Source organism: Pinus tabuliformis, chromosome 2_1 (assembly GCF_031772625.1).
Source record: "Pinus tabuliformis cultivar Carrire ecotype Pingquan chromosome 2_1, CPIR1, whole genome shotgun sequence".
Taxonomy (NCBI): domain Eukaryota; kingdom Viridiplantae; phylum Streptophyta; class Pinopsida; order Pinales; family Pinaceae; genus Pinus; species Pinus tabuliformis.
This window is the reverse complement of record NC_142299.1, coordinates 319,820,476-319,964,654: the sequence shown is the minus strand read 5'-3', so window position 1 is coordinate 319,964,654 and position 144,179 is coordinate 319,820,476. Positions and strand designations below refer to the sequence as shown.

Sequence of the window (144,179 nt, the reverse complement as noted above, 5' to 3'; positions counted from 1 at the left end):
TCCTGAATCACAAGGTCTCTAACTTCTGATGATTGAAATTTAACTATAAAAAACCCTTTGGAATAGAGATGGATCTCACAGTCCAGAGACCATTTTGTGAGTATCCAATGGAATAGATCCAAGGGTTTGGGCCAGAATCCGTTGAAACGACAGATTATGGCTATCTTTTCATAGCTGTTACATACCTTCTCAGCTTCTGTTGTATCGATTGTTAGTTTTGGTGTATGCTGCATTTGCTCCACTATATATGGACTTGGTTCTGTTCCGACCTGCTTTGGAGCTGTTGGAGGAGCTTTCCCCCCTTGTAAAATATTCTTGTAAGATGTTCCTTCACTTCTGTGCTGTTGGTGTGGATCTGGGATGTGATTTGATTTAGATCCGCTTCCTCCTTCTGTTGATTTGTTGGTTGCTGCACCTCCTCGTAGTCTCATATTGAGAATAATTGTAGATACTGGTTTGATGTTGTGATCCTTTATGGATCTGAAATCTTGTAGCAATCTGCCCCCTGCTAATAAGTGTTGATTGCCAACCGGGTAGCTGATCTGATTGGCAATGTTGTTTTTCAGATCTATTACACTGTTTGTAGCATAAACCCAGATCAATGTTTTATTCCTCGTGGGCATTCTAACAAAAAATTGAAAGCAATTGGGGATTATCTCATCAAAGCTGGCGATCTGCGACTGGGAGCCAGTTTCGTGATCTTCCCTTTCCACTAAAGTGGCTTCGGTATTTACCAGATCCGGTCTAAACAAATCTGCATTAGATCTATGTGGAAGGACCTGGCCTCAGCGCCAGACTTCCTTTCGCCAAGGTGCAGGTATTAAAGAATTAACATGTTTTGCCACCACCCCCTTGAATTTTACTGGGCACTTGCTCCTAGTCGTCAAAGGCCTGCTACAGTCTGTCTCTGCCTTGATCACATGAGCAAAGCTGTGGAGCAGCCATGCCTTGAGGAACCCATCCGTGTCTGATTTGTGGAAAGAAGGATCTGCAGCAAAAAAGATAGATCTCATTCCTGATCCAGGCCATAGCATTGCCCATGGCCCGAGATCTATTCGTCCAACTGCTTGAAGGCTTTGATCTAGCCTTGGGAAGCTCCCCTCCTATGTTTTTAGAATGTCAGCAACAGTGATCGCTTGGAAGCGATCACAAGTCTCGGCCTCTTTGCGGACGTCATCAAGAACGGAATCGATTAGTTTGGCCCCCTCGGTGTGATGCCCCTTGGCCCAATTGTTCCCGACGCCATTCTAACCGAAACCGAGGTTATCGAGCCTGAAGATCTGGACATAAGGCCCCATCCTGAGTGTCACACGGAATGAGTCAATCTTGTGGACAAGATAGACCTTCCTAGAATCTAACGATATCTAGTGACAAGCAAGCCAATCAAAAACTATCTTTCTCTAAATATGCATTTATAAACAAAGGCAATCAAGTGTTTAGGCCTACCTTGGGTCCAATGCAAGTTTGGGGAAGCCTCGCTCCTTTGATCCAAATGAGCTCCCTCGTTGCGAATCTGCAAACATAAACAAGCAAACAAATTAAATAGCACCTGAAAAGCCAATATCATAAAACATACTTAACATGATGATCAAGGAATTCATGAAACAAATGACATAAGACAATTTGTTGAGAAAAATGAATCTGATTGTATTAATTCAAATCAAAGAAGAACTTTACAACCTGTGCCTTGATGTTGTACAAGCTCCTCCCAAGGTCAAACAAGAAGTCTCCTCTACTTTGACAAGTTTCACTCTCTTCCCAATGAAGCCAAAAAGGTATGTGATCTCTCCTCTCAAGCTTAACTAGGAAGTCTCAATTCCACCAGCATTTACCCTAAAAAATGTTCAGCTTCTAACCTCCCTAGCAACCAGCCCAATGCCTTAATTTATAGTGCAATGGAGGGAAGTTACTAGGTCCTCCTTCAAAGGGATAAAGCCCTCCTTCAAAGGGATAGCTCCTTTCATCAAGGGATTAGCTCCTTCTCTTTTGGGATGCATGAACCACCTAAGAGCGACCAATCCACGTCAAAATTCCTTCTAGAATCATCTAGAATTAACCCAAAGTGATTTTTTTAGAATAAACTTATGCCTTTTTTACTTTCACAGGGGTCCGCACCCACTCCTTTAGGGACAGAGCGGGCAGGTCCGCAGTTTTTGTGAACAGGGGGTGCGGGACCGCAGGCAACAGTGAGAGAAAGTGCAGAACCAGAGCTTTGTTGATTTTCAATGTCTTTCTCTCATTTTCAAAGCTTGACTTGAAGAGCTGAGGTCTGAGACTTGCTTAGGAGGACAGTACAAGTGATGATAGACCCATACTGACTGCAAATAATCATGGTGACGATATTTTTGTGTAACAAATTGCCCCCTAAAGTGCGAAGTCTGTAGTAGATGAGGATTTCATTTATCATTTAGGAAGAGTGAAGTACTTTATCATTTCGAGGATCATCTTGTGGAGAGCCCGGTCGGAACCTGTAAAAACATTCAATGCAAGATATATATATGAGATCATATCATCGCTGAGGTAGGCATTCCCATACTCAGATCAAAACTGACTTAGAAAACTAACTACTACTCTGATATAGGAATGATCTTGTAATACATCACAAGTATAGACTCATGTGGACACAGTATGGACGCAGCCATCTGTTTATGAATAGTCCACCATATAATGAATACAAAATTCCTCGCAGCCTGGATTGTGGAAACTAGATCCAGGGTCTTCATTTCTACTTCCCGAAACAGTACGATTCTATCCATGCGAATGAATGTGTTGAAGTCGAACATGGTAGAAACCACTTGATTACTAGTCAATGATGTAAACTGTTAACAAGTCTGAGAGAAACCACCAGTGATGTCAATGGCTCTCAAAGTACCCAGTACAATCCATGAGATGTGAATAGATGTGTTGATGTCAAACATGTCACGAAATCCTTTGATCGAAGGTCAATGATGCAACCTGTCGTCAAAGGCGAGAAACCTGCCATTGAGGCATGCAGATCCCAAGGTACTGACGATTTCTAGATCATCTTTCTAGATAATGAGCTGAAGTCGATAGAAAGCGATCCGTCGTAGGCAAGCCCACAACACGAAATCATAGATCAAGTTGAAGAAATTTAGTTGCAAGGACTGACTCAGGGATGGTCAAGATGGATGACAGATATTTTGTAGATGAATGGCTTATTGGCAGTGACCTCTTGAACACATAACGACACAACAGATGGTTTGGTGACAATTGTCCCAAAGTTAATACCCAGAAACCGGCTGAAGACTTTCAATGTGGTTTGATCAACTGTTAGGTAAAGGATTTCCCAACCCAGGTGAATAAAAGTGTCATGTTCAAGAGCTACAAAGTATGACAAACAGGCTCATTTTTCTCTCTTTTCCCCCACCATTTCTGGCAAGTACCTCTTTATTTTTGACAAGCTTGAGGAGGATAACATTTGCTTGATTATAAGCTCATCCTTTGGATGAGTCCAACTTAGTTTAAATTTGAACCCTAAGAAGGAGTGGTTCATTCCTGTTTGTAATTGAACAGGTCCTTTACTGTGGAATTTTAATGAGTCCAGTATAGGAGAAACTCGGCGTTTTTCAATTTTAGAGAGTCTGAAAAAACTTAAGAAGACTCCAGGGTTGACATTTTTCGTAAATTTGTGTCTCCCAAGCCCGAAAAAGTATAAAATAATACTTGAGAGAACCGCTTGATCTTTACGACCAAGGAGTACTTTTCGTAATTAGTGCCCCTGATCCGAAAAAGTAAAAAAGCGATCAATGACACGTCGTTTTATAACCAATATCGAATTTGAAACGACAAAAATCTGGCAATCTTTTCATGTTTTTACGGTCAGAAAAGAGCTATAAGTGGACTGTCTTTTTAGTTCCGTTTTAAAGAGTTTAAAAAGAAAAACTCGGCGATCTTTTCATGTTTTAGGAGTCAGAAAAGAGCTTAAAGGTGACTCTAAATGTTTTTTGTCGAAAATGTTCGATTTCGCCTGAACAATCCGTTATCCTGAACAAAAAATTGCAAACATTACTCATACCTGTTTGAGATGGATAAAAATGCTGCAAAAATTACCTTTCTAAAGTGAAACATAAACAAATTTACAATTCATTTATTCAAAAAACTTATAAAAAGGGCTTTCGTCAATTCATTTTTACCGTTTAAGATTTGGGTGAGAAAATAGTGCTTTTGTTCAAAAACTTCCCGTGAAGATTGCGGAAAATCCATCTGTCGGAATCGAACGCCGTCTCCTCCAGGTAATCCACATCATCCTACTCTTCAATTTCAACCATTTCAATTTGTGTTTTAGGGTTTTATTTGATTTTTTAGAGGGTTTTTGCGCTAGAAACCCGCGCGCGGGGGCCCGCAAGCATAACACTAGCAGCCCGCGGACCCTGACTTTTTCTCAATGGGGAAAAAGTCAAGGGTCCGCACCTTCCATGAAGGCAAGGTGCGGACCCACGCACTCTCTCTAATAGAGAGGGTGCGGACCCACGCACTGTCTCTAATAGAGAGGGTGCGGACCCCGCAGCAAGGGTTTTTAACCCAAAAATTCTCAAAATTGACCCAAACAACTTAATTTCTTGCATTCTAATTTGCCTTTTTGTTGGATGTAGAGTGTACATCATGCTTGATTGGCGAGAACGGGAGCATGAGGATGTGGATCTTTCCGCATTGAATCACCAACCTTCGATCGATGCATTGAAGGCATGCAGCTTGTACAAATTCTGGGCCATACCTGGCATGAGGGCCCAGGTGGATTTCTTACAGTGGCTAGTAGACAGGTGGAGCATACAGGACTAGTGCTTCTTCATTGGTGGCCACCAGCTCGAGATTGAGCCGGTAGATATATACTTTTTGACTGGTTTGCCTAAGAGAGGGGAAGACTTGGCTCTATTCGGGACTAGGCCAGGTGGCCAGTCTGTCGATAGCCTCCGGCTAGAGTTCTACAGCAGCCATGCTAGAGACAAAGGGATAGACATTAAAACCATATCCCGTCTTAAACTCATGGTGATTGCATTTACTGTTACCAGAATTTGCGGGAGTGCCGCACTACATATTGCCACCGGATCCCAGATGCGGATGGCAGTTGACTGCTTTCGAGGCACCATCTTCAACTGGTGCGATGCTGTGTTGGCTAATGTAAAAGGCCAACTAACCAGAGCCAATAATGGAAAACTGAAGACCTTTGGTTATGGGGCTTGGGTTGTGAGCTTTGGTCTGGAGAGGATCCCAATGTTGGTCCTGCAGCACCTTACTGTTGGAGCTGGGCTTCCTCGAGAGCCCAAACTGATGCAATGGGTTGCAGTTATGGCCCGTCATCCGGACGAGGCGACAGAGGTCGTTCGATTCAAACTTGAGTATTTCCATTGGTTGGAAAACCAAGTTTTTGCTATTCAAGACTTCCCTTATGCTGGGGTAGATTTTCGCGGTGACCCAAACATGGCTCTTCCACCAGGAGAGCAATGGGATGATTCAGGTAAAATCGTTTTCAACATTTTCCTATTTTAATTTTTTTTTTGTTTTTATGTCGTCCCAAAACTGATAGTAAAAGTTTCAATGCATATGTGGGTCCACAGCAACCAGACACTTTCCGGCCTTATGAGAGGAAACAACCGGCTGCAGCAGCGCCAACCCCACAGGACGAATCAGCAGAGACCTTGGCCGAGTTGGAGAGTCATTTAGAGCGCTTGACAAGAGACATTCCGGAGACCAGCATAGATGACATTCCTCGTCAACTTCAGCGCTATGTGATTGGGGTCCCAGGACCTTTTAGAAGGTTCCTTTGTAAAGTGGCCCGTGCAGTGGTTTCTTATCGAGATCATCATCAGTGATAGGATGATCGCCTATTGTAGACACATATGACATTTCTGTTTTTTGTACTTATCATTTTTGCCAATCATAAGGTGTTTTTCAACCTATGATCGAGGACGATGTATATTTTGACACACTCCTATATATATATCACTATTACCGGCTTATCTTGTAAATCATGTTATGGAATGATTTTAAATTTACATGTATGATTATTGCAAATGTCTACTTAACATTTGAGAAGCAATTGCATCTGCTAATGTATTTAAAGATCTTGGAATATGTTGATATTCAATATAATCAAATTCACGTTCCAAGAGATGCACTCTCAAAAATAATCTTAATAACACTGGATTTCTAATGGCATACACTCTATTAAGCTGTAATACAACGAGTTCAGAATCTAACCTCACTATCAAACTCCGAATCCCAAATGAAATAGATTCAGATAATAACTCAATCACTGCACTATACTCAGCAATGTTGTTCGTTGTTTGACCGAGGCTTACCCCATGCATAGATACCAACTCGTCAGAGGGCGAATAGATAACCCAAGCTGCGGAAGAAATGTTTCGTGTATTACGACAAGCACCATCAGTGAAACCAATGTATGTTTGGAGAGGCATCGACTTCTGCAATATCAAGAGTAAAACCAAGATAAGCAGGAATAATGACAAAAAACACTCTCTAAGCTAAGCACACTTTTTAAACTAAAACACACCAGCTAGAAAGAAAACTATCCTAACTAAAAATCTCCATACCCATTCTTTAAGCATAATACCTCTTCAGGTAAAGACCATTTCTAGGTTTACCTAAAGAGTCCTCGTCAAAATCTACCAATTCATAGGCCCCTTTTGCTAGCTTTCGCTTGACAACATAGGGACCATGCCACATAGGAACGAATTTTCCAGCGCCTAATTTATCATTAGCTTGATCGTACAATAAGACTAGATCTCCTTCCGAAAAATTTTGAGGGGTCATATTTCGATCATACTGAGCTTTCATATGTTTTGTGTGAGTTTCGATTGCCAATGCAGCATCACGTCGATTCTCATCTAATTGAGCCAAGTATAACAAACGTTTTTCCTCTTCAGAAGTGGCTGGAAGTAACTCGATGGCCATTTGCAATGACGGGATTTCGCATTCAATGGGTAACACAACTTCCAGACCATAAACTAGTTGGAAAGGAGTGAACCCTGTTGACGTTTTTACTGAGGTTCGATACGCCCAAAGCGTTGAAAATAGCATGTTATGCCAATTTGACCGATGAATCCCAATGATTCGTCGGATCATGATGACTAAAACTTTGTTGATGGATTCAACCTGACCATTAGCTTGTGGATAATAAGGAGTTGAACTATCGTGATGCAAGCCAAGCTGGCCTGTAAGTTCGGTCATCATAATGTTTCGAAAATGACGCCCATGATCAGTGATAATCGCTTGTGGAACACCAAGCCTAGCAATTATATGATTGAACACGAAAATTGAAGCTGTTTTGCCGTCTGCCTCAAATGTAGGCATCGCCTCGGGCCACTTGGTAAAATAATCTACTGCAAGGATGATATATGCATGCCCCCCGGCCGAGTGAGGGTTACATGTAATAAAATCGATACCCCATTTGGCAGAAGGACCAACGGAAATTATAGGGTGGAGAGGAGCAGGTGGAGCGCGCATCTTACGATCAAAAATTTGGCAGTTGTGGCATTTTCGGACCGCGTTAATACAATCTTTAAACAAAGACGGCCAAAAGTAGCCAGCGCACAATATCTTTTGGGCTATGGCATACCCAGACATATGAACGCCACACGCTTCAGAGTGACAGTCATTTAGAACCCTTTCAGCTTCCTCGTGAGTTAAACAATGTCGAAAAACAGAGTCCGCCCCACGGCGATAAAGAGTATCTCCAATAATCTTGAATTGTTGGGACTGGAATCGTATTTTCCGACGTTCTGACCCTGAAATTTCTGGCCGAAAGGATTGGGTCTGGAGATAAACGATGATATCCCCATACCACAGATCTAAAGTGCTGATTAGAAACAAGGATTCGTCCCAATGGGCTCCTCCGCCACAGTTTCTGTGTCAGCACGCGGGAAGTCACACATTTACTCCGCAAAAACTAAAGATTTCTTAGACTTAGATTTTTCAAATTCCAAGTCGAACTCCTACAGGATGACAATCCATTTAGAGTACTTGCCCCCTAGCAATTGCTTGGTTAAAATGTAGATCATAGGGTTGCAATCAGAAATTACTGTAGTTTTACGTAGTAAAATGTAGTGACGAAAACGTTGGACAGCTTGAACAGCTGCCAATGCCAATTTCTCCACATGTGAGTATTTTAGCTCAGTTGGATTTAAAGTTCGACTAAGGTAATATATCACATGTTCAGTACCGAATTCATCTTCCTGAACTAAGACCATTCCAATGGTGGAATGAGAGGCAGCGAGATACAAGAAGTAGTCCTGGTTGTAGTTGGGAGGATGCAATAACGGTGCATGGGTCAACGCGTGTTTTAGTGCATCAAAAGATTTCTGAGCTATCTCATCCCAATAGAATGGAGTATTCTGTTTCAACAACCGGGTGTAACCTCGGCGTTGTTAGGAATGAATCGTCGTAAAAAGTTTGCTTTCCCTTGCAAACTTTGGAGTTGGCGAAGACTCGAAGGAGGAGGCAATTTGACAATAGCTTCAACCTTTGAGGGATCGACGCGAATGTTGGATTTCGAAACAACAAACCCCAGCAGTCGACCTGTTTCTATACAGAAAACACACTTGTGTGGATTCAACCTAATCCGATAATGCCTACACCTCATAAAGATTGCTCGTAAATGGATGAGATGATCAGCTCGATGTAATGAATGAGCAGGAAAATCATCGAGATAGGGCTGCACAATGTGCTTGATGTCATGAAACGCATAAGACATGGCCCTTTGAAAAGTTTCCCCGGCATTCTTGAGCCCAAAGGGTAATTTTCAATAAGAAAATGTCCCCCATGGAAAAATGAAAACCGTTTTTGGTTGATCGGCAGGTAGAATATTGATTTGATTGTATCCGGAAAAACCATCCATGAAAGAGAATATTTCGCTGCCGGCACAATCATCAATGATTTGATCGATATAGGGAGTTGGGTAATTGTCCTTTCAACAGGCTCGATTAATGTCCCTATAATCGATACATATTCTTATTGTCCCTTGCTTTTTGTTAATCAGAACAATATTCGATACCCAATCCGTTAACGGAATCGGATAAATGAAACCTACTTTGATTAATTTTTCAACTTCTGCCTTAATAGCAGCAGCTTTTCTTGGGTGAATCTGACGCAAACGTTGCCGGACGGGTTTAGCGTCCGGGTAAGTCTTGATTTCATGAACAACAATTGCGGGGTCAATTCCTGGCATTTCCTCATATGACCAGGCAAACACGTCACATAATTCTTGAAATAGGGCCTCATATATTTGAATTTCATCTTCTGTACACAAGGCACCTATATGAATGTTTTCAACAATTCCAGGCTTAACCGAAATGTCAATAGGAATAGTTCGAGAGATGTTTCCCAAATTTAACTCTGAATCAGGATTTTTCATTGGATTCTGAGTTTCCTTGACATATTCAGTCGTAAAAATTGATGAAAAATCATTTTCAAAACGATCATTCTCGGGTAAGAATGAAGATCTGTGATGGAGATCTTCCCATGGTAAATCATCTACACATAGGATCTCACGAATTTGCTCGTCATAGTGAACAAGTTTGGAAAATGTTGTTGAATCCGAGTTTGATGTGAAAAGTGATTCCTCATGGACCACATTCATTAAGTCAAGTTTGGTTGATGATGGGTCAGTAAGCGATTGCACGGCCTCATACACAATTTCATATGGACTCAAAGGCATAACATCACCAAATGAGTCTATCTCAGATTCAGAAGGTACGATCCAAAGATCATCATAAACAATGGTTTCTGACGAAATCATATGAATGGTTGCAAAGAAGATGATGCGTTGATCAGAGGAAAAGGAAAAGTTCCCAGTAAACCGGCATCTTTAACTAGTCCTACTCCAACATCCTTATACGGGATAGTCGTTTTACCAACATGCTAAATGCTTTCAGAAGAGGCTGGGTCGGATGAGAAGTAAGCCAGCTGGTCTATTGTTACGATCTTTCCATTATGAGGAAACTTTATAACCCGAAAGACCGATGAAACGACAGCTGTCATAGCGTAAGACCAACTACGACCCAAGAGAAGTTTGTAATCTAGAGGGGCATCAACCACCTCCACATCTAGATTAACAGTTTTTCCTTCAACCCCTATAGGTAAATCCTATAGAATGCCAAAAGGATGAAACCCACGGCCATCAAAGGCCTTTAGAATCGTCGGGGATTGATTTAGTGAAGGAGAACCAAGCGATCTCCAACACTGTATCGACATAATACACGTTGAGGCTCCCTCATCAATCACAGTCCTATGGATAGGCCTGTTTTTTACTATCACTGGGATCTGGAAAGCCATTTGATGAGGTAAATGCGGTGTACTATTTTCTAGATCGAAAATTATTAGGTTCGAGTCTTGAACGTCAACAGCTCCTATAGCCTAAAAAAGTAATTTACGTTGTGCTGAACATGATTGCAGCACTTCCAAAGCCGACATTGCTGAAGGTGAAACAACTAAATCCTCAACAATGTTATAGTTCTGAGCCGTTCTCACATGTGGATTGAAAGCAGACTTTCGAAGTATACCCTTGGCGGGCGGTTTGATTCTAAGTCTGGATTAGGTTTCTCGATCTGTAGTGGATCGGAACCGAGAGCTGAGGTTGATGGGTTAGAATGAGAAGATCCTGCTTCTTTACCATCAACATGACTTTTACTACCATAATCATGCGATCGAGTCGCAATCCTAACATGGGACATCATCAGTATGGGTTCTTCATTGGCACTCGAGGAAGAACCTATCATCTTACTGTCTTGACTTGGAAAAGGATCCTTCAAAACAGCAGGCGTTTGGGAACCTTTGACAATCTTCGCAACCTCTGCACGATGAGGGCAGTCTCTTGTAAAATGTTCTTCGTCACAAATGAGACAAGAATAACGAGGTTTGCGTTTCTCATCATTTGATTCCGCTTTTTCAGGTTTCTCTTTTGAATTTTTGTCTGTTTTATTTTTCTTCTTCCCTTTCTTCTTACCACCGGATTTTGATTTGGCTGTAGATGACTCTACAACATGAATATCGACGGAAATCTCCGCGGAAGAATCTCCTGTCGGGGAATTTGGAAAGGTTATAATAGGAGAAGAATTCTTGGAAGACTTCTTCTTACTTTTGGTGTTAACCGTACCAATCATACCGTCAGCGGCATGAGACCCTGAAGGAGCTGCAGCGATTTGATTTTGCTTAGGAAGATCGGGGATTTTCTCATGTAACGTACCCGACTGAGTATAAACCAAGTCAAGGTACTATGCTTGAGCAATGACTTGCTCCTCAATAACGAATCTGGCCTTAGCTACATCCTCAGTGATCTTTGGCAATAAAGATTTTACAAACCATTTAGCTAAGATTTGATCCGGAATAAAAACCTTCACTAAACGTCGTCGACGTCTCCATTCATGAATGTGATCTGAAAATGTAAGTGGACGTCGACTGCTTTAATGAAGTTAGTAATTCCATGCCATTGTCATATCTGACTGGCAACTGAAAATGAGTTAAAAACGAGGTATCCAACTGACTAAAGTTATAAAAAGTTCCTCACGGTAACTCAATATACCACTTGGCCGCAAGACCAATTAGAGTGCGCTGGAAAAGCCTTAGACAAATTGAATCATCTGAAATGGAGTTAAACGCACACCAGAGGTGATAAGTCATCACATGGTTCGACGGATCCTCTCCTAATTTGCCTTCAAACTTAGGAATATCACTAGGCAACTTATTCGGCATTGGCGGCCAAAACGGAAGATATTTAATGGGATCGTTCGTTAGGCACGACAAATCAGTCAAGTCCAAAGTTGCGATAAACGGTAACTGACGATTAGGGTCCCTAAAACTCCGGGTCATGAGACCAGCCCCAGGAGGAGGATATCCAGGATAACTAGGAATAGGAATTGCATTTGGGATATTGTATCCTCCCGAAAAACCAGGATTAACCGGACTGTACTGGGGTTGTTGAGGTTGTTGATATGTATACCCAGGGTACGGTTGATACTAATAGATTGGCTGCTGCACAGCAAGACCGAATTGGTACTGTTCCTGGTACAGTTGATAAGTGAATTGTGGTTGACTTGTGACAACTGTACTTGAACGAGGTTGTCCTACAGGCATCTGAAACGAAGTTTGAATTGTGGATCCAGGCTGATGTAAAGATGTCTGAGGAGTAGATACAGGAACAGTAGAAACTAGAGTTGTCAATACTCCAGAAGTAGGTGGGATAGATTGAACAGATGTTGCAGCAGTTGCAGCAGTCGTTTGAGGCGGAGTACGAGGCGTACTAGGCCCAGGCTGAGAAAATACCGAAGGTACAGAAGTTTGAATAATAGACTGGACAGGTTGTTGGGGTGAACCAGAAACTAAGGGTTGTCCAGTTTGAGATGACAACTGTACATTCGGTTGCAAGACCTGTTTAGTTTGCGATGGATCCCACACTAAATTCATTCCGAGGTACAGACCCATAACAGGTTGAGAATATTGAGGACCATAACTGGGTTGAGGGTAGGGTTTATAATTCAAAGGTACATTTCCCATTCCTAGAACATATGGTTGACCAGAGGGTGGTTGGAAACCTTGGTTCGAGTACTGACCTTGGGGTTGATACCCTTGAGGCACGTACTGATACTGGGGTTGACCTTGAGGTAGATATTGATACTGGGGTTGACCTTGAGGTACATATTGAGTCTGGGGTTGGCCTTGAGGAACGTATTGTCCCGTAGGTATGTACTGTCCTTGAGGTTACCCCCCAGGCGCAAATTGGGTACCTTGAGGTTGCCCCCCAGGCGATAACTGAGGATTTTGAGGCTGCCCCCCAGGCAGTAACTGACCACCTTGAGGTTGAGGATTAGGAATAATACCTGACATCATGAGAATATCTTCTACACTCAACGACTTAGTACCATTGTTTCCAGTTAATAACCCTTGTTCAATGGGTTGAGGAGATGCTCCCGCAAAAGTACCAGAAAGTGACTGATACCCAGAGGGAACAGAAGGACCGCCGTACAAAAAGGATTTTGGCGATTGAGTAAACATGGACGACTGTCTTGACATATTTAACGGAGGATAGTAACCTCTAGGTGTTGGGTGATAAGGAACACGAGGTGGTGAAAAACCTAGCCCTGGGTTTTCCAAAAAATTAGTCAATGAAAGATACCAAGCATTGCTCCTAGGTGGACTGTAAAAAATTGATTCACGCTCCCTTAGTTCAATAGCAGGTTGATTTTTAGGGATAGGGATGCCTACTTCTTCTTCCGGAGTAGCAAGTTCTTCGATAGCTATAAGTCCAGAAGGAAGATTTTGGGTAATTATTCTTTCTACCCTGGGTGAACCATGACCACTAGAAGTTGGAGAGGTAAACCCCAATGTTGGAGTAGCAGCAAATTCACTTTCAAGTTCGGATATTTCAGGTTCCTCACCTATATCACTAGTAGATGAAAAGCTACCAGTAACTTCGAAAACAGACACTGATTGTGGATTATAATCTGCTACTAAAGCTTGAAAATCAGGATGTACCACCAAAGAAGACTCTCCTTCTTCAGGTGACCCAACTCTACTGTCTCTAGGAGTTACGAGGGCTCTTAACCCTTCAGGCTGGCTCGGTGAAAACTCAGGAGGTTGGCCCCGAAGTCTATGGGACTTCCTCGGTAATTCAGCCACAATTAAAAGATTTTAACTACTTCACACGCAAACAAAGTAAAATCTCAATGAAAACCACCTAAAGCCTCTAAAGAACCAAACAAATTTGAATCACACGCCTAAAGAATCAAGGAGATCAAACACACACAAACAATAACTTTCCATACTGAAAACACTAGTTGGTGATGAAGCCCAACGTCGCAGAGTTCAATACAGAAATGGCGGTTGGAACAATTACCCCGACAACCTGCTTAATGAATAGACTGGCACAAGTTCCTCCACTAAACCGTCTCGAGTGAAGAGAACCCCCCAAAAAATCCAAGTGAGTCTAGCCGACGTCTACTCCAGGTACAGTGGGATCTTCCCACCACTATCACCTTAGGAAGAATCCTATAGAATATGGTCACTAAGGTTACCAACGGAAACAAATATACCTGGGGGAACAGTCTACGATCTGATACGCATGCAAGGACAAGAGTAACAAGCTCAATCCCCTTGAAGGCTCCTTGACATAATCCAAGGTTTACCAACAAGTGACCCCAGGTTCCTCGACAATGGTTAATCCGAGGTTTACCGTTTTTAATACGTGAATATCTGGCGCCATTCCCAATGAGGAAGGATTGATTCCCACACTGGTTCGGACACGATCTCGTGCTTCTCCTTTAAGAGGATCTTTCCTAGAGCATAAATGCAACAATTGGATTTCTCTCCTACCGCAAGATACAACTACTTGTTTGTTTTATTGTCTTGGAGAGTTAATTACTCCCTACTCCAAGACACTAGCCTAAGTTATGTTGGTGTATCAGAGCCCTAGAAACAAAAATATTACTAGATAGATTTTACTTTAAGCGTTATTTTTATTGGTTTTTGTTTAATTCAAGAGGTGCAGAGATGAAACTTGTGGTGTGAAGACTCGACTGGAAATCACTAAAAAAATACACTTAAGATGATTAAGCAATCTTTTCCCTTCAATGAACTTCTAGCTAGGAAAGAGTTTGAGAATGCAAATACTTGTAAACACAAATCTTTCTTAACAAACAAATTAAAAGAAGAGCTTTTTGTCTTTTCCAATGCACTCAAAACGAGACAACTAGTTATTTCCACAAAAATTTCCCTTTCTCTTCAAAACACTCAACCACTACAAAACAAACTTTTTCCAAAAGAGATTTTTATTTTTATTTTTTATAAAACACTCAAAACTATGGAAATGACTAATCCTGAGATCTATAAACTATAAAAACCTATTTGAAGTCAAAGCTTACAAGATGTCTTTTTCAAGGATGTTTTACTTAACTACAAGCAAACTAAGGACTAATTTGTCTAGAATCACAAATCAGTCAAAAAACAACCAATTTTTGTTTTCTTTTCTAAAAATGAAATCCAAACTTTTAACACAAGCCTTTTCGAAGTTTCGTAAAGAGAAAACACAAGGTGGATTCCTCAACAAAGGTAGATTTTGCAAATGGTCAGACTCATAAGAAGGCTAGTAAAAACCAGGGGGATCTGAGGTTTCTATAGCTTCTAAGCTCAGAGCTACTACAAGACCAAAATGAAAACCAAACCCAACAATCAAAACTTCTAAGAATTTCACCTAAAACCCTAACACCAATGGAATTAACCTAAGGAAATCTTCTGACAGGTTATATGCAGGTCTGGGCAGGGGATAATAACATCTAAACAAAAACTAAGTTGACTAATAGAGAAAATCTTAGGTTTTCCAAAATTTTGACAGGGTCCGTAGGCCCAAAGTTAACACAGGTGCGGTACCGCTCTGTGCTAAAAGCAAAAGTGCGGATAGGTCCGCACTCTGTCCCAAGCCGAGGGTGCGGTCCTCTCCCAAAGTTATGAAAAACAAAAAATAATCCTAGATCTACTAAATCTACCCAATTCCACACACAACAAGCCAAAAACAGAAACAAAAACACAGCTTCTCAAGTCAAAGTAAAAACAAGGAAAAAATCAAGTCCCCAGTGGAGTCGCCATTTTGTCACACGGAATGAGTCGATCTTGCGGACAAGATAGACCTTCCTAGAATCTAACGATATCTAGTGACAAGCAAGCCAATCAAAAACTATCTTTCTCTAAATATGCATTTATAAACAAAGGCAATCAAGTGTTTAGGCCTACCTTGGGTCCAATGCAAGTTTGTGGAAGCCTCGCTCCTTTGATCCAAATGAGCTCCCTCGTTGCGAATCTGCAAACACAAACAAGCAAACAAATTAAATAGCACCTGAAAAGCCAATATCATAAAACATACTTAACATGATGATCAAGGAATTCATGAAACAAATGACATAAGACAATTTGTTGAGAAAAATGAATCTGATTGTATTAATTCAAATCAAAGAAGAACTTTACAACCTGTGCCTTGATGCTGTACAAGCTCCTCCCAAGGTCAACCAAGAAGTCTCCTCTACTTTGACAAGTTTCACTCTCTTCCCAATGAAGCCAAAAAGGTATGTGATCTCTTCTCTCAAGCTTAACTAGGAAGTCTCAATTCCACCAGCATTTACCCTAAAAAATGTTCAGCTTCTAACCTCCCTAGCAACCAGCCCAATGCCTTAATTTATAGTGCAATGGAGGGAAGTTACTAGGTCCTCCTTCAAAGGGATAAATCCCTCCTTCAAAGGGATAGCTCCTCTCATCAAGGGATTATCTCCTTCTCTTTTGGGATGCATGAACCACCTAAGAGCGACCAATCCACGTCAAAATTCCTTCTAGAATCATCTAGAATTAACCCAAAGTGAGTTTTTTAGAATAAACTTGCGCCTTTTTGACTTTCACAGGGGTCCGCACCCACTCCTTTAGGGACAGAGCGGGCAGGTCCGCAGTTTTTGTGAACAGGGGGTGCGGGACTGCAGGCAACAGTGAGAGAAAGTGCGGAACCAGAGCTTTGTTGATTTTCAATGTCTTTCTCTCATTTTCAAAGCTTGACTTGAAGAGCTGAGGTCTAAGACTTGCTTAGGAGGACAATACAAGTGATGATAGACCCATATTGACTGCAAATAATCATGGTGACGATATTTTTGTGTAACACTGAGGCTGTCCCTAGTTCCCGGCTCTAGATCCATTAAGACTGCTCGAGCTCGATCAGTCCCTCCCTTTCCCTCGGACCTGAACCTTTGTTTGAACGCAGATGCGAAAGCCATGGGCGATCTGCAGCAGGGAAATCACGTCTTTCTCTTCGACCTCCCGTAGATCCTTAGACTTACCTTCAAATCCTTATGGAAAAAAATATTAATATAACTAATATATATAACATTAAAGTTTTTGTTTGTTTTGTATTTTTTTTGTATCTAGAGGAATCGACAATTGGACCGGGCTTGTACTTGAGTAACACGGGGCCAATTTTACTACCATTATACCTCTAGATGAACCCATTCATGCCCAAATAAGTGATTCACATGACTAGTAGGGGGATTTGAATGTTGACCCACATATTTCACAAAGACTTCATATCATGATAGTCGCCAATCACACTACCCCAATAGAAATTAAATATAAGCTAACATTAATATTAGTAAATATAGACAATTATCATCATTATTATTATATATCCATAATATGTATATCAACACTCGAAATGTTGGACACAATCCTCGTACCAAGCACACAATGACAATCTCTAGAAACAACACTATTATGACTAGTAATTGCCCCAAAAAGTGCAAAGGTACACCGAAGGAATAGAAGATTTGGGAAGATCATCTTGAAAAACTAAATCACTAAATATAGAATCTCTTATTTCTATGAGAATAAATGTTATATAAAGATCAATATCAATCTCTGTCAATGTCCTAGATCCCAGTGACTTGTTCCCTAAGCCACACAATGGGTCCTCCTATGAGATTCCACTAGTCTAGTTGACACTACTTCATGAATGAGGCTAATGTTCTTAGTACAAGAAGAGCACAAAAATTGTTGGATTATGAAGAGCAACCTTCTACTTCAGTGGTTGCTTACTTGCTGATGGAAATTTGTCGTTGCAACATTTGGTTATGCCTAGAGTAAGATGATTGATGCTAAAGTATGCAGGTAAATAACTAAATAGAAAACCAACAAGACACTTGAATCATCTAATGTAAATTCTAGCATAATTACAAAAAATCCCACAATCATATAAATGAATACATCTAGAAAATATTACCCTAAAGCATTCATTAAGATTCTCTTGATTTTAACTTTGTGTACTTTAAAAAGTGTCATTGGGCCATAATTCATCTATGAAGTTTTCCCTCAATGGCATTATAATTTAACATTAAGTTGATAAAATGAACATAAGCAAGGAAATATCACGACTTCACCATTGCAACTAAGTCTGGCTTATTTCTAAATCTAAATAGGCAATCGATAAAAAATAAATAAAAATCAATCACAAAATGTAAATTACCATAAACTTTGAACCGTATAACAATGTAATTGAATCCACAACCCAAGCCATCCCAATACATCTTTCTTAAAATCAATAAAAGAAATTCATTAACATTAAAATATGCACAAGAAAACTATGTAACTTTAGAAGCTATTTCCTATAGTCTAGAACCTTTTGTTTGGTATATGGAAAATTTCCAAATATAACCTGCACCCATCGATCACAACTGACCACAACCTACTTTGGCTGATCAGGCCAACATCAACAAGATTCCTCAAGTCTTCAGTCAACATAGACACCCTCTCATGAACACTGACAAAGCTTCTAGTAGACTTCTACCTATTCGTCCCTAAATCTAGGCAGTTGTAGGTCACAAGTGAACAAATGTGGAGGATGATATGACTAGTTTGCTAAGATAGCAAGTCTACTTTGTAGTTCTCTTGGAAGGATACAACAATTGCACTACAAAAGAGACCACAATTCATTTACTGCATCATAAACAATCCAATAGATGAAATCAAGGGTTTCCAAATAGTTTGTCAGTTTCCAACTTCCACTCCTATCCCAACATTACAAATTCTCAATATTACAAATGACACATTAGTATTTTGATGGATATCTACATTTATCAACCATTTAATTTATATGATTGTATTGTCATTGTGGGAGGTTTATGCCAACAACTTTATTGGCTTCAAATTACCAATAATCATGAAAACAACTTTATTGACTTCAAATTACCAATAATCACCAATAAGCTTTGTCCTGCTCGTGAATTTCACTTCTACTGGCACAGAGGAGGTGGGACTAATTGTCGAGCTGAGATCGTGGCTCTGTGGGGGGTACTTCAGTGTGTTGTTAGTCTTGCAATTGATTCGATCAAGATAGTCAAGGACTCAAAGTCTGTCATCGATTGGGTTCAAGGGAGAAACTCCCTGGAGGTCCCCCTTCTTCACCATTGGATGGCCAATATTTCAAGTCTCCTTTATTCTTTCCATGAGATCTCCTGTCTCCATGTGTATTGCAAGAAAAACATGGAGGTATATGCCTTGTCCAAGCATGGGATCCCTCTTCGTCTTGGGTTGACGTTTTTTGAATTCCTGATAGAGGGCTCTATTAACAATTTTGGCTCCTTTGAAATCTAGAGTAGAATTATTTTGATCTAGTCTCTTTTTGCATTGTTTTTTAGATGCGCCTGAGATGCAAAATGATTTTGATATGGTCTCTTTTTGTATTATTTCTGAGTTGTTTTTGTATTGGCCCCTCGCCTTCTCGCTCTTCCCCTGGATGGGCTCAGATTCGCTCTCTCTCTCTCATCGATATATGTTGATGTTTTCTCTATTTCTCTTCATTTTGTTTGCACTTTGCATGACATACTTTTGTTTTCCCTAAATTGCATGCGGGCGATTACCGATCTTCCTCTCCGATGTATGTAAACTCCTCGTTAATTATTAATGAAGGATGTTGTATTTTTTTCTATTGAAAAAAAGGAGCATTGTCCATCCTTGAAATGATGGTAACAATTGATATCCTTTACAATAATCTCTCGTGCAACAATATTATAGATGAACTTAATGGTAGAGTGGCAATCAACACAAACATGAGGATTCTTGATATAACGTGAATAATTGTTCTAGATAGTGTGTTAATAAGTGAAAATGCAATTTCCATCTTCTCAATGTGGTGAAAAATAACTTGTTCCTTTAATATGTGCAAATGCAATTGCTAGCTTCTCATCGTGCTACAAAAAAAAAACTTGTTCCTTTAATAAGTGCAAATGCAATTGCTAGTTTGTCACTATGAAAAAGAACTTGTTCTTTTTTATTATCCTCCATGTCAATTAGGGTGAATCTTGTGTCAAGAACATACCCTGCAGCCTTCATACCCTATAAGATGTCTCCTGCAAGAAAAGTATGCACATGTTTGTTAACCTCAACCCAACTATATCCAGGTGGATTTTTCACCCTCCGATCTTTCATCATTTTCCTTACCTTTCCAACATCATCCCACCTATCAACAGCAACATAGATGTTTGACAACAACACATAATGTGCAACATTATTAGAATCCAACTCAAAAAGGTGTTCTGCCACCTTCTGGGCAAGCTCTACATTGTTATGTGTTCTACAGGCACCAAGTAAACACGCCCACATAGTAGTACTAGATTCTATTGTGATTTTGTCCATAAACTCTTGTGCCTCCTTCAAGAGGCCAACACGACCAAGTACATCAACCATGCAACCATAATGCTTTATTTCAGGTGTGATGAGATATTGTTCATTCATGCAATCAAAGTAATGTTAGGCCTCTTCCACCAAGCCTCCATGGCAGCATTGAACACTGGAAAATGTTCGTTTGAGTTGATTTCATTCATAGACAATGTCATTCTCATAAACCTCACTTAACACGCAACATATTAATATATTATGCAGATCACACACATCTATAATACCTAGCATGATCTTATTATAATCCTCTATATAAATTGTATTCCTGCATTCAGTGGATGCTTATGGAACATCCAATTGACTTCGAAAGGGACGCATCACGTCAAGGAGTTCATGCATTCATCGATGAGAAGTAAGGCCTCGGCCTCATCCATGTTTTACAGAGAGTTGCCTATTCCTAGTATGGCAACTAAAGTTGTTATAGGAAAGAAGGGAAGTTGTTATAGGAGTTGTTCCATCGAACTGTCTTTTGGAAGAGTTGAAATTTGTGGAGTATCAGAATTAAGAAGTTGTACAGGGCATCGTGAAGGCTATTGAACGCACTTTTTTTTTTTAACCACATGGTGAATCGATAACTGCCAATCCTAATCTATGGGAGACCCAGGATCAATCCTCGTAGCTGCCTCTAACACCAGGGGTACATCCAACCACCTGCAAGTCGGGTATACTAAGATCCTATGAACGCATTTTATGCCGTGTGTTTTCCAAAAAGAAAGTACATCTTGATATCTTCGTCCCTATTTTTGTAAGCCCCTTGTAGAGCCACACTTTGTTGTGAACAAAATCTTCTTTGAAAAGTTTTCGGGAGAAGTTCATTGGTTAATCCATTGTGAGGCGAGTAAGGAAGGTTTGTTGTATGTGGTCCACGTCTCATCAGAATTACTGTGATTATCACCATAGCACGTACATTACCACGTGGTAAAAAGATTGGTCAGAGGATGACAAAAATCGAAAAATGTGATTGGGTGCATCTGCCTAGCCAAAACCCGCAGAAGAACACCTTTGGTTTAATTATAAAAACTTACACTATCTTATCCATAATATACTTTTTAATTCAAAATTATTTATTAATTAATTTTATTAAATTAAATTAAACATAATATATATGAAAATTAAAATGGGAATTTTTAAAATGTGATATGTGTTGTACACACTTTTGTTGACTTAACCCAACTTACAAGTTCAACTACCCAAAACGTGGTCAGATTTTGGTTCGTTTGTGATGATTCTTAATAAGATAAGAGCGGAAAAAGTCCAAAAATATAGCTTTTATTAAATCTACATTACATAATAAAAATAGTTATATATATATTAAAATTTTTATTGTTATTTACCATGTTTGTATTATTTTTGGAGAGATAAATTATGTGTCAAAATTTGAAATGTTTATTGTGAGTGGACATGAAAGTGTTAGAGTTTGAGTTTATAGAGAAATTTTAATAAATGTTGTATGTATTTTAATTAATATTTCAATTTTTTTTGGTAATTTTTTCTCTAAGATCTTCTGAATATGTTTTATTTTTCGTCTTTACTACTGTCATAAATCTATTCTATACAAATTTAGACCCTCCAACTATCTAATGGCTTTAGTTTTTCTTTCTCTCTTCGTTATGTTTCCACATAAAATGTTCTTTTTTCTATCAGCTCTATAACTCGTCATCTTCCACTACATGAAATTGAAGAAATTCAACAATAATGTGTTAGATTTTTTTGTTGTTCTAAATCCCCTAAATTAAATCTTTACCAAGAAGAATTTCGACCCATTCGTTATATAAGTGACAACCCCAATATAATTATATTAAAATCTAATAAAGGAAATGCTACAATTGTCATAAATACTTCTCACTATGAATCCTAAGTAATTGACCTTCTCTCAGACTCTTCATATGAGCCCCTCCCCAAAAACCTTATTAATTCCATTACCACCTTCATTGATGATACATTCATTGTTTGGGATTTGACTACCCTTCACTAACCTCTTTCTTCAACCATCTAAATAACATCTACCCCACCCTCCACATCAAATATACTATGGAAATCAAGAAAGGTAACTTCATTCCCTTTCTTTACGTCCTTATTATGTGTCAACCTAATAGTACCCAAACCCATCAACTCTATAGTAAAAGAGCCCCATCGATAGATACCTTCATGCCCAATCACACCATCACCCCCACCCAAAAATCTATAGATCTTAAAGCTTTGATCATTTGCGTCATTTGTATCTTTGCCCCTTAGTTCATTGAAAAAAAGAGTCCATATTACAAAATCCTTTAAGGCAAATAGGTAGTCCTCATCCCAAATTCATAAAGATCTTCAATCCAACTGCAAATTATAAATCTACTAAGTCTATCCCTCATCCCTCCCATCTCTCTTCCCTACGTATTAGGAACTACAGACCAAACCTTCAAGATCTTAGCTAAAGGGAATATCAAAACCATATTTAAACTCTACAAAAAATGTAAATATATTTTCAAAATTGCTAAATACAAAGTTGACCCATGCTTGGCCCTAGTGTTTACCAAATTCGGTGCTCCTGTGGCAAATCCTACTTTGGAACATTTGGAATATGTTTCAAATCCCACCCCAAAGAACATATTGCTAACATTTGTCATAACCATATCTCCAAATAAACTATCACAAAACAATTTCATAACTCCAAACACCTTATCTGTTTTGATGAAACCAAAGTTCTCGTTTCAGAACCTTATTACTCTACCTATACCATTTGAGAAGCCCTTGAAATTGACAAACATCATAGTAATTTCAATAGTGAAGATGGTTATAAACCTAGCCACTCCTAGAAACCTATTATTCATCAATTTAATCAATAAAATAACCCCTCTCATTATGTCCTTTGATAAATTTGCTTCTAAATTTTCTCATTACTTGCATTATCTCCTTTCCTTTGTTTCATTTCTTTTTTCCCTTATTACTTGGTTTATCCATCAATCTCCTTTCCTTTCCTTTACTCTTCCCCCCTCTCCCTCTTTGGCTTGTCGTTTTTTTCTCTCTCTCTAACTTATATTACATTCCTATGCTTTGTGGTTTATAAGTCATCATTATTACATGACTTTCCATCTAAGTATGAAAGAGATGTTGTAATGTCTTGTCCTATCTTGTGTCAAATTACATAAAAAATTAAATACTAATTATAATTATTAATAAAGCATTTGGACTCAGTCAAATTACATAAAAAATAAATACTAATTATAATTATTAATAAAGCATTTGGACTCAATCAAATTACATAAAAATAAAAATAAAAATAAATAAATAAATAAATATTTTAATATTTATACTTATAATTAATTATAATCAATAATTAAACTTCACTCCAAATCTATTAAGCACCAGGAAGGATCAAATCTCTTGAGGTGCAAAATTATTTTAGAGTGAAAAGAGATTTGATCCCTCTTGGCCCTTCGTAGATCAAGAGCTAAGATAGATCTTACTCAATTCTCTTTTCTCAAGTTTCTATTATTAACACAACCATATAAATTGAATGGTTGGTAAATGTTGATAGGGATCAATCCATAATAAGCATAAACTCACTTATGTGATACTTCTCACATTGCTAAAATTAAAAAAATCATAAAACTTAAATAAATTCAAACTTTATTATTATTATTATTGATAAAGATAATTAATATATAAGTTCAACATATATACGTTTAAAAAAATATGTAACAAAATTCTTAACTGATCCAAATTTATGAAGGAATGAAATGAAATACAAATTTTAAATAGAAACACAGAGAATGAAATGAAATACAAATTTTAAATAGAAACACAAAGATATGGTGAATTAATAAATATCAAATGTTGAAAATGTTTAAATTCAGAATGACAACAAACTACCTCGGGTGATGGCAATTTATCTCTGAGAAGAGATGTGATGACTATATGTCTTCTAAACTGTGTTAAAATGACGCTTAAAAGACTTTTTATCATGAAGAAACAATGAGAAACCTTAAACATCAAAAAACCTAACCCAGGAAATGAAGCGACAAAAGCGATGATCCTAGATGGGATTAGTTGGAATGTCAATTATGACAAAAGCGATGATCCTAGATGGGATTAGTTGGAACGTCAATTATGAAAATGAAGCGACAAAAGCTATGATCCCAGATGTGATTAGTTGGAATGTCAATTATGAAATTTAATAGGCGTAGTCTAACTATAAACGAAATGACCTTTTTTCAAAGCATTTTTCTAGTTAATTTTAATCAAAATCTCGTAGATATTTTTAACAATTGAGTTTAAGTTGTTTAATCTGTAGAATTCAAATGCTCCTAGGGTTTTTCAAAGTGTTGAATCTATTTATGCATTCAAAAATGTATTTTAAACAACAAAAAATTATAATCTTACTTGAGATTGTATCATTAGATTTGGGTGAAAAACCCATTTCGTGTATAATTTAATATTCATGATTCTCGCCAATTATCCATAAACATGATTTTTTTTTAATAATTTATAAACCAATTTTTTAACTTAAAAATTATTTAAATTTGACATTCAAACCAAATTTATATATTTATTTATTTTTACAACCTAGGTGATATTTTAGATTTGTATATAAGGTTAAACATAAGTTGTTTAAGGGAATTACCTAATTCCTTTAGGTAACTTAAGCTTTAACATTCATGATTCTGGCCAATTATTCATAAACATGATTATTTAAATCATTTATAAACCATTTTTTTAATTAAAAATTATTTAAATTGGACATTCAAAACAAAATTGTATATATTTATTTATTTTTACAATCAAGGTGATGTTTTGAATTCATATACAGGGTTAAGCATAAGTTGTATGAGGGAATTACCTAATTCCTTTGCTTAGCTTAAGTTTTAACAGTGATTCATGTGATACTCTTTTTTCTTTGGGTATAGATTGAGATGAAAATAGTGTAATTACATCTAATTAATTGAGAATAATAATATAAATTAAAATTTTGATATTGCTTTATATGAAGGATTTTTTATTTCAATAGTGAGAAAAATTGTGGGAAAACTCATTTGTCTATGTAGTTGTTATGGGTGCTACTTAAGGAAAATTTTAATTGTTCAAGAAATAGTTCTCCTTGTTATTTAAAAGGAACTAGATTATTTGGAATATTTAGTTGGTGGTCTAGCGATAAACTTTCACCACACTCTAAACTTTAAAGTCTTAAACCGTTCACACCCATTCCAAATTCCTTTGAGTCTTAGACCATTAACATCTTTACATCCTAAAAAGACAAACTTGTCACCCAAAAACAATTTTTAAAATTTTAAAATTATATATATATATATATATATTAATTAAAAAAACAAATACACCCAAATAAATTAAAAGGCTAGAAACAATGCCACCCTACTCCGGGAGTAGTGAATTTTAAACGTGCCTCATATACATATATATAAAGAGATTAAGGAGCATCCATTCATTCATCGGACTTGTTTAATTGTCTTGTATTTTCACCGTTACCAGCGCTTGGATTTCGCTTCAGTTTTCGCCATACGCAGCAGCGGAGGCAACGCTATTACTATTTAGTCGGCCAGACAAATCAGCAAATATCAGGCAGGTCAGTTTTTTTTGGTTGAACTCCCTGTTCTTCTGATTTTGTCAAATCTGTTGGATGTATACATTACTGTTAAGAATCCTTCCTTCCTTTCATCAATTTTTTTTTCGAGTTATATCGCTTTCTTGCTGTGGTGGGTTGTTAGTATACTGAATAATAAAATCGCGTATATGAGTATTAATTGCAGTATGTTTTATAACATGTAATATATTTTCGGGTGGTTTGAAAATCCGGCATTTTGGACCTGTTTGATGCTATACTATGTGCTCTATAATTTCGTGGTTTATAACAGAAAAAGAATTTGTTCAAATGATCAGATCCCAATAGTCTGGTTCGAATCTTGATGTAGACTGTAAGAGGCCGAAAGTGGCCACAGGAGCTGTGTCCATTGAATCCGCAGTCACATCGAAAAAAATATTCTGTGTTTTCATAAATTCCTTTGATCTGAGTCTTGATTGAGCTGGTCAAAATTCCTCAATCTCTACTGCTGAGCTAAGAACCAGAGTGTTCATAGGATTTTGTGTACTTACAGAATTGTGAAACCTACTATATGATTTATGAGCATTTATGTTTTTTTGGGTTGAATAGAAGAACTGGTAATTAGATTGGTTTCGAATTTATGATACGGATTTAGTTATATAATTCTCATTATAATTTCTAGGTGTTAAAGGGACATTTTTTCTTGTGTTTGTATAGGTAAGTGAGGGGATTAGGACCTCGAATTTAATGGTAAATAATATTACCACTATAATCTCTAGTCATCAAGTTTTTTTAGAAAGAAACGCTGAATTGTATTATAATGAGTGTGTATAATAGAGCATTCATACAAAATATGAGGAATATAATCCATAGGATGAGTCTGAACAGAGCATATACCCTGGACACATTAGCAGACCTTCCCATCACCAGCTGGGACCAAAAAAACGGATATAGTTGTGACATAAAACAGATACAAACATATGCCATGACAGATCTTGACGACATAAACAGATATAAACATATGCCAGGACAGATCTAAAAAGATAGGACAAAAGAAAGGCAAAAAAAAACCAAAAAAAGAGAGTCAGAATCCCAGCATCAAATTACACCAATATAAACACAGTTAAACAAAAATCTGGATCTAAAATCTCATATAAATAACATTTCATTATCAGAAAACTCGCTGAAGGCTATGAGCATTTATGCTATATCTCCATGCCTGTTTCTATTATTCATTATGGTGATAAATTTGCAAGTGTTTTTGCTTATGGAGTGTCAATTAGATTTTAATTTTTGGAGATTTTAATTTAAAGTATGGGCCTTCACTGTCTAGATTTGAAACAAGAAATCCAAACAACAACTAGGGTAATCTGCAAATCATTCCTTTTAGTAGAGACTGCCATAGGAGACCGCTTATGGCCATCCATGGCGATCTTGTGGTGTTGTACGAATCTATTGGAGTGTATCATTTTGTCTGTGTTCAGTTCTACGCGAGTTAAAAGATCCCTGTACATGATATGCTGCTCCACATTTACATTGTCAAAATTTTATGCATGAAATTATGGTTTTGAAGTTGCATCAAAAGCGACATTAAGTGTGAAACTTCATTTCATTTGGGTGAGTTTTTCCCACCCAGATTTAGGGTCTTTTCAGTGAATACATTGCCAAAATTTTATGCATGAAATTATGGTTTTAAAGTTGCATCAAAGGCCTTTTCCACCCAGATTTAGGGTCTTTTCAGTGAGCCTCCCTGTGGTACAAAACTCTCAGCAATATTTGTGTTATACACTGATTATTTTTGGTTAGGTGAAGAGTCAACTCAACTACTTCAATCAGAGGGGGAAACAAAATGACTCTAAGAGAAAAAATATAGAGAGAAACAAGGATTTGGGGCAACCTAATATCTGGTCACATTTTTTAATTGATAAAAAGTTAATGTGTCTCTTTTTTGTAAGATTTATTTTTATTATTATTATTATTTACAACTAGTTTATAACAATTTTCATGTTGGTGTAAAAAGCACCCTATGGTGGGGTGCATAAATTTCATTGGATCGGGATCTAATAACGTCTATGCACTCTAGTGATATTTATGACTTTGTCACACAGAGCTTGCTCAGAAAATAAAGAAACTCTATTAGCCAAAAACAATGCTCAACATTAAAAAAAACAACAACAACAAAGCCTATGGAATTTTTGGTTTTTTTAAAATAACAGTTTTAAAAAAAATAATACTATTTTCTTGAGTAAGTCCAATATTTTTGATGCTTTAAAATAAAATTTCATATAAAAAAATTATTAATATAATTAATAAATAAATATAAACTATCGTTTTTGTCTGTGTTTGTTTGTTTTGTTTTTTATTGTCTTTTTTATCTAAAAGAACCAATACTTGGACTCGGCTTGTATTTAAGTGGGTCAATTCAGAGTCAATTCTACAATCAATATATTTCTAAATGAACACACATCGCTAGTAAGGAGATTTGAACCTTGATGCACATATTTCACAAAAACTTCATATCACGATAATTATCAATCATATTTCACAAAAACTTCATATCACGATAATTATCAATCAGACTACCCCAATAAAAATTAAATATAAACTAACATTAATTTTAATAAATATAAACAATTATCATCATATTATATATCTCTACTTATCCACAAATATTACACACAATCCTCACATCAAACACAAATAACAATCTTTAAAAACAACACTACTATAATTATAAAAACCTACTCCCTTATCCCTAATATATTTTTTAATTAAAAAATATTTATTTAATTATTTTTATTAAATTTAATTTAAAAAAATGATGCCGGGACATTACGCGTTGTACACACATTTGTTGACTTAACCAACCTTCGAAGTTCAACTGCCCAAAACGTGGTCCCATTTTGGGTCGTTTATGATGATTCTTAATAAGTCCAAAAATATAGTTTTTATTAAATGTACATTACATATCAAAAATAGTTTATATACATATAAAGGAATCGTTTATGGAGGTGGAGGAATTGCATGAACAGTTAAAAGTGGTCGGAATTCCGGCAAAAGAAATTTCAACAAATCTTGTAGAGGCGTTGTTTGAATCATGTTTTTGATGGTGGAAATGGATTAAACACCATCAAAAACGTCTAGAGCACCTAAAATTTTGAAGCTTAACAACTGTATCTTGGATATATAAAAATCCTTGTAGGATTTTCTCAAAATATGGCCAGAATTTCCATTTTTTTCAGGGCAAAAAAGCAGTCTCGTTAGACTACGACTATATATATATATATATATATATAATAGGCAAAGTCTAATTTATATGCTAAATGACCTTTTTCAGAGCATTTTTTTAAATCGAGTTTGAGTTGTTTAACCCGTAGAATGCATTTTAAATAACAAAAAATCACAATCTTGTTTAAAATTGTATTGTCGGATTCTGGTGAAAAAGACTATTTTGTCTTTAAGTTAGACTATGCCCGTTATATATATATGAGAATGCAAATTTTTATTGTTATTTATAATCCTTGTATTATTTTTGGAGAGATAAATTATGTGCAAGAATTTGGAATGTCCATTGTGAGTGGGCACTCCATCCATAATGAGGGACAATAAAAGTTATAGAATGATATCAAAGGAAAGTGTTAGAGTTTGAATTTATAGAAAAATTTTAATAACTCGTGTATCTATTTTAACTAGCATCTCAAATTCCCCTTGGTAAACCCCTCTCTAACGCATCCCAATATGTTCCACCTACTACTGTCATAAATCTATCCTACCCAAATTTAGACCCTCCAACCATCCAACTCTTGAGAAGGGCTTTAGTTTTTCCCTCTCCCCTCATTATGTTTCCACAGAAAATGTTCTTTGCTCTATCAAGTCTATAACTCATCATGGTCCACTACATGAAATTGAAGAAATTCAGCAAGAATGTGTTAGAATTCTTTGTTGTTCTAAACCCACTAAATTAAATCTTTCGTAAAAGGAATTTCAATCCATTCGTTGTATAAGTGACAACCCCACTATAATTATATTAAAAGCTAATAAATGAAATGCTACAATTGTCATAAATATTTCTCACTATGAATCCTAAGTAATTGACCTTCTCTCAACCTCTTCATATAAACCCCTCCCTGAAAACCCTATCAGTCCCATTACCACCTTAGTTGATGATACATTTATTGTTTTGGCTTCTAGCCACCCTTCCCTAACCTCTATCTTCAACCATCTAAAGAACATCACCCCCCTCACATCCAATTTACTATGGAAATCAAGAAAGATAACTTCCTTCCCTTTCTTGATGTCTGTATTATACATCAACCTAATGGTACCCCAACCCATCAAGTCTACAGAAAAATACCCCCATCGATAGATACCTTCATGCCCAATCACACCATCATCCTACCCAAAAATCTATATATCTTAAAGATTTGATCATTTGTGCGATTTGAATCTCTGCCCCCCACCATTGAAAAAGAGAGCCCATCTTACAAAATACTTTAAGGCAAATAGGTAGTCCTCATCCCAAATTCATAAATACCTTCAATCCACCCATATTAAGTCTATCCCTCATCCCCCAGCTCCCATCTCTCTTTCCTACGTCCTCGGAACTACAAACCAAATTTTCAAGATCTTAGCTAAAGGGAATATCAAACCATATTTAAACTCTACAAAAAATTTAAATATCTTTTCAAAACTGCTAAATACAAATTTGACCCATGCTTGGCCCTAATGTTTACCAAATTCAGTGTTCATGTGGCAAATCCTACTTAGGAAAATTTGGAAGATGTTTCAAATACCACCCCAAAGAACATATCGCTAACATTTGTCATAACCATATCTCCAAATCAACTATCACAAAACACTTTCATAACTCCAAATACCTTATCTATTTTGAAGAAACCAAAGTTCTCGCTTCATAACCTTATTACTCTACCTATATCATTTGGGAAGCTCTTGAAATTGAAAAGCATCATAATAATTTCAATAGTGAATATGATTATAAACTTAGTCACTCCTAGAAACCTATTATTCACCAACTCAATCAATAAAATAACCTCTCTCACTATTGATTTGCTTCTAAATTTTTTCATTACATGCATTATCCACCAATCTCCTTTCTTTGTTTCATCTCTTTTTTTCCTCATTACTTGCTTTATCCATCAGTCTCCTTTCCTTCCGGCTTCTCCATTTTTGGCTTGTCCCTTCTTTCTTTTTCTTTTCCTCTCTAATTTATCTTACACTCCTATGCTTTGTGGTTTATTACTCATCATTATTAAGATGAGAGACACTTTCCATCCCAGTATGAAAGAGATATTGTAATGTCTTATCCTATTTAAACATTTTGACTCTATCGAATTACATAAAAAAATAATAATAATTATAATTATTAATAAAACATTTGGAATCAGTGAAATTACATAAAAATACTTATGTGATATATCTCACATTGCTAAAATTAAAAAATCATAAAACTTAACTAAATTCAAACTTGATTATTATTATTATTATTATTATTATTAATGATAAAAATAATTATTATGTAGGTTCAACATATATACATTTAAAAAAACATGTAACAAGATTCTTGACTGATCTAGATTTATGAAGGAATTTAAATCGAAACACAGAAATACAATAAAATGAAATACATATTTTAAATAGAAACATAGAAATAGGAGGAAACTGAATTTCAATTAATAAGTAATAAATGGTGAAAATTGTTACATTCAAAATGAAAACAAACTAGCTAGCTCCGGTGATGTTATATCTGAGAAGAGATGTGACAACTACATGTCTTCTTAACTGTGTTATAATGAGGCTCGAAGGGCTTTTTATCATGAAGAAACCTTAAAGATAAAAAAACCTAACCGTAGGAAATGAAGGGACCTAACCCTAGGAAATGAAGGGCCAAAAGACGTAATAACTTTTTTCAAAGCATTTTTCTAGTTAATTTTAATGGTAGAGATAACTGTGTTATAATGAGGCTTGAAGGGCTTTTTATCATGAAGAAACAATGAAAAACCTTAAAGATCCAAAAACCTAACCCTAAAAAATGAAAGGCCAAAAGCTATAATAGCGGATTACTTCTAACCTAATAACTTTTTTCCAAAACATTTTTCTAATTAATTTTAATGTAGAGATTTCTAAATACTTAAGTTTAAATTGTTTAATCTATAAAATTAGAGTAAATTAAACTATACCAATTTAATATTCATGATTCTTACTCATCCTTCATAAACATAATTTTTTCAAATTATTTATAAACCAAAATTTTTAACTTAAAAATGATTTAAGTTTCACATTCAAACCAAATTTTTATATATTTATTTACTTTTACAATCAAGGTGATGTTTTGGATTCATATATATATATATATAGGGTTAAGCATAAGTTGTTAGAGGGAATTACTTAATTCCTTTGCTTAGGTTAAGCTTTAACGATGATTCACGTGATACTCTTTTCTCTTCGACTATAGATCGGATGAAAATGGTGTAATTAATCTAATTAAATGAGAATTATAATTTAAACTGGAAGGATTTTTTATTTTAATAGTGGAAAAATTGGGGAGAACTCACTTGTTTAAGTAGTTGTTTTAGGTGTTATTCTTTATATGTCTTTTCATTGTTATTTCTTGGGCTGTTAACATTTTTTTTCAGATCCCTTTGAGTCTTGGGGCGTTAATATCTTTACATTTTATATACAGTGATGTGTGGTGAGACAACTGGGTTTGTTGGGTGAAATTCATGGGGTGAGGGTTTAAATCATATATTGTGTTGCTATTTTTTGTCAAATTCATAAGAAATTAGTATATCTGGCTTGCAGGTTGTTGGATTATTCTTGATGTACTCTTGGTGTTATAGTATCAACTACGAGAATTGATCTTGGATCTTCCTTAGATTAGGTTTGGCAATTACGATTCACGACTTTGTTGAAAAAAAACACACATCCTTACATCTTTAAAAAACAAGCTCGTCACCAAACAAAAACAATTTTAAAGTTTTAGTATATACACATATGTATATAACAAATACACCCGGATAAATTAAAAGGCCAGAAACAATCTCACCCTACTCCGGGAGTTGTGAATTTTAAACGTGCCTCATATACATCTATATAAAGAGATTAAGAGCATCGGACTTCTTTAATTGTGTTGTATTTTCACCGTTACCAGCGCTTGGATTTCGCTTCCGTTTTTGGCCATACGCAGCAGCGAAGGCAACGCTATTACTATTTAGTCGGCCAGACAAATCAGCAAATATCAGGCAGGTCAGTTTTTTTTGGTTGTTGAACTCCCTGTTCTTCTGATTTTGTCAAATCTGTTGGATGTATACATTGCTGTTGTGAATCCTTTCCCTTCATCAATTTTTTTTTCGAGTTATATCGCTTTCTTGCTGTGGTGGGTTGTTAGTATACTGAACAATAAAATCGCGTATATGAGTATTAATTGCAGTATGTTTCATAACATGTAATATATTTTCGGGTTGTTTGAAATCCGGCATTTTGGACCTGTTTGATGCTATACTATGTGCTCTATAATTTCGTGGTTTATAACAGAAAAAGAATTTGTTCAAATGATGAGATCCCAATAGTCTGGTTCGAATCTTGATGTAGACGGTAAGAGGCCGAAAGTGCAGGAGCTGTGTCCATTGAATCCGCAGTCACATCGGAAAAAATATTCTGTGTTTTCATAAATTTCTTTGATCTGAGTCTTGATTAAGCTGGTCAAAATTCCTCAATCTCTACTGCTGAGCTAAGAACCTGAGTGTTCATAGGAATTTGTGTATTTATAGAATTGTGAACCCCACTATATGATTTATGAGGATTTATGTTTTTTTGGAGAATTGGTAATTAGATAGGCTTTGAATTTATGATAAGGGTTTAGTTATATAATTGCCACTATAATTTGTAGGTGTCAAGGTACATTTCTTTTTCTGTATTTACATAGGTAAGTTAGGGGATTAGAACCTGGAATCTAATGATATATAATATTACCATTATAATCTCTAGGCATGAAGTTACGCTAATATAAACACAGTTAAACAGAAATTTGAACCTAAAATCTCATCATAAATAACATTTCATTATCAGAAAACTCCCTGAAGGCTATGAGCATTTATGTTATATCCCAATATAAACACAGTTAAACAGAAATTTGAACCTAAAATCTCATCATAAATAACATTTCATTATCAGAAAACTCCCTGAAGGCTATGAGCATTTATGTTATATCCCATGCCTGTTTCTGTTATTCATTATGGTGGTAAATTTGCAAGTGTTTTTGTTTATGGAGTGTCAATTAGATTTTAATTTTTAGCATGGGCCTTCACTGTCTAGATTTGAAACAAGAAATCCAAACAAGAACTAGGGTAATCTGCAAATTTGAAACAAGAAATCCAAACAAGAACTAGGGTAATCTGCAAATCATTCCTTTTAGTAGAGACTTCCATAGCAGACCGCTGCAAATCATTCCTTTTAGTAGAGACTTCCATAGCAGACCACTTATGGCAATCCATGGCGATCTTGTGGTGTTGTACGAATCTATTGGAGTGTATCATTTTGTCTGTGTTCAGTTCTACGCGTGAGTTAAAAGATCCCTGCACATGATATGCTGCTCCACATTTACATTGTCAAAATTTTATGCATGAAATTATGGTTTTGAAGTTGCATCAAAAGCGACATTTAGTGTGAAAGTTCATTTCATTTGGGTGAGTTTTTCCCACCAGATTGAGGGTCTTTTCAGTGAATACATTGCCAAAATTTTATGCATGAAATTATGGTTTTAAAGTTGCATCAAAAGCCACATAGGGTGGGTTTTTTCCACCCAGATATTGGGTCTTTTCAGTGAGTCTCCCGGTGGTACAAAACTCTCAGCAATATTTGTGTTATACACGGTGATTACCTAACCATTGTGTTCAAGAGTCTTGGGGATATATATTTTTTTACAATTAACTTTTACCTAACTTCAATCCTTCAGGTTTGAGCTGAACTCATCTTTCTTAAGAAAAAATTTGACTTACCTTTTTGTTCATCATTGTTAAAAGCGCTTTCACTTGCCTTAAGCATTTCTTGTTATATGGTTATCATGAATTTGGTAGAGAGAGGGAAAATAGTAAATACTTTGGATTTCAGAGATCTGTGGCTTGAATCTTTGGAATCATTGACCGGAGAATCCACAGTTTTAACATTTTTGTACCAACGTTTCAAATCCCAAATGGGATCCATCATCAGGATACTTTGTTTTTAATTTGGATCATCATTTCAGAATATTAAAAATAATTATAAATTTATAATTAAAGGGTAAATTTATATAGATAAATATGGTTTGAATTAAGAAAATGAGATTTAAAAAAGAGTTTGGTAATGTTTAACCAGAAAAAATAACGATTTAGATCAAAAGGTTAAAGATCTCATCTAAATCATTCTCATACATCTAGACCTAAACATGGGGCTACACAAGGAAGACTAACCAACATATACAAATTGTTTTTAAAAAGGAGACTTCATGTCATCCACATGCATTGTGTATGAAAGTGTCTAATAAACTTTACACACACAAGTGTGAAATCCATACACTCTATATGAGACCCTCCTTGTTGGGATGGTGTTGCCCAACCTTGTTAGGTTTAGACATCATGATGTAATGTGGGTAGCAAACAAAACTTGTCAATCTACTAATGCCTTTGGGGGCTAAGTTGGCTAAGAGTTTTGGTGGGGGTAACTATTACATCAAAATCTCTCAAGACTTACAAAAAGCCTCATTTATTTAAATACTTTGTTAACATGAAGAACAAAGCTACCAAAATTTTGAAATTAGATCATCATTGTTACAAACACTCCCACTTACAACTAAAACCTAATACAATACATTAAAATTTATATATAAGTAAAACCTAATACAATACATTAAAATTTATATTTTATTATATTTGAAAAGAAGTCCCAAACCTATATGCTTCATGCTATTAAAATTTATATTTTATTAATTTTGGAAAAAAAACCAAATATATATGGTTTATGTTACTATCCATGTGTGTTACATAATTGTTAAATGAAATTTTACTAATACATGCTCAAATAGACATTTCATGTATATATTTTTATTATCCCTCTCTACTTCCATAACTATTAATGGATTTAATATGTGCTTATTATCATTATCACTTATTAGTTGGCCAAATGATCTAGTTGACTTTCAATTAGACATGCCACATAAGTTAAATCTATGGTCGATGAATTGGTATATAATTTACCAAGGGACTTGATTTTAGGCATAATTATTTGATGCCATGCCTTTTAACTTTTGTATCATATCTCATTTTTAAAAATAAGAATAAGAGTTTGCATGATAATTTTTCGGCTAATAAAACAATTTAACAAAATAAATCATATTAATTGCAACAAAGCCCTTATGGTTTGTGATTTGAATTAGTAAAGTGTTTGTAACTTCAATCTAACATATTTATTGGGGTATATGTTAAGTCCAACATCATGGATGTTAGTATGGGATATCCCTAAATGGCCAACATTGGTGTTTCGGTTATGGTTGCTGATTTATGTCTCTAAATCATTAGACAACTTTTGTGAAAAGGCTTGAAGAAATCCCTAAGTTTTGCATTCCATCTATAGGACCAAAGAGAAAAGTGCGAATGTTTGCTAATCAAATCTTGATTGAGAAAGTCATGGGGTGTGGTCAAGCTTCAAAATTCTTAAACATTTGACTCAAACACAATGGCTTCATTGAACAAGGGGTGAAATCCAATTATAAATTTGCAATATAGGGCATTTGGTTTTTATTTTAAATTCAAGGAAGATTGTGATATAATTTTTTAGAGTGACCCCTATTTTCTAGCATCGAGTGCATTGTATTTAAATATATTGTACCTGGAATTCAATCCATTAGATGAGTTTCTGACAATCCTTTCAATGTGGGTCTTGCTCTCCCCTCTACCTCTAAATCTCTAGGTCAATGAAAACTTCAAAGCAATCGATACCAATGTGAGGAAATTTCTAGAAAACAAGTGAGCTAGGTTGGGGCATGCTCTCCTATGCTCAAATATGTGTACAGGTAAACTGACAAGATGGCCTCTCAAAGCTTTAGATGGATGGATAACTAGACCTATATGGGTAGTTGGGGTATGAACAACTTCCTTTCAATTACAATGATTGCCATGAGTATGGTGACTTCCATAAAAACTATTCAAATAAGTCCAAAAAAATCTCCCTCCCTAACCCTCCTAAAAAGTAAGAAGAGCTTTATAAATTCCCAAGCGCTCATAGATTAGAAAAAAATACCCCCAAACCTCTTCCTAGCCAAGAGACAAAGCAATGCTAGTTTGACTTAAAATAATTTTTTTGCTATGGTGTCAACTCTAGATGGGGATGGTGTCTCTCTAGATGGGGAGAGATAAGTGAAAGAGCTTTGGCTTAATGAAATTTTGAACAACATGATTTGTGAGAAACTATCATAACTAGCATTGATTCATCTTAACCACAAATCTACCAAGAGCCGAGAGGGATCAAGAAATCTCTTGACATGGAAACCTCTTTTTAGAATCCAAAACTTGAAAAAGTCTATATGGCAAGAGATTTAATCCCTTTTAGTGCTTAGTAAATTCGTGGTTAAGATGGATCTCACTTTCTTTTTGTGTGTGTGTGTATATATATATATAAGTTCATATTGAAATATATTATTTTTCCTCGCAGAAAATCAAGGTAGGTCCACCCAAAGGGATCACACCCTTCGACCAAACTAATCAGGGCCTAACCCCAAGGGCGTCAAGGAGAATTGAACACGTGACCTCACAATAACAAGGTGCGGGTGTCAAGGAGAATTAAACCCGTGACCTTGCAATGATAAGGTGCTTTAACAATGAGACCTCAACAAATTGAGCTAACCCTTAGAGCTTTATATTAGTTAATATAGATATTCACACAATTTATTTAAATTCTATACTGCATTTTTTAATCTCTGTGAAGTTGTTATAAATTATCTTATTTAACATAGACATTGAAACATTTTATTTATAACTCCAAGAGTGAAACTGAAATATTTTTACTACATTTTTTCATATTGGATTGTAATATTAACAACAAACCAAAAAACATTATCCTCCTCGTACTAAACTATAAAATCCAAAATTATTAGAGAAGCAAATTAATCCTTCTCTCAAACTTAAGCCATGAGTTGTATAACAACTTGTTCCTTAAAATGAAAAAAAGTTTAGAAGTAGTGGAACCCTCTCAATGAAAAGTCGAAAAGATATTACTTTATTGATTTAATCTCTCCTAATAGGGAGAAACAAAAATCTCTCCTAACAGGGAGAAACAAAAAGAAAGTAAGAGAACAAGTGAAAAATGGAAACAACGATTTTGAGATCTTAAGCCAATATGTAGCCGTATTTTTCAATTGATGAAAAGTTTGATTCATCCAATTTCTTGTAATACTTATGTTCTCCTTTTATCTTTGTTATTTACAACTAGTGAGCTCTTTGCACCTGGTAGATTGTATTGGTAATTAATCCAATAATGTCTATGCATTTTATTGTGACATTTACTATTTTGTTTCAAGGTGTATAGGTGAGAAGATATTATTTAAATATTTTGTATAGTTATTTAATGTTTTGTATAGTTATTTATTTATTTATTTTTAGATGTTTTTTTTTTGGCTAATTGAAATTTCAACTTTGATGATGGATGAACACCCTTATACATTATATTGGACACTCTTACACATCATAGTGGCATACTAGCTCTACGCTAAAGGGAATCACAAATCTCGCTTACCAAACTAGTATGGTCTAATTCCAAAGGCTTCGAGGAGAATTGACCCATCACAAATCTCGCCCACCAAACTAGCATGGCCTAACCCCAAGAGCTTCAAAGAGAATTACCCTTTTGATTTCTCAATAAACAATGTAGTTAGCAACAGGAACTTGACCAATTAAATAAACCCTTGAGTATATATAATTTCAATATAAATTTAGTAATAATAAATTTTTATAATTATTTTTACTACTAATTAAGTTAAATTTAAATTTAAATAAATCCAGTTATATTTTTAACTTCAACCCTATTAAGATAATGATAATTTTTGTTTTCAAAAATTATTTTAGTTTTTGGTTGATAAATATTCAATACCTAAATTGAATGAATTTATTTTTGGTCGTGGGCGGAATTGTTATGATCTTTCTTGCCTAGAGGTATTAAGCCTTGGAATAAAAGAACCATATTGCACTCTCTTGAAGTGAGTATGTATCGTAGGTATGTGAGGTGGAATCAATCTCTCGTCTTAGAGTTGAGATAGAGGCTGAAATATTCAATGCATAAATAATATTTTTTAATATAACATTTAATATTTATAGTTTTTTATTTTTTAAATTAAATTTTTATGGTTTAATAATTTTTTATGTTAAATATATTATTATTATTATTTAATTTTAAGATTAAGGTTAAGTTAGACACCACATTGGTGTATAAGATTTCTTCGTTTGTGGGACAAGGGATCTATCTAAGTTTAGTGATTTGACTTGACTGTTAAGTCTAGAAAAGCATACATACTCTACCCCTTCTGGTTTTAATCCTATAACCTCGTAAGAAGAAACACATGCTCTTAACCTAATATTTATAAATAAATAACATTATTTAATATAAAATATTATAATAAAAAATTTAATAAACAAAATAATTTGAATAATTATAATAAAGATATTTACTATATTAAAAATATTTGAAATGTAATTTAATATAGTATATGATTTGTCTATAAATATAAATCAATTTATAAATGTTAGATTAAAATATTATTTTAATTGGTTAACTGATATATTTCACATTTTGAATATTTAAAAAAAAAATTGTAAAAATAACTTAAATTATAATTTTATTTTCACTAATTATAAATATTATTAATTATAAAAAATAATATATGAATTAAAACATATATTATACATTTAAAAGTATAAAACATATAAAAGTTAATTTTTTATATATTTAAACATGCATATAATAAGATTCTTAACCATGGAGATTTACTTTATTTTATTACGAGATTCTTAACTTATAAATAGGCTTTACTACAATATCATGGGTGGATACCATGGCTTACTAATGCCACATGCCAAACAACTATAACTCGTGTTCACATGACATTTGTTTTAGTTAATCAATTTAATTAAAATGGTAAAAATGATTTAATTACTTTTAAGATAAAACTCAACCTTTGATCTATGACTTTTGTGATTATTATTAAAAATATTCTAGGGATATTAAATCCCTACCATCCACCTTATCCACACACTAATTATTGATAATTACATTAAAGTGTTAAAAATCGTATTACAAAAGGATATGTCTTTAGTGCAATTTTTTGGACTTTTCGTGCCTGAAACCGGCGGAAAAATTTGAGTTGAAATCTTGATTTGTGTTATTTAAACTAGTTTTTTGACTATATATATGGATTCAACACCCTAAGAAACCCCTAGGACACTTCGATTGTGTAGAAATTACCCATCAAACTTGTGATTTCAATAAACTATTGTTAGATTTAAAAAAAATTAAATCGAAAAAACCCACCAGAAAAACTTCAAAAAATTACACCTTCCAAAATAAACATACCTATTCACATAATAATCTATTAATTTATAAATATTAAATCAAAATATTATTTTAATTAATTATTATAAACCTAATATTTAATATAATATATATTTTAAAGAAATAAAGTTTAAAATCCATAATAAAACTCATCGAACAACATAAATATAACAAAAATTTTAAGTAATCTTAATATTATGGAATAAAACAATAATATGTTTAAAAATTTAAATTCAACCTGGATTTATGATAATATTAATTTAAAATTTTAATTTTAAATTTAATATTAATTTTAAATTTATTATTTCTAAATATATTGGAAAATTTAAATTCAACTGGTATTTATGATAATATTAATCTAAATTTTTAATTTATGGTAAAAAAAAATTTATTTAAACATAATATACATAATAATCTAAGTCCCAAGGGATAGCTCAAATGGTCGAGTTCCCGCTGCGAAGTACCTCCGGTTTGGGAGGTCACGGGGTCAAATCTCCTCGACGCCCTCGGGGTTAGGTCTGTTAACGGCCGACGGGCAGATCCCTTCGGGTGGAACTGCCCCGTGTTCCTACGGTGGATGTAGCGCCCACTCTGTGCCCGTGAACCACCATTGAAAAAATATATATATATATATATATATATATATATATATATATATATATATATATATATATATATATATATATATATATATATATATATATATATATATATATATATATATATATATATATATACATATATATATATATATATATATATACATAATAATCTATTAATTTATAAATATTAAATCAAAATATTATTTTAATTAATTACTATATACATAATATTTAATATAATATATATGTTAAAGAAATAAAGTTCAAAATCCATGATAAAACTCATCGAACCACATAAATATAACAAAATTTTAAGTAATCTTAATATTATATAATAAAATTTATAAATATTAAATCAAAATATTATTTTAATTAATTACTATATACATAATATTTAATATAATATATATTTTAAAGGAATAAAGTTTAAAATCCATGATAAAACTCATCGAACCACATAAATATAACAAAATTTTAAGTAATCTTAATATTATATAATAAAACAATAATATGTTTGAAAATTTAAATTTAACTTGGATTTATGATAATATTAATTTATTTTAATTTTAAATTTATTTTTGAAAATTTAAATTTAATTTGTATTTATGATAATATTAATCTAAATTTTTTAATTTATCTTCATTTAAATTTTTTTATTTTGTTGTTTGAAGTTTGATTTTTTATTATTGTTTTGAAATATTATATTGGAGAGGTTATTGTGTTATTGAGTGCCCTCATAGGAAACCCACCCAATATCACAGGGTAAGTTTCTTCAAATTAAAAGTGTTTTTCCACATGAGTTCTGCACATAAAAATGACTAACTAGAGTTCCTACTACTATATCATGAGTTACAGTTAAAAGGACTAACTAGAGTTCCTACTACTATATCATGAGTTACAGTTAAAAGGACTAACTAGAGTTCCTACTACTATATCATGAGTTACAACCTTTACGAAAGTTTTGGCTCTGTTTTGCAAAGCCAGTTAGACATTGCCAAAATTGACATATACTTTTCATATGGACTAAAATATAATGGAGAACTATAGTATGATCCCGTGCTAATGGAAGGTTACAAATTTGCTATCCAACGTTGAGTCACAAGAAGGGAACCACGGGGCTCTGTCTAGCAACACACCACCAGCCACTGCGGGGATGCACAAACCACCAACGATTGATGAGTCACGAGCTACAGACTTGTGATTGCCCACAAACCATAAGCTATGATGGTAACTTTCATTTTGACTATGAACTTTTTGCTGTAAATGATTTACAAGCGAGGTAGCTCCAGCGACGGTCCTGTGGTTGACTAGGAACCCTGAGCCATCCAACCACCCAAAAGTGAGGCCAATTTGTTCCATCCATGCCACCCCTGAAGTTATGTGAAGCTGGCGACTATCGACCACGACAAAGCGTATAATTGTGTGCCAAAACTACCAACACCATGGCCTGGGCTGGAGTGGTCTGGCAACCTGAGGTTGAAGGCACCTTGTACCATAATTGGTGAGCATGCAATATGGAATGCAAACCTACCACCCAACTATACACCTAAGAGGCGTTGCTATGATTGAGGAATGCTTTTATATTCTCCCTCAGCCGAGCCTAGCCTAAAGTAGGTGAGACCATGCCCGAAATTGTTGAGTATTAGAGCTCCATGGGTTTGCGCGATTAAAGCTTGCCAATGGTGATAAAACATATGATTCTCTGAGAGGGTTGCACCATGATTATGAAACTGGGTGGCCAGCTTAAAGTCTTGAGCCAACCTGCAAATGGAAGAGGCTGAGGGTGGTTGAATGTAAAGCCCATAGTGGGGCAGACATTCCAACAGCAAGAGAGCTAGAATATACTCAAGAGAAGACCAATTTAGGAATGCGAGGAGAGGATAAACGTGACAAGCATGACGACTCTGCAATGATAGAACTGGAAACATATTTGTCTCTAACGAACACCGAGCAAGACAGAACCTGAGTGATAGAAATATGATAGAAATATGTTACGGAGAGGACATCTTTTCACTGTGACGCCACTCTCGTCTGGACTAGGAAGGAACCACTGCAAACAATAATTCATCACCATTATTTTCCTACAAGCCAAGGCAAGATTACTATATGGCACCCAAGGTTGAGTAGGTGCGAGCATGAAGTCTTGGATATAGTAAGCGTGCCTGTGAATTAAATAATTGACCAAGTGGCTTTCATTCCGCTTAACCTTGATCGCCAACTAACAAACATTGAGGCTAAGTACCGGCCACAGGGGGAATTTAAATTTATTATTTCTAAATATATTTTTACTTTTATTTTTTGTGATAAGTTCACAATTAAAATAAATTTAAAATAATTATTACTAAATAAAAAATTATAATTATAATTTTAATATATATATATTTATTATTTTTATTAGGTAATAAATTTAAAATTTTGCATTAAAATAAATATCTAATATTTATGTAAAAAAAAAAAACAAAATTATATGTCATCTTAATACTACTAATCATTATTTTATTTGATAGGTAAATAAAAGTCTTGACTAATAAAGAAAATGAACATTGTCAAGACAAAAACCAATTTTCATGACTTGCATAGTGAAATCCAGCATTCGTTAATTCCCAAAAGGTTTTGGGATGAAAGAGCTTCTCACTTCTGAAATATGGTTGAAGATGAAAAGCACTTTGTCTTAGATTGTCCATCTTATACTCAAATTGGATTCTATTTTCAAAATATTTGTCACACTATCAACCTTCTCGATATTTTAATGAATGTTTCTCTAACTTTTTTTTCAACACAAAATAAAATGTTAAAAGTAATTCTTATTAATCTCTTATCTTTCTAAATTCGATAAACCATATAAATATTAAAAAATGTTAATTAAATAAACAAAAAATAATTGTAAATTATGAAAAAATATTATAATTTTGACCAGTTAAAAAATTAAAAAAAAATTATATTATAAAAAATATTTTAAAATAAAATGTAATAACATTATTACCATTTTTTTGAAATAAATTGGGGACTTTTACACAATTTACTTCAAAAAATTTAACTACATTATGATGAACTTTGAAAACCTATCATTTAGAAAAAATAATAAATAATTTATCATCATCATTATTATTTTTTTAAACTTGAAAGAGAATGGGTATTATATATTTTTTCCCATGGTTTACACCAAATACATCAAACATTATATAGTTAATTAATTTTAAAAATTCCAATTGGTTTCACCTTTCTTATATGAATGCATGATATTTTCCTAAAGGAAAATATATCTGAATAACAAAAGTAAAGGTTTTGTAAGTGAATACCTTACCAAACTGCCCAATAAAACACAAAAATTATACTAATTGATTATAAAAACTTTCATGAATGTTTAGATGCATGTGTTTCATCGGGGTTGTCACGAAGTCACTCGAGTCCCCCAATTTATCATTTTTATATTTTCTTGTATCAACCAATTTAACTAATTTTTTTTAATAGACTTCTTCCACCGTTAAAAAATTATAACAAGCCTAATTTGACCATTAATCTTTAATTCACCTATGCTCATTTACACCCCTTAGCATAATTATGTGTTTCTTTGTTTAAGTCTCTTAGGACATGAAAATATGCTTTGAATAAGATATCTTTTGCCACATTTTCTTGATTCTTTTCATGATGTTTTCTATAGATTTCTCCTTTTCTTTTCATGATGTTGTCTATCGATTTCTCCTTGAGAGGAAGACTTTGACCAGATGAGTGAATCTCAGAAAGTGTGTCCACTTGATGTTTTTTGGTTAATAAAAGTCCCTGGTAAAGACCACATATCTCAGCGTTATTATTTGCCATATAACCAATATCCCATGAACCATAGAGTACTCCTCCCCCTCTTGCCACCCCTTATTATTATTATGATTTTACTGTTTTTGAACAAACCCTATAGTATAAGAAGCCACCACATAGTAAATACTTTAAGGTATCAAAATCATTCGGGTATAGTATTTACGTTATGTCACATTAAGGCTTAACATGTTAGGATTTCTTGAATGTCAAATTTATATAGCTTTATAAATTAAGATACTTCGAAATCATTGACAATTTTCTTAAATAAAATTCAAAATACTATATTGCTCAAGTCATTCGTAATAGATATGTTAAAAATTAATCATTTCATTTATTGTAGAATTGAGGCTTCTGTGATTCATCATAGTTATAAGAAGAATTTCGGCGTAAATCACATATAGAAAGACTTTTGTCGACGTGTTTAGAACCAACTAGTGTGGTTTATCGTCACGACAAGTTGATATCAATTTGATGTTTAAATTAGTTGACTTTAAAAATTAAATTGTTATTATTAAATAAATATTAACCGTGTGAGAGTGTTGAAATAAAATTTTATAAAATTATATATATATATTAGTTTTAATAATTCAAAATAATAAAAATAAAATAAAATCAATTTTTAAAATAGATTTAACATGCATGCATGTAGTAGATTTTTAAAATAAGTATGATATACATGCCATGTGGTGATGGAAAAGACATGTAATAAAATAAAAAAATAATATAAAATTTTCATTTAAAATTAAGTCTTTATAGCTGTATAATAAATAGTTAAAATTATCTAACAAGGTTTACCGTTTCAAATCCAGCCAAGTAGCTCCAAAAAAATATTAAAATATTCAAAACATAAAAATAATTTCCATGTTCTCCAAACGCTGTGGACTGCCCAAAAAAATATTGGAAAAAAACACATAATCCCACCCAACACAGCTCCTCGATTTATAAATAAATTTCACACCCATTCACTCGCTTTACTGTCATTTGTTGTGCGTTATTCTGCAATATTCACCGTCACCATCGCTTTGGCCAGACGCAGCGGCGAAGTCAGATGAAAGAACGCTAACATTACTGTGGCGAGCGGCTACATATATCACCAAAATAGCACGCATGTAAGCTTCTGTTGTTGCGATCTACTCCTCTTGTTTTTCTAGTTCTAAAGCGCGTGTTTGTATTTTGTGTTCTGGGCAAATCAAGGTCAATCAATCGTCCAGGCTTCATATATCTTGTTTTCTATCCTCAAACCAGCCGCTGCTTCGTCGTTGTTTACTCCTGGATTAGTCCGCAACCCACTTTATCCCCCCACTTATTACTATCATGTTCACGTATTGTGCTTAGATCCTCATCGTCTGGGTCGAAATCCCGTTGTATACTGCATGATAAAGCATGGCCAAAGGCCGCAGTTTAGCATATATGTGGGATAAGGGAAAAAGCCGTAGTATGTTTCTCAAGAAAGTTTAGCATACCTCTGGGATAAGGTAAAAGTAATAGATTTTTGAAAAAAAATGTTATGTAATTCTTAATATATTTGCCCTTGACAAAAGTAGATTTATATAATATAAATACTCTTTCCAGTTTTTAAAGGGATGTGCCCATTGCATCAGAAGAATGGGATGCAAATAACTCATTTGTGTTCTCATATATTCCCTTGATTGGAGCCTTGATTGACTGTGTCAAATTCCTGTCACTTTGTTGCTTGGCAAAGGTGCCATGAGTGTTTATTAGAGTATTGACCTATGATGGACTCAGAGCATTTTCTGTGGATTTACAAAATGGTTTGAACTATTTTGTAATTTATGGGCATTTATTACATTTCTATAACGCCCGTTTTTTGTTGTTGATAATGGTGGTTTTATCTTTGGAAAGTGTTTTTACATATGGAGTCTTATTTATTTATACTTGATTGATTTCTAAGTATATGTTGTTAATTAAGTATAAGGGTTAGGTGTTCCCGTCTCGATTTGAAATAGAAGCGATGATATACTGGACATCAATTTTTTTCGTACAGACTTCCATGAGAGACCACTAATGGTAATCCATACTGTTCTGTTGGTGTTGTATGAAATTATTGTAGTATATCATTGTGTTTCTGTTTGGAGGCGCATAGGAGTTACAGATCCCCTCTTAACAATCCACATGACATGCTAAGATGCATCTTTACATGGCCAAAATTCTATGCAAGACAATTTGTTTTTAAAGTTGTCAAAGCAACATCATATTTATTTAGGGGTGAGTTTTTCCCATTAAGGTTTATAGTTTTTAGTGGTTAATCCTCTTTTATTGGCTGGAGAGGGTACCGAACTCCATGCAAGATCTACTTCATACACATTGACTACCTTTAGCTACGAATCATCACTACGGGTTATATATCTGGTGAAAATCACCCAAAACCTGTAACTAGCTTCAAGTACTTTGTTGGTTTAGAAAATCATGGTGTTATCATGGGAAAACAAGCCCACTAGGTTTGAACCTTGGTAATTATTGTTAAAAGCTCTCCAACTTGCCCTAGCCCAAGGGACATATTGGTGGTTAAACTCCTTTGTATTGATTGGAGAGGGGACAAAATCCCATGCCTTGACTTTAAGTGTAGATACTAGAAAGGATAAAGACAACTCTTTTGGTCATGCCCTATTCATTGTACCAAACTGGGCTCTTGAGACGCCCTTGCATGGAGCCACCCATCCTACACTCTTGGGTATTGAAACCCTTGAGGACACACCTGACTTATGTTATTGGGTTTTGATACCATTCTAGGGACTAATGTTATCATAATTGGATTGATTTTGACAAAATTGGTCAGTTGGACCGGTTTTAAGGTTGTATCTATCCAGTTGAAGGTTCAAAATGGTGATGGCTGGTTTTGCACCAAACCAACTGATTTCATATTGAGCTGGCCATGAATGCCAACCAACGGATTTTCTACAACCAATGATGGAAACCACTTCAGCTCAATTTTTTTATAATTTTTTTTAAATCAATTAAATAAAAAAGTGAAACATTAAACCTAACCCTATGCCCCCTTCAATGCTATCTTAAAGAGCTCCCCACTTTCCATTTCACTCACGCAATTCATTTGAGCAATTTGGAATTTTTGCGCTGAGTTGGAGAACTGATTGAAGTGCTGATTTGAAGAATTTGTTGGGCTGATTTGAAGAGCTTGATTGAAGGATTGATTTGGAGAGTTGGATGGGTACCTTTAAGGCTAGGGGAGTCAAGCTAGAATCCCATTTTTGAATTTAATCATTTTGAGGCATATCTCATATGATTAGATTGTATAGTCTAGTGTCTAGACAACAATTATTAATTAGTACTTTGCTTATTTTTGGACTCTAGAAGCCATTTAGAACTTCTTTGTTGATGTATTTTGTTCAGATATTGATTTCACTCAATGCTATTTTGGTTGTATGCATCACTACTTGATATATAGAGGAGAAACTTTGCACATATACAAGTATATGCAAAGTATAATGGTTTGGATTCACATGGATGTCATGAAAATATTTCTTGTTTCAAAATTTGAATATTTTATGTAGTTTTTGATCAATCTGTTTTGTTGTTCAATATATATATATATATATATAGTTCTGGTTTTCGGAGTTGATTGATTTGATAATCAATCTAGTTTTGATAACATTTATAGGAATGCACCCACCCTACCCACATGTGTTTCAACCTTATGACATAGCTTGGACATCAATCCTACTTTGCCAATCTACCTACACCCTCAAAGGCCATTACTAAACCCTATCCATAAATGTATCCACACTATCTCCTTGGGTGTTTGATATGGGCACATGATAGTTATTGGATATGCACATACAAGAGCAGAATCCCAAGAGAGAGAGCAAGCATGCAAGTAGAAAGGAGATTATAGCACTGTACACTTTGTTGTCCACTCATTTGTATTATCTCAATATAGGAGTGTTAGTTTTTGGTAGCATTGGAAGTGCTCTAGCTTTGAAAATTGGTGGAGAGGCTAAGGCACATGAGTTCTAAAGAACCCAGAAACCGTTTGGTGAAATTCCACGCAGATTGTATTTTATTAAAATAATTAATATTTTTACTAGGGTTCTTAACTCTAAACTTAGGGAAATTAAAATATTAATGGGTATTAATCAAAATATGGATGAGAATGATTTAGAAGGAGATCAAGTCATGTTTTAATCTTAGCCGTTGATTAGAGACTTAATCTCGGTCATCGAAGACTCAACATGAAAAGTATAAAATGGAGGCTTGGGGTTCATTTGGAAACACACACAGTGAGATTGAGGAAATTGATTTTCTGAGGTGAGAAGTTCTCAGGAGGAAAATCGATTGGGGAGATCTTGCAGTTGAGGGGCAGTGAGAGTCCGGGAGGACTTTCCGGAGAATACTGACAGAGAAGGCGGAGAGAGCTTGCAGAGAGGTAGCGCCGTAGCCGAGAGAGTTGACACAGAAAAGCTGCCTGTCACGCAGAATCCAAAACTGCTGGAACAGTCGGAACTGCCGGAACTGCAGGGAACTGCCGGAATTGCAGGGAACTGCCGGGAGAGCTGACGTAGAGGGCAGAGAAGGTGACATAGGGCTGACGCAGAGCCAACGCAGAAATAACCGAGGTTAGCTAGTCTTATGCAGGATCAGCCAGAATTCTGTCTGGTGAAGTGAGGTAAAACTCACTCAGATTTTCCGCTAGTATTTTCTTTGTAAAGGATTGCTAGATGAGCATCCTAGATTTGTATTCAGATATTTCTCCTGCATAATAATAAACCCTCAGAGCTGTTGCACTGGTTTTCCCGCATTGGGTTTTTCTGGGGACTATTCTATCCAAATGCCCTATGTATCTTGTTCTTTGTTCTGTTTTATGTTTCATGAGATCAAATATTTAATAAGTGTAGGCTGCAGAAGTAATTTGCTTTAATATTCAAAAGAATAACTTGATGAATGTAATTTAAAAATCAAGTAGGTGAAGTAGATTCAGATTTGTTGCAGTAGGGGTTCCTTTGAGTCTAGGAATTTTTACATGGTATCAGAGGATTGATTTTGAAACAGGAAGAGTAGATCAAGTGCTGAGTAGTGAGGCTGAAAGCTGCACTGGGCAGCGATTCGAATCCCCTTGAAGGGATTGCGCAGTCCTTGCCAAGAAGCAGATCCGAGGAAATCTCTCTCTGAGTGAGATGACAAAGAGGTATGGTTTCTAGTTCGTGAGTTTGCAAAGGCAGAGGGAGTGACGTAGAGCTTCAGCGCAATGCTTGAAGGGCGCAGTTTTTGCCTGGGCAAAAATCTGCTGGAAAAGAACGAAGATGCATAGAAGGGGAATTTTCTCCTCAGAGAACTTTCCACCAGAAAGTTCGAATTTATCACTTGCTGAGAAACTGAGCAATGCTAAGTAGTGACTAGAGGAGTCAGTTCGATAGTTGGGTGAGATGGCATCGCATGGGCTCATAGATCAGGATAGGTTGGAAGGTGCTTCCAACTATGTCATATGGAAGACCAAAATGTTAGCTGTTCTGGAGGAATATGATCTCGAGGCCTACGTCAAAAGTGTTGTAGTTGTTCCTGCTGACAAGGATCAAAAGAAGAAGTACAAAGCCGAGCAGGGGAAGGCAAAGAGGCTCACTCTTGATGGAGTTCGAGATCATGGGGTCTCACACTTGCAGGGCAAGGATATAGCCCAAGAGATGTGGGGAGCCTTGTCTTCTCTGTATGAAGGCTCTTCCGAACAACGAAATATGTATTTGGAGCAGAAGTTGCAGTGGAATTTGATGCATAAAGGAGAAGGGGTGAACCTCTATCTTCAGCGTCTTCAGGACACTAGAGACCAGCTTGTTGTAGTGGGGTCCACTCCTCAGCCAATTGCGATGGTGAGGATAGCCCTGAATGGAGTCTCGGATGAATGGCAAGTTTTCGTCCAAAGCATATTGGGCACAAAAAAACTAACTTCATGGGAGCAGATGTGGGTGGCTCTTCATCAGGAGTTAAGGAGGGACCTAGTGAAGGTCAACCTCAATGGCAGCAGTGGGAGTGGCACAAAGATGAAGGAGGAGGAGGAAAACGTAGCTCTAGCATCGAAGGGACAACAGAAGCCGAAGCGAAAGAAGGATATTTCGAAGGTGAAATGTTTCAGTTGTGGCGAGATGGGCCACTGTGCATCCCAGTGTCCTTTGAAGAAAAATAATAAGGATGAGAAACATGATCCTAAGGTTGCTTCAACAAAGATTGATGAGGATGAGTTTGCCATGAGTGCCCATGCATCTCCAGGAGGGAGATGGGGCGATATTGAGTTGTAGTTGGGAGGACTACATGTGGGCAGGATCCTTGAGGAGTCCACCTCTTGGATCAATTCCTTGCTACGAGAGCCCAAGATTCAACAGTACGATATGGACGTAGTGTCAGATGATTTAGTGGATTGTTTAGAGGACAGATGCAGTAGTTGGGGATCAGAGACTGATCAACGCAGAGCAAGGTTGGCAACAATGCAGTTGGCATAGTGCAGGAGTCAGCAACAACGCAGAAGTTTTAGAGTGTCAGAATCAGTAGCAGTCAGATTCCAACATTCATTGTATTATGTTGAATACAGTTAAGTTCAACTAATTTTGGATGTTTTTCAGTTGCTTCTCTCAGCAACTGAGTTGCAGTACGAATGCAGTGTTAGCAGTGGCAGTGCTAGCAGATGCAGCGTTTGAGAGGGAGTTGTAGTACAGATGCAGCAGTGGCAATGGCAGTGTCATGGGCAACAGTATAGTAGCAACAACAACACAGTGTTGGTGGCAACAACAGTGCAAAAATGAGGTGCTTTAGAAACAGAGCAACATGCAGATAGACATTGTTGCTAGAGCACTTTCTTCGCTAAGAGGAAGTGTTAGTTTTTGGTAGCATCAGAAGTGATCTAGCCTTGAAAATTGGTGGAGAGGCTAAGGCACATGAATTTTAAAGAACCCATAAACCATTTGGTGAAATTCCACCTGGATTGTATTTTATTAAAATAATTAATATTTTTTATGGGGTTCTTAAGTCTAAACTTAGGGATATTAAAATATTAATGGGTATTAATCAAAATATGGGTGAGAATGATCTAGAAGGCGGATCAAGTCATGTTTTGATCTTCGCCGTTGATTAGAGACTTAATCTTGGCCATTGAAGACTCAATAGGAAAAGTATAAAATGGAGGCTTGGGGTTCATTTGGAAACGCACATAGTGAGATTGAGGAAATCGATTTTCTGAGGTGAGAAGTTCTCAGGAGGAAAATCGATTGGGGAGATCTTGCAACTGAGGGGCAGTGAGAATCTGAGAGGGCTTTCCGGAGAATATTGACAGAGAAGGTAGAGAGAGCTTACAGAGAGGTAGCGCAGTAGCCGGGAGAGTTGATGCAGAAAAGCTGTCTATCACGCAGAATCCAGAATTGTCGAAACAACCAGAACTGCTGGGAATTGTCGGAATTGTTGGAACTGCTGGAACTGCCAGGAACTACCAGAACAGTCGGGAGAGCTGACGTAGAGGGCAGAGAAGGTGATGCAGGGCTAACGCAAAGCTAGCGCAGAAATAGCCAGGGTTAGCCAGTCTTGTGCTGGATCAACTGGAATTTTGCCGGGTGAAGTGAGGTAAAACTCACTCAGATTTTCTGGTAGTATTTTCTCTGTAAATAATTGCTAGATGAGCATCCTAGATTTGTATTGAGATATTTCTCCTGCATAATAATCAACCCTCAGAACTACTGCACTGGTTTCCCGCATTGGGTTTTTCCGGGGACTATTGTGTCCAAAAATAAGTGTGTCCTATTTATCTTGTTCTTTGCTCTGTTTTTTGTTTCATGAGATCAAATATTTAATTAGTGTAGGCCGCAGAAGTAATTTGCTTCAGTATTCAGGCGAATAACTTGATGAATGTAATTTAAAAATGAAGTAGGTGAAGTAGATTCAGATTTGCTGCAATAGGGGTTCCTTCAGAGTGTAGGAATCTTCACAAGGAGTACAACATTATAGGAGTGTGATGAAGTTTGACCATGTCATTAATACAATACAATAAAAGGTGAGTGATCAAGTTTGACAAAGTTTCTAATAAAATACAATAAAAGACGAGTAATCACATTTAACAATAAGATAAGAGAATAGTAATGTATAATGTGTAAATTACAATTAAAATACATAGTATAACTAACTTTAATATGAACTCAGGGACTAATTAAGTCTTATCAGTTTCAACCTCCTCACATAGCTTGAGCCTCAAATTGAACTTACCAATCCACCTACTATAGAAATTTTCCAAATTGGAGTTTTGGTACAAAACAAAAAAATTCATCTCTTTGACTAGAGGTTTTAGATCCTCTCTGATTTATCAGCCTTAGGGCTGTCATGAAATAAAATATAACACAACAACCAAAAAGACACGATATTTCATTCTCTCACAGCCCAATTTTCTAGGCAATCCAAGAAGAGAAGATACCATACTCTCTAGATAAGTTTCAATACTATAGGGCAACTTATCACACATAAACCAGATCTGAAAATTCACTTTGGTGGCAGTTATAATAGTGGTAAAACAACAGATATGACAACAACAAAAGAACCCTTAAGTTCTTCAATGATGATGTCAAGTCATTCAACAAATTTTCCTTTTACTTATGTCAAATCATCAAGACATATATAGCTGTTAATAAAGATACACGAAGAATGTATATGGCTGAAAATTAAATATGGAAATTGCACAAGTTTTGGATAGTTAAAAGCTTCATTAATATGCTCAAGATAAAGGCTCCATAGCCTTCTCTCAAGGCTAGTACAAGTCATCGTGCTCCAAAACCCTAGCTAGGGAAAATAATGAAAACCCGATCTCAACCAAGGAACTCCAACATGCAATAATCACTCCAACAATCTTCCAAGGCAATGTGTTCTCTTCTCTTCTTCTCCACCAAAGCTACCCTAGGGTTTTATTACAATACCCTTATCTCAAACCTCCAAGGGTAAACCATAATGTTCCACCAAGTTTCCAGGATAGGGGGACACAAAAATGAGAAAATGCATAGGGGGGACATGTGGGAGCACCCCCAAAATTTTAGGGAAATTTAGGGGTGCTGGGGGGATGTTGGGGATTTTATATATAGATAATAAACATGATTCAAATTCACATTCAATAAATTATGAAATACATTGATTCATACATCATAAACGATTCAGTAGTAGATACTAAAGTCTGAAGACTAGAATAGCAAGTTGAAATTACTCAAACTAAAAAATATTAAATGTGATGACTCAAAGACTAGATCAAAAGTCAACAGTTTCTAGAGTCAAGACTCAAAGTTAAAACTGAAAGTTAGAATTGGACTAGTCATTGAACCGATTGACCCCAAAACTAGGAATCAGAGAAAAACTAGACCAAAAAACTGGTCGACCAATAAATACATAAATATTCAAATTTTGAAAAAAATACATGAACATTCATGTATGTAGGGCCCCTCCATGTGACCCCAATTTTATGTTCAATTTTTTTTCAAGGATGGGTAAATACATATATAAATATAATTGGAAAACTTCAATACTTAAGCACGCCATTACTATTAAATTCTACAACAATGTACAAAACAATAATGCATGAAATATAGTGAATAATGGTCAAATGTTTCACTAAATATCCATAAAACAAGTTACATGAGTTATTGTTCACCCAATAGAAGGTAAAATCCTCAATGCAAGCTATCATGAACCTCATTTCTTGCTCATTGTGGCTGCAATGATTAGTTTTATGCAATTCCCAACATGCTTGACTAAATTTGCCGACCCACTTGGTTGTCCACCCTACCAACACCAAGGTGCTCTTCTTCCCATTGACCCTCGAGCTGCAGTGAGGTTGTAGGCAAGAGGAGAGAATAACACTAGCCAATATGAATTTGTGTAGAATTTCCACAAAATTCGGATCTGTTGACCAGAACAATCTGAAAAACACTTTCTTTTCTTACAAACACAAAATTTCTCTACTCAATTTGCATCAGAATTAGGAACAAAAATAAAAAAACAGTCACACAATTCAAGAAACCTTTTTTTTACTAGGGAATCCAACTGGGAAAGACCCTCTGCTTGATGAGAATTTTATTGATAGAAAAAATTGAGCAATTGATCTCTTACAAAATACAATTGTTTTAATATGAAAGATACACTTGTTTTTCCTGCTTGTTCTAAGCTTGAAACCGTTGCAAGACTGTTGATCTCTGTTGCCCTCTACCAATTTGCGCACTAGCTTCTGTTGCACACCCTTCCTCTCACAAGCTCCACTCACAAACTTTTGTGCTTCCTATTGCTTGGTCTCACCAACTCATGCTCACCAAAACGATGATTAAACTTGTGCCTTCGTTCCTCCTTTTAAAGGCAATTCAAATGGTTAAAATTAGTGAGTCTTCTAATTAACGAATTGGGCTAGAACTTTACAAAAGTCAATAGAACTAGTTAATTGGATCCTCCTAAAATTTAGGAGGCTAACTCCACTTAAGCTTTTAGTTCCCAATTTAACGCACAGTTGAAGATCAAAATTCGACCTTCAACTTCAGCCTGTCAGTTAACTGCCTCATGCACTCCTAGTTTTTAGGGAAACTCCTAAATTTTAGGAACTCGACCATGCACAAAAAAGGAACTTGACTTTCACTTCTTGAATTAAGGCACAAATCAAGGAATCACTTTTCTCGCTAATTTTCAACACTCCCTCCTAGCGAGGAAGGTGTTCCTAGAAGAACCTCGTCCACCTGGATTTGTCCCCAACATTACCAAGTTGTCCGCTACTGCAACTGCTCCCTCTAGACTAGAAGACTTCCTTGCTTTCTTTTGCGGAACCTGCTTTGTAGACCTATTCTTTCCCACCATACTCTGCGAGCTCTGCTCCTCTTCATCATCCTGCTGGTTAGCCCAATTGCCAACTAGCTTAGACTGAAGCTAAGATACTGGCTGAGGCTCCATCTTGAGAGCTCTATCTTGATCTCGCTCAACCATCACTTCTCTACTCTGTGCACTACATGCCTTGCTGCTCAAGGCTGCCCCTGTCTCTACCTGCAACTTGTAGAGATTCTTCACCCTCACACCTATCTGCTTCTTACATCTAGAAGCTAAGCGATGGAGGTATTCTTTACCTTTGCTAAAGTTGAGATCATATCCCTTGTCCTCAAGGGTGGCTACCGAAACAAGATTCTGCCTCAATCCTGGAACATAAAGCACATCTCTGAGATGAAGGGAATTACTTGACTCCCTATGAAAGTTGACAGTACCAACTCCTCTAGTTGCATACTAACCATAATCTCCTAGCTCAATCTGAACCTATATGTCCTTCTCCTTTAGGTGGTTGAAACTCTTCCTATTCCCTGCCATGTGGAAGGAATCTCCTGAATCAATATACCACATACTGCTATCTGTTGAGCTTTCCATGCAAGCTATCACGAGAAATCCTTCTTGAACTAGGTAGAAAAGTCATCTACCTCCGCTAATGCAACGACATGATCCTTCCCTACCCCCTTCTTCTTACCAAGACACTTAGAAACGTAGTGTCCAAACTGATGGCAATGGAAGCACTTGATCTTACTTAGAGCCTTCTTCTTTCCCCTCTCATTAGACCTAGCCTCTCCTTGGCCCTTCATGCCCTTAGCATTGCTACCCTTGTCTGCCAAGGCACAGTTCTCCTCGACCTTTGTCATAACTGATCTCCCCTCTATGGTTCGTCTTCGGATCTTTTCCTGTATGCAATCAATCCAAAAACTTTCCCACTTTGGGAAGTTCTCTCTCCCACTAACAACATCTTGGAACCCATTCCATGACTTGTGAAGTCCAAGTAAGGCAAAACTCACAAGATCATGATCATATACAACTTCGCCAACCCCACCTAATTCATGTCATACTTGAATGAACCTTGAAAAATATGGGACGATGGGCTCATCCTTGCTCATCCAGATACTCTTCGACTTCTCCTTAAGAGCAAGCTTCCTCGTATCACTGGTACTCTGATACAACTTCATGATTTTATTGTACATCTCATACGTTGTCTTCTTCTCATGGATATGAGGCACTTAGAATGATCCTCTTTGACTTGATATCATTCTTATTATGTCGGGCCAATTGTTGGGGGTCTTGAGGTGGTGCTATCGCTTGTTTTATGTACTCTCCCACCCCATTATCTTCCAGCACTATTGTGATCCTCCCTTTCCAAGCTATGAAGTTCGATGCTCCCTCTAGATGGTGCTCTAATCTCAACCCTTGGTAAATTGTATCTCTTCCCCTAAAATCTCTCTAAAAGACTTGCCCACTAACAGTCTTGTAGTCCTTTACAAGAAGATGTACCTAGGGCTCAAATAATTTTGCCTCTCATATCAGTCTTGTAGTCCTTCACAAGGACTGAACTTAGGGCTTCTTCTAGCATCCCTCTAATAGTCTTCCAACCTGTACACGAGCTGCCCACTTCTGCCCAAACAAGACCTCTACCAACTTAGCATCAACACGATACTTGAAAGGAGGAATATCATACCTGAAGGATCAACTTCTTTCTCAATTCTTCTGGACCTGTGCTTGTACAAGTGTCAACAACTTTTGGCCCTAGTTAGGGTTGTTGTATCAGTGGCTACAACCTTCCTCTCGACCTTCTATTGCCTTCAACACCTGCGTTGAGCCTTCTTCTAGCACCCTTTCCACCTGTGTTGTGCGTGGGTTCTACTCGGGCCCTGTAGTAGCTTCTTTTGAGGCCTTGCGACCCTCCCAAATCTCTGTTACAAGAGCTCGGTCTATCTCCAAGAGACACAAAGCTATTGTGGCTTGTTTTAAAGAGAATATGCCCACTAATCTTGCACAAAAAACATTCTAGACTTGAACCTTGTCACATAGCCACCACCTGTCCAATCTCGTTTGCCTTGAAACATATGAAGAAACACTATCTCAACCTCCTTTCACTTTAGACTAGCACCTAAGGGACTTGTTACCACTCAAACTAGTAGGGGACCTAAGAGGGAATCCTAAAGGGACAATTGCTAGATCAAGGGTAACAATGGAGACTTAGCCCACTGTCACCTCAGCTAAGGCTCCCTACTCTTTACGGACTTTCGCCGATGGGAGGAGACCTAGTGTATTGAGAGTTACTTGTGAAGGATAGATCAACAATGGATATGAAGTGACCTTAATGATCCTTTCCTAGAAGGGAGTCAAGAGTGGGGCTTGCTTGCTTCCTAATGAAGCAACAAAATTGTAACTTGTTGACTTTGATTGTAAAATACACAAATGTATTTGTAAGTAATATTTTAATATTATATATAAATGTACAAGTGATGTCGAATGTTACAATGAGGACCCGCATATATACCTAAGCGGGCGTCCTTTCATGATTGGGCATGTCTAAAAGACATGCCTTTTCACTTAACTAATAAGTACTTAACATAATCATTACTTGATTATTTAGTATTTACATTTATTTATGTTTATTTTATTTATACAATTTATATTCACAATGTTGCCCCTTCCTTCAAAAGCTTTGTCCTCAAATCTTATTGTTGGCAGTTTCCTTCACTTTAACCTCGAATAATTGTCTTTTCTTGGCTTACATCATTTTTGATAACCTAGAATAATTGTCTTCATTTGGCTCAAGTCATTTATGATAATCATTTTTTTTATTAAATAATAATAATATATATATTTTTTAAAATTTATTTTATTTTATTTTATTTTTTAATATAATTAATTAATTTAATTTAATTATATAATTCTTAACTATATAAAATATATAGATAAATGGATCAATGAATCCACGGGCGACAAGAGCACGACGGTTGATTGTTTAAATAAGCGAAGCGGACCAGAGATGTGACTGTCGACTGTCGAGATGTCGATCTGTCAGAGGGTGAACACGATTAGCGTACACGACAGTGGGTGAGCAGGTAACGAGTGCTGGAAAGAGGACAACATGGATAAAAATGTGGTCTAGCCTGGTCGATGTTGACGACTTGGCTTGGTAGATGTCGATGGCTTGGTAGCGTAGATAAGAAAACAATGTCGACAACAACTTGATCCCTACACACATCGCTATCAGCGTATCCCCGACTATTGCCTTAGTAATCCAATTCAGAGGCTCGAACCGAAGTTGTTGAAGTACTGCCCAGAAAGCCCTATCGGAATTATGCTCTGCATTTAGACTGTAACAGAAGGAATTCCACCGATCAAGGTAATTCCAAAAAATAATTTTATGCCTGATCGCTTCCACAAAAGATTCATCATGGGGGTGTCCGTCACAGAATTCTTCTGGTGGCAACAAGTGCGGAATAGTGAAAGCCGTGAACTCAGGTTGAGGGAAGGGTGACAACCTCTTGTCTCTGATGGCACACTCGATAAAATTTATTTCACTCACGGTGTGTTCAAAATCCACCTATGGGATAACATGAAACATAGGATTGCATTGTCGTGGTGACGGCGGCGCTGCGTCAACCAAATGTCGAAGTCTGTTAGCAATAAGTCCAGACCTGGCATTGGAAATGAGGGCCCGTAGATGGCCGTCGAGGCTTGGAATAATTCGATGGCTTATAAGATCGTCGTTCATCAAATTGAAACTTTCCATGGCTGTTGAACTGCCACTAATTTCTCTAAATCTTGGAGGCAACAAATCAAGAATCTCCTCTGACTCGTGCTCATCATCTTTTGCATTGTGGTTTTGAAAAGGACGTTCCATGTTCTCACTCAAATTTTGTTGCAAAAAGAATCTCCAAGAAGATTGTCGAGAGCGTAGTACGAAATATATCAATGAATATCTTCTATTGGTTGTTCCATCTCTACAGCTTTTCTCACTGTCGGTCTCAAAATCTATGCTCCTAGGTATTTCAGCAATATAGCTTTCATGCAAGCTAATTTCAAATAACCCTTCCTCATGTTCACTAATCGTGTACTGTTCTACCTTCTTATCATTTGCTATAACTTCTTTGTTGAACTTGTGGTTGGAATTAGATTTGCTGCGTCTTGGTTTCTCATATCTGTAACTTGTATGGTAGATTTCAGAGTTTCTGCTGGTTTGTACTTCATTTTTGCAGCTTTTCTGACTGCTGGTCTCAGAGTTTCTCCTAGTGGGTTCTTCGTCATTATAGATTTTCTGACTGTTGGTCTCAGAATCTCTGCCTATAGCCACTGCTTCTCTAAAAATGGCACTAGATACAGAAGGCAGTTGTTCATCTTCTTGTTTCTCAAGATAGTCCTCATCCACATCATCTTCATCTGGATCATCATCTTGATCTATATCATTCTCATCCATATCAAGATCAACTTCATCTGGATCCTCATCTTGATCTATATCAGCTTCATATTCATCATTATCTATTATATCTTCATGTTCATTATCATTATTCTGATCAAAATTTGCTTCACCTTGTTTTGTTTCTTCACTGTCGCTATCATCTTCCTTATTATCGATTTCCTTTTGACATGCTTTAACTTTTGCATATGATTTTTCGAAACGCTGAAATGCTTCTTGAATTTTACTAAAATGCTCCATGAATTCAGGACATGAATGTAATGGCATATTGTGCGGTGAACAACATTCAAAGACTCGCATGGTTATATTGTGCGACATGGCTTTGATACCACTAAAGCAACAAAACTGTAGCTTGTTGAATTTGATTGTAAAATACACAAATGTATTTGTAAGTAATATTTTATTATTATATATAAATGTACAAGTGATGTCGAATGTTAAAATGAGGATCCACATATATACCTAAGCAGGTGTCCTTTCGTGATTGGGCATGTTTTTTAGATATGCCTTTTCACTTAACTAATGACTACTTAACGTAATCATTACTTGATTATTTAGTATTTACATTTATTTATATTTATTTTATTTTATATAATTTATGTTTGTAACACCTAATCAAGGCACAAGGCTTTCTAGGAGAAGGAAGCTTTCTAGGAGAAGGAAGCGAGGATTTAAGGGTTAGGTTAAAGGAGTGTGACTTGTGAAGGAGCTCCCCAATCCCTAAATTCCTTGCAAAACTTGGATTCCCGAGTTGTCTTTGAAGAATTGACTTTGATGAGAAATGGGACCACACAAGACCAAGTGAACCTAGCTTAGGTTAAGAGGAGAGAGTTTAGCAACCAACAATGATTTTAACTTAAACAAGGAAGGGAAGAGGTTCAAAGAAAGAATTGCCACTTAAAGATGCCATGATGATCCTATGAGGTGCTAGCTTAGGGAAACCTAGGGCAAAGTTTGATCTCAGGGCTAAGGCTTGGGATATCTCTCACAATCCCACTGTCGAAATTTCTTCAAATTGGGGGAGACTTTGAGGACACACCAACGCAGGAGAGGCCAAGAGATCGAACTTTTTCTATGGGTATTTTGTCGGGAAAATGATGCCCTAGATGACCCAGTGTGGCTAGACCTAGAGAGGAGGAAAAGGTGCAAAAAATATGCTTTAAGGTGATCACCTATGGAGGACCAGTGCCTAATCCTTTGGGAGAGATGTAGTCATGGAAGATCAAGAGTTTGGATTTATTTCCATTTGTCAAGGAGGCCTAAAAAGCAACTTCGTTGGGCATTGGGGCTTAATGGAAGGAACTTCAAGGTCTTTATACTTCGCTCAACAATATTTGGTGACTTATCAAGACAAAATGTCTCTAGGAACATTCATTCATTCAAACATGGCCCATACATGATATATCACTATTTAGAGATTCAATTTCCGCAATTTCATTCTAAGAAAAGCAACAAATTAACCCTAGAATAACGAAAATCCCAATATCATGAATGCAACAACATAAAGAATCAAAATAGCATTAGCATGGTACTTTACATGTAAGAAGAATATATCCAATCACCAAGATATGCCAATCATAAAAGCTCCAAGACAAGGAAGATTAACCAAACATTGATATTCATCCATTCATCCCAAAAATCTCATCCTCAAAAGATAGCGAAAATCTCACAAGTAGATATGATCCGATCCAAGTGATGATTCAAAATGAATTCACATCACTCTTATTCATACACTTCTTAGGAGTTCGAATTACCTAATTAGGCCTACATTAGCCCCTAAAATGAAATAAAGTGCAAATAACTAACTTTTGGTGACAAGCCTACCAAATTAGCTCAAAAACAAAATAATAAGCCTCTCAAGAGGTCAAATGACGAATAATACATGTCGTTGGGCCTTCCAAGAGGTCTGATGAAGTCCATAAGTGCCATATTGATGACTAGGGCTCTCAAAAGTGATGGACAAGGGGGTGGTCCCTTGTTCTCCAAACAATAAACTTGTGGTGCTCCCAGTGGGTGTGGGGGCACCAAAATAACCTCATGGGTCTCCAAATAGATCGAAGATGCCTGCAGACCATTTGTAAGGGCTCAAATGATAATATAGGTGATGGCACATTAACATACAAGTCCTGGGTCATCTGCCAAGTGCATGGTACAACTGTGGGGCCGGCTGGGCATGATGAACCAGATGCATCTTCCTCGTCCAATAGGTGAATATCGAGCAATCTCTGACCATCTCTAGGGATCCATGGAGTGCTGTCCACTGTGTGGAGGCCCATGGCTCTCTGCACACACCCTACATGTGCCAATGTAGCCCTCTGGAGAGTTAGGACCCCGTATAGGGTGTTATCCTCCACAATGTCCCAAGGCTGAGAAATGAGATCGACAGAGGTAACCTCAAGGCTCAAACCACTTAGGGTTCAACAATTAGCCTTGCTAAACCAGAGAGGGCTCTCTCTATAAAGCTCACAACAAAGTATGACTGGAGTGGGAAAAACATATTAGGTTAGGTATGTTCAACTCTAGTATTTTGAAATTTAGGTTTTTGCTGGATCAGTAGTGAAAATCAAGGAACTAGGTCAGGTCTCAAGGGTTTAGTTGAAAGAGATATAAAGGAGCAGGGTAGGTATGCCTTTGTGATAATTTAAGAGTTGGTCGATGTAGTGTAGGGTGGGAAAGCGAATATTCAAAATGAGCATGGCAAGCATGAATTCATATATCAGAAGACTAAGTACACAAAATGATATTCCTAACCAAAACAGAGCTTAATTAAAAGAATTATGCTTAAAACTTCTCAGGAAAATCACTGAAGAAGGAAGATATGGAAAAGAGGCTTGTATATCATTCATATAAAACTATAACAGAGAGAAACATTATCACAAACCCACAACACAAAAATTCCTGAATAATAGCTGCAAATGTTCTTTGATTTCCTGTAAAAAGTGATGAAATACAAGCTACAAGAGTTTTACTCTTTGATGTCCAACCTCTAATACTCCAAAATCTGAAGTATTTATACAATGGTTTACCAAAAAAAACTTGAAATAGACTTCAACTTTTATTAAAAAAATTATAAAAATAGATCAAAACTACTAAAATATCATTTGGTTGAGTTCTGGTGCTGTTCTGGGCATTCTGGTGTAACTGAGGCCTTGAATAAACACTTTTGTTAATCTTGCTGACTGATGAACTTCCTTGCTGTTCCATTTTTTCTGCATTCTGTTCTGAAAGCTATTGTAAGGAATGTGCAATGTTGGCTCCCTTTTGCTGTTGTTTTTTCTATTAAAAGCGAGCCAGTGGGATCGATTCTTCCTCTGCTGTTGATCCTTATCACAATCGCATCCGGGACGGGCTTGTGTCGTATCGCAATCGCAATACAGAGAAGGGGCTTTTACATTGACTTCCATGTTTTACAAAAAAAGCGAACCAGAAAATTTACACACTTCGATAGATAAGATATTGCATACGAAGGGCTTATCGCAATTGCATCTGGGACAAAGGAATTTACCTTGTTCCATAGTGCTTTGCCGATGGACCGAACCCTATACTTTATCAAGAACCATTTTATAATATATCGCATCCGGCGAGGGCTTTCCACATCACAATCGCATCCGAGATAGAGGACTTGGGAGTGGGACCATAAAGTTAGTGCGATTGCCGGGAGCCTGGACCTATCGTAAGTGGGAGTGGGACTTAATTCCGGGGCTGGGGCTCATAGCGAGGGTCGGGACTTATCCCCGGGGCCGGGACTCATAGCAAGGGCCGGGACTTATCGCTGGGGCCGAGACTCATAACCGAGGGTCGGGACTTATCGCCGCGGGGTTTATTAGCGAGTGGGAGTTATTGGGGATGGGGAGTGTTTGCGAAATGCGGGATATAATGTGGAATGTAGGATATCATACGGGATGCGGGATATCACAATCGGGGAGGGGTGAGGAGCGTTGTTTTACAGTTTCATGTAATATACCCCGATTGCAGGCTACAGGATGATGCGGGCCCAGTTTAATGATATGGGAAAATGGCTAGAGTTTATATATCGAATGGACATTTTGGCTAGAGTTTTGAAATTTAAAAGGGATTTCGGCGGTTTCAATGTATAACAATGGAAATGCAGATGGAGGAATATACAAAGGGACTTTGGGATAAGGCTAGAGTTTGGAAATTAATATGAAATTTGAGTGTTTCCAAGGGAAAAATGGGTTTTTGGCTAGGATTTAAGGATTTTTCCAAAGAAAAAGGGATTTTGAGGGGAATGAGGGGATTTATGAGGGAAATTGAGGGAGATAAATGAAATATGAATGGGGATATGGAAACACGCTGAGGTCTCCTTGAACATCATCTTTCCTTATTAATACTCCGATAATGATTAACCATAAGTGATGTTATGACTCTTTTGACCATTTTGATGACTTGACCTATTGATGACATCTAATGGAGTATGAAATTGACCATGAGATGAGACTGAGATGGTGATCAAGACATTTACTGATGACTCATCATAATGAGTGATGACACGACCAAAATGGCATTGGACCATGAAATGGAGGGAGTAGTAACATACCTAGACATACTAACCAGTAATCAAATTTTATTTGAAAATATAACAATTTGACCTAATAACCCTATCAACAACTTTGAAAGGGTACTTTTGATCACTGGTGACTGGCAAGACTGACATACACTAACATAGGGAGACCAAACTGGGAATGGAAACCATCTGCAATCCGACATAAGATCTAATGCGTCCCCTAGCCTTCTAGCACAACAAGTCATCAAAGTAATCGGGTAAAAGAGCTTACAAACCATGGAGGTGGGCACTTCATGATGGCATGCCCTTCCATAGTGGGCTTTGTCATGAGTCTCCAAGCTCCAAATGGGGTTAACCAAGTACCCTAGTAGGTGGTTTTTACCTTTAAAAGGGATAGTATGTGCAAGGTACATCCTTCAAAGGGTGGTGCCATGTGATAAAGAGAAGAATGGAGTAGAGAATGAAGAGAGGCAATCCTGGGCCACATATTAAGGTACAAGGGTAGCTAGAAAAAGGGAAGCTCACACCTGGATGTATAATGTATAGAAGGTAGAAATCGTGTTACATGAGGTGCCCCAACCTTGATTTTTCCACCCTTCTTTATATGCCTTTTGCCTTTTATGGTTTTTCTTTAATTAACTGCTCGGGGCTCAAAGGATAAGAGTATGATGTGTAAGATATAGCAGTGAATACCCCCTTTAAGGTAGGGCAGTTCATTGCCCACCAGGGTTGGGAAAATCATGGGTTTCTAAATGATAAAAGAGGTTCATCTAGGGCCTACGGAACCGGGGTGATGGCCATGGATATGGGGTAGAGCTCATGTATTGGCTTTTTCCCACGTGCTAAATGTATTTGTCCCGACCATCTTTTGAATTTTGTGGCAAAGTTTCCTATTGAATGTGGCCATTTATGCTTTTACTTTTAGTTTTCAACTGTTTCAACCTCTGGGGCATCGTTCCAAGCCTGACCCAAGATGGGGGCAAGGGAAAGGGGAGGCTAACCCTGTGTGGACCCAGTGAGAAAATGTGGACCCAAGTAGGAAAGATGATGAACGGGGTTATAATAAATGGAAGGGGAGTAATACATGTGGATGAAAGAGCGAGACCACACACCCAAAATTGAGGTTTCCCATATAGTACCACCCTAAAACCAAATGGCCAGTAAAGGAGACCCCACGGGACTAATATCCAAGGGTAACATCCAAAAGAGGTCTATGGGACAGAAGCACAAACCTAGCCCACTCTTTCCGTCGAATCCCCCCATTAGTTCATGCCCAGAAGTGTCCATGATAAGCAAGCTCAATTGTCAATTACCAAATGACAAGACATACCTTTAGGTTTGGGAGGCCCACCTTCAAACATATGATCAAGACAAAGATGGGTGAGGGACCACATGGTTGGCTCAGGCAGCGGAGAAATGGCACAACAAGCTAGTTAGTGACTGCAAGGGGTTGTTTGTTGCCGGTTGAGGACCATTTTGGAGAAATTTTTTCTCCTAGGGATATCACCCACAAAATGGTGGGTAATAGGACTCGGCTACAACATACCTCCTTTTCCTTGTGTGATGCACTTGTGATGATCTTAAATATGTTCCAAGAGCTCTGATACCATGTAGAATTTCCATGAAATTATGATCTGCTGATAAGAACAATTTGAAAAACACTTTCTTTTCTTACAAACACATAATTTCTCTACTCAATTTGCAGCAGAATTAGGAACATAAATAAAACATAGTCACACAATTCAAGACAATTTTTTTTACTAGGGAACCCAACTGCGAAAAACCCTTTGCCTGATGAGAATTTTATTGATAGCAAAAATTGAGCAATTGATCTCTTACAAAATACAACTGTTTCAATATGAAAGATACACTTGTCTTTCCTGCTTGTTCTAAGCTTGAAACCCTTGCAAGATTGGTGATCTCTACCAATCTGTGCACAAGCTTCTCTTGCACACTCTTCCGCTCATAAGCTCCACGCACAAACTTGTGCTTCTTATTGCTTGGTCTCACCAACTCGTGCTCACCAAAACAATGATTAAACTTGTGCCTTCGTTCCTCCTTTTAAAGGCAATTCGAATGGTTAAAATTAGTGAGTTTTCTAATTAAGGAATTGTTAATTCTAGGTATGTTCTATGCTTAGAGCAATTTATTTCAATTTTCACAGTTAGCTCAATATCTTTTCCAGGTTAGAAATCACATCAAAATCGCAGAAGACAAGCCAAGACAAGAGCACTCAAGATGTGGCGCTAGCCAGGGACAAACCCCAATGTGGGGAAACCCTTAATCAATTCTTCTTATATGTTCTTCAATAATTCAGCAGAGAGAGAGAGAGAGATAATACATATACAACAGAAGTCAACACGTTGACTTATCTAAATAAGAGCATAGATCATCTCTAAGAAGATGATACATGAGGTAGCTAAACTCAGTTGAAAACATGCTGCTTCAACTGATATTCCAAGGTGACTCCATCACCATGTTGCACCTATCATTTTGTTGTACCTCATCATCATGCTGCACTTCACTGTGCTGCACCATGTTGCACCCATCATCACTATGCTGCATCTCATCATGCTTCACTAATCATGATTGTACCCATCACTGTACTGTTGCACTATGCTAAGCTCTTCATTGCACTATGCTGCACCCAAATGCATGTTGAAATACCTCATCATCCTGCTGCTGCAATACCTCATCATCCTGCTACTGTATGCATTCTCACTACTGCTATATGTCCATCATTACCATGTTGTCCCATTGTTGCTCCAATGTCCAACAACACTGATCTACACCATGCTACACCATCATACGTTGCACTGTACATCATGCTATGCATTGCTGCTCCTATGTGCACTATGCTGCACTGTACAACATATACTCATAGCTGCTCCTATGTGCACTATACATCCTGCTATGCTGCTCCAAGATTGTATAGGATTAGGGCTGACTGCATCAAAATTTTGACCCAACACGCTGCTGCAATACTACTATTCCTGGTTAGGGCATGATCACGCTGCAACAATCCTTATCAACCCACACAAACAGCCTCCAAATAACTGTGGCCTAGTCAAGGTAAAGCGTTGCCTACACGCAACCCTGTTTTGGAGTGGGTAGGCCGCAGGTCTCTGCGGCACCCTAACAATCCTCCAAAGCAGTCATACCTTACCTCTTTCTGCCCTCACAGACCTGCGTGCTCCCTTCTTCAAACTCGGCTTGGCTGTAGCATAGAACAACCCTCCATGCAGTCACCAAGAGGCTCCAACAGCCCTAAGACACCCATGTTATCCCTACCTTCTTTGCTAGTTAGGGCATCCTTTAGATGGCGAGTTAGGTAGCCTCTTTACTGTGGTGAGGGTATCTCTTTTCCAGCATCCAAGGGCTGTCTCAAACAACGTATAGATTAAGGCATCTAGGGTATGATAAGTCTGCGTTTAGGGACAACTGTTAGGCCTCCTTCATCGTGCTAGATCTCCTTTTGAACTGCGGCCAAACCTTCACAAGTCTTGCGGCTAGGGCAACCTTCTTTTACTGCGAATAGGGTCTCCTTCTAGACCTGCGTTTAGGGCTTCCTCCTCCTAGACTTCTTTTCCACTAAAACCCAAAACAAGTGGAGAGAAATCAAGAGTGAAGTGTGTGTACAAATGACTATCAAGTCACCTCCTTTTATACTAAAACGTTGAGCACACATGGGGATTATTTGGTTGCTGGTTGACCTTGACGAATTGTCCCATGACACAAATAAATTCATATCTCCATGAATACTTATCAGAATCGGATGATCTTTAGATCAATCCTACGCCTCTCGATGAGAGGATCCAAGAAAAATATCAGTTGCCATAAGTAAGATGACCCACATGGAGTTTGGCCCTAGTTGCCAATTTTAACACTCCCTCTCAACTAGGGAGAACTCCATCTGCTGATCCATCAACCAGAATTTACTGTCTCTGTCATCTGTGCCCTGCACTGCTTTGCTGAACCATGAAGAAGAAGAATTGATCGAGAATGTCTCATACCATTCTCTACTGACCCGAACTCAGTCCCATATGAAGAGAGTCTATCATACCACTCTTACTGATCCTAGATCAATTTCGAAAGAGAGTGAGTGATATCACTCTTACTAACTCGAAATCAGTTTCATTGATCCCAGATCAATATCATAGGAGAGTGTCTCAAACCACTCATAATGATCCCAGATTAGTTCCAAGAGAGAGTGAGCTATAACTCTTACTGACCCGAAGTTAGTTCCAATTGATCTCAGATCAATGTCGGTCATCCTAGCATAGGGAGTACGGTAGATACACGATGCGTCCATCGGTACTACTATGGTCCCTAACCCAATTTCCCTACTCATTGGCCAAATGAGAGGTACTTCCCATGAGTCCCAGATTGTATGGGTAGGATACCTCGACAGGAGAACCACTCATCCTGTCCATAAGTCGCCACGGGGTATCACAGGGGAAGGCTGAGCCATTCACCTTGTACACAGTGCACCACTAAGGGAGGGTGAGTCGCCCTATGGTCGCTTGTTGCTCCAAGAAGTACCCCAAGCCCCCTGGAGGAGTTCAATGCATGCATCATATAGGACCCTCATAAGAGGGTCTTTCAACGACTCCAAGTCGTTCTTGGAAAGTCACAAATTTGACCTTTCCCTAGGGCTTCGACAGAATGTCTGCGACCTACACATCAATCCCAATGTGATGGAGCCTTCTTGCTCATCGATATACTATATCCCAGATAAAGTGGTACCTGATGTCTATATGCTTGGAGCGATCATAGAACACACGGCATTCCTCAACAATCGAATCCCCTTCTGGTTGTCACAGAAGAACAGCTCACTGAAGAGCTCTCGCAACCAGGCAGCTCCACATGAGGTCATACTTGTAGCTATGTATTCGGTCTTAGCGGTGCTTATAGCAACTGAATTTTGCTTCCTGCTCATCCAGGATATCGAAGTAGAACCCAAAGAGAACCAGCACTCAGAAGTGCTCTTGCGATCCTCCACACTGTCTGCCCAGTTAGCATTCGAATGATCATGCAACTTCACATTTCCAGCAGTGTATCTCAATCCATTGTGCCTCGAAGATATCTCAAAAGATTCTTGGCACCAATCTAGTGAGGCTCAACCATATATGAGCTCAACATGTTAACTGCAAAACATATATCCGGACGGAGTTCACCAAGAACATCAATGCTGGAATGAGTTTATGAAACTCAGAGGCATTTCCCAAATCAGGTTTGGCATCACTACCACATAACTTCTGAAAGTTAAGATCCATCAAGGTAGTCACGGGCTTGCAGTTCACCATTCCAAATCTGGAATCCAACTCCCTCTTACTTTTGCAAATGAGAGGGTTTGCACCTGTCAGAAAGAGGTCGTTTTCATAAGGTGCCAGCATGAGAGGTCTATCATCCACAACCTTCAAGCAATGGTTTAGATTGGCTTCACTCCTAGTGAGTCCCAACTTCATCAAACAACTATCAATCCTCTCACATTAAGCCTGGGGTGTTTTGCTTCAAGCCATAGAGGGTTTTCTTCCACCTACATACATGAGATTTCCGATCATGAATCTCAAATCCCTCGAGTTGTTCCAAACCTGTGGACCTGCTACATGAGGGGAATGGTCCCCTTGTAAGATTTTCCTTCGGTACATTTCGGACATGTACCTTCATGCTCTTCTTGAATTCAGGCATCCCTGTCACCATCTGACTCACATTGGGTGGGGCCCCATAATAAGCAGACCTCTGGTGCTATAGACGAGATGTGTCAACTGACATGGTCCCCTCAACTTGATACAAATTGCCAACCTTGAACCCATGAGTAAAAGCATCTTTGAAAATTTCATTTTCAAACATGTACCTTTCCATCGATGAATGCCACCCTGAAACCTTTGATTTCCATTGCCGAAATGGACACCAGGTTCTTCTTGCGATCAGGTACATAAAAGAGATTCTTGTAAATGAATCGAGTTACCCTCATTCAATTGGGGGGTAACATTCCCTACACCCTTTCTGGGATGGGTGGCATTGACTCCAAGTATAATCCCACGATTGTTTCCATCTCTACCAAATTAGAGAGAGCACCCTTCTATACGATGAAGTGCCTTGAAGCACTACAATCAATAAGCCAGATTCCCAAAGAGTTTGGAGGAGAGGGCCAATATAAGATAATGCTTCTTTATCTTATCTGAAACAATATTTGATTCTTCATACCTGTGGTTCCTTGCTTTCTTTGAAGAGTCGGTTGTTTCCTTGATGACCTGCATTACTTGTCATTCCTTCGATCATTAAATATGTCCCTGGAATGATTGATTATCTTCATCAAGTGATGTGTCCCTACCGTTCGGACACTCTTTCGCATAATGGCCGAACTTATTATAAGCAAGGTATCTGCCTTTCCTTCCACCCTTAGATCCGGATTTCACATTGAAGTGATCTTTAGGTAGGCCATCAGAAGCTTCCACTGTGCCATTCTGATAATATTCTCTGCTTCGACTTCACCCTTGGTGAATTTGAAGAGGGATGAGGAATCCATTGAGCCTTTTGTCCTTTCCCAACTGTCTTCGGTGATTTCTCTTTCACTCTTGCTTGGGCTTTGTCTTCACCTCAACTTTGATACCATGTTAATTTTAGGTATGTTCTATGCTTAGAGCAATTTATTTCAATTTTCACAGTTAGCTCAATATCTTTTCCAGGTTAGCAATCACATCAACATAATAGTAAATTGCAGATAGAACATAAACATAAATCGCAGAAGACAAGCTAAGACAAGAGCACTCAAGATGTGGCGCTAGCCAGGGACAAACCCCAATGTGGGGAAACCCTTGATCAATTCTTCTTATATGTTCTTCAATAGTTCAACACAGAGAGAGAGAGAGAGATAGTACATATACAACATAAGTTAACACTTTGACTTATCTAAATAAGAGAATAGATCATCTCTAAGAAGATGATACATGAGCTAGCTAAACTCAGTTGAAGACATGTTGTTTCAACTGATTCTCCAAGGGGACTCCATCACCATGTTACACCTATCATTGTGTTGCACCTCATCATCATGCTGCACCTCATTGTGCTGCACGATGCTGCACCCATCATCACTATGCTGCATCTCATCATGCTTCACTAATCATGATTGTACGCATCACTGTACTGTTGCACTATGCTGCACCCAAATGCATGCTGCAATACCTCATCATCTTGCTACTATATGCATTCTTGCTGCTGCTATATGTCCATCATTACCATTTTGTCCCATTACTGCTCCAATGTCCAGCAACATTGATCTACACCATGCTGCACCATCATATGTTGCACTGTACATAATGTTATGCATTGCTGCTCCTATGTGCACTATGCTGCATTGTACAACATGTACTCATAGCTGCTCCTATGTGCACTATACATCTTGCTATGCTACTCCAAGACTGTATAGGATTAGGGTTGATTGCATCAAAACTTTGACCCAACACGCTGTTGCAAAACTGTTGTTCCTAGTTAGGGCATGATCACGCTGCAACAATCCTTATCAACCCACACAAACAACCTCCAAATAACTGCGACCTAGTCAAGGTAAAGTGTTGCCTCCATATGCTGCTGTTCTGGGCATATGGCAACCTCTCAAGCCTACACGCAACCCTGTTTTGGAGTGGCTAGGCCTGCGGCCTACCACAAATCTCTGCAGCACCCTAACAACCCTCCAAAACAATCATACCTTACCTCTTTTTGCCCTCACAGACCTGCGTGCTCCCTTCTTCAAACTCAGCTTGGCTGTAGCATAGAACAACCCTCCACGTAGTCACCAAGGGGCTCCAACAGCCCTAAGACATCCACATTGTCCCTACCTTCTTTACTGGTTAGGGCATCCTTTAGACAGCGAGTTAGGTAGCCTCTTTACTACGGTTAGGGTATCTCTTTTCCAACATCTAAGGGTTGTCTCAAACAGTGTATAGATTAGGGCATCTAGGGTATGATAAGACTCCATTTAGGGACAACTGTTAGGCATCTTTCACCGTGCTAGATCTCCCTTTGAACTGCGACCAAACCTTCACAAGCCCTACGGCTAGGACATCCTTCTTTTACTGCGAATAGGGTCTCCTTTTAGACCTGAGTTTAGGGCTTCCTCCTCTTAGATTTCTCTTCCACTAAAACCCAAAACAAGTGGAGAGAAATCAAGAGTGAAGTGTGTGTATGAATGACTATCAAGTCACCTCCTTTTATGCTAAAATGTTGAGCACACATGGGGATTATTTGGTTGTTGGCCGACCTTGACGAATTGTCCCATGACACAAATAAATTCATATCTCCATGAATACTTCTCAAAATCGGATGATCTTTAGATCAATCCTACACCTCTCGATGAGAGGGATCCAAGAAAAAATATCAGTTGCCATAAATAAGATGACGCACATGGAGTTTGGCCATAGTTGCCAATTTTAACAGGAATTGAACCAGAGCTTTTCTAGTTAACAAAAGTTAATAGAACTAGTTGACTGAATCCTCCTAAAATCTAGGAGGCTAACTTCACCTCAGCTTTTAGTTCCCAATTTAACTCACACTAGAAAATCAAAACTCGACTTTCAACTTCAACACATCAGTTAACTTCCTCATGCACTCCTAATTTTTAGGGAAACTCCTAAATTTTAGTAACTCTACCATGTGCAAAATAATGAACTCGACTTTGACTCCTAGAATTAAGGCACAAATCAAGTAATCACTTTTCTCGCTAATTTTCAACACTCCCTCTCAGCGAGGAAGGTGTTCCTAGATCCACCTGGATTTGTCCCCAACCCTACCAAGTGCACTGTTATTGCGTTCAAATAATGGTGGAGAATATACAGACACAGACTTCATATATTTCTGTTCAAAGGAGGGCATCAAAAGAGAGTGTCCATATAATCCAGAGCAGAATGGAAAAATAGAACTATTGTTGGGGCAGCCAAAGCTATGTTATATGATCAGGATCTACCTAGGTCTCTATGGGCAGAAGCTTGCAACACATCAGTGTATATCCAGAATAGAACTCCTCATAGAGCATTGGGGAAGAAAACGCCCGAAGGGGTCTTCACAGGGAAGAAATTGGAAGTCAGTCATCTCAGGATATTCAGAAGTGTGGCTTATTGTCACATTCTAGACGAGAAGCACAGTAAACTAGATCAAAGTGCAGAAAAAGGTTATCTCATAAGATACATCGAGACCTCAAAGGCATACAGAATCTACATTCCTAGCAACAGGAAGATTGTAGTGAGACGAGATGCAAAGTTCATGGAGGATAGAGCTTTTAAGAAATCTCATGAGATGCCTGCAGAAGATCAGTTAGGAGATGTTCCATTAGTCCAGGAGCAGTAGGGGCAACAGGGAGAACAAGCAGGAGGACAAACACCTGGATCGAGTATAGTGACCAGTACCAATATCTCCTCAGAAGGAGGAAATGCAGATAGTTCTCAGCAGATGGTAAGACAGGATTAGGAGGAGGAGTTGGTTGAGCCTCCCACCGCCAGTGGTATAATCAATAGAGAAGTACGACAGACACTAAAGAAAGCAGAGGAGTTTGTTGGAGCTCCTAGAACCAAGGAAAGGTAGCGTAGACAACCTAACATATACCAGGCATTGGTAGCTCAGGTTGAAGAACCCTCTAGCTTTCAGGAAGCTGTTCAACACAAGTATGGGTGGATGCCATGGTAGAAGAATACAACTCTATCATGACGAATGAAGTCTGGGAAGTAGTACCTAGACCAGAAGATAGATCATTTGTAGGATCACGATGGATCTACAAGATCAAGTATGCTGCAAATGGCAGTGTAGAGAAGTACAAGGCATGGTTCGTGGCAAAGGGGTATGCTCACCAAAGAAGGAATAGACTATGAAGAGACCTTCGCCCTAGTTGCTCGATACACCTCTATCAGATCCGTGATACACCTCTATCAGATTCGTTATATCCCTAGAAGCTCAAATGGGATGGGAGATTCACCAGATGGATGTCAAGACAACATTCTTGAACGGGGTGATAGAAGAGGAGGTGTATATAGAACAAACCGAAGGCTTCGAAACTCATGAGAAAAGAACTAATGTTTGTAGATTAAAGAAATCCCTATATGGGCTCAAGTAGGCACCCAAAGCATGGTATGGTCGGATTGATAGTAACTTGCAGCAGTTGGGATTTGTCAAGAGTGATGTTGATCTCAATCTCTACTATTTGATGGTAGAGAATGAGTCACTTATTCTAGTATTATATGTAGATGACTTGTTCCTAACTGGGTCATCTAGGGTCATACAGGATTGCAAGAAGAATCTTGAAGCTGAATTCAACATGAAGGACATGGGGTTGATGCATTATTTTCTAGGGTTGGAAGTTTGGTAGAAGAATGGGGAGATCTTCCTTGGACAAGGAAGATATGCTACAGAAATTCTGAAGAGATTTAGAATGCAGGATTGTCGACCCATGGCTACTCCCATGATCACCAACTGGAAGAAAATAGATGCATCAGGAGACAAAGAAGTAGACCCCACCTTGTACAGGCAGCTCATTGGGTTGCTCATGTATCTGGTCAACACTAGGCCGAACATTTGCTTTGCTGTCAACACTCTTAGTCAGTTCATGGTGGAACCAAAAAGGGTGCATTGGGCGACAGCTAGACACATTCTTAGGTATATGCGCAGAACAATCGGATATGGGTTGAAATACTCCCGAGGGGAGGATGTCCGATTGAATGGGTTCACAGATGCAGATTGCGCAGGTAGTTCAGTAGACCAAAAAAGTACCTCGGGGATACTACTTCAATGTTGGATCAAGGATGATATTTTAGTGCAACAGGAAGTAGAAATCAGTAGCTTTGAGCTCAGCTGAAGTAGAATATATGGCAACGAGCACAACTACGTGCGAAGCTATATGGCTTAGAAAATTGCTTATGAGCTTGTTCAGAAAAATGATGGAAGCGACTAGGGTTTACTGTGATAATCAAAGTTGTATCAAACTCTCTGAGAATCCAGTATTCATGATCGGTCGAAACACATAGATATCAGATGTCACTTTATCAGAGACTGTGTTCAACATGGGGCAGTGCAGCTACAATATGTCCCCACAGGAGAGCAGGTAGCCAATATACTCATAAAGGCTCTTGGAAGAGCTAATTTCACTCAGTTCAAAGAGCAGATGGGTATGGTAGAAAATCCATTTCAGTAGCAACAGTAGTTTGCAGTGTAGGGATAGTTGGCAATGGCAATGCTAGCAACAGCATGGATGCAAAAATTCAGAGGGACTTGCAGTGTTGACAGTGGCAGGGTCGGTAGCAGTAAAGATGCAACATTTGCGCAAAGGTTGGTGGACAGCATGTTAGACATCAACAACGCAGAGGGAGATGTTACAGAACATAGTGATGCTTTAGCAGGTTGCATTACTAGAGCACGTTCCTCGCTAAGAGGGAGTATTCATTTCTGGTAGCATCAGATGTGCTCTAAGTCTCAAAATTTGCAGGGAGGCGTAGACACATGCATTCTCCAACACCCAAAAATCGTTTTGGGAAATTCCACCTGGAGACAATTTTATTAAAATAATTAATTATTTTTAATGGGATCCTAAGTCTAAACTTAGGAAATTAAAATAATTAATGGGTATTACTTTAAACTGTGGGTGAAACTTCTAGAAGAAGGCAAAGATCAAGTCAATATGATCCTTGCTATTGATTAAAATCTAATCTGGGCTGTTGATTGATCAACGAGAGGATTATAAGAGGAGGCTTGATGGGCACTTGGAGAACACACCAGAGGCAGATACCCAGTGACCCGAGTAAGACTGATTTTCTCATTGGTTGAAGTTCGGCAAGAGATAATCAAATCAGAAGGAGAGTTGCAGGTGAGAAAGAGAGAGAGAGAGAGCATCAGCACCAGTTGGGAGTACAAGGAAAGAAGACGCAGAGCAGGGAGAGTCAGTGCAAAAGTATGACACAAAAAGAGGTAGCGCAGGGCAAGTTGACGCTGGGACTGCGTGAGCAGTCTGATGCTGGGCCAACATGAGGAAAAGTGACACAGGAAGATGCAGAGGGATTCAGAGAGCTGAGAAGCACTTCTCTTGGATCAGAGATTTGTTAGGAAGCGTTTGTAAAGTTTCTCACTTCTGTTCTGTTGATTGTATATTGTACAAGAGATTTTTGTTGAAGAATAATAAAGAAACCGTCATCTACTGCACTGGTTTTCCCACATTGGGTTTTTCCAGGGACGATTGTCCAAAAATAACTATCATTGTGGTTATTCTTGTGTTGTTATTGCATTCGCTTTCAGAATTTTATTTGTGAAGTCTGCAGTAGAATTTGTTTTGATATTCACCGCAAGAACATAGTGAATAACTTATATCTGAATTAATAAGTAGGAGAAATAATATTATCACTGCAGTAGGATTTCTCTTTTGAAATTTTCACACACAAAGTCTCCAAAGAAAAAGTGTGAATTAGCTAATGAAACCCCCAAAATATTAAAATAATGAGCAAGAAACAACCTTGGTCATAGGCCGACCAAGTAGCTTTCATAAATTTTGATTTAGCTATCCAATTGCTAGCCAATTTGATGACATCATTCTGATGCAGCACTGTTGGAGGGCCACATTGAGTCCTCTAAGTGCTAAGATGTGAGGGAGGGATCCATAAAATATGAACTAGGGGATGGCCCCTAATCCTCCATGCAAGTAATCATGTGGGGTCCCAAATTGGGTTTGGGGCACAAGAACTGGTCTAATGGGTCTCCTGATGATAGAAAAGTTTGTGTTGCTCCAATGATGAAGACTTTGACGATGGTGCTTGCCCTCCCATGTCCCAAGGGTAAGACAAACGTCTAGGCCTTGGATTAGTTGCCATAATATGCCAAGTCGGTCGGGGCACACTGGTCCAAGTGCATCATCTCGTGAATAATGTGGGGCAATGAACAGACTGTTGAGAGTATTAAAGGTGCCCATGGCATGACATGGTGCTCTAACACATGATGGAGTTCCATGGCTCTCAATGCATCCCCTAGGACTGTCAATATGATCCTCTGGTGGGATTGGGCCCCAATTAAGTTGCCCATCCCATGATGAAACTACCTGCCAATTTCATATAAGATACAATGCGCTTCTTCACCATTAGGTACAATAATTCATTAGTGCATCTAAGTGAACCAAGCTTGTAAATCAAGAGCACATGCGACTTCATAATGGGCTTCCCTTCTGAATTTGGGGCTTTAAGCTTGTAATAGTGTTACCTCCCTAGGTAGGAGTGGCTAGTAAACAACCCTATTAGGTGTTCTCAACCCCTCAAGGGAATGACATGTCCAATGCATGTCTTTTAATTGATAGGGATCATGTGAATAATAATGAGATGAATGGGGACACATGGTTTTCAAAGCCAAATGCCATGGGTTCAAGGATGGTAATGATGAGGGATGTCCACATATTTGGGTGTATAGATGTAGGAGGGAACAATCATGGATACATGAGTTATCTCGACTTTTGTTTTTTCACCCTTCATTATTCTCCTTTTGCCTTACTACTCGGGGCTCTAGGAAATAAGAGCATGCTGTGAGAGATATGCAACAACTATTACCCCCTTAAGGTGGGATAGTTCATCGCCAATAGGGGTTGGAACGTGCATGAGTTCTTTAATGATGTGTGGGGTGTTGACCACTGAAAGTTGCACTTAAATTTTTAAGATTCCATGTCCGAGGATATGTATGAAGCTTCATGTATCATCAAAGTTCATATATCATCAAAGTTTTTTAACTCTAACTTCTTCTTCTCATCATTTTCTATGTTGTACTCAGATTTCACAAGCCCTGTGGGGATGATGTAAAGTGATGCTAGTGTGATGAATTGAGTCATGTAACAGACCTAGGTAACTTGGGACATTGTCATCAAGTGAGTTTACTCTAGGAGGTTTTTTTCACTTGGTTAATTATTAGATACTTTCGGGCATTTAATAATTAATTGAGTTTTTCCTCCAAGTGTAACCCCAAAGCTGGAGTGCAGCTTGATGACAAGGCCTTGGGTGAGTCATAGTGTCTAGAGTCATTGTATCTTACCATACTAGATCACTCGTAAAATTTTGCGGAATTTGATTAGGTCTAGGGTCAATTTTTTAATTTTTAAAATTTACCGCAAAATGAGATTTTTTAATTATTTTTTATGTAATGATGTAAATAAATGGTCATAAGAAATGTTTGGGGCATGTGACTACTCAAAATTCACCCTCCAAAGCTAGCATTATCCTAGGGTCAAAAAATGGCTTATAGTCCCTCAAAAGCCAAATTTTCTAATAATAATGGCAAAAATGAAGAAAAATTCAATAATTGGAAAATAAATTCAAACAAGTGACATGGCAATTACAATGAAAGTCAAAGATGATGTGATACCAAGTGGGGCCCACCTCATAAAGCACAACTCAAGTCAAAGTTCCAAATGCAAGTCAAAGAGAGTCAAAAGGTTCCACTTTGAGTTAAAGAGGCAACGTTGAAAATTAAGTATGGTGAAAAGTTGAATTATTGATTTAATACATTATGATGGAGATTAAAGATGGGACTTTAATAAAATGAGTGGGGAATGGATCCCACTCACTTTCCTTGTCTACGCATAAGGCTTTCTAAGGGAGCTACGCATATGCCAAATCAAAATTTCAAGCACATGCCAAATCAAACTCCACGTAGGCCCAGTCAATGGCCAACGCAGCTGCCAGCAGAGCATTGAAGAACACTTTAGTTTGAATGGATTTCTCCACGTGATTGGGTGCCAAATGGCACCTGTCCACACAACATTCTACTCCAGCCTGTAGCAGCAGCTAGAGGCAGCCATACGTTGAGGATAACACACAGCAAAAAAAAAAAATCAGTGCATGGGATGGTGGATCACGTGGAATATTTGTTTGAGATATTTGTGGAGTATGGTCTCCACTTACTCCACCAGCACTTACACCTGTACGCACGGCAAATCCAATTCAGCTCTACGCATTACCAGTTCATCAATACACAGGTTTGTTGGGCAGCTCTACGCAGCAGAGGCTTGAGAGGTGTCATTGCCTTGTTTCTTTGGTTGGAGATGATTGGGATGTGCTACCTCTCACCCACTCACATTTCACACTTGGCTGCCCTATCCTATACGCTGGTCTGCTAGAAGATAATAGACTGCCGGTGAAAATTGTTACACACAACATTATACACCAGTCACGTACAGCAGTTGGTTACACTTAGACAGTTTTTAGTGCCACTTGCAAATTCGTTTTTGCTTTGGAGTGTCAGTTTCTCCACTTGTCATTGATCTCTTTCATTGGGATTTGCTCACATAATTGTATTTAGATGAGCCTTTGGCTCTCATTGTATATTTTTGATACTAGCTATTGTGCTTGCAGAAGCATTGCTGCTTTGTACACTTTCAAATATTAATAAAGACTTTGGGGTTTCATTCATGAGAAGTTCTTCCTTCTTGGAGCATGGTATGATCTTGTGTTTATTTTCCTTCTATATGTGCTAATTATTTTATGCTTCCATATACTTGTAGAAGATGTTTTGATGTAGAGCTATCTTGCATCAATACATGATTTAAAAATTGTGCTCTAGATTTAGATAGTCCTAGTAGATTTCACATAAATCTCTAGGCCTCCTTTTCATTGCATATTTTTTAAATCTATATGTGGAGCTAATCTTTTGATTGAATTTTGTAGAAAGGAAATTCCTAGTTGGATCAAAGATCAAGCGTGAGGAGAAGTCTTTGGAGAGACCAACCCACTCTTGATATGCTCTTGAAGGAACTCTCATTTGTTCTTTGAGCCTCATAGTCTAATCTTACGAGTGATTTTGCAAGGGTGTTAGCCATAGCTTGTCTTCAAGTCAAGTTATTTTCAAATTCAAATCATTTTTTTTAAATCTTGTGCTTCATTGTTTCAAATTTGCTATTTAAGAGCTTGATGATGGCTAAGCAAAGAGGAGAGTTTACTCACACTCTTTAGCTTAGCTCTTGTGAATTAGATTGTACATATACATTTCATTTTGTTGATTTTCCACTAATATTTGACTTGTCTTGCAGCCCTTGTTTGAAGTGCTTATTAACCAATTTTTGTGGCAGCTTGAGGGAGCTCTCACTTGAAACATTTAATGAGCTGTTTGTAGGACCTTTGGCACATGTTTGGGACTGAGTTTTAAGAAGACCGTGGGCACCTAAGACATCATTTCTTATGCAAGGCCGAGTTGCATTTGAGGGAAGCATCATTCTTGACTAGGCAGTAGGCTTTAGGAGGCTCATCCTCCCTTGTCTAAGAGAAATTTTCCACTCTTTGAGGCTGATTTGTTGCTGCAAGAACAGTCCCTTGTATTTTCAGATTTGAAGAAGTTTCATTTGTAATTGTGGTTGCCAAGTTTCACCTTGTTTAAGGATGAGATTTAGCTCTTATAATTCACACTTTTGTAAAGTCTCCCCTTACCTCATTTGGCAGCCCTATGAGAGGCTTCTCTTCATTGTAACACAACTCTAATAAAATCATCTTTTTGGCTTGAGGGAACTTGGAAAATTCTTCCATGGTATCCCTCCTCCTCATTTAGAAGGAGGGCATGTTCTTGTTCCCAACTTTCACATCTAGATTACTTGCATGGATATTTAATTTGCTGAACTAATTCACATATGGTTAACCTTTAGAATTAACACAACACTCATATTTACTTCTCATTTGCAAAGTTTGTTTACCTAGTTGACAATTTTATCTTTCAATTTCTTGCATTGTACCATTTACTTGTTCAAATTACAACATTTGCAACATCTCCTTTGAGCAACTCACTTTATGTGCTTTCAAGTACTTTACATTTGCAAGCTTTTATTTGTGCACCACTCCATTGTTTCGTAAGTAAATTGCATAAATGCTTCTTCATCTTATGTCAACTTCAGCTCATATATTATCTTGATTTTTGTTGATATTCTTGGAGCATCTTGTAGTTATTTTACCTTGAAGCAATTTGCAATTTCACAAGCAATCTATGAAGCACATGATTACATGCAAGCTTGTTAAGTAACATGTAATATTCCAAATGCTAAAATTTGGGGTTTTCTTGAAATTCTAACTTAGAAACACTGCAGATAAAATTTGCATTCATAAACAGAAGTTTGCCATGTAAAATATTAACAACATAGCACTGCAAATAACAATAATGAGCAGAAGAAATCTTAACTTTATTTATAACATATAAACTAGGCTTTTTACATGCCAAAACAATTGATATCGTTGAGATAGAACATGGCCTCAAGAGTCTGCGCCAATGTTGCCCTGACCCTCCACCAAAACTGAATTGAACTGCCACTGCTAAGCTCTCATGTGAATTCTGGATGAATTCACCAAGGGGAAATGGGTGCTCGCCCAATCTCTCTAAATCACCCGAGGGTTTCTGTCCTGGGGCTACTACTGAAGTAGAGAACCGAGTTCTCAAACCTCTCCACAAGAAGAAAACACAAATCCAAGATTTCCTCTAGTGGCCTCTTACTCATCTTTTATAGATCTGATGGACCCCTCTAGAATTTCCTATTTTATTATTATTTTAATCAATGAGCACTTTTCCCTTAATTAAAGTATTCTTTTTAATGTGGGAAAAAGGTAAATTGGCTACCATGCCTCCTCAGACCACTGAAAATCAATTCTAGATATCCCATCCTATAGATCTTCTCATCCCAATTCCAACGAGCTATTACACTAAAGTGTTCTGCTAAGTATTCCTCCCGAAATGCCACCTTAAGCGTAATTAATTGAGTCAGACCCATTAATAACTTTGTTTTTTGAAAGTTGTCGGAATGCAATGGAACGAAAGGCAAGCTGTGTGGATGATGGAATATACCAAGTGAATGCCATCAGACCTCATAAAGACTCCTCAAAACCCTTCCAAAAGCCCATGGGCTCGTCGATGATGCCAATCTGCACCTGTGACATGTCTGCCCCCAACTCTGAAAGCCCATCCTAACCATGCCATAAGGAACACCAGAAAAAGGAACATCACAAATCCTTCCCCCCAAGATTGCTTGCCCTCAAGCAATCCATATCTGTCGACAAATCTGGCAGTCTCGTGCAACTGAGAATCAATACCTGGATCCCATACAAACCACTGGGTGATACCATACCTCCATGCCACCCAACCAAGAACGGATCCCTCAATGCCTGGATCCCAGACTAAACTCTGACTCGACCTGCCATCAACAGATCCTCCCAGATCCCAATGCCACCATGGCCACTCATCAACACCCCTATCCCATGGCTCTAGTTGTGCTCTGTCTCCAGCTATGGTTGTTGCTCCCTCAACTGAATACCAACTCATCACCTCTCTCCAGTCTAACCCCTGACTCAATCCAATGCCAATCCCATTCTCTTGATGCTGGGGTGGAACGCTGAAGAGTTGTCGACCTATATCCCACTGCCAACTAGAGCATGTAGTATCCGTCATGTCTAAGGGTTCCCGCTCCACTATGCCCCTGACTAAGGATATCGTACCATCAATAGGATACCAACTCATGATCTCCCGCCAATCTAATGTATGGACACCTGTACAAGGAATACGTCTACTAGGCTAATACTGGTCCATGCTCAACTCCTGATGCTCTGCTCGGTCAACCAACAAAATCTGTCCAAGAAATCATGCCCCTCTCCCTATGATGGGCAAAAGTGGGCAAACTGCGCTGCAAGCCCTGTCTATGTACTCCTAGAGAGGGTTGTTGTTTGAAAATGCTACAGCTTTGTTGGCTACCACTACATCTGTTTGCACCTCATCAATGGGTAGACCCAAAGATGGATGCACTGCCATCTCCCTCGTCTGGTAGGAAACTCCACGCCCCTCTAGGCCACCAATCTCCTGTAAAACTGTCCTGTCAGACTCCAGCACCTTCTGAGGACAAGTGTATGTAAATACTGCCACCCTGCTAGCTGTTTGTACATCTGTTTGCTCCTCATCAATGGTTGACTCCAAAGGTGGCTGCTCATCCTTCTCCATCACGAGCTCAATATGAACCTCCAACTGGCTCTCCCCAAAAGGCTCATCATGCATACTGTGCATATCCTCCTCAGCTGACTCATGCTCCACCATATGCTGCTCCTGCTGAATCATCACTTGTGACTCATCATCTGGAATGTCTCCCATAGGGTCCACTGACTACTCACTGTACACACTAGAATACAAATCTGGTTTGTTGACAACAACTCCACATGAGTGCTCATGCTCCCCAGAGGCATCCTCGTATGACCCCATGGACTCATCCAAAGAAGAATCCTCATCCTGAAAAACAGGAGGAATATCCTCTTGCTCTACCTCTACCATCTCCTCTGCATCTCTCAAGCATGAGTGGTTAGGTCCCAAGGTTCCTTGCAAATGAAGCAAAGACCCTTTCTCCTCAGCTCATTCTTGCTGCATGGTTGGTACACCATAAATCCACTGCAACTCCTCTTGGGTCAACCGTCTTGTGAACAGTGCAATGTTCTGCCCAACTAACCTTTCGGCTAGTTTATAAGCAGCAGGTGACACCAACCGTTCCTCCCTCCAAATGGCCAATAACCTAGACTGCAACCTCCTGCAAATGGCATCATGGCCTCCCATACATGAGGACAAAATGGATTGCATGTGTGTTATGACTGTGTTAAGATGGTGTTTCGTAATGTTGAAAAAGCATGAGAACATATGCAGAATCAAGTCACCACACTTCAGCTCAAACATGAGGTCATATGATCTAACCAAGGTCATCACTTCTAAGATCTCTAGCCTCTTCCCAAAGGTGGGCCCTCACTGTTATCCAAATCCTGAAAGTTCTTCACTATCAACGTGAAGATTCTCCTCATAAGGCCATCATTGTAAGGAGGTATAGGTGCGGTGAACATTAGGATACTACTAAGACAAAAAGCAACTGGAAATTTGACCCCTACATAAGGATGCTCCAAAAAATTGTGTTATATGGGAGCAAGCACGGCTGGTTTTAGAGCCAAAACCAAACTCTTCTCGTCTAACTGATGCACCTTGGAGAGAAGTGAAGCAAGTTCTTCTAGTTTGAGAATGGCTTTTGTCATAACCCCCATGTATCTCAAATCTATTCCAAGTGCATAAATTTGGTATCCCAACTCGTGTTTTTCTGTGGCTGCTCTTGATGTAGCAAAGTAAGTATTCCCTTGGAAAGGGATCTGTTGATTTCTATGCTAGTTTATTAAGGAAGTTTATAAAGATTTTATCCACGTTTTAGCTAAAGAATGACAGGTGTATCAAGTTGTTTTATACATGATTTTCATTGACAAACTTCCCCAACTTTACAACACAACTTTTAGCAACAAGGTCATATAATGATGATAAATTAACTCTTCAACAAGACCATGAAGACAACATAATACAGAACTCGCTTAATAGGTGTTGACTTATAAGGACTCAACCCTCTACAACATATATGCATCGTACTAACAACAATACCCTCATAATGCATGGCGAGATAAATGGTAGAACTCGACCTGCAAACCCTAGCTGTCCATAACTAGGGACAAGTATCTCAAGCCTATTCTCTATTACAGGCAGCAAAATACGATGATATTCTGATAGCAACTTCTCTCCCACTCAATGGACATGAAAAATCATCAGCAATACTAATACCCCCAAACCTCTGCTTACTGAGTCACACGGTTAACAAACAACCATACAAGAGCATAAGGCTAGTAATATAAGCAGCAACCCCCTTCCCCGTCATCCTACTCCCGCCCACGCCTCCCAACAAGCATCCACCTCTACACTAACAATACTCAGCAAACTAAAGCATACAACAAAATTCTCTTGCGTTTACGAAGAACGAACTCTAACTAGGGTATTTAGACGTCAGATCAGACCTTTCTACCATGATGTAGGGCAATCGTCCAACCAATCCCATGTTGTACATACTCGACACATAGTGCCATCATATCTGGTTGCTTCTGTAGCATCATGCACCACGATAACGAAATTCAGAGATCACGTCTTATAACAGATGTATCTTGACAGCAACGCCCCAGTCGACGGACCCATACTCCTTCATTAGCCATACGCAGTCGTCATGAGATTGGCTCGGCCCGGAGAATGCAAGCGACCACCTGTTACCAATGATGTTTATTTTGGCTTGTAGTGAAATATTAATTTCCAAAACCAAAACATGCCCCCTGATTTGGAGTTCGTCGTTCCACACGCCACGTGATTGTTGAAATCAGCCCGACCTCGACTGCACGTAATTGTCAGCTAGAATATGGACTCAGCAAGCGGCCCAAATTTGCGTACTGTTGCACTACATATAAATTCTTCTTCGCACAGCACATCAGTCAACGCGTACATGCTCAGCGTGGCTTCCACTGGAAAATTTGCTACAATCAGAACCGTCCCAGACAATTACAGCTGCGGTTGAAATCTGATTTCAAATTTGCAGACTTGGCTTAACATTTGGATTACGGCACCACTAAATGTCGGCTTCAGACGTTTGTCAATGCTTCCGTTGACTTTACCAGTTATGACAGCGATAATCCCGGCTCTGATGACAGCTCAACATACCCTCTGCGAGATTATTATGCGACTTGTATCACCACATGGCGATTGCCCTGTGTCTGCCTTGGCAAACTCGGCTAGGAACGCGTGCTTTCAGCGAGCTCGACCCCTGGAACTGTCAATATGAATCGACCTTCTGAAACAATGAAAACCTTATCACCACTGATCCGTTCTCGACCCTTCTTCAATTTGCATACTGGTAATGCATCCCTTGCGATTCCGTCAGGATCTCTGTATCGGCTCGATTCATCACACGAATTTTACGACTTGTTCTCATTGTGTGGCTTCTGCCACCTTTACGAGATCGCTGGCAGACTGAGGATTACCATGTTGACCACTCTTCAGTTGGATAATTCGTGGCGGCGGAATAGAATGTGCTACCTGGTGGAGAGAATTCGCACCAAATGTGATATATCGAGCCTATCAAATTCACATACAAAGTCAATTTCTCTAAAGTTGCTGTTGAAGCTTCAACATGGTCTCAGACTTTCACGAAATCGCCTTCAATAAACCCGGGAGATTCGGCCAAGAATTTTCCCTTCATAACATAAAGTTGGTATTGGAATGAGTTGACGGCCCCACTAAAATTTGGTATAATTTGATCCACGGTGCTTATAATTTTGATCCTTCAATCTGTCGAATGATTATTAAGCAAAATTAAAGAAATTTGGGGAGTAGTCCGCAGCATAAATTTGTAGAATAGTTAATGCCCATGACAATTTTTGTGCAACAAAATAATGGCTTTGGCACCTTCAAAAATAGACCTTCGACAATCATCAATTAAAACCCTCAGGCTGGCAGGAGCACCAGCTCTGATACCACTATAACATTCCAAATGCAAAAATTTGGGGTTTTCTTGAAATTTTAATTTAGAAATACTCCAGATAAAATTTGCATTTATAAACAAAAGTTTGCCATGTAAAATATTAACAACATAGAACTGCAAATAACAATAATGAGCAGAAGAAATCTCAGCTTTATTTATAATATATAAATTGGGGTTTTTACATGCCAAAACAACTGATATCGCTGAGATAGAACATGGCCTCAAGAATCTGCTTCAACGCTGCCCTGGCCCTCCACCAAATAGAACTGAAATGCCACTGCTAAGCTCTCCTATGAATTTTGGATGAATTCACTAAGGAGAGATGGGTGCTCACCCAATCTATCTAAATCACTTGAGGGTTTCTGTCCTGTGGCTACCGTTGAAGGAGAGAACCGGGTTCTCAAACCTCTCCACAAGAAGATAACACAAATCCAAGATGTCCTCCAATGGCCTCCTCCTCTTCCTTTTTTATAGATCTGATGGACCCCCCTAGAAGCTCATATTTTATTATTATTTTAATCATTGAGCACTTTTCCCTTAATTAAGATATTCTTTCTAATGTGGGAAAATGGTAAATTGGCCACCATGCCTCCTCAGACCACTGAAAATCAATTCTAGCTATTCCATCTTATAGAACTTCTCGTCCCAGTTCCAACGAGCTATTACGCTAAGGTGTTCTACCAAGTATTCCTCCTGAAATGCCACCTTAAGTGTAATTAATTTGAGTCAAGCCCATTAATAACTCTGTTTTTTTAAAGTTGTCAGAATGCAACAAAACAAAAGGCAAACTGGGCAGATGATGGAATATACCAAGTGAATGCCATCAAACCTCATAAAGACTTCTCAAAACCCCTCCAAAAGCCCCTAGGCCCGCTGATGACGCCAACTTGCACTTGTAACCTATCTCCCCCCAACTTTAAAAGCCCATTCTAACCATGCCATAAGGAACACTAGAAAAAGGAACATCACATAACATGTGAGCTAATAACACTAATTTTTCCATTTGAAGATATTTGTGCAATTCACTTTAGCATTATCTCTTATTTTTGAAGCATTGTTATCAACACTTCTTTGGAATCAATAACTTTTAAGCATTTCATTTAGGCATTCTATTTTAGACTTGCACATTTAAAACTTATCTCCAAGCATAAGCTTGGTTGTATAGACATAATAGAACAAATTTTTTCCTAGAAAATTTCTTCCATTTGGTATGGAGTAAGATAAAGTGTGACTCTGCAATTATGTAGGTGGCTTTGTTCCCTTGTAGGAATGACGACACACATGATTTGTAAGGATTAGGGGAAGGGTATCGTTAACGATGGACTTAGTGCCTCAACCCCTCTTCCTTGCAAGTCACCCCAATCTTTACATCTTGGTAAGAACTTGAAGAGAGAATCTCTCATTTAAAATAGGCATATAGATTAAAATTTACCAAGATAACTACATCTCACTTTAGATAGGTTGCATTTCATTCTAATTTTACTTGCAAATTTATTTATCTCATGTACTTGTCATGATGAATGGTCTCATGTTTACTTGATGTTATTATCCTTTTAACATTTCCTCTAGCAAGTGCAACATTTATAGGGGAGATCCCACAGAACGAGGATAGTATTTGTTAGAAAATCAGAAAGGTAGAAATATTTTCTCTTATTGATAATTACTTGTGATTTCTTTGAGTTATTATTATCTTTCTTATGTTTTTCTTAGTTCATCAAGCAATTACCAAATCCAAAACACGAAGATCAAGGACACCAAATGTAGGTGCAAAACTCCTATATAGGGGAAAACCCAGTCAAGAACTCTTACTTCAGTAATTCAAATGAGATAGACCAAGGCCCTAAACTAACAAACCTTCCTCCTCCACCAAGTCAATTTTCCAATAAGATACAACAACTTTCAATAGTCTCTTCTTGTCCAGTAGCTACAACCCAACATCAACCCAAAAATTTCAGCCCCAACTTCATTAGCAGCTTCAGAATTTCGGCCTCCCCGCAACTGCAGAATTTTGGTCCCTCCAACAGTTTCACAACTTCACACGTGTGGGAAAAAGTGAGAGAATTTCGACTTCTTATGCTTGTGAGAGACCTCTTTCTCCTTTGCTATCCTTCTTTGAAATTCACACTTTTCGTTGGCCCCTGAAGATGTAGATCGAACTTATTTTTGTGTGTGTGACAAATGAGGTCGAGTTGCTGCCTTTATATAGTGATTCTACCCCCGGTTTTAGGCCAACTTGTTCAGTTTGAGGCCGACTTGGTGGAGGAGGCCTTGAAGACCTAATTCACATTAAAATATTTTTCTTTCTTGATAAATAAATCCCAAGAAGGGTTCTTTACATTATGACATGGACAAGGACACTTGACATAAACCCTAGAAGCATGCAATGGAGGCTTTGACCTATAAACAAATGACCCAAGCATGAAACCCATGCTTTAATAAGTTAATTTCTTTAATAAAAAAATTTCTTTTTCTTTCTTTTGATAAATAAATTACATCATGACTCAAATACAATTATGAAGACTGACACTAGTTACATTCTTCAACACTCCCTCTTAACTAGGGAGGTATTCATAATTACATATATATAGAGGTACATGGAAGATCTCCAAAATGAACTACGAAGAGTTCTAGCACACTCAATGTTGCAGACTAGAAACCTGACCAGGGTATTCTATCCGGGTGGGACTAAGATGGACTCAAGCTTTCAGCCAGTCTAGGTACCATTAGGCTTACTTGCTAACCATCAACCCAGGGATCTAGGTGCGTATCCAAGGTCAGAGCTCCATGACCAACGCCACCCTCCCTCTTCGGGATCTAGACATCAACACATAGGCCGGCCAGATGTCCTCCCAAGCATCCACCATTAGATGCTTCATCTCTCCCTAATAAACTAGATATATCCATTTGTCCAAGCATGCTTCCCAAGTGTTCATCCTTCTTTATGGAGAGATTTACCTATTCAAACATAAACCCCAATCAACAATAAACTTTCAAATATACATATACAAGTAAACACAAACCTTCGGGGTTCTTAATCATCTTGATGCCACTTAGTTATTCATATTCACATATTTGGAAGCTTTTCTTCTTTCATTTCTTCAACAACACCTCTTAGCATATCTATTCATTCTCTGATTTCTTCTACAGGGTATCCATCATGACTTATAATAGTCCCTCCCTCTCAATTGGGGAGATGTACTCTTTTCTTCTAACCATGCTCCCTCTTAACTTGGGAAGTGTTGTCGCCCAAAGTGTACATCTAAGGTGCAACTCTCAGAGCATAGGCTGTCACCCTGATCCCTACTCACTCCATTCTAGCTTAAGGCTAGAAGGAGACAGCATGACCCCAAATTTTCAAAACTTTCAATGAATAAAACTCTTCTTCAGATCTTTGATTCAATCAAACTTTTACTAAATAATCGCTTGTTATGGCCCTGCAAACAAATTTCTGAGTCCAGATCTTGCTCTCCAGGGTCTAGATCTGGCCCAAATCTAAAGATCTCTTTGGATAAAATTTTAGATCTATGCCTGCAAACAATCTTTGATCCCAAATCTTACCCTCCAGGGCCTAGATCTGGCTCAGATCTGAAGATTTCCTTTGCTGATTTCTCAGATCTATTCTTGCACAAGTGAAAAAAGAAAAACCCAATACCAAATATGTACAAAAATAGAGAAAAACCCAAACACCCAAGTGTTAAAATTCAAAATTATGTTACAAAATTTCAGATCTATACAAGTAAATCACAGATCTATACAAATAATTTACAAATCTATCAGATGAAGAGTATGAGTCCAACTCCGCTCCAACTTCTTCAAGGTGTCCCACATTTCCTTTGCCGTCTCCTTCTCGGCGATATGTTGGACCACATGATCCTTGACCCCATCAAGGATGATGCATTTCGCCTTGGTCGTTGCCTCCTCGTACTTCTCATTATCAGTCGGGTCAACTAGAATCGCCACTGTTTTCAAGGCGCAGGCCTTGATGTGATGTCTATCTAGAATGGATAGGATCCTAGCCTTCCAGACCACAAAGTTGGATGCCCCGTCTAGCCTGTCCTAATCCCTCAACCCATTCATGGCCATCTCTCTGCTCTTCTTGTCGACTCCTCCGTGTCTCTCTACTTCCCTCTGTAAGTTCTCTCTTCGACTCCTGTTGAGTCTCTCTACTTCCGGCTTGGAAGTTCTCTGTTAGACTCCCTCTAAGTTTCGATTTCCCTTCTGGAAATTCTCCTGGTAATTGTCAAGTTGCACCTCTCTGATCTTTTGTGCACCTACAACACTGATCCGGATTCCTTGGCTAGAAATCCGCCTCGGTAGCAACTCCCTCTACCTTCGTTTTTCCTTGTTAGGTATTATTCTGCCCACAACACCCCACCAGCTTTGCTCCCACAAACTGCCCACAGCACCCCACCAACTTCGCTCCCTCAAACTGCCCACAACTTCCTATGCCCCAGCCACTGAAGGACTGAGCCTCTAGGCTCTGCGCAATCCCAGCATTGGCAAAATTGCTCCCTCAACCAACTGCGTCAACCCTCCTAGTCTCTGCATGACTTTGCGTGAGCCTTTTTCTGCCTTCCTCAGCCTCTGCACTGGCCTCTCTCTGGCCCGGACTGATGACGCAGTCCCTCTACGTCAACCCTTCTTCTGTCACTTTCTACAAGGATCAACTTCTGTAATACGGGACCACTGATTTTGCTGCAAATGCTCTGCTTTGCTGATGCCTTTAGCTCTCCTGTGATCTGCAACCACCCTCTGATACCATGTTGAAATTTCGAAGTCTATCCGTTAGAATCTTATCTGTATTCTTCTGGTTTATTTCTCCTGCTTGTTAATTACCAACAAGTTATTTAAGCATATAAACATTGAAATAAACGCAATACAGTCTCAACCATCTACAGATCGACCACTGAAAGAAATAGCAAACACACAAGTGACACCGTTATTTTTGGACAACTAGTCCCCGGAAAAACTCAATGCGGGAAAACCGATGCAACAATTTTGAGGGTTATATTATTATGCAGTATATCCTTGACTACAACTGGGTGCCAAACTGGCTCACCTGACAGAGAACAACAACTGACAGTAATACCTCTCTATTCGGAAATAGGTATTCAGAAAACCTGTCCCACGAAACCTTCTCCAGCAACTCTAAAGCAATGTGTTAGCCTTCTACTGCTCTGCGTCAGCCTTAGAACCCTCTACGTCAGCCCTTTGAGGCACTGTGCAGCCTCTGGGACCCTTTGCGTCACTCCTGTTGCCCTTTACGTGGATGACGCATGCCCTCTGGCCTCTGCGCTATCTCTACTGGGCTCTGCATGGCCTGCTCTCGCTGTTGCGTCTCACTCTCTGCCTCTGCCCTGGTCTCTCGGCAATATCTCTTGCCTCTTTGTCCAGTACTCACTGCTCCTCGCTGTTGATCACTTACTCAACTTTGCTTAGCAACCCCGCTCTAGCAAATCGAATCACTGATCACTCTGTTGTGTTCTCCAACTGATCCTCAAGCCTCCTCTTATACTTTTCCTGTTGATCCTTCAACGGCCGAGATTACATCTTTAATCAACGGCTAAGATTAGATTTGGCTTGATCCATGTCTTTTGGAACCTTCTAACCCAATTTTATATTAATACCCATTAATATTTTATTTTTCCTAAGTTTAGACTTACCAACTCCATTAAAAATATTAATTATTTTAATATCTACTTAACCGGGTAGAATCTGCCCAAACCATTTCTGGGTCTTGGAGATCTCATGTGCTTTAGCCTCTCCACCAATTTTCATGGCTAGAGCACTTCCGAAGCTACCCAAATCAACAGAGGAACACCACTGCAAGTTGAAACCCCAAAGACTTTTGCATTTATTCCATAAAAGTTTACAAGAGCTTCAAGAGCTAGTACATGATCAAAAGATCGGATGGATCAACTGACAAATGACTTCCTATTTAAAGATAAATCCTCCAACGGCTAGTTCGAGTGATCCTTGTCAAAGTAATCTCGATTGTTGATGAAAATCAAAATTTCTTTTAATCTCATCCATCGAAATATTTTATTTTTGAGGAAAATCAATTTTTTCATTTAAATGCATTTTAATTTCTATTTTTGAATTAATTTCTCAAAATATTTGACTTTCACTTAACCCCCAAGGATCAAAGGTTTAAAATTGTTCAAAAGAATTAATTTACCTTAGTCCTGACGAATTTTGCCTTTGAAGAATTTAAATTTATTTAGGACTTAGAATTAATTAAATTTCTGGCTTAGGATTTTAATTAATTTTGGGACAAAAAATTTAATTAATTAACCTATGAGGGGATAAATTATTTTTCCAACCCTCAAATGTTTAGCCATGGTTTTCTAATTATGAGGGACCATGCACTAGACATTTTACATCATGATTTACATATTTTTACATCATAAACGGGGAAACCCCATTTGCTACAGACCTTCACAGACTACACATTTCTGCGACACAAGTATAATCTAGAAAACCAAGCAATTTGTAAAATAATCTAACCAGATAGTTAGGATTATTCCCAAATTACATAGACTCGATCTAGAACACTAGGACTCGCCTGAGATCTAAGTGACAAAATCCATTCCAGTTTTGGAGTAAGATTGAAGGGAAAAACTTTGCGGATTATTCGAAAATGAATCGGCGAGACGAAAAACCTCCTAGGATTTCTACAATGGTTTTGTTACAAGCATGAGTATCAACAATTATGTTAGCATACTCAAATATATCTAGGATTTCATACTAGCATCTCACAACAATATTTCCTAAGTGAACCCAATACACAAACATTACTACATCAAAGTTATATATAATACAATTTTCATTGGGCTAGGGTTTCGATCAAACATAATAACATACACCTAGGGTTTCATTCCTAGGATCTTACTATAGTCATTACAGGGGTTTTGCTCATAAACCCTAATTTACCAAACCCTAAAGATCTAGGGTTATAATACATAACTTAGACATTAACAACAAACCCTAAAGAATCAGGTTTTCTATAACAATACCAAAAACCCTAAACATAGAATGAATAATTTTTCTAGATTTCATCAACCCTGAGTAGACTAGGGTTTCATAATCAATATTGACACACCCTTAGGTTAGGGTTTTATAGTGAACCTTTTAGGGTTCCATAAGAATGATCAAATGATAATATAATGAGGGTAGATTCAATCTAATGATTAATCACCCAAACAAGAATCTTTGAGATTCAAAACCCTAGACATAACGATGTTAGTAATGTAAAGCAAATTTTCAAAGAAGAATGATCGTACCTTTTATATGAAGAGAACTTTATAACAAAGTTTATAGTCTAAGGCATACCTTTGAGTTGTTCCTTAACAAACCTTGTAGGACATCAAATCTTGACGGGCTTCAATAGAACTTCTTTCATGCTTCAAGTCTATCCTTTGAAGTCTCCTCCATAACCCTTGAGCAATCAACAAGCTTTCCTATCCAAGGAAAATATAAAGAGAAAGGTTATTAGTATACAATACAAACAAGTCTTGATGTAAGGAGGAAACCAAACATGAAAAGATGAAACCAAGAATAGAATACTTATCTTTTGGTAAAATGGTGGAGGCTCCCTCTTAACCCAATCCTTTTGAGGGATACCTACAACCTTATCAAAATGAAAAATGTTCTAACAAGACATGTTAGACCTATAAACTCTAGAAATCAAAACATAAAGGAAAACAATTCAAAACAAAAATAAAAGACTAAGAGGGATATGTGAGAGAGAGAGGACTTAGTAGTATAAGTCCTTGACTTTTGATTCTTCGGCCTTGTTTTTCTTAGGTGGATCTTCATCAGCAACATTCACATGTTCCCTCTCTCTCTTCTTATTTCTTGGATTCTCTGGACAGTGGCTTTTGTAGTAACCCATTTTGTGACAATTGTAACATTCAATCTTAGATAGGTCCACTTTCTTCTTTGGTCCTTTGAACTTCTTGAAGGTTCCCTTCTTCTTGTGATAAGTAGAATAGGCATTCGAGGTGCTTTCTTCTTCTTCCTTGTTGTTTACTAATGGTATTTTGGTTTCTTCTTGACTACATGCATTCCACATTTGTTCAAATGTTGGAGTATCTTTCCAACTGTTAAGTCCTGATGCAAAGACACTCCAAGATCTTGGTAATCCTAGAAGGGCAGTAATTACGTGCTCTCTTTTTGGGACAAATTCATCTATTGCTTGGAGTTCATCTTTGATTCTAGATAGCCTTATAAAATATGATGAAACTGTTAATTTGAGGCAACAATGGTATGTTTTATGCTTGAGAGCAATTTTACTTCAATTTCTTTATTAGCCCAATATCAATATTCAGATTAGCAATCACATCAACATGATAATAAAATGCAGATAGAACATAAACATAAACAGTAGAGACAAGCCAAAACAAGAGGACACAAGATGTGGCACCAACCAAGGACAAACCCCAATGATAGGAAACCCTTGATCAAATCTTCTTTTAGTCTTCAATAGTTCAACAAAGAGAGATAGTACAATTTACAAATATGATAATTTATAACAGCAGCAGAAGAGTCCTAACCAGAAAAGTCAACGCTAGTCAACAGGGAAAATTTGACCCTCAGCAAATCAGACAACTTTAGTCAATTTCGGCCTCTAAACAGCAAGATAAAACAACCCTCAAAACAGTCAAATTCAGCCCAGTCAAAGTCTGGTCAAACAACCCACCTGCAATCAGGCCTAGCTGCAGTCAACACTGGTCAAACTGTCCAGAAATTCGGTCTCCTGAAATTTCGGCCTCTTGAAATTTTTCTCTCCTGAAATTTCGGCCTCTTGAAATTTCACTCTTCTGAAATTTCAGCCTCCTGAAATTTCGGCTTCTTGAAATTTCGCTCACCTGGAATTTTGGACGCATGGAGAGAGAGAACCCTAGAAATCCGTACCCAATCAATGAGGAGAGAGAGAGAGAAAAGTGTAAAGACGAGTGTGTCCAAATGAGGCTAAGACATCATGTATTTATAGCAAATGTTGAGGATGAATAGACGTAACTGTTGGGCTTCTGAGCCTACATAAGTTTGTTGGCGGACCTTGACAATTTTTCCATAATCAAAATAAATTCATAACTTCATTTGTACATGTCAGAATCAAACGATCTCTAGATCAAATCCTACACCTCTCGGAGAGAGGATTCCAAGAAAAATATCAGCTATCATAAATAGGATGACCCATGTGGAGTTTGGCCTTAGTTGCCAATTTTAATACTCCCTCTCAACTAGGGAGAACTCCATCTGCTAATCCATCTGCCAATCTGTACTATCTTTGCCATCAATGCACTGCTCTACACTGCTCTGCTTTGCTGAACTATGAAGAAGAAGAAGTGATCAAGAATGTATCATACCATTCTCTACTGACCCGAAGTCAATCCCAAATAAAAGAGAGTGCCTCATACCACTCTTTTTGACCCGAAGTTAGTTCTAATCAAAAGAGAGTGTGTCATACCACTGTTACTGACCCGAAGTCAGTTCCCATTGATCCCAGATCAATATCGGTCATCCTAGCATAGGGAGTATGGGTACGTGATGCGTCCATCGGTAGAACTATGGTCCCTATCCTCATTTTCCTACTCATAGGCCAGATGAGAGGTACTTCCCATGAGTCAAGACTGCATGGGTAGGATGTCTCAGCGAGAGAAGGATGAACCACTCGTTCTACTTACATGTCGCCAAGGGGTATCACAAGGGAACGCTGAACCACTCACCCTGTACACAACAAACCACTAGGGGAAGGCTGAACCATTCACCCTATGATTGCTCATCTCTCCAAGAAGTACCCCAAGCCCCCTAGAGCTCTTAGAGCTCAATGTCCATCTCATACAGGACCCTCATAAGAGGGTCTCTCCACGACTCCAAGTCATTCTCGGAAGGCCAAGAATTTGACCTTCCCCAAGGGCTTTGTCAGAATATTGGCGACCTGCTAATCAATCCCAATGTGATGGAGCTTTATTGCTCCTCGTTGTACCATATCTTGAATAAACTGGTACCTGATATCTATATGCTTGGAGCAATCATGAAACACGGGATTCTTTGATAATCGGATCCCATTTTGGTTTTCGTAGAGGATCATGGTGGTATCCAACACATGTCCAAACAACTCACTGAAGAGCTTCCTCAACCAGACAACTTCACAGGAGGCCATACTAGCAAGCTATGTATTCAGCCTCAGCGGTGCTCATGGCAACCGATTTCTGCTTCCTACTCATCTAGGATATCAAAGTAGAACCCAAAAAAAAACAACATCCAGAAGTGCTCTTGCGATCCACCACACTTCCAACCCAATGAGCATCAGAATAACCATTTAGCCTCACATCTCCGACAGTGTATCTCAGTCCATGAGTGATTGTGCCCCGAAGATATCTCAGAAGATTCTTGGCACCAATCCAATGTATAGATGAGGCTCAACCAGATATTGGCTCAATGTGTTAACTGCAAAAATATGTCTGGATGGGAGTTTACCAAAAACATCAGTGCTCCTATGAGTTGACAATACTCAGAAGCATTTCCCAATTCAAGTCCAACAACACTACCACATAACTTCTTAAAGTTAAGTTCCATTGGGGTAGTGACAAGCTTGCAGTCCACCATCCCAAATCTTTCCAATATCTTCACAACATATTTTCCTTGAGATAGGAAAATCTCACATGGCTTTTGCCAGACTTCCAACCCTAGGAAGTAGTGTATCGGTCCTAGGTCTTTCATCTCAAATTCAGAAGCCAACTCCCTCTTACATTTGTGAATGAGAGGGTTTGCACTTGTCAGAAAGAGGTCGTCCACATAAAGTATCAAAATGAGAGGTTTATCATTTTCAACCTTAAAGTAAAGGTTCTGATCGGCTTCACTTCTAGTGAATCCTAACTTCATCAGATAACTATCGATCCTCTCATACCAAGCCCGGATGCTTGCTTCAATCCATAGAGAGCTTTTGACCTGCATACATGAGATTCCCGGTCATGAACTTCAAACCCCTCGGGTTGTTCCACATAGACTTCCTCTTTGATCAAACCATGCAGGAAAGCGGTCTTGACATCCATCTGATGTAGGTTCCATCCTTGCGAGGCAGCACGGGCTATGATCGAGCGGATGGTGGTATATTGGGTAGCAAGTGCAAATATCTCATCGTAATCTACACCTTCTTTTTGAGACAAGCCTCGAGCAACAAAGCGAGCCTTGAACTTTTCTGCACTACCATCAACTCCATGCTTGATTTTGAAGAGCCACTTGGAGGTGACAATCGATTTGTCCTGGGGTCTAGGGACCACATCCCATACATCATTCTTCATAATTGACTCGTACTCTTCATTCATAACATCCTTCCATACTTGTTCCTTCATGACTTCTTCGAATGATGAAGGCTTATTTTGAATGATAGTGCTCATGGCGGTTAAATATCCTTGATACCTGTTCAACTTCTTGCTTTCACAGAAAGTCCCCCTTGGTGCAATGTGTCTCTTGGCATCTTCAAGAGTCTCCCTAAGCCATGAGGGTCTCCTTTTGGAGGAGGAGGGCTCATGAGGAGGAGGATCAATAGGATCCATAGGTTCATCAACATCAGGCATCGTTTCATCTTCTTTTGCACCCTGATTTCCAGTGTCAACTTCTTTGTCCTTCCGTAGGATAGGAAGGTTGTTGATCTTCCTGAGGGCCATATCTTCGTCAAAGGTGACATCATGACTTATCTCAACTTCATTTTGACCAACCACATAAATTCTATATCCCTTCGAATTTTCACTATAGCCCACAAAGATTCCTTTCTTCCCAGATGCACACAATTTGCTTCTTTTCTCTTTCAGCACATGAAAATATACTGGACTTCCAAAAATTCTAAAATGAGAAACATCAGTTTTCTTACTAGTAATCATTTCTTCGGGAGTCTTGGAGTCCAATGCTTAATGAGGGCATCAATTTTGAACATACACGGCGATATTTGCAACTTCAGCCCATAGAAACTTTGGAATGCCTTGATCATGAAGCATGGCACAAACATCTTCTACAATAGAGCGATTCTTCCTTTCAGCCACACCATTCTGCTCGAGGGTGTATGGTGTTGTAGTCTCCCTCTTAATGCCAACTTTTCTGCAATAATCTTGGAATTTGTTGGATTTGTACTCAGTCCCATTATCAGTCCTCAATATCTTGATTTTCTTCTCGAATTGGTTTTCGATAAAGGCTTTGAAATGTCGGAACCAGGTGAAACGCTTCATCCTTCTTCTTCAAGAAATAGATCCAGTTCTTGCGAGAATAATCATTCGTAAAGGTGAGATAATATAAGTATCCTCCTAAAGAGTTTTCGGGCATCATACCAGATATGTCGGAGTGGATCAATTGCAATATATCTGTGGTTTTGCTATTACTTGAGGGGAATGGTCCCCTTGTAAGGTTTCCTTCGGCACATCTCGAACATACACCTTCATGCTCTACTTTGAACTCGAGTATACCTGTCACCATCTGCCTCACATCGGGTAGGGCCTTATAGTGAAGATGGGCGAACCTCCAGTGCCATAGTTCAGATTGTAGAGATGTGTTGCAAGACATGGCTCCCAATGGACTTCCTCCAACTGGACATAAAGTGTCAACCCTAAACCCAAGAGTAAAAGAATTTTTAAAGTTTCTTTTCCAAACACGTACCTTTCCATTGATAAAAGCCACCTTGAATCCTTTGTCTTCCATTGCCGAAATGGACACCAGGTTCTTCTTGAGATCGGGTACATATAATACTTCTTGCAAGTGAATAGTGTTACCTTGATTCAATTGAAGGGTAACATTCCCTACTCCCTTCACGGGATAGGTAGCATCATCTTCAAGGATGATCTCCAAGTTTGTCTCCTTATCTATCAGATTAGAGAGGGCTTCCTTGTATCCGATGAAGTGCCTTGAGGCACCACTATCAATCAGTGAATTTCCCAAAGTGTCCGGAGGAGAGGCAGTGGAGAGGGATGATATAAGATAGTACTCTTTTTGCTTATTGTTAACAACATTGGATTCTTCATACCTAGAGTTCCTTGATTTCTTGGAGGGTCGACCATTTCCTTGATGTCTCACATTCCTTTTTCCCTTGCCATTGGACCTGTCGTTCCTTTGATCGTTGTTGTTGAAGTTTCCCTTGGAATGATTGTGATCATCATCATGTGATGTGTCCCTTCTATTTGGACAATCCCTTGCATAGTGGCCAAACTTATTGCAAACAAAACACTTGTCCTTCCTTCCTCCCTTAGATCCAGGCTTTCCATGGAAATGACCTTTAGACTCTGCATTATTTCTCCTTTTGGCATGAGCAAAGAATGTAGTGGGTTGCTTCTATTAGAAGGCATTTCTTGCTCCACTATTCTTGTTTCTTCTTGAATGCATCTTGACATCAATTTTTCAAACCCCGGAATTCGATCATTGTTGAGGACGATGGTTCTAAATACATACCACTCAAGTGGGAGTCCTCCAAGGGTGGTGAGAGTAAGTTCCTTGTCAGGAATGACTTCTCCAATCGAGAGTAGGTAATTCTTGATCTCAGTAACCCTCAAGAAATAGGATTGAATATCCTCGTCCATGCCCTTTTTAATATCCTTCAACTTACTCTTAAGAAATAGAATTTGATTAGCATTACTAACTGTGAACATGCCGACCAACCTGTCGTAGATCTCCTTGGAGGTCTTCAATTCGGAGATGTAGGCCACCATATGCTTGTCAATGGAATCCCTGATAATCTTCTTTGCTTTGACTTCAGCGCTATTGTACTTTGTCTTCGCAGCAGCCAGTGCATTTGAAGGAGGTTCAGGGATTTTACCTTGCACATAGTCCATCACTTCTTTTTCTTCAAAGGTCAAATCAAGAGACATCTTCCATCCATGATAGTTAGATTTATCATGGAGCTTGTCTTCAGCCGGGAAGTAGGATGAGGAACCCATTGAACCTTTTGTCCTTGTCCAACTGTCTTTGGTGATTGCTCTATCACTCTTTCTTGGTCGTTTTCTTCACCTCAGCTCTGATACCATGTTAATTTTAGGCAACAATGGTATGTTCTATGCTTTAGAGCAATTTTACTTCAATTTCTTTATTAGCCCAATATCAATATTCAGATTAACAAACACATCAACATGATAGTAAAATGCAGATAGAACATAAACATAAATAGTAGAAGACAAGCCAAGACAAGAGGACACAAAATGTGGCACCAGCCAGGGACAAACCCTAATGTGGGGAAACCCTTGATCAAATCTTCTTTTAGTCTTCAATAGTTCAGAAGACAGAGATAGTACAATTTACAAATCTAATAATTTATAACAGCAGCAAAAGAGCCCTAACTAGAAAAGTCAACGCTGGTCAATAGGGCATATTTGACCCTCACCAAATCGGTCAACTTCAGTCAACTTCGGCCTCCAAACAGCAAGATAAAATAGCCCTCAAACAGTGAAATTCAACCTAGTTAAAGTCTGGTCAAACAACCCACCTGCTGTCAGCCCTAGCTGCAGTGAACAATGGTCAAACTATCCAGAAATTCAGTCTCTTGAAATTTCACTCTCTTGAAATTTCGGCCTCCTGAAATTTCGAATGTGTGGAGAGAGAGAGGCCTAGAAATCCATACCCAGAAATTCGGTCTCTTGAAATTTCGGCCTCCTGAAATTTTGCTCTCCTAAAATTTCGGCCTCTTGAAATTTCGCTCTCCTGAAATTTCGGACGTGTGGAGAGAGATAGGCCCAGAAATCCGTACCCAATCAATGAGGAGAGAGAGAAAAGTGTGAAGATGAGTGTGTCCAAATGAGGCTAAGGCATCATGTATTTATAGCAAACATTGAGGACAAGGACATTTGACATAAACCTTAGAAGCCTTCAATGGAGGCTTTGACCTATAAACAAATGACCCAAGCATGAAACCCATGCTTTAATAAGTCAATTTCTTTAATAATAAAATTTCTTTCTTTCTTCTGATAAATAAATTACATCATGACTCAAATACAATTATGAAGACCAACACTAGTTACATTATTCATCAGTATTAATCCCCCATTTAAGGTGAGAGAACAAAAATACAGTCAAAACTCTTCTTCCTTCCAAGTCACCCAATAATCCATGCCAAGTGTAAAACTCCATGATGAAGATGTTTTCCTAGAAATAACCACTTCCAAACAATAATATTATTTAGGATGGAGAAATTCCAAGAAATTGAATGGTTTTCCATGTGTAAAGTTTCATTTATGAGGGTTTTCTTCTATAAATGCATGCCAATGCCAAAAGTAATGCTTCACTGCTCTTTCTAGAAACCCTTTGACTAATAGTTATGCTTTATGTTCACATTCAAACCTTCAACATACATGAATTCACCATAGAAGGATATGAATTTGTGCCCACTTTGAGCAAGTCAATCTTGAAATTCTCATCCTATAAGGGTAGCCCTTGATACTTGTGCAAATGGGTCATCATCAAATCCATGAGATCTCAAAATGTGTGCATATAGACACCCTTTCACCAAGTCAAACCATCAATAGTCATTGCACATGTGTGCAAGGTGTGAATAGGTTTATGTAGGAAGTAGATTTATCCTGTTACTGGAGTGCACCACTTAGGGATGTGTGCATGAGTGGATGAGGTGAATGGATGAGATGGAAGGTCAAAACCCTCGAGCACATGGGTATTAGTTTTCCCTATTCAACTTAAGGCTCAAGTAAGGCTTTTTGTCATGTGTTTTTTCCTCAACATATGTGCCAAAGGGGGAAGTACTAACTTAAGCTGTCTACCCCATGGATATAAAGTCAAGTTCAATATGTGTTAAAAGGGGAGTGCCTAGCCTCATATGTTCCAAATGGAATTAAGTTTTAACTCCTAGTGACCAATTAAAAAGTTAAACTTTGGGAAAAAGGCCTCAATTAAGGATTAGAACAATAAATTACGAATACGCTAATATTAGGAACTCAACCTAAGGTTAAAGATTTTAAATTTTAATTAAAATATTCGAAAACAATGTTAGTTTTTGTAGCATCAGAGGTGTTCTAGTCTCGAAACATTGTGGAGAGGCTAAAACACAGGAGTTCTCAATAACCCAAAAATCGTTTTTGGAAATTTCACCTAGAAGTGTCTCAATTAGATTATTAGCCTATTTTTAAATATTTCCTAAGTCCAAACTTAGGAAAAGTGGTTAATTAATCAATATTAATTGAGAAAAGTGTGAATCATCTAGAAATTCACACGGATCAATTCATAAATGATCTTAGCCCTTAATTAAGTTTTAATCTTGGTCGTTGAAGTCCCAACAAAAGATTATAGAAGGAGGTCAATGGGTAGATAGAGAACACACTCGAGATCGATTTCCTTAGGCAGTTCGATTTCTCCAGAGAGCAGCAACAGTTGTCGAAAGAGTTTGAGCCAAAGAAGGGAAGCAGAGACAGAGGGGCAGAGACAGTGAGGCCAAAGGAAAATTTTCCAGATCCGGTGAGTACTTTGTAGAGAAGTAGAGATAGCCATAGAGAGGTTGCGCAAGGGCCGCGCAAGGGCTGCGCAAAAGCCTCTAAGAGGCAGTTCGATTTTGCTAGAAATAAGTTGGTTTTCAGTTCTAGAGGTTGTGAAGATTTTCCAAAGTGCCGAAGAGACAATTTCCCGGTCAACACTAGGCAAGATGGCTTGTTTGGCAATTGATTCAGGCAGAGCGTGGGAAGGACTGTGCTAGGGTGATTCAGGCCTACGCAGAGCTGGCTGGATGAATAATTACTGAGTAGCAGTCAGAGCCCAGATTGCTTGTGGGGTGAGGAAAACTTTCTCACTAGATTTTTCCCAGTATTTTCTCTGCAGGATTGCCAATTTTCGATATCTAGATTGTACTCAAATTCTTTCACTGCTGCTTAATAATTAAAACCCTCAGCGGTTGCACCGATTTTCTTTCATTGGACTTTTCCAGGGACATTTGTCCAAATATAAGTGTCAAATTTTGTGTGTGTGCCAGTATTTTCTCAGATTCTAGTTTATCTTCCGTAGAATTTAATTTGGTGAAAATTGCAGTTGCGAATTATTCATTGTTTCTGTGGGAAAATAAACTGTTAATTAATTTACAGTTAGAAGAATAATTTTGAGTTGTTGCAATTATTGAAATTTTCACATGGTATCAGATCGATTTTGATCACGCAGGAAGCTCAGAAGCGAAAGGCAGAAATCGTCCGGATTCAGAGAGAGTCTAGCAGCACGATTTCTAGATTTGCACAAAGGCTAGCTTAGTAGATTGAATTGCTAGGCAAAGGGTTTTATTTCTCCAGTGCAGGTGGTAGGAAAAATTCGCAAAGCCCAGGAGCAGTTCCAACAAGCAGTAGTGAAGCCGAAAAGTAATTTCGGTGAACAATATCAGTGTTTTCACTGAGCAAATCCCTTACTTGGGTGCAAAAGGGTTTTGCGGTTGTTTGCAGTAGCAGAGTCGACACTGGGTGGAAGAGAAAGGCACACACACAAAGAATTTCTCTCAGAGGGTTTCTAGCCTAGAAATATGATTTTCCCAGTTGCAGTTGGCAGTTGCTGCAGACAATTTTTCTCACTCCAGAAGGGAGTGCGAATAGCATATTCAACAGCCAAGCAGAGGAAGAGGGAGATTTTCAATTAGATTCAGAGATGGCCACAACTGGGCTCAGAGATCAGGATAGGTTGGAGGGAGCCTCCAACTATGTCATCTGGAAGGCTAGGATGTCCTTCCTACCGGATGAATATGGCCTGAAAGCCTATGCAGAGAATGTCGTGACAATACCCCAAGATCTATAGATCAACTAAAGGAGTGCAGGAAAGAGATGGCAAAGGCGAAGCGAATGATCTTGGATGGAGTCCGAGATCATATAGTGTCACGTGTGGCAGACAAAGGAATGACCCAGGAGATGTGAATTGCTCTCTCCCAGTTATATTAAATTACTTCCGAGTAGTGGAAGATGTTCCTACAGGAGAAGTTGAGGAGCATCAAGATGCATAAAGGCGAAAGCATATATGCCTTCCTCACCAAGATTTAGGAGGTCCGTGATCAGCTTGCAGCCGTTGGGGAGGCACCTCAACAGACAAAGCTTGTTTGTTTGGCACTGAACAATGTCTCAGAGGAGTGGCATGTGTTTTTCCAAAGTATCTTGGGTACAGACACATTACCTAGATGGGACGGGATGTGGTCAAACCTACAATAAGAGGAGTTGAGGCAAGCTCTATTGAAGAGCACCATTAGCAGAAGCAGCAACAAGGATGTGAAGGGTGAGAAGGAAGAGGAGAATGTGGCCCTAACATCAAAGGGTCAAGGGGAGAAGAAGAAGAAAAATGACCTATCTAAGGTCAAGTGCTTCAGGTGTGGCGAGTTTGGCCACTACAGTACCCAGTGTCCTCTCAGGAAGAAGGACAAGCAGAACCAAGCGGTAACGTTCGAGAGACAGATAAGTTGTCCTCCAGGCTGGAGGAAGATTTCGCTATGTTTGCAACTATACCTCCAGGAGAGAGGTGGGGCGATGTGGAGCTATAGTCCTAGAGAAGCACAAAGTTTGGGCAAGGTCCTTGGAGGTGTTCTCCTCATGTATAATTACCTTGCTATAGGGGCCTACAATATTCAGTGGTAGGACAGATAAGTGTCAATTGATGCAGTGAAATTATGGAGTGACAGTTGCAGACTAGTTGCAGCCAGGTGTTGAGGAGCGTAGATGCAGTGTAGAAAGCAGAGCAGGTGGCTCAGTGCAGAGTTAGCAGTAGCGCAAATTCCTCAGTGGACAGTGCAGAGGCTAGTAGCAGTCAAATGCTTAGAAGACAGATGCAACACAAAGACAAATGATTCAGTATTTTGAATGCTTCTCATTTGCAGTAGTTGCAGTTGCAACAACGACAAACGAGAGGGAGTTGCAGTGCAGATGCAACATTCGAGTTGCGCAGTGGTTGGTGGGTAGTGGCAGGCAATCACAATGGCCAGACATCAACAGCGTGACAAAGGGTGATACAGAGACATGGTGTTGTAGCAATAGTGCAACATTATAACACCTTCCTCACTAAGAGGGAGTGTTAATTTTTGTAGCATCGGAGGTGCTATAGTCTTGAAACTTTGTGGAGAGGCTAAAATGCATGAGTTCTCCATAACCCATAAATCGTTTCTGGAGATTCCTCATAGAAGTGTCTCAATTAGATTATTAGCCTATTTTTAAATATTTCCTAAGTCTAAACTTAAGAAAAGTGGTTAATTAATCAGTATTAATTGAGAGAGGTGTGAATCGTCTAGAAACTCACATGGATCGATCGAGAAATGATCTTAGTCCTTGATTAAGTTTTAATCTTGGTCGTTGGAGTCCCAACAGAAGATTATAAGAGGAGGTCGACGGGTAGATGGAGAACACACACAAGAGATCAATCTTTTTGGGCAATTTGATTTCTCCTGAGATCAGCAACAGTTGTTAGAAGAGTCCGAATCAGAGACATAGAGAGGCAGAGACAGTGAGGCTAGAGGAAGATTTTCCAGATCCGATGAGTACTTTGCAAAGAAGTAGAGATAACCATAGAGAGGTTGTGCAAGGTTTGCGCATAAGCCTCTAAGAGGCAGTTCAATTTTGCTGGAAAGACGCTGGTTTTTAGATCCAAAGGTCGAGAGATTTTCTTGAGTGCTAGAGAGACAGTTTCCTAGTCAGCAGTAGGCAGGACAGCTTGTTTGCCAAGCTGGCAGCTGATTCATGCAGAGCGTGGGAAGGACTGTGCTAGGGTGACGCAAACCTGCGCAAAGTTGGATGGATGACAAGTTATTCAGTAGCAGTCAAAGCCCAGATTGCTTGTGGGGTGAGGAAAAATTCCTCACTAGATTTTTGCTAGTATTTTCTCTACAGGATTGCCATTATTCGGCATCCATATTGTACTAAGATTGTTTCACTGCTGCTTAATAATTAAAACCCTCAGTTGCCGCACCGGTTTTCCCGCATTGGGTTTCTCTAGGGAAATTTGTCCAAAAATAAGTGTGTCAAATTGTAATATTCCTAATGGAAAATTAACAGTGGAAATCAAGCAATTGCAGCACATACAACACAATGAAAATGTACACCAATCGAACACCAAAAATGGGCCAAAGACATGCCAAAATGGGCCAATTTTATTATATATATATGGAGTACAATATGGATTGGAATGAGTGCACCTACAAGCCCCAATTGGATGAATATCAGTTACCCAATGCTACACAAAACTCCCCAACAAATATCTATGTTGGCCCTTAGAGAAAAGTACTGCTCGCTGACTTGGAACCCCTATTTGACCCCTCAAATATGCCCAGAAAAATTTTCCAAATAATTTTTCAAATCCTTGCACCAAACCCAGAAAAACCCAGAAAGGGTTTTCCCTAGTTTTGACGCTCCAAAATTGACCCCAAAATGTTTGTCCATTCTCCATTACCAGAAATTGTCACCTGTAGCAGATATAGTGTTGCTACTCCTCAAAGTGCTAGGAATTCTCCACAAATCTCCCTCCAATCGAAATCCAAACAACCCCAACTCCTCAATCCCTCTCTCAAGCTTCCCACACTCAGCCCCCACAAGTGACTGCGCAGTCTTGGGCAAAATGACATAGTCCCAAGCTCCAAAAATTTGTACTACTATAGAAATCCCCCTTTGCTCCTGAAAATCCTTCCCTTTCAATTGGACTTTGATAAATCAATGCTCGAGCAATAGTATAGCCCCTAACTCCCACACCACACTCCACCAAGAACTACATGGCTCCCTCTTCTACGTCCCAGCTACAACAGGAATGCATGGTCCCTGCTTGGTGTTTCTCCCCAACCTCCAAAGAAAGATAAAATGGCCTTCCTAGGGTGGCACTCAAAGTCCACCAAAGAGAGGTTGAGCTTCCTCCTTGGGAAACTCTTGTGCTCAACAACACTATGTAACTCAGCTAAACAACTAGAGTAACAATTAGATGTCAAATGATCAAAAAGCCCCAAATGATGTTGCCTTCCTCTTATTTATACTTGTTGATCCCTCTCCTCATGTGGGCCCCTCCATCAACAATTTTGAGCCCCCTCCTAAGCAATTCAAATTCCTTCACCAAGAAATGCGTATTTTGAAGTGGCCACCACATTCCACTAAGGAAAGGATTTTGACCTCCTTTTCCTAAGTCTCTGTCCCAAAATTTACTCCAAGCCCCAAAATTGAAAAAATTGGCAAACTTGTGATTTTTCCTTAGCAAAATATTTAGGAAGGGACATTATAGTCCTCCCCTTCCAAATGTTTCTTGTCCCTAAGCAACTACAAAGCTGGATGCTGCAAAGTCTACTCACTCTCCCAAGAGACATCCTCATCTAGCAGATCCTTCCATTTTGAATAAGTGCTCCCTGATGACCCAGTTCCTCAGTCTCCTCTGCCGCGTCTCCAATATGGTCTCTGGTGTCAATAGTAAATACTAAGTGCCCCTCATCATCCAACGGAGGCAACTCAATGGTTGTTGTAACCTGCTGCCCCAGTGCCTTTTTCAGGCATGAGACATGAAATACGTTGTGAATCCGACTCTCTGTGGGTAGCTCAAGCTCGTAGTCCACCCCCCAACTCCCTTGCCCACCCTGTATGGTCCATAAAAGCGTGAATTGAGCTTCTTTGCCCCTTTCTGCTTGAGTGAAGATTGTCGGTAAGGCTGCAAGTGTATGTATACCATGTCCCCCACCTCAAACTGTCTCCCCACCTTGTGTCTGTCAGCATACATCTTTTGTTGATTTTGGGCTACCTGCAAGTTGTTCTTGAGAGCTCGAAGAATCTCCTGGCTCTCTTAAACCCAATCCTTTGCCCCTAGGGCCCTACTATCTTCAAATATCATGTCAGAAAAAGAAAGTGCATCATATTCATAGAGTGTTCGAAAAGGGGACATACCAATCGACATGTGATAAGTGATGTCGTAGCAGAACTCTCCCAGATGAAGCCACCTTAACCATGCTCGTTGTTGTTCCATCACATAGTTGCGTAGGTACCCTTCTAGCCACTTATTCATGATCTCGGTTTGCCCATCGGTCTGCAGGTGATAGTTGGTGCTAGGTGTAAGTTTGGTCCCCACCAACCAGAACAACTCCTGCCAGAAAGCCCCCATGAATCGACTATCCTTGTCACTAACGATGTTCTTGGGGAGACCATGTAGCTGGAATACCTCTCTAAAGAACAACTCAATCATTTGAGAAGTTGAAGATCTCGATGAGATGACAAAGAAATGAGCGAACTTGGTCAATTGGTCGATCACAACATAGATACAATCCCACCCTTGCACAGCTAGAAGCCCCGTAATGAAGTCCATGGACACGCTCTCCGACTTCCTCTCCGGAATGGGGAGCGGTTGAAGTAATCCTGCAAGATGTGACAACTCCACCTTATTGTTCTAGCAAACTACGCACTCCTGTACGTGTCTCATTACATCCCCTTTGAGTCCCTGCCATGAGAATCTCTCCTTGATAGCACGTTATGTCTTAAGGAACCCGGGGTGTCCTTCTAGAGGGGAATCATGAGTTGCCTGTATAATCTTCTCCTTGAGCTGAGATCTGGGTACCAAGTATATTCGGCCCTTATAATATATCACATCATCCATCACCCTGAGCCTGTCGTCCCCATGGGTGCCATCCAATATCTCACAAGCTTGTCTATCCTTTGAATACTCAACCAAAAGTTGAACCTTCTAGTCATAAGTGACATCCATCAAAGATAATGTCGCGGGCCTCCGAGAGAGTGCATTAGCCACCATGTTCTGCTTGCCCTTGACATACTCAATCTCAAAGTCATAGGCCTGGATTTTGCTCACCCACTTCTGTTGCCTCTCCTCCAATGACTGCTGCTCTAAGAAAAATCGAAGACTGTTGTGGTCAGTCTTCACCTTGAACCGGTTGCCCACCAAATACTTCCTGAACTTGGCTAGCGCATGCATCACAACTGTTAAAATTGGCAACTAAGGCCAAACTCCATGTGGATCACCTTATTTATGGCTTCTGATATTTTTCCTAGATTCCTCTCATCCGATTCCGATAAGTATTTATGGAGATATGAATTTACTTTGATTATGGACAAATTGTCAAGGTTGGCCAGCGAACTTATGTAGGCTCAGAAGCCCAACAGTCACATCTATTCATCCTCAACATTTGCATATAAATACAAAGAGCATTCTCCTCATTTGGACAATTCAATTCACTCATCTTCTCTCTCTCTCCCCTACGCATAAAAGGAGCCTCTCTCTCTCTCACACGTGCGGCTGAAAGGAATATGTCCTAGGGCAAGGAAGACGCAGAAAGGACTCTAGGACAGCAGGTCATCTCTTTGACCAACGTTGACCAAGCTTCGACCATTCAGAAGTGCAGATTAGGTGTGGTTGCCTCTCCTAGGCAGGCCGCAATTTTTGGCACGAAAATCGAGGTGATCTGACCTCCGGTTTGACCGGTGTTGACTGCCCTAGTTTAGGGCTGCAGTTGACTTCAAAAATCTGCAAATTGGCTGTACTTTTGGGGCTGTTCAAGGGTTGTTTCTCCAAGCTATTCGAGGACAAGTTGACCAAAAATTGACCAAGTATTTTAGAGGTCAATTTCAACTAGTTTGACCAAGTTTGACTTTGTTGATCTAGGGTTTGCTGCTGCTGATATAAAATTACAGAATTCAGATTTTGTACTATTTCTCTCTACTGAACTATTGAAGATAAAAGAAGATTTGGTCAAAGGGTTTCCCCGCATTGGGGTTTGTCCCTGGCTAGCCGCCGCATCTTGTGTCTCTTGTCTTGGCTTATTTTCTATTGATCATTTAATGTTCTATCTGCACTTTACTTAATGTATATGTGATTGCTAATTTGTGGATAATAAGAAGAAAAATAAGTAAACTGCTCTAAGCATAGAACATACCATAATTTAACATGGTATCAGAGCTGAGGTGAAGACAAAGCCCAAGCAAGAGCAAGAGCAAGAGCAATCACTGAAGAGAAGGTTGGCAAGGTTATTTTAAAGAAATCATGCGGTCCTCAACACACTTCCCTGCGGAAGACAAACTCCGTGAGAAGTCTGACTATCACGGATGGAAGATGTCTCTCGATCTAACATTAGAAGAGCAGGAAGTGTTGGACCATGTGAGAGGTGGGATTGTTGAGCCTCCATCAAAGGCATCCGCTGCTGCTAGGAATAAATGGACCAAGGGAGAAGTCAAAGCAAAGAAGATCATCCGGGACTCTATCGACAGGCGCTTGGTGGCCTATGTTGCCGAGCTGAACACCTCCAAGGAAATCTACGATAGACTGGTGAGTTTATTTAAAGTTAATGATGCAAATCAAGTCTTGATTCTTAGAAATAAGCTAAAGGAAATTAAGAAGGGCAAAGATGAGAGTATGCAAGCATATTTCTTAAGGATTACCGAGATCAAGAACGATCTCCTACCTATTGGGGAAGTAATTCCTGACAGGAAAATGACACTCACAACTCTTGGAGGACTACCATCTGAATGGTATATATTCAGGACTACTCTTCTCAACAATAATGTAATTCTTGGATTTGAGGAATTAATGGCCAGATGCATTCAAGAAGAAACGAGGATGGAAGAGCAAGAAATGCCCATACTTAAAGGTCATCCCTCTGCCTTTTCTTCTCATACTAAAAGAAGAAACAATTTCGGGGCTAAATTCAAAGGAAAGGCTGGACCAAAGGGTGGAAGAAAAGGACGATGTTACAATTGCAATAAAACGGGTCACTATGCAAGGGAGTGCCTTGATAGAAGGGACTCACACCAGGACGATGATCAAAATCCCTCTCAAGACAATCAAAGGAATGGCAGGGCAAATGGCAGAGGTAAAAGAAGTGCCAGAAATCAAGGAAGAGGACAACCATTCAAGAAGGCAAGAAATTCCATATGAATTTAACACTGTTAACAATAAGCAAGATGAATACTATCTATCAGCAGCTCTATCTACCACTACTCCCCCGGACTCGTTGGGAAATTGGCTTATTGATAGTGATGCCTCAAGGCACTTCACTGGTTACAAAGAAGCTCTCTATAATCTGATAGAGAAGGAAACCAACCTGGAAATTGTTCTTGGAGATAATTCAAAATATCCCGTGAAAGGCATAGGAAATGTCACTCTTCAATTGAATCAGGGTAATACCATCCACTTACAAGATGTATTATATGTACCTGATCTCAAAAAGAACCTGGTGTCCATTTCGGCAATGGAAGACAAAGGCTACAAGGTGGCCTTCAATAATGGCAAGGTACGTGTATGGATATAGAACTTTAAAGATGCTTTTACTCTTGGGTTTCAAGTTGATTCATTATATCAAGTCGGAGGAAGTCCGCTGGGTGTCATGTCTTGTGACACATCTCTTTAGTCCGAACTATGGCATCAAAGGTTTGCTCACCTTCATTATAAAGCTCTACCCGATGTAAGAAAAATGGTGACCGGGATGCTCGAATTCAGATTAGAGCAAGGAGGTGTATGTCCAGGATGTGCCGAAGGAAAGCTCAAAAGGGGACCATTCCCCTCAAGCCAAAGCAAGACCTCTAATATATTGCAATTGATTCACTCAGACATATCCGGTATGATGCCTGTGAACTCCTTGGAAGGATATTTATATTACCTCACTTTTATATATGATTATTCTCGCAAGACTTGGATATACTTCTTGAAAAAGAAGGATGAAGTGTTCTCCTGGTTTCAGCACTTCAAAGCCTTGATCGAGAATCAAACCGAAAAGAAGATCAAGATCTTAAGGACTGATAATGGGACTGAATATGAATCCAATGAGTTTCATGACTTTTGCAAAGAGGTTGGCATTAAGAGGGAGACTACTACACCATATACTCTTGAGCAGAATGGTGTGGTGGAAAGGAAGAATCGTACAATTGTGGAAGTTGTCTGTGCTATGCTCCATGATAAAAGACTTCTGAAGTTTCTATGGGCCGAAGCTACAAATACCGCCGTATATGTACAAAACTGATGCCCTCATCAAGTATTGGGTTCCAAGACTCCCGAAGAAATGTTCACCGGTAAGAAACCTGACGTATCTCATTTTAGAATTTTTGGAAGCCCTGTATATTTTCATGTGCCGAAAGAGAAAAGGAATAAATTGGGTGCATCTAGAAAGAAAGGAATCTTCATGGGCTATAGCGAAAATACTAAGGGCTATAGAATCTATGTAGCTGGTCAAAGGGAAGTCAAGATTAGTCATGATGTCACCTTTGACAAAGATATGGCTCTTAGCAAAGTAGACAATCTTCCTACTTTAAGGGGATCTAAAGAAGCTGACACCAGGGAACTGAAGGAAAAGGAAGATGAGACGATGCCCGATGTGGAAGAACCTATGGATCCTATTGATCCTCCTCCGCAAGAGCCTTCTTATTCTAAGAAGAGGCCTTCATGGCTTAGGGGGACACTTGATGATGCTGAAGGAAACATTGCACCCCGAGGAACCTTCCGTGAAAGTAAGAAGATGAACAGGTATCAGGGATACCTGACGATCATGAGCACGATCATCCAAAATGAGCCTTTGTCATTCACAGATGCCGTCAAGCATCAAGTATGGAAGGATGCTATGACCGAGGAATATGAGTCCATTATGAAAAACGATGTTTGGGATGTGGTCCCCAGACCCCGGGACAAAGCAGTTGTCACTTCAAAATGGCTTTACAAGATAAAGCATGCAGTTGATGGAAGTGCGGAAAAGTATAAGGCTCGTTTTGTCGCTCGTGGCTTCTCCCAGAAGGAAGGTATAGACTATGACGAGATATTTGCACCTGTTGCTTGATATACCACCATCCACTCGATCATAGCCCTTGCTGATTTGCAAGGATGGAACCTACATCAGATGGATGTCAAGATTGTGTTCTTACATGGTTCGATCAAAAAAGAGGTCTATGTGGAGCAACCCGAAGGATTTGAGATTTATGATCGAGAATCTAATGTGTGCAGGTTGAAGAAGGCCCTCTATGGGCTCAAGCAAGCACCCTGAGCATGGTATGAGAGGATTGATAGCTACTTGATGAAGCTGGGATTCACTAGGAGTGAAGCCGACCCTAACCTTTACTTTAAGGTTATAGATGACAAGCCTCTCATATTGGTGCTATATGTTGACGACTTCTTTCTAACAGGTGCAGACTCGCTCATTCACGAATGTAAGAGGGAGCTGGCTTTTGAGTTTGAGATGAAAGACCTAGGACTTATGCACTATTTCCTAGGACTAGAAGTCTTGCAGAAACCAGGGGAGATTTTCCTATCTCAAGGAAAATATGTGGTGAAGATATTGGAGAGATTCGACATGGTGGACTACAAGCCCGTAACTACCCCGATGGAGCTTGACTTCAAGAAGTTAAGCGGTACTGTTGCCGAACTTGTTTTACGAAATGCTACCAAGTATCGTCAACTCGTCGGAGCATTAATGTTCTTGGTGAACTCCCGTCCGGATATATGCTTTGTAGTCAACATATGGTTGAGCTTCACCACTCACATTGGATTGGTGCCAAGAATCCGTTGAGATATCTTCGTGGCACAATCACTCATGGGTTGAGATACACTGTCGAAGATGTGAGACTACTTGGGTATACTGATGTTGATTGGGCAGGCAGTGTGGTGGATCGAAAGAGCACTTCTGGGTGTTGTTTCTCTTTGGGATCTGCCTCAATATCCTGGATGAGCAAGAAGCAGAAGTCAGTGGCTGTGAGCACCGCCGAGGCAAAGTACATTGCTGCTAGCATGGCCTCCTGTGAGGCAGTTTAGTTGTGAAAGCTCTTCAGTGAGCTGTTTGGATTTACATTGTATACCACCGTGATTCTGTGTAACAACCAGAGCGGGATCCGTTTATTAGAGAATCCCGTATTTCATGATCGCTCCAAGCATATCGATATTTGGTACCACTATATTCGAGATATGGTGCAAGGAGGAGCAATAAGGCTCCAACATATCGGTACAGATGAACAGGGCACCGACATTTTGACGAAGCCCCTAGGAAAGGTCAAATTCCTGACTTTCCGAGAACGACTTGGTGTCGTTCAGAGACCCTCTTATGAGGATCGAGTATGATGTATTGAGCTCTAAGAGCTCCACGGGGGCGCAGGGTACTTCTTGGAGCGACATGTGACCACAAGGTGACTCACCATCCCTTGGTGGTGCACTATGTACAGGGTAAAGGTTCAACCTTCCCCTGTGACACCCCGTGGCGACTATGGAACAGGATGATTAGTTCTCCTATGGGCCAGGATGATTCGTTCTCCATGGCGACTATGGAACAGGATGATTAGTTCTCCTGTGGGCCAGGATGATTCGTTTTCCGTGGCGACTATGGAACAGGATGATTAGTTCTCTGCAGCATTCACTGGATAGGATGATTCATTCTCCTGTGGACAGGATGATTAGTTCTCCTGTCGAGACATCCTACCAGACTCCCCATGCTAGGATGACCTCCATTGATCTGGGATCAGTGAGAGTGTTTCACACTCTGAGACTGACTTTGGGTCAGTGGAGGATGGTATGATACATCCTCGATCATTTCTTCTTCTTCATAGTTCAAGCAGAGCAGAACAGAGCAGAGCAAAGCAGAGCAGAGTGGGGTCAAGTTGTACAGGACAGTGCATTTGATGGATGGATAGTAGCGACGGTCCGACAGATTGCAGATGAAGTTCTCCCTAGTTGAGAGGGAGTGTTCAAATTGGCAACTAGGGCCAAACTCCATGTGGATCACCTTATTTATGGCTTCTGATATTTTTCCTAGATTCCTCTCATCCGATTCCGATAAGTATTTATGGAGATATGAATTTATTTTGATTATGGACAAATTGTCAAGGTCAGCCAGCAAACTTATGTAGGCTCAGAAGTCCAACAGTCACGTCTATTCATCCTCAACATTTGCATATAAATACAAGGAGCATTCTCCTCATTTGGACAATTCAATTCACTCATCTTCTCTCTCTTTCTCCTACGCATAAAAGGAGCCTCTCTCTCTCACACGTGTGGCTGAAAGGAAGACGTCCTAGGGCAAGGAAGATGTAGAAAGGACTCTAGGAAAGCAGGTCATCTCTTTGACTAGCGTTGACCATCCAGAAGTGTGGATTGGATGTGGTTGCCTTTCCTAGGCAGGCTGCAATTTTTGGCACGCAAATCGAGGTGATCTGACCTCTGGTTTGATCGGTGTTGACTGCCTAAGTTTAGGACTACAGTTGACTTCAGAAATCTGCAAATTGAATGTACATTTGGGGCTGTTCAAGGGCTATTTCTTCAGGCTGTTCGAGGACAAGTTGACCGGAAATTGACCAAGTATTTTAGAGGTCAATTTCAAGTAGTTTGACCAAATTTGACTTTGTTGATCTAGAGTTTGTTGCTGCTGATATAAAATTACAAAATTCAGATTTTGTATTATTTCTATCTGCTCAACTATTGAAGATAAAAGAAGATTTGATCAAAGGGTTTCCCCGCATTGGGGTTTGTCCCTGGCTAGCCGCCACATCTCGTCTCTTGTCTTGGCTTGTTTTCTGTTGATCATTTAATGTTCTATCTGCACTTTACTTAATGTATATGTGATTGCTAATCTGTGGATAGTAAGAAGAAAAATAAGTAAACTGCTCTAAGCATAGAACATACCATAATTTAACAACAACCAACATCTCTTTGTCATAAACAGAGTACAACCACTCGTGAGGTAGCAATTTTCTGCTCTCGAATGAAGTAGGATGGCCTCCCTATGTCAACACGGCCCCAACTCCCTCACTAGAAGCATCACACTCCAGCACAAATGGCCGTGTGAAATCTGACAAAGCCAAAACATGACAGCTGCTCATAACCTTCTTGAGGCGCTCAAAGGCCTCTTGTGCCACCTGCATCCACTCAAAAGCCCCCTTTTTATTCAAATCGGTGAGGGGTGCTGCAAGTTGTGAGAATCCTCTTATAAACCTCCTATAGTAAGTGCAAATGCCCAAGAACCCTCTCAACTCCATCACATTCCTGGGTGTTGGCCAATCCAAGATGGCCCTGATCTTCTCCTGGTGTACCTTCACTCCGTCCTCCCCAATCACATGCCCAAGGTACAACATCTCTGTCAGTCCAAATTCACATTTGGACATCTTCGCATACAGTTGTTGCTCCTCTAGTATGCAAAGTACTACCTCCAAGTGCTGAAGATGCTCCTCCCAAGTCCGGCTATAAATGAGTATGTCGTCAAAGAAGACAAGGACAAAGCACCGCAACTACCCACGAAACACGTCGTTCATACAAGACTAGAATGTAGTCGGAGCATACAAGACTAGAATGTAACCAGAGCATTGGTTGGCTCGAAGGGCATCAACAAGAACTCAAAGTGTCCATAGTGGCAGCGAAAGGCAGTCTTGGGGATGTCTTGACCCCTCACCCGAATCTAGTGATACCTTGAACGCAAATATATCTTAGAGAAGTATCTCTCTCCTCTAATCTTGTCCATCAACTCATCGATGCGTGGGATGGTGTACCTATTCTTCAATGTCTTCTTATTGAGTGCCTTGTTGTCAATGCACATGCAAAGTGTCCCATCCTTCTTCTTCACTAGCACCACGGAAGAAGCGAAGGGAATCGAACTAGGCCTGATGTGCCCCAATCTCAGCAACTCCTATATGGCCCTCTCTATCTCATCTCGATAGGCTTTGGGGTGCCTATACGAAGTAGTGATGACCGCATGCACCCCCTCCTCCAACTCAATAGTATGCTTGAACCCACAGTCTGGTGGTCTGCCTAGAGGGATCTCTCCAAAAACCCCCTGGTGCCTCTCCAACAAGGCTAATATGTCTGGATGCATAGGTCGTGTCAGAGTCCTTGTCTCTGAAATCCTAAGCTCCACCGCCCACTCTATGTCCCCATGTCATAGATCTGCCTCCATCCTGTGAGCGAAAACTGTCTGGGGTGGATAAGAGTGCATCCCTCTCAGCACTACCAGCTTCCCATCTAGGCCTGTAAACTCCATCTCGAGCTTTTGCCAATCAATAGTGACCCTCCCCAACATGTATAGCCACTGGACACCCATCACCACATTGGTGTCTAGAACGTCAACTACAAAGAAGTGATCAGTGACGGAGCAATTCCCCATCATCACCGTCAAACTGGGAACATACTGCATACAATGCATCGTCCAGTCTCCTAGAACCAACACTGAGAACCCCTCAAATGTCTTTGTGTGGATGACCCTACTCTCAACCATTCGGACATCGATAAAATTGTGGGTGGCCCCATTGTCTACAAGGATTGACACTCGCTGCCCCTGCACAGTCCCCCTGATCCGAAGTGTCAAGTACTTTGGGACTCCCGAAGTGAAGCAAGAACTCACCCTGCTGGAGCAAACAACCCTCCCGTAGGGGTTGGTGGTGGTGCTCCCCCTGAAGACGGTCCCCCCTCATCTCCCTACTCTGTACCCAACTCAAATACCTCCTCCGGCTCACTGTCTGAATAAACCTCAATGTAGCGGGCCTTGCCCTTGGTGCACTTGTGCCTTGGTGTCCAAGGCTCCTGGCACGTGAATCATAGCTTCCTCCTCCTGTGGTCCCTCTTGGTCTCCTCGTCCAACTAACTACATCCTCCATCCCTCTGAGGTGGTCTAGTATCTCGGTTCCCCCGTGGAACAGTGGGTCTAATGGGGACAAAGGCCCGAGTCTTGGGCACTGCATCAATCATATCTTGGGTCTTGGAAATAGCATCCATCAATGATGTGGGCTTGTAGGCCCTCACCCAACCACGCAGTGGCTCAGCAAGCCCCTCCACAAACAACATGATCAACTGAGCCTTCAAAATGTTAGTCACCATTACGGCCAATCTCTGGAACTCTGAAATGTAGGCTTCTATGCTCCCAGTCTGCCTCAGATGGGCTAACTCTTTGAAGTGTAGCTCTGGGTCCTTCCTCTCAAATCTCTTAATCAGTTTCTGGGGGAACTCTGTGTAAGAAATGTGGATATGCCCTAATGTAATCAGCCCATGGTACCACCACTCCTGGGCATCACCCTCCAAGTGTAGAATTGCAAATCAAATAGCATCCATCTCACGCATGTGTCTAACTCATGCACCCATCCCCTGGCTGTACTCTTAGCCGACCCATCAAAGTTGGGGAGTGTAACTTTCCCGGCTATCTTCTATACCTCTTGGCTAGATTGTCCCCCTCTATAATGTGTCCCAACCCCAGTGGTACGTCTCTCCTTTATGTGTATGTAGTCCCTAAAGGACATCACCCTCTTAATCTTGGCATCCAACCCCTCATACTCGTCAATACTGGATGCAACTGAGTGGACTAAATCTGCAACTGGGTCTGGCTCCCTCTCGGGAAAGGATCAAAACAAGAGTTTCACTTAGAGGTGTCAAATTGATCTTACGAGGTACTAGCCTAGGGAACACCAGGGCAAAGTTTGATCTTAGAGCTAAGGCTTGGGATATCTCACAATCCCACTATCAGATTTTCTTCAAATTTGGAGGAGACCTTGAGGACACACCAGCACAGTGGAGGCTAAGAGATTGAACTTTTTCTATGGCTGCTTTGTCAGGAAAGTGATGCCCTAGGTGGCCCGGCGTGGCTAGACCTAGAATGAAGAGGGAAAGGTGAAGAAAAAATGGTTCTTTGAGTGACCACCTATTGGTTGACCAATGCCTAAGGCCCTAATCCCTTGTGGAGAATGGGGTCTAGGTGAATGATGAGAAAGGACTTCGTTTCTCAGTCAAGGAGACCTCAAGGACTACTTCGCTTGGCCTTTAGGGCAAGAAGAAGTGACCTTAAAGCTTTATACTTCGCTTTGCAAAAAGAGATGGCTTATCAAGATAAATTCAATGGTAGAATTATCCCTAGGAGATTTCATTCAACATACATGGCCCATACATTGAGAGATGCTATATAGAAACAATAATTCCACAATTTCGCAATTATGCAATGCAACAATTAGCCCTATTATAGCAAAAATATCATTCCAATGCATGTGAAAAAGTAAAACAAGAATAACATTAGAAATGTGTACTTACATGTAAGAGAACATATCCAACCATCAACACATTTGCCAATAAAGCAGCTCAAGATAAGAAGGTCCAATCTAAACATCAAAATTCATCTATGCTCCAATTCATCCTCCAAGAAAGAAATGCGAAATTCTCAAGAGAGATAATGATCCAATACAAATGACGATACAAAATGAATTCATGTCTCTCCTATTTATACACTCATTAGGAGTTCGAATTACCTAATTTGAGCCTACATTAGCCCATCAACTAAAATAATGTGCAAATAACTATCTTTTGGTGACAAGCCCTGATCTGGAATTGATCTAAGACAAACAATTAAGGTATTACAGACTCATGTGCATGAATGTGCCTATGTTATTTTATGCAACGGATTGATAAGATTGCGAAATACACAGACACTGAAGCAGTTAAAGAAAACATAACAGGCGAACATATAAACACAACCAGTTTAATAAGGAGTTCACCCAATACTCCTGGGCTACGTCTCCCGGTCTAGCCTTCAGTGGTGGCCTCTCTATTATGTTTTCAAAGCAGAGTTTTTACAACAGTGAGCTCAATTCGAGTCTCACATAGCAGATACAAATCAGTAAGACTGTACTTGGATTCCCCAAGTCTCTGGAGTACACAGACTCTCCTTACTGAAACTTGACCTCTATTGGTCACAGTAGTATGAGCCCAATCTGAGACTCATACATGACAGGGATATATTAAGGAGTTCGCTTGAACCTCTCAAGCCTTCTCTGGAGTACACAGACTCTCTGACTCTCTCTAGCTCTGTCTTAACTCTGGCTCGATGCTGCCTTTACTTCTGCAGGTCAGCTCGGCTTCTTCTCTCTGCTCTTAGCTTTCTGTGTCTAACTAACTACTCTTTTGCTTTCTCTGTCAACTTCGTGGCTTTAAAGCCAATCTGCTTTCTCACTGTTCGTTTCCGCTTCCCAGCTTCCCGGTTCCCCTGCCTTTGTTTGTTTGAATCCCTCTGTTCTACGTAATCATCACTGTATAATGCCTCATAGGGAGGTGGCCACCTATTTCATAACGAACTGAGTGTCAGTTCTCTTGGACGTTTTCAAAACGACCGTTAACTCCAAGAATGCCTGCGAACACGACCTTCTGCCAACGTATCGTCCAAGTCTGACTTCAAATCCTATACAACTCTACTTGTTAACCTCGTCAAATCCGGTCATCCATCGAATTGCGTCTCTGTCGTTGATCTGGAGCCTCCAAATCCAACGGTCATTGTCCATATCGGGCGGATAAGTAACATGACGTTTACTCGTCCGATGTGAGCGGTTTTCTCTCTCTTCCGCTGGATGCGTGACACCCATTGTGTGGCATCAGGCGGGACTCGGTTGAAACCGCTTACCGCTAGAAGCCCTTCCGATATTCTGCCAGTTTTTGTGGGACCTCGCTTCTGACGGAATTGGAACGATATCCGTTACATTTTATGATTTTTCGGGTCCAGGGGCTTACGGCCCTTCCTTCTTTGAGGGGTTTGCCTTGCGATATGCGATATGTCACTAATTGCATATCAGAAACTACCCCCGTTTCTCAAACTAGTCTCTGGTTTTGCTAATTTGTGATAGCATGCGTTACCATGGGCCGACGGTCTGCGCGCTTGACCGAGGGTCCTCGTTGCTTCGCGCTGATCACAAATTGCAAATGTTACGAGGATATCTCTGATAGCTTGATCTTTATAAGACTTTGAAACTTTGGCATGAATTTTACAGAGTTCATGAAAACTTAGAGAGTGTTCTAGGATCCAATTTGGATCAAGCCCACCAAATTAGCTCATAAACAAAATAATAAGCCTTCGAAGAGGTTGAATAATCAATAATGCATATCGTTGGGCTCTGTAAGAGGCCTGGTGAAGTCCATAAGTGCCAAAACGATGAATTGGACTTCCAAAAGCAATGGACAAGGGGTTGGCCCCTTGTTCTCCACATAATAAACTTATGGTGCTCCCAATGGCTGTGAGGGCACACAAGTGACCTCATGGGTCTCCAAGTGAGTCGAAGATGTCTGTAGTCCATCTGTAAGGGCTCAAATGATGGTGTAAGTGATGCCACATCAGCATAGAAGTCCTGGGTCATCTGCCAAGTGCATGGTACAACTGTGGGGTTGGTTGGGTGAAGGTGAACCAGGTGCATCTTCCTCATCCAATAGGTGAATCTTGAGAAATCTCTAAACATCTATGGGGATCCATGGAGTGTTGTCTACTACTGTGGAGGCCCATGGCTCTCAACACACACCTTACATGTGCCAATGTAGCCCTCTAGAGGGTTAGGACCCCGTATAGGGAGACCAAACCCAAGATGGAGACCACCTGCAATCCTGCATAAGGTCTAATGCGTCCCCTAGCCTTCCAGTACAACAAGTCATTAAGAAAATTGATTAAAAGAGTTTACAAACCATGGACAACAAGTGGGGACTTCATAATGGCATGCCCTTCCATAATGGGCTTTGGCAGGTGCTAATGTCTCCAAGCTCCAAATGGGGTTAACCAAGCATCCTATTAGGTGGTTTCTACTTCTACAGGGGATAATATGTCCAAGGTACATTCTTTAAAGGGTGATGGCATGTGACAAAGAGATGAATGGAGTAGGGAATAAAAAGGGCAACCCTGGGCCACATGTTGGGGTACAAGGGTAGCTAGTAAAAGGGAAGCCCACACTTGGGTATATAATGTATAGGAGGGAGCAATCGTGGTAGATGAAGTGCCCCAACCTTGATTTTTCCACCCTTCTTTATATGCCTTTTGCCTTGTTGACCACTACCGGTCGACTACCCATGCAGTACACCCCCTTTTTCTTTGCGAAAAGGGGCAGCACCTGATCGACATGTCCGTGCCATCCTGCAGTCATCAGCAGTTTCATCATTTTAATTGTAAACCCAGTCTGCATGAATGAATTGTAAATAATCCTAGCAGATATGAGTCGTGTATGTAAATTGCCTAGGTGGACCTAACTTTCTAATGATAATCTACGTCCCGGAAGGTTTTTCGTCTCACCGATCTACGATCGGCAGAGTTTTCCTTCAGCCTGACCCCAAAGCTGGGATGCATTTTGTTATTAGAACTTTAGGAGAATCCTAGTGTGTTAATCTGCTAGATTATAGTTGTGTCGCAGAAACTGGGTGATTTATGAGGGTCTATGTTAAGTGGGTTTGTCCCCTTAAGATGTAAATTGTAAAAGTCATGATGTAATGTGTCTTGAGGGTTGAAAAATGTTTTAAATCCCCTCATGAGTCCTAAGTCCTAGGTCCTAGGTGATGTTTCCGAAGGCTTAGTTCGATGATCCATTTGAGAAAATAAATAAAAATAATAAAATAAATAAAAATTAAAAAATGAAATAAATAAAAAATAATAAAACATTATAAAATAAAGTGAAAACCCTAAATAATAAAATAATAATATTTTAAGTGAATGCATGCAAAATATCATTTTTTAATAAATCGACGGATGAGATTAAGAGATGTCTTGATCCTCATCGACGGTCGAGATCATTTCGACATGGATCACTCGAACTAGCCGTTGGGATCATTTCCTTTAAATAGGGTGCTAAGGGTCATTTCAGATAATAGGATCTGTGAGTCTGGTACTGAAGAAGCTCTCTTGTAAATCTGTTTCTGGTTAATAAAAGAAGACTTTGGGGTCCAAATCTCGCTGGTGTTACTCTCTGGAAGTGCTGTGAGCTAATTTAGTTTCTGCATATTTTATGTTTCAGCCATTAATAATAGCTTATTGTAGAGTATTGTGAGCACAGGTATCTTGTTCACTTGCTAGGGTTTGAGTGTTGTTAGGGTTTCTGAAGTAATGGCAGGTATCTCCATTACTTTTTGAGATCTAGCAGCATTTTTGCCCTCTTTACTGATGGTTGTTCTGAGCTGTGCAGAAAACCCTTACTGAAGAATTAACGGGCGTTTGGGGAAGTTCTCGGCTGAACCAGCCAACTCCCGCAAGCGTTTTTTGCTGAGCCCAGTTGGATTTGATCCTGGGTCTATCATTTAGTTTATTTTTCTAAGTTGCATGAGAGATTTTCTGAAGTTCTTCACAGTGAAAACCTGAAATTTTTATTCTTTAAAATATTTCTGTGCTTATTGCTGAATCTGGCTATTAAGGGGCCAAAGATCTGTACATTAATCAGCTGTTCTAAGGTTTCGAATTTTTGCTTTATACAGTTTTAATTAGGGTTTTATTTTCTTTTAATTTCAGTTGCCCAGGATCGGCCCGCAGGCATCTCCTTCAAAAATTTTGACGCAGGCTTTATTTGTTAAATCTAAATGCAATAAATTTTTGTGTGTATACAGCGTGAGCAAACAACGCATCTCAGGCATAAACAACGAGATTTTTGTTCCGCGCCACCGTAGCATGTCCATTTAAAAAAACGACGGTGCATTTCAATGCGTAGGCATCAGGGAAAGCTCCTGTGAACCGGTTTCCTTGATTCGGCAAACGCCAGATCTGATCCCAGTTTCAAATCGATCCTCAACGACTGCAATCTATCTGGCGTCTTCATCATCGGGCCACGTGATCTCTTGAAATCTACTGTGTATTATCGTCGAAATCACAACCGATTCGCGTTTTATTCCTCTGCCGTCTGGTTGCTGGTCTCAAAAAAAAAATGGTGTAAAGCTCTTACAGTGTCGAGCTCCATCCTCAAGCGTATCATCCAGCTTCCGTCGAGGGTCCCCACGCCTCTCCACACCTGCAAACGCTCAGAAGTCCTGCTACCGTCCCGCCATACACTAAAGCACTCAGCAAATTTTTTTTTGTGAGCAGAGTAGCGTCGTATTTGTGGAATGCGTATGGTGAGTAAGGTAAGGTTCTTAGTTTAGGATTCGTTTTTTTTTTTTTTATTTAGGTTTTACGTTTCATTTAGATTTAATTTTAATTTTTTTTACATTGTAATAAAAATAAAAAAATAAAAAAATCATCAAAATCGTTTCAAGTTTCGCCCCTTTTAGGTTTAGACATAGTTTTTTTTTTATTTAGTTTAGCTTTTAGTTAAGTTTAATATTAGAATGCACTTTCGATTTCAATAGTTTTTTTTTATATTTATTTTAGGAATTAAATTTTTAGTTTGATAGTTTAATTTTATTTTTTAAGCTTTAGATTTAGTTTAAATAATTTTAATTTTTTTTTAAATTTTATTAATTAAAAAATCATAAAAAAATATAAAATAGAAAATCATAAAAATAAATAAATAAAATGATTAAAAAAGTTTCTTTTATTTTTATTAGACTTTAGTTTAGACTTTTATAGTTTTTTAGTTTAGATTTTTAAACTTTAAAAATATAATATATAAAAAAAGGGGATTTTTTCACTTTTTAGATTTTAGTTTTAATTAGATTTTAAGTTTGGTTTTGTTTTAAAATATAAAAAATAAAAAATTTCATAGGTTTTAGGCTTAGTTTTAAATTTTTATTTTAGATTAATTTTAATTTAGATTTTTTTTTTATTTTTTAGGTTTTGTTTAATATTTAAAAAAAATAGCCCACGGGGCTTTGGATTGATGGTGAATGGGTGCGCTGTTAAGGCACTCCTTGCGATAGGTCACTGGTTCAATTCCCCGTGGGTACTTAGTTTAGTCTTAACCTAGAAAAAAAAAAAATATTTAAAAAAAATAAAATTGAAAAAAGCTTGTGGAAAATTTCCTTGTTTGCCAGATCCAGTTGTTCTCGGGAAATATCACACTTATCTGATGTGGAATAAATGTTTTGATCATCTTAAAGATTAGCTGCATGTGGTATCTGATTAATGATTTATGATTCTCGTGGTTGTTTGAAAGCATTCATCTCTTTTAATTACTGAATATCGTTATTAAGCTCTGGTCATTATAAGAACTCCGTGTGTTTATCGAATATCCTGCACCTGTTCTAGTCATTTGAGGATGAATGATTGCTACACATCGTTTACATTTCTGAAATATTTACTAAGTGATCACTTAAAATTTAATCTCTTAAGGCACTGGTCTTTTAACTTCTAAATCCTTCTGGTGCTTATCATATCGTGTCTCGTGTCTCCCAGCCCAACTGTTTGGCAGTTGGTCTTCATCATCTCATAGGGTCTACCCCCCTTAGCCGCGGGAGACAGGCTTAAACGGAGAGATCGGGGATCAGGGTGACAGCCCCCGGTCTGAGCGTTGTCGTGTCAATCTGAGCGACAACATGCCTTTTTATGATTTTTCTTTAATTAACTGCTCGGGGCTCAAGGAGTAAGAGCATGATGTGTGAGATATGGCAATGGATACCCCCTTTAAGGTAGGGTGGTTCATGTCCCACTAGGGGTTGGGACAATCATGGGTTCTTGAATGATGAAGGAGACTCATCTAGGGCCTTTAGGAACCTGGGTGATAGCCATGGAAGGGGAAGAGCTCATGTAATGGCTTTTTCCCATGTGCTAAATGTGTTTGTCCCGGCCATGTTTTGCATTTTGTGGTACAATTTCCTATTGAATGTGGCCAATTATGCTTTTTCTTTTCTTTTTAGCTGCATCAACCTCCAGGACATCGTTTCAGGCCCGACTCAAGATGTGGGCAAGGGGAGGAGGTGGATGAGACCCTATGTGGACCCAATGGAGGAATGTGGACCTAGGTGGGAGAAGTGATGAAAGGGGTTATAATGAGCAGAAGGGGAGTGATATATGTGAATCGGGGATCAGGACCACGCATCCAAAATCGGGGTTTCCCATGTAATACCATCCCAGAAACCCAAAGGCCAGTAAAAGAGATCCCACAGGACTAGGGTTCAAGGTTAACATCCTAAAAGAGATCTAGGGGACAAGAGCACAAACCTAGTCCACTCTTTCTGCCGAATCCCCCCATTAGTCCATGCCCAAGAGTTTCCATGATAAGTAAACTAAAATACTTAATTACCAAATGACAAGGCATACCTTTAGGTTTGGGAGGCCCACCTTCAAACATACGATCATGACAGATGGATGAGGGACCACATGGTTGGCTCAGGTGGCGGAGAAATGACACAACGAGCTAGTTGGTGGCTGCAAGGGGTTGTCGACTGAGGACTGTCATGGAGAAAAACTTTCCCCTATGGATATCACCCACAAAATGGTGGGTAACAAAGACTAGCCTCAAAACAGCTAAGGATTAAGGGATTCACCTAGTTAAGCATTTAACTAAAATAAACCAAGATCTTGCATCCCACCTAGATTGTAGGACTTGCATTTCATATAGGATATCTAAGCACCTTTTAAGTAGCAACTGTTCATTTGGTCATTTGGTATAACTGAAATAAAACAAGTATTTGACACCATAAGGAGTCACATAATAATCTAATCTAATCTCTAAAACTTGCTAAATAAACCAAGTGATGAGGCCATTCAGTTGTGTCTCCAGGATTTGTTGGTTGCCAACAAATCTCGCATTCTCATATTCCATAGGGACTAACCCCTATAGCCTATTGTTGGGAGACAACTAGAACAGAGAAGGCAGGGATCAGAGTGACAACCCCAACCTTGAGTCATCGCACCTTGCCTGTACAATTTGAGCAACAATAGGAGGAACTCTCATTTGTTTTGAATCCCATAGTCTCATCATTCGAGTTTTTCTTATAGGCACCCTAGCACTAGTTTGTAGACAAGTTTAATCTATTCAAATTATTTACTTTCAAATATCTTGTGCTTTCATTGGTTAAATTTGCTATCAAGAGCTTGATGATGGCTAAGTAAAGAGGAGAGTCTTACTCATACTTTTTAGCTTAGTCTCTTGTATAGTAGTTGTAAATATTTCCTTCATTCCTTTGCTTGTTGTCCACTAATATCGGATTTGTTTTGTAACCTTTGCTAACTCATTTTTGTGGCAAGATTGAGGGAAGAAGCACTTGAGACTACTAACACACTTTTTGTAGGATCCTTTGGCATTAAATTGGATGCTTTCTTGTGAGGCTGAGAACATTTGGGGCCTCCATTTTCTTGCAGGACTGAGTTTAGCTTGAGGGAAGCATTATATTTTAACAATGTCGTGGGCTAATAGAGGCATAGCCTCTTGCCTATGCGCTGATTGCAACCTTCTTTGTGGCTGATTTGACTGCTGCAAAATAGTCCCTTACACTTTTAGATGTGAAAGAGCCTTTCTTGTAACTTTAGTTGCTAGGTTCTTGCCTTTCTTAAGGAGGAGATCTAGCTCTTATAATTGATATTTTTGTAAAAACTCCCCTTGACTCATTGGGCAGCTTTTTAAGAGGTTTCTCTTCATTGTAACATCACTCTAATCATTCCTTTGCTTGTTGTCCACTAATATCGGATTTGTTTTGTAACCTTTGCTAACTCATTTTTGTGGCAAGATTGAGGGAAGAAGCACTTGAGACTACTAACACACTTTTTGTAGGATCCTTTGGCATTAAATTGGATGCTTTCTTGTGAGGCTGAGAACATTTGGGGCCTCCATTTTCTTGCAGGACTGAGTTTAGCTTGAGGGAAGCATTATATTTTAACAATGTCGTGGGCTAATAGAGGCATAGCCTCTTGCCTATGCGCTGATTGCAACCTTCTTTGTGGCTGATTTGACTGCTGCAAAATAGTCCCTTACACTTTTAGATGTGAAAGAGCCTTTCTTGTAACTTTAGTTGCTAGGTTCTTGCCTTTCTTAAGGAGGAGATCTAGCTCTTATAATTGATATTTTTGTAAAAACTCCCCTTGACTCATTGGGCAGCTTTTTAAGAGGTTTCTCTTCATTGTAACATCACTCTAATAAAATTAATTTTGCTTGAGGGAGCTTAGGAGATCCTCTTGTTGAAGAATGTAACTAGGTTCGGTCTTCATAAATGTGTTTGAGTCATTATGTAATGTACTTGTCAAAAGAATGAATAAGTTTTTATTATTATTATTATTATAATGACTTATTAAAGCATGGGCTTCATGCTTGGGTCATCTTTTATTAGTCAAAGTCCCCATTGTGGACTCCTAGGATTTATATTGAGTCATTAGAGTCATTGTACATTTTATGAGACCCTTCTTGGGCTTTTGAATCATGTAAAAAGATTTATTATTGAGTCAAATTAGGTATTTGACACCTCCACACCAAGTTGGCCTCAAGGAGATCAAGTCGGCCTCAAACTGGGTAATTCGACCTCACTAGAAGCCTATATATTGGAGCAGTTCGAATTCATTTGGAGCATTCACTCTCTCTCACACAAGTTCGATATCCAGAAGAAAGAGCTAGAAAAGTGCGAAGTAGGAAAGGAGGCTAAAAGGAGTGCGAAGTTGGAGAAGAAGGGAGAAAAAGGCAAGATCGAAATTTTGGGCTATCTCTCTCTCTCTCGTGTGGATTCCTCTAGGAGATCAAAGTCTTTCTTGTCAAGTCGAAATTGCTGCTGCTGCCATTTGTTGGGTCGAAGTGTTGTTGCTTCAAGGTTGAAGTTCTAGGTCGAAGTTGCTGGAAGAGGAGGCTGACTTGGTGGTTGGAGGAGGTCTATGTCTAGGTTGAAGAGTCTCAAGAAAACTATTGAAGGAAGAGATTTTGACTAGGTTTTCCCCTAGATAGGGGTTTTGCCCTAGCAGAGTGCCTACATCTTGTGTCTTGTGTTTTTGTGATCTTCATACACACATAATTTGGTAATTGCTTGATGAAAGATAATATAACAAAGAAGTAAAAGAAGCCAACATAATTCACAAGTAATTATCAAGAAAGAGAAATCTAACCCTAACTCTACTAGCATTGATTTCTCAACATCTCCCATGGTATCCCACCTCCTCATTTAGAGGGAGGACTTATTCTTGTGGGTGGATTAATTTCTCTCGTTTAGTTTCTAAATTTCATGTTTAGTTCATTTGCATGCACTCTACTTTTTCTAACCTAATTTGTACTATGCATGGTTAATTTCTAGACTTAACACAACACTCACATCTCTTTTCATTTGCAAAGTTGAGCTTGTCTAGTTTGCCATTTTCATTTCTCAAGTTCTTGTATTGTGCAATTTATTGTTGCTTAAGCTACAACACTTGCAACATTTCTTTTGAGCAACTCATTTTATGTGCTTTCAAGTTACAACACACAAGCAAGTACTTTACATTTTTGGCAAGCTTTGGTTTGTTCATTAATCCATCTCCTTTATTTTACTTGGTGATTGCTTCATAAGTTATTTGGGTACATGCTTCATCATTTTATGTCAACTTATGGTTACATGTCATTTTGATTATTGTTGATATTTCTTGGAGCATTGTATTGTCATCATTTATTTGAAGCAATTTACTTTGAGCAACTTACTTGTCTAATTTCACTTAGCTCATTTGGTTTGCAATAAACTTGTGTACATGATTATAAGAAATTTTTATATGAAAGCTTGTGAAGTGACATTGAGCTAGTTTCACTCTAATTTTTCCATTGAAGTTATTGGTGCAATTTATCTTGAGCATTATCTCATTTCACTTATTTGGAAGCATTGTTATCAACACTTTTCTTTGGAAGCATTAACACTCAATCATTTCATTAGGCACTCTAGTATTAGACATGCATATTTAAAACTTACCTCCAAGCATAAGCATAGTTGTATAGACATCATAGGACAAAAGTTTTCCTAATCTTTCTTCCATCTAGTACAGAGTAAGGTTCCAACATGTGACCTCGCAGTTCTCTTGGAGGCTTTGTCCTCTTGTAAGAATGAAGACACGTAGATTTGTAAGGATTAGGGGAAGGGTATCGTTAACGACAGACTTAGTGCCACCTCAGTCCCTCTTCCTTGCAAGTCACCCCAACCTTTACCTCAATTCCTCAGGTCTGAACCCAGAAGAATCAGAGATGGTCGAGGGTCTAAGATGGCCACAGGAAGGAGCCATCTAGGTTGAGATATGCCAGTGATTTTGATGCCCAGAATGCCAAGGATCTTTAGGGACTGTCTCAAGCCCCTAAAGAGGATAGTCAATGGGTTGCTTATGTAAGCCCTAAGTTCTGGATCATATCGCAGATGTGTGGGTTGTACAGTAAGCCCTAAATCAATGGAATATGTGAAGGTTAGTTTGATGCTAAAATATTTGAGGATCAAAATCACTGTTAGGTAAGTGTGTATCATATGCTCTTGAACAGTCAACTTGGTGAAGCATGTAGGTTTGTTCATAATATTTTGAACAACTGTATTTGTACAGTGAACAAAAGGAAGACTTGCTACTGTTAAAAAGTCTGAGTATGAAGACCCTTAGAGCTGTGATGTTGAAACACCCTTTTCATTTGCTAAAAGGTTGTTTGGTAAAGTCCCTAACAGTTGGGTATCCTATGGAACAAGAGAAGCAGCTACAAGGCAGAATTATAGTGTATGAAGCTGTGTCAACTGATGAACACTGATTGGAAAGATCAGCCCAGTTGTGTTGAACAATGGATCAGCTAACCTTGTGATAATCAATGTGTTGAAGAAGTTGTGTGATTTTGTTTGCAGACCACAGGGCCATAGGAAGACCCCAAGCGGCAGGGCCAAATTTTCTGTTGCGGGTATCCTCAGACAGCTGAACCCTATTACATACTTTCTTTGGCTATGTTCAAGGGACAACTTGGATTCTGTGGATCAAGGATGAATTAGGGTCTTCTACAATCAGTTAAGTTCGGGCAGCCATCTCCAGCAAAAGTGAGCCAGTGAAATCCAGCTGCAGTCAGCTCTAATTCCGATTAATGTGACAGCGAGTCAAACAGCAGAGATATGTTGAGTCATTGGAGGAAAGAACAAGGAGCCAGATCTCTGTGGCAGTAATTTGGATCCCACTGGAACAGCACATACCATCACAGTTGGCCAAGGGCATCAAACAGTGAGTTGTAATTAGTGTGCTGTTTGCCCTTAGACATTAGGCAGTGAGCTATGATTGGTGTAGTCAAAGTAGGATTGGATAAGTAGTTGAATTGCTGAGTATTGATCTTGAAAATCAGAATTATATTGTGATAATTGGTTGGAAGAATCTACTGTTTGGTTGGGCAGTCATCCCTAACTTAGTTGGGAATCATATCACTGTTAGAGATCTTTATTACGGTGGAAATCTTTGTGCTATTTCAATGATGTCTACTGTTAAATAAATGAACACTGCTGTTGTATAATCTTGTTGAATTATTGTAATCCCTGATAAATGTATAATCCTACGGGTTAAAATTACCCTAGGACATTACATTATTGTGGAGTCATATGGATCATAACATGGGTTTATATTCCAAGGACCCAACCCTAATACTGTAACCTCTGTCTATGTACCGAAACCTCTGTCTATGTATCTCAATTTTCAACAGAAGCCTCAATCTCTTAGCTCCGAGACATCTGCAAGATTGAAAGCATGGTTGCTAGTCAAGATGAATTTCTTCTTTTACAACAGGTATTTGGTATTGAATTTTCTTAGTCTATCAAAGATTTCTGAGCTGTACAATCAATCAATGAGAGGAATTTCGGAGTTGATACTTACATTTGTACCATAATAAACTTATCTTATGTTAATGATGAAACAAATGCAGATTAACTCGGAACTCAATTACTATGCTTTTAGATTTGGCTAGGACTAAAGGAAACCACTGTTTGATGTGTTGAATCTGCAAAGTCAAGATGAATTTCTTCTTTTACAACAGGTGTTTGGTATTGAATTTTCTCAGTCTATCAAAGACTTCTGAGCTGTGCAATCAATCAATGAGAGGAATTTCTGAGTTGATCCTTACATTTGTACCATAATAAACTTATCTTATGTTAATGATGAAACAAACGCAGATTAACTCTGGACTCAATTATTATGCTTTTAGATTTGTCTAGGACTAAAGGAAACCACTGTTTGATGTGTTGAATCTAAGTTTGTCTATTCTGTTATCCAGCAATTGCCCATTTCAAGTACTTGAGTGTGTCGCTACTGCTGTTTATGGCCTTGAATTTGATAATGTTGGGCTTCTCAAAAAATCTGTTTGTCTGTTCAGATCTCTATACTGTCATTAGATGAAGAGACTGGCTTTCACAATACAGGAAATGCAGTCATCTATTCCTGAAAGCAGTGATGGGAGTGAGCCAATTAATGAAATATGTGGAAGTCCATTACTGTCATCAGCACCTACTTACTCCAGCGATGACTCTGATAGTCCACATATTCCCCCCCGGATTGGAGATAAGTTTCAAGTCAACGTGTCACCATTTAAGCTGCAAATGGGCTGTGATCAACTGGGAATGAATTACAGTAGGGATTATACGGATGACAAGGCTGATGAATTTGAGCTACTGTTTGTGGAGGGATTACCTGTGCCGGTAATGCAGATACGTTGTTTTTCACCTTTTGGAAATGGAACACTCTCAGATAATGAGTTCCATTCAAAGCAGTCTTCCCCAATTGGAGCTATAAAGAAAGATTGTGAATTGTGTCAGGTTGATTTATCTGAACTGGAAAATGATCTATGTACCCATGCGATCAGTAACACTGGCCAACTCAGAGAGGAAAATATAATTACAGGTTTGAAGCCAGATTTCTTAAGACCAGAGGGTACCTTGACAGAATCTACTGTGGCAACTAAGACTTTGCTTGATACTTCTTCCTATTATCATGGGCGTCGAAGAAAAAGGGGCAGGGTTGGTTGTAAGATGGTCAAGAAGATGAAAGTTGGTTTTTTGGACTTAAACAAACACTGCATTGATTCCAATTGCCAGGTTCAGCAGAAAGGAATACATAATATGGGGGAAGATGCAAGCTCAAAAGGTTACATGATAGTGCCTGGCAGCCCAAGTGCATCCTGGAGTAAAAGTGAGGAAGATTTATTCATACTTGGGCTGTATATTTTTGGGAAAAATCTTAAAGCAGTGAAAAGATTTGTGCAAACCAAAGAAATGGGGGATATATTATCACACTATTATGGCAAATTCTTCAATACAGAGTCATATTGCAGATGGGCAGAATCTAGAAAGACAAGAAGCAGAAGGTGTATCCAGGGCCAGCGCATTTTCTGTAGATGGCGGCAACAGGAATTGATGACACGCCTTATTCCTGAAATACCTGAGCATTTGAAACATGAGATCCCAGAGGTAAAGTTTTCTCGTCAAAAAATCAGTTTATTGTGTGAATGTAAAAATGGTATGCTGTTGTTAATCATACATCAATGGAATGCTGATGACATTTTGATGTCTATGACACCAATTTAGATTTATTGGGGTGCAAATAGAGTTTGCATTATGATGATGGGATGATACATCTTGCAACTGATATATATGAACTGAATTTCATAATCCAGTTGGACCAGATTAATCTTCTTGGTTTTGCAATAGATTTAACCTAAATGACAAATTAACTTATGAAGAGAAACATGTGGACAGCATTCACAAAAGTGAACTTATTCATTGAGTAAGAACAGTTGCTTTTTAAGATTTGGGTTATGAACTTTAACGAATTTCCCCTGCATACTGTATTGGCAGAGTTGAGTGATTTTCTTGCCTGGGCACATGCTGCTCCCTTGTATGTTGCCCAAGAAGCTATAAAGGGATGTTTTTGTTTACTTTTTCCAAGATCAGGCTTCTTCCTTGTGTGAAATCCCAGGGAATTGTAAAGAGAAGCTTATTCGCCTCTCCATGTTTTGTCTCTAATTAGGATTTGCTGTTCTTGGGAATCTGGTTTTAGAATTTGGGCTTTGTCTTTTAATATTTTATCCCTTCATCCATTTTTGTGGTGATAGCCTATCTGCTGTCCTTATTTTCGTAATATTCTCGATTTATGAATTTGCTCAATACAATTATGAAGAACATTTCAAAAAAAGGTCTCCCAGTTGCAAAGTATATTTCCTTACTACTATTATGATTTTTTGAATGTTCTTACAGCTATAGAGTCTCACAGGTTTTTCTGATAAACAGGTAACAAAGGCATTCAATGATGGAAAAGTTTCTATGGAAGAGTTTGTTACAAAGCTGAAAGCATTAGCAGGACCCAGTGCACTTGTTCAAGCTGTGGGAATTGGAAAAGGCAAGGAAGATCTTACTGCAGCTGTCATACACCCAACAAAGACAACCCCAGTCAGCTCTTCTCGTTATGAAATTCCTACAGGCAAGGCATGTTCAAGCCTTTCTACTGAAGAGATTATTAAGTTTGTAATTGGATATTGTAGGCTTAGCAAAGCTCAAGCAGATGACTTATTTTGGGAAGCAGTGTGGCCTCGTCTCTTGGCAAGGGGATGGCGTTCTGAGAAACCCGATAAAGCTGCCTATGAATTGAGGCAGCCTTTAGTGTTTCTGACCCCTGGTGTACAGAAGTTTTCAAGAAAATATCTATCAAAAGGAATTGATTATTTTGATTCTGTTAGTGAGGTTTTAAGCTGGGTGGCATCAGATCCAAGGCTGCTTGAACTAGACACACATGATATAACAGGGGTCGAAGTGAAGCCAGAATGTTTCCATACTTCTGAGCATTCAGATGAAGAAAATGGGCATGCAGGCCATCCCTGTTCCTATCTTCAACCTAAACAAGTTCAATCCTTTGTATTTACAGTTGTTGACACCAGTCTAACATCACAAGGAGTAGGAACACCTAGGATACGAGAAAGAGTGACTTTGTGTCTGGATGATGGCTCTGATAGGTCTCAAACTGTGTCTTGGGAAACAGAAGATACAGACAATTTAGGAATACTACCATCTCAGCAATGGAAACATTGCACACATTACGCAGAGGGGGATTCATTGAACTGTAATTTGGAAAAGTCAGCCCGTGTTGTAGTTGATCATGAAAGCTCGGGTGAGAGGAATGAGATTTTTGGAATGTGCAAGGAACCAACCCCTGATCAGAGGGATTGCCTGCTCTCTCCCTTGAAGCAGAGGGAACTAACTACCTGTATAAAATACAAAGAGGATAAAAGTGCTGCTAGTTTGGTAGAATATTGTGAGTCAAAAGATCAAACAACAATGCTGAAATTTGACCCCAATGAAGAATCTCCTGAGCCTGAACCTCTTTTAGGTGCCAGTCCATCAGAAATAAGCATATCCCTACCATATTCAATTCAAGCAAGTGCCGGGAGAAGCATCAATGCTAATTCTCTGAGTACAGAATCGGTTTCTGGAAATAATATCAATAACAATTCTCAGAATTCTCGGATATGCGGATTGATACCTGAGATAGGGCCTGATTTGAACTTACCCCATGATCAACCAATAAACATTGCGATCAATTCTGTCTCAGAAATGAGTAGTCAAGTCTCACAAGCTTCAAAGTCTGAAGAAACTTCTTATTCTGAGGCAAATTCTGGGCATCCTCAGGAAGTGTTTAATAATCCAGGAGTTGCACAGTCCTCAAGTCATGATCCAGATGAGATCCATTCTATCAAGCCACAAGAAAACAATGAAAGTACTCTACAGGAAAATGTACGAAGGCAAAGCACAAGGGTCCGCCCCTTGACTACAAAAGCATTGGAGGCTTTTGCTTGTGGTTTTTTCTCTCCTAAACGGCGGAGAAAGTGTAGTGAGAAAACTTTGAATCCAGATGGTTGCCGCATGAAATCTATCTCCAGGCTGGTTCAAGATGACCTAATGCGTTCTCCGAATACTCATAGTTCAGAAAGCAATGACATTCTTCTAGGTCACTAGAATACAAGTGTGGAGTCTGTCAAGGATGATGACACAGTAACAGTCAAGTAGGTGTTAAGTCGGAGGTTATGTACAAATGGTAAACCCTTTCTTTGAGGAAAGGCCCAAAGACATATTTCTACTCAGAAAATCAAAACTATGTAGAAGAAAACAGAATAAATGTTTTGATCCCAGCAATTTCAGAGGTAGAGTGGCCACACCAAAGGTCAGGCGGCCGAGGGAATGCCACATAGTCTCGTTCCCTGGCCACTGCAGAACAGGTTCCCTACATCGGCACTAGTAATTCTGAAGCAGAGAAGCCTTTGGAAGAACAGCAGCAGAACGATGATGGCTGGAAATTCACTGTTCCCAAGCCCAACCCCAAGGCTGAGAATGGCTGTCTGACAGATGATAAAGATGAAACCCCTTCATCTGCATATCTTTTATGTTTTTATGATGATTAATTATGGATCTTGGTTCCAGTGACTGCCAGCATGGCGAATTAATGTTCTTGGATTTTTATATCTTTTTGTTTCTCGTTCAAGGTTTGGTCTGTTGTAGCCAGCGATTTGTAACTCAGTTTCTAACGCTTATTTGAGTTTCTAAGATCTTCTTTTCTGTTGCCTAATTTTTTCTTTGTTTTTGTTTTTAAATGCTTATAAATTTTGTCACATCATTATTAATAGAAACTACAGAAACCAATTATTAAGAAAACAGCACTTCGCAGTGGAGATTCAGATTTGGAATCCACATTACAGAGTCCAACTAGATGCAGTTGTGCAATGTGCATGCATGTTGATATATGCCAAATTGTATCAAGCTGGGCACAATGGACTCTGGAACCATGCCAACTTAAGCCATTTAAAATTTCATTTTCTGGTTTGTCAAGAAACTTGAAATCTCATATTCTCCTTTCTTACTTGATGATAAGTCCATTCTTATTGATGATGATCTGTCATTATCAGCTATGATGGTTTCAATGCCCTCATCCCAGCTAGAACCTCATGTTCAAAGTGGACAACTATGTATGTACTGAATCCATCAAGCCATATCTTTAGCTTCCAATATCATCAACTCTCTGAAACGTGATGGCAACCCCATGAGCGATGCATCTCCATACTATTTGAGATTTGGAGTATCATTGGAGTTCCCTAGTACCATGGGTTTTGGATGCATCTTCCACAATGACCTGCACAAAATAATTGATAATAACCAAAAAGTGGAATTAAGAAAAGCCTATGACCATGTTGAGTGGCCATTTCATCATTCCGATGTTCAAGGCCTCGAGCTTTGGCTCATCATTCACTGGTGCTGTGGATATCTTCTTTGTGGAATGCTCCTGTCCACTAATGCAAATCTGAGGTGGTTTGTTTTGATCCATTAGGCAAGGTTTGTCCACTAGCTCCAACCCTGTATGTGTTGGTTGTCAAAGTCCTGGGTTATTTGATCTGTCATAAGGTTGGAGCAGGGCTTGTTAAAGATATCCCAATCCCTGAACTTGATGATGGCTATATGGTGAACAAGCACTGGTGATGACTCTTTTTTACCATTTCGGAGGATCAGGCTTCTTGGGACTGCACGATGGAGTGTTTGGATACATTATGTTTGGCCTCGTGCTCAAATACCTGATAGCATAAAATCCGGTGATAGAGTCTTAGAATCATCGAATCTTGATTTCCATTGGGCCAGAAATTTAAATTCCTCAGTATTCTCTTTGCTTTTCAGGCTTTCAAGGACTTATGAGAAGTGGTGGTGCAGTGTGTTGAAAAAAATTGATGAGGGGGTCACAAATTCTTTGGTGATAGTAGCTAAGTTTCAGATTTGAACAAATTTTTTGGTTGTGGCTCATGTCCATTACTGTTTCTTTTGGGTATTTTCTACGTCGGGGCATCAGTGCATGGAAAAGGCTCCGAGACTTCTTTTGGGCCAACAATGCTAATGGCAAAGAGTTTCATAGTGTTACTTTGGATATATGTGATACTCGTGAATATGCTGGTTGGGGATTTATCAAAACTTGGATTCAGGGCCAAGCTCCTTGTGTCGAATGGTAGGTGAGGGCATGAGTGGGAATAAGGCTTTGAAAGTTTTACTCAAAATTACGATTAGTCAAGGGTTCCCACTAGGCAAGTGTGTCTGGTAGTGTATTTCCTTGCAAAACTTGGTTGTCACTCCTATGCATGTTAAGATAGTTCATATGTTTGAGGTTCAGAGTACCTGGGAGGCAAACATGGAGAGATGTCCTCTTATGACCTTGACTTGTCATTAAATGAACATTGTTTATGGTAGTCTCCCCTAGTCTATGATGAGATGCTCCTAGCAGAGTCTATATGATTTTTAGCCTTGCCACTGTATAAAAGGGCTATTTAGACAACCAAGGACTTCTTCAACAACAAAATGAGAGAATGGATCTCCTAGATGGAAATTAAACATAAAATCAGACAGGCCAATCTATATAAGTTTATCCTTGAGAGTGTACAGAGCATAATCTCAGAGTGAAATTCCTCCTATGTTGGGCCTTCTTGTGCTGCAAGCATGGTAGTGAGATTCAAAATGAGGGTGCGACATTGTTCACTAACCATAAGCTTGCTCTAGGCTACAAACAGATCTGTCTCAAACTAGCATTAGAAAGTAGCTTGAATAAGCTTTGGTGAGTTAGGTTCGAGAAGAAAACATGGTTGTGTTTGTTGTGACACCTTTTGAAGCCAACCTTGGAGCTGAAGAAAGCTCTTTACATGGTTGTGTTTGTTGTGACACCTTTTGAAGCCAACCTTGGAGCTGAAGAAAGCTCTTTACATGGTTCTTTATTGTGGTAGGTTTGAGGATAAATGATTAACATCCTTAGGTGCAAAATCTGTAGTGCCCCCAATGTGAGGAAATGAAACCTTAAACATTTCCATTTGGTTTGTCCCTTAGCCAAGTCGTCAAGGACCTAGTTATAGTCACTATGTCAATGATGTCTCCATGTGTCCATCTCATGGAAAACTTCCTTGTTAAGCAACTAGCTCCTATAGGTGATATAAGTCCATTCTCCCTAGATTCTTGTTTGTGTTGAAGTGTTTTATTTTCCACAGAAGAAGCACAACAAAGTGTTGTTTAATTCTCGAAAGATTTCATGCAGTTTCTTGTGATATGACAATGTATTAACATGTTCCAACTTATCTTTTAGATTATTGTTTAAGTATGGAATCTTCGAAGGGAGATGGAGCGTTTACAACAACTTTTGGACTTTTGGGGTGGTCTCCCCTTGCAAAATTGTAGGGAGCCACTTGGCCCTTCTTGGCCTTGATGAGCATAGTGTTACTAAGGTGATAGAAAGGCTCAACATTTGGTAGGCAAGTACATTTTAGAGATGGGAGTGTGGTTATATTGGCCTCTTTCCACAACTAGAAATGACAAGCAATTTATGACTTTAGGACTGGCCATTTTAGGAAACCCAAAGCCTCTTGATGCAACTAATTATGGCTAGGAGCATATTGTCGATGAAGATCCCTTGGTGATTGGATGGGACCCCACCACTAATGACCAATGATGAAACCACTACCAATTGTTGGGTTGATTATTTCTTAGTGTTTATGATCAACATTGTGCCTTATGGTTCCTAGACTTAAGTGCATGTTATTTTGGACTTAATACGGAAACACTATGTATTCAAGGGTTTTGGCATACAACAACCTGCGTTTTTGAGTTTGATGGTTTTCACTAATGCTTGTGGTGGTTGTGGGCATGACCCATTTTTCATCTTTTCACCATTTGTTTTGCTTGTCATTTCTAGAAGCTTTCCATATTCATCATCTCACAGTGCATTTCTATTATTTTTCTATAAAATCATTGTTAAATTTTCAGATTGTTCAATGTTGAATCAGTTACTTTAGCCCAATTTATCTTTTCATTAACAATGCATCCAATTATTAGCAGTATAATCAATCATAAATGTAACCGAAGAAACAACAATGCATGCAATAATAGAGAAAACAACAGCGCAATCATAAGAGACAGTAGATTGGTCCAAGACCAGGGAAAAACCCCACAAGGGGGAAACCCTTTCAAATCTTCTTCTTTAGTAGATTGTCATAAAAATATTTCAGCAGTGAGTACAATGAGCCCAATACATATGATTTGTAGTGGAAAACAATAAATCAAATCTACAAATCTGTTATAACATCAAAGAAACCCAAATCTACTAGATCACTGAAGCCAAGATGTCAAAACCCTAGATCTGAACTGGGTCGCTCTCATCAACACTCTCTGTGGGCGATTGAAACTTCAAGGTCGCTCTCACAAATACAATATGCGAGCGACTGTGACTGCAGAGTCGCTCCCAGCGGGTCTCTATGCGTATGACTCTATCACTAAATTGCAAAGACCCAAAGTTGCTGACTCGCTACTTGGCTGAGCTGTGTGAGCAACTGAAAAACTAAAGTCGCACCCTTTCTGTGCTGTGCGAGCGACTGATGTTACAGGATCACTCCTTGAGCTACCTGGTGTGAGCGACTGGGGACCGGATCCTTCTGATCTACCTATGAACCTAGAGTCACTCCAATTGAACTGTCTTCGAGTGACCAGAGAGCCAAAATCAACCTCTTCTCTACTATGTGCCTGCAACCGAGAACGAAAAAATTATGTTCTGTGCTAGTGACCGAGATCCAGAAAAACCCTAACCCAGAGCGAACCTTTTGCCTGTACTTTCAGACCCAATGCAAACTTCTACCGATGAACCTGTGCAAGCCAAAACAAAATAGAAGAATAGAAACATGCCTTGATCGAGTGTGTTCAAATGAGCTTGAGGTTGCTTCCTTTTATAGGCTTTCTTGAGGGTTTACTTGGGGTTGAGGTTGACCCAAGCAGTTACCCAAGTGGTTAGGGCTGACCCATTCCATAATGACTGAATGAATAAAATAATTCAAAACTTAACTTCTGCTTAACCGAATCGGGTAATCTTTAGGTTGATTTTGGTCCTCTCGAAAAGAGGAATTTAATGCAAGCATCATCTTGGTCATCTGAGCTATCCAATGTGGAATTTGACCCTAGTTGCAAAATTAACACTCCCTCTCAACTAGGAAGAATTCCACTTGCCAATATCTGTTAGTTGATCTTTACATCGTCCTATCAAGTTGTTGTAATTCTTGACTATCTTTGCTCAACTCTAACTGTTGAAACTTTCTCAGATCTAGAAGAAGAAAGATCTGATACCTGAGGAGAGCTCAAGTTGCCACCCTTTATCCATCAAGCTGCTATCTGGAATCTTTGCCAGCGGGCTGCTACCTGGAATATCATCATCAATCGTCATCAAAGAGCATATCATCAAGGAGCACATCTCAACCTGGAACCATATCGAGGAGCGATAGCTTCCACCCATACCAAGCAATAGGATAACTCATCTCATAGGGGAGTACACCCTTGACCCTGAAATTTCATCGGGGAGCTTACCCTCAACCCAGAATCATATCAGGTTATCTCAACCCATCCTATTGCCTACTGATCTTCCCATCGATGACCTAGAATATTCATGTGGTAGAACACCTGCATCATAATCGACTTGGGTTGTACACCCCAAGTACATTCTCAACTCGTTGGCCAAAACGAGGAGTGGTATTCCCATCAAGCTGGCCTGCTTGAGGGTATGATGCCAACTAGGGTATACTTTGCAAAGACCAAGAGGGGAGCAACATTCTCTGACCCTATAAAGATAGGGGAGCAACATTCTTCAACCCTGGGTAATAGATAGGGTAACACCCTATTGTCCAGAGTTCCCTCAACCCCAGGAGCCCTCTATCTCAATTCCTCACCCTGGGAGCTCAAGCAGGGTGGGAAGAGTATGCTCAGTGTCCTCGATTAGCGTTGCCCCTTATCTGGAGGGGCTACATCCATCAATCCAAGATGTTCTCTGAAAATCAAGAACTTTCTCTTTGGTAATGCCTTGGTGAGAATATATGCAATCTATTCATTTGTCGATATGTGATGGAGCTTGACAGCTCCTCTCTGCACCATATCTCGAATGAAGTGATATCGAATTTCAATATGCTTGGACTTGTCATGAAAGATAGGATTTTTTTCCAAATGGATCCCACTCTTCTTGTCATAGTATATCACTGTTGTATCTATGACCTACTCAAACAACTCTCCAAAGAGCTTTCTTAACCATATTGCCTCGCAACTAGCCATGCTAGTGACAATATATTTTTCTTCGGTTGTGCTCAATGCTACTGACTTTTGTTTCCTTCTCATCCAAGATATCATGGCAGATCCAAGGTTGAAACAACATCCAGATGTACTTTTCTTGTCGATAACATTTCCGGTCCAATCAACATCAGTGTATCCATGAAGTTGAACATTTCCAGTAGAATATCTCAGGCCAAGTGTAATCGACCCATGCAAATATCTCAATATGTGTCTGGCAACTATCCAATGTGAGTGGTGGGGCTTGGTCATGAATTGACTCAAAGTGTTTATTGCATAGCATATGTCTGGACAGGTGTTCACAAGGAACATCAGAGCCCCAATCAGTTGTCTATACTAAGATGGATTTTCTAAGTCTGGTCCTGCAACATCTCCACATAATTTCTTGAAGTTCATTTCCATTGGAGTGACCATGGATTTACATTCAGTCATTCCAAATCTTTCCAGCAATTTTACAATGTATTTTCCTTGTGAAAGGAAAATCTCACCAGACTTTTGCCACACTTCAAGGCCCAAAAAGTAGTGCATGAGACCAAGGTCTTTCATCTCAAACTCAGAGGCTAGCTTCCTCTTACATTCGATCATTAGAGGCTCACTACCTATCAAAAATAGATCATCAACATACAAAACCAAAATCAATGGCATACCTTGGACTACCTTGAAGTAGAGGTTGGGATCGACATTGCTTCTTGTGAATCCCAGCTTCACTAAGTAACTATCAATACACACATACCAAGCTTGGGGAGCTTTCTTTAAACCATACAATGCCTTCTTCAACCTGCAAACATGTGTTCTTCGATCTTCCACTTCGAATCCTTGTGGTTGTTCAACATATACCTCTTCCTGTAACATGCCATGGAGGAAAGCGGTCTTTACATCCATCTGATGAAGAGTCCATCCTTGACTTGCAGCAAGGGCAACTATAGAACAGATGGTTGTATATCGAGCTACGGGAGCAAATATGTCATCATAATCTTCTCCCTCTTTTTGAGAGAAGCCTCGAGCCACGAACCTTGCTTTATATTTCTCAATGCTGCCATCAATTCCATGTTTGATTTTAAATAGCCATTTTGAAGTCACAACAGACTTCCCTTTCAGTCTAGGTACAATATCCCATACATCATTTTTCATAATTGATTCATATTCTTCAGCCATAACATCCTTCCAAACTTGTTCTTTTACTGCTTCTTCAAAGGTGGATGGTTCGACGTGAATCATAGTACTCATAGCAACAACATATCCCTGATACTTGCATGGTTGTTTCCTTTCTCTGAATGATCTACGAATGGGGACATTTCTTTCAGTATCCTGTAAAGTATCGCGAAGCCAAAGTGGTCTCTTCTTGGAGGGAGGATCACTTGGAGGAGGATCTAACATATCCATGGGCTTTATGGGATCATCAACCATATCAGGCTCAGGTGCAGACGGACCATCCAGAATATCCTAGTCATCATTCTCTTCCTTGGGAGGAGGAGGTGGAGGAAGATCTCTTGCTTTTCCAAGAGTTGCATCTTCATCAAATGTTACATCCCTACTAATTTCAACCTTCCTCTGACCAAGAATATAAATTCTATATGCTTTAGAATTTTCACAATAACCCACAAACGTACCTTTTTTGCCAGTAGCTTCTAGTTTGTTCCTTTTGTCTTTCAGTACATGAAAATATACTGGGCATCCAAATACACGAAGATGCATGATATTAGGCTTAGTGCCTGTGAATATTTCTTCAGGAGTCTTGT

The 144,179-nt window shown here is 38.9% G+C and overlaps 1 protein-coding gene across 4 annotated transcripts; it reads left to right on the top strand.

Moving 5' to 3' along the window:
• The first annotated feature begins 25,677 nt into the window (after positions 1 to 25,677).
• On the top strand, positions 25,678 to 136,891 carry LOC149200140 (uncharacterized). Of its 4 annotated transcripts, XM_089402611.1 has the most exons (4): positions 25,678 to 25,795; positions 32,940 to 33,034; positions 132,657 to 133,746; positions 134,566 to 136,891. In XM_089402611.1, the coding sequence occupies exons 3-4, from the start codon at positions 132,676 to 132,678 to the stop codon at positions 136,282 to 136,284; spliced, it is 2,790 nt and encodes a 929-aa protein (XP_089258737.1). In that variant the 5' UTR covers positions 25,678 to 25,795; positions 32,940 to 33,034; positions 132,657 to 132,675; the 3' UTR covers positions 136,285 to 136,891. The 4 variants fall into 4 exon arrangements, with proteins under 4 accessions (XP_089258737.1, XP_089258735.1, XP_089258736.1 ...); XM_089402609.1 differs by lacking the exons at positions 25,678 to 25,795; positions 32,940 to 33,034 and adding an exon at positions 45,752 to 45,884; XM_089402610.1 differs by lacking the exons at positions 25,678 to 25,795; positions 32,940 to 33,034 and adding an exon at positions 45,752 to 45,884 and having other exon boundaries at positions 132,558 to 133,746.
• Positions 136,892 to 144,179: the final 7,288 nt, after the last annotated feature.

What these genes read in the sequence shown, in the direction of transcription:
- LOC149200140 (XM_089402611.1), top strand. Translation starts at nt 132,676, where the DNA reads ATGAAGAGACTGGCTTTCACAATACAGGAAATGCAGTCATCTATTCCT. An exon ending in TGAAACATGAGATCCCAGAG is followed by an intron (nt 133,747 to 134,565) that starts GTAAAGTTTTCT and finishes TCTGATAAACAG; the next exon opens with GTAACAAAGGCATTCAATGA.